The 142,801-nt window shown below is 41.2% G+C and overlaps 10 protein-coding genes and 6 long non-coding RNA genes across 26 annotated transcripts in view; 3 read left to right on the top strand and 13 right to left on the bottom strand.

Annotated features, from left to right (window-relative positions):
* Positions 1-936, bottom strand: part of LOC109195446 (uncharacterized) — a 24,841-nt gene extending 23,905 nt beyond the window's left edge. The window contains exon 1 of the mRNA XM_019347495.2: positions 1-936. This exon is cut by the window's left edge and continues 765 nt beyond it. Within this exon, the coding sequence (XP_019203040.1) occupies positions 1-921 (921 nt within the window). The 5' untranslated portion in view covers positions 922-936.
* A 16,393-nt stretch (positions 937-17,329) lies between these two features.
* On the bottom strand, positions 17,330-37,201 carry LOC112842986 (uncharacterized). The gene is made up of 2 exons (XR_003215076.1): positions 36,904-37,201; positions 17,330-17,658 (listed from the first exon to the last, which is right to left on the bottom strand). It is a non-coding gene; the product is annotated as an uncharacterized LOC112842986 (long non-coding RNA).
* On the bottom strand, positions 18,026-20,269 carry LOC109195495 (tripartite motif-containing protein 16-like). The gene has a single exon (XM_025900684.1). The coding sequence runs from the start codon at positions 20,061-20,063 to the stop codon at positions 18,402-18,404; it is 1,662 nt and encodes a 553-aa protein (XP_025756469.1). The 5' UTR covers positions 20,064-20,269; the 3' UTR covers positions 18,026-18,401.
* LOC109195513 (uncharacterized) lies at positions 27,831-28,477 on the bottom strand. The gene is made up of 2 exons (XR_002057100.2): positions 28,113-28,477; positions 27,831-28,039 (listed from the first exon to the last, which is right to left on the bottom strand). It is a non-coding gene; the product is annotated as an uncharacterized LOC109195513 (long non-coding RNA).
* On the bottom strand, positions 30,613-34,106 carry LOC109195497 (serine/threonine-protein kinase pim-2). Its single transcript, XM_019347629.2, has 9 exons — positions 33,267-34,106; positions 32,645-32,881; positions 32,394-32,519; positions 32,176-32,270; positions 31,990-32,037; positions 31,687-31,905; positions 31,417-31,597; positions 31,160-31,330; positions 30,613-31,070 (listed from the first exon to the last, which is right to left on the bottom strand). Exons 1-9 carry the CDS (start codon positions 33,325-33,327, stop codon positions 30,979-30,981), a joined length of 1,230 nt encoding a protein of 409 aa, XP_019203174.1. The 5' UTR covers positions 33,328-34,106; the 3' UTR covers positions 30,613-30,978.
* A 1,058-nt stretch (positions 37,202-38,259) lies between the features above and the next one.
* On the bottom strand, positions 38,260-39,357 carry LOC100697853 (E3 ubiquitin/ISG15 ligase TRIM25-like; the record flags this gene model as incomplete). Its single annotated transcript, XM_003460440.5, has 1 exon — positions 38,260-39,357. A coding segment is annotated over exon 1 (1,023 nt), but the record flags the coding sequence as incomplete, so codon positions are not given.
* A 17,696-nt stretch (positions 39,358-57,053) lies between these two features.
* Positions 57,054-59,123, bottom strand: LOC109195504 (tripartite motif-containing protein 16-like protein). Its single transcript, XM_025900664.1, has 2 exons — positions 59,119-59,123; positions 57,054-58,139 (listed from the first exon to the last, which is right to left on the bottom strand). The coding sequence occupies exons 1-2, from the start codon at positions 59,121-59,123 to the stop codon at positions 57,524-57,526; spliced, it is 621 nt and encodes a 206-aa protein (XP_025756449.1). The 3' UTR covers positions 57,054-57,523.
* A 3,141-nt stretch (positions 59,124-62,264) lies between these two features.
* Positions 62,265-63,435, top strand: LOC109195445 (differentially expressed in FDCP 6 homolog). Its single transcript, XM_025900700.1, has 3 exons — positions 62,265-62,453; positions 62,576-62,774; positions 62,874-63,435. The coding sequence occupies exons 1-3, from the start codon at positions 62,401-62,403 to the stop codon at positions 63,021-63,023; spliced, it is 402 nt and encodes a 133-aa protein (XP_025756485.1). The 5' UTR covers positions 62,265-62,400; the 3' UTR covers positions 63,024-63,435.
* Positions 63,436-67,315: 3,880 nt separating this feature from the next.
* Positions 67,316-72,170, bottom strand: LOC109195500 (serine/threonine-protein kinase pim-2-like). 5 transcript variants are annotated; one of them, XM_019347633.2, is made up of 10 exons: positions 72,102-72,170; positions 69,968-71,450; positions 69,346-69,582; positions 69,096-69,220; positions 68,878-68,972; positions 68,692-68,739; positions 68,389-68,607; positions 68,119-68,299; positions 67,862-68,032; positions 67,316-67,772 (listed from the first exon to the last, which is right to left on the bottom strand). In XM_019347633.2, exons 7-10 carry the CDS (start codon positions 68,566-68,568, stop codon positions 67,681-67,683), a joined length of 624 nt encoding a protein of 207 aa, XP_019203178.1. In that variant the 5' UTR covers positions 68,569-68,607; positions 68,692-68,739; positions 68,878-68,972; positions 69,096-69,220; positions 69,346-69,582; positions 69,968-71,450; positions 72,102-72,170; the 3' UTR covers positions 67,316-67,680. The 5 variants fall into 5 exon arrangements, with proteins under 5 accessions (XP_019203178.1, XP_019203177.1, XP_019203180.1 ...); XM_019347632.1 differs by lacking the exon at positions 72,102-72,170 and adding an exon at positions 71,934-72,008; XM_019347635.2 differs by lacking the exon at positions 72,102-72,170 and adding an exon at positions 71,805-71,829.
* A 577-nt stretch (positions 72,171-72,747) lies between these two features.
* Positions 72,748-74,965, bottom strand: LOC112842984 (uncharacterized). Of its 2 annotated transcripts, none has more exons than XR_003215069.1 (2): positions 73,362-74,965; positions 72,748-73,236 (listed from the first exon to the last, which is right to left on the bottom strand). It is a non-coding gene; the product is annotated as an uncharacterized LOC112842984 (long non-coding RNA). The 2 variants fall into 2 exon arrangements; XR_003215070.1 differs by having other exon boundaries at positions 72,748-73,233.
* Positions 74,966-78,472: 3,507 nt separating this feature from the next.
* Positions 78,473-79,379, top strand: LOC109195510 (uncharacterized). Its single transcript, XR_002057097.2, has 3 exons — positions 78,473-78,603; positions 79,130-79,217; positions 79,318-79,379. It is a non-coding gene; the product is annotated as an uncharacterized LOC109195510 (long non-coding RNA).
* Positions 79,380-80,718: 1,339 nt separating this feature from the next.
* Positions 80,719-102,528, bottom strand: LOC109195491 (E3 ubiquitin/ISG15 ligase TRIM25-like). Of its 2 annotated transcripts, XM_019347622.2 has the most exons (3): positions 102,445-102,528; positions 83,887-85,122; positions 80,719-80,968 (listed from the first exon to the last, which is right to left on the bottom strand). In XM_019347622.2, the coding sequence occupies exons 2-3, from the start codon at positions 85,012-85,014 to the stop codon at positions 80,951-80,953; spliced, it is 1,146 nt and encodes a 381-aa protein (XP_019203167.2). In that variant the 5' UTR covers positions 85,015-85,122; positions 102,445-102,528; the 3' UTR covers positions 80,719-80,950. The 2 variants fall into 2 exon arrangements, with proteins under 2 accessions (XP_019203167.2, XP_025756476.1); XM_025900691.1 differs by lacking the exon at positions 102,445-102,528 and having other exon boundaries at positions 83,887-85,243.
* A 6,651-nt stretch (positions 102,529-109,179) lies between these two features.
* On the bottom strand, positions 109,180-123,239 carry LOC109195498 (E3 ubiquitin/ISG15 ligase TRIM25-like). The gene is made up of 2 exons (XM_019347630.2): positions 121,757-123,239; positions 109,180-109,427 (listed from the first exon to the last, which is right to left on the bottom strand). Exons 1-2 carry the CDS (start codon positions 122,881-122,883, stop codon positions 109,409-109,411), a joined length of 1,146 nt encoding a protein of 381 aa, XP_019203175.1. The 5' UTR covers positions 122,884-123,239; the 3' UTR covers positions 109,180-109,408.
* On the bottom strand, positions 110,438-112,746 carry LOC109195493 (tripartite motif-containing protein 16-like). The gene has a single exon (XM_019347625.2). The coding sequence runs from the start codon at positions 112,554-112,556 to the stop codon at positions 110,898-110,900; it is 1,659 nt and encodes a 552-aa protein (XP_019203170.1). The 5' UTR covers positions 112,557-112,746; the 3' UTR covers positions 110,438-110,897.
* A 5,763-nt stretch (positions 123,240-129,002) lies between the features above and the next one.
* Positions 129,003-130,479, top strand: LOC109195507 (uncharacterized). 4 transcript variants are annotated; one of them, XR_002057093.2, is made up of 4 exons: positions 129,003-129,164; positions 129,323-129,509; positions 129,614-129,735; positions 129,878-130,479. It is a non-coding gene; the product is annotated as an uncharacterized LOC109195507 (long non-coding RNA). The 4 variants fall into 4 exon arrangements; XR_003215059.1 differs by having other exon boundaries at positions 129,320-129,509; XR_002057092.2 differs by having other exon boundaries at positions 129,007-129,164; positions 129,378-129,509.
* Positions 130,480-132,238: 1,759 nt separating this feature from the next.
* LOC102081310 (uncharacterized) lies at positions 132,239-136,607 on the bottom strand. 2 transcript variants are annotated; one of them, XR_003215073.1, is made up of 5 exons: positions 136,545-136,593; positions 135,283-135,393; positions 134,384-134,541; positions 133,893-133,951; positions 132,239-132,942 (listed from the first exon to the last, which is right to left on the bottom strand). It is a non-coding gene; the product is annotated as an uncharacterized LOC102081310 (long non-coding RNA). The 2 variants fall into 2 exon arrangements; XR_003215074.1 differs by lacking the exon at positions 135,283-135,393 and having other exon boundaries at positions 136,545-136,607.
* Between the last annotated feature and the right edge of the window lie 6,194 nt (positions 136,608-142,801).

Genomic DNA, 142,801 nt, shown 5'->3' with positions numbered 1-142,801 from the left:
GTAGTTGTGTAGAAACTGGATGTGATCCTCTGTGTGTGAGAGCTGCTTCAGCTCAGCATCTTTCCTCTTCAGCTCAGTGATCTCCTGCTCCAGCTTCTCCTCAAGCTCTTTGACTCGACTCACTTCAGTTTCCTGCTGGGATCTGATCTGCTGCTTCACATCAGAGCTTCTTTTCTGGATGAGATGGATCAGCTCAGTGAAGATCTTCTCACTGTGCTCCACTGTTTGATCAGCAGACTGATTGATGGCCTCCACCTCCTGTTGAAGCAGCTTCACATCTTTCTCTCTGTCCTGGATTCTCTGCTGGATGTTTTGTCGACTCACCTCCAGCTCTCTCTGCCTCTCAGTCCTTTCTGCTGCAGCTGAGACTGTGTCGTGGCCTTTATGTTCATCCACAGAGCAGAGATAACAGATACTCTGCTGATCAGTACGGCAGAACATCTTCATCACCTCATCATGACGAGAGCAGATGTTCTCCTGGAGCTTCTTGGAGGGCTCCACCAGCTTGTGTTTCATGAATGTAGGTGAATCATAATGTGGCTGAAGGTGTTTCTCACAGTAAGATGCCAGACAGACTAAACAGGACTTGAAGGCTTTCATTTTTCTTCCAGTGCAGACATCACAGGCCACATCTTCAGGTCCAGCATAGCAGTGATCAGCAGGAGCAGCTTGGAGTCCAGTCTTCTTCAGCTCCTCCACTAAATCTGCTAACATGGTGTTTTTCACCAGGACAGGCCTCGGTGTGAAAGTCTGTCTGCACTGAGGGCAGCTGTAGATTTTCTTCTTTTCCTCTTCATCCCAGAAGCTTTTAATACAGTTCATGCAGTAGCTGTGTCCACAGGGAATAGTCACCGGATCCTTCAGTAGATACAAACAGACTGAACAAGAGATTTCTGCTTGGTCCACTCTGTGTTGTGCCATCTCATCTGCTCAGTGACTGTCAGACAGTTTGATTTTCTCTGAACAGAAACCACCTCTGTGCTCTGAAGGGAAACAGATCTCTGCTCTCATTAACCTCAAACAGGAAATGAGGCTCACCAGCAACTGCATTTAGATATCTTCCAGACCCAGCTTGGTACAGAGAGATCTGTGAAGAGAGGCACTAAAGAAATATTCTGAAAGAGTGACAAGACCCAGTGAGTGGTAAGTTTATGACAGCGCATTTTTGAAGAATTAGAAGAAAATAGAAGAGGGAAAAATATTAATAATTTTTATGATAATGTTCAAAAACATTTCTCAAGGAAATAGTTGAAATATATGAAAATTGCAGTTGTTGTTTCAGGACAAACTACCACAGCTTTTGTACCCTCTACAAAATGCCTTCGGTAAATGAGTTAATTGAACCGTACTTCTTGATCAGTTTTAGTTGTACGGAAATAATTTTTCTCTTAGCACATAAACACAGACTCATGATATTTATAAAGACAGTGAAAAGATGGTGTATAAAGCTGCATCTGGTTAGAAGAAAAAAACACACACCAACTTTGAATAGTTGTCTGGATTGTACAAAATGAAATGCCAATGCACAGATGCAAGGGTTACCATGGCTACATCCTTGTGGATTAAAAGGATGTATTTTGTATCACAAGACAGGATAAGACTGTGAGGACACAGCGGGACGGACTCAGGCGCAGACGGAAATCACAATGAACAGTTCCTATTACACAGTATTTACACACTCCTAGTGCACGATATACAGGTGAGGGGGCAAAAGGGTCCAGGGTTTCCAGGGGTCCAGGGGAGAATCTGGGAAACAGAGTCTTCTCTCACACAGCTTCACACAATCAGCTCACTTCACATGAGAGTCTTCTTCCTTACACACACACACCACACCTGATCGCCGCACTCACGTACAGATTCCACTAGCCAGGGTTCCAGACGGGGCACGAATGATCTATACACAACAACAGGATAATTAACACAAAGAAAAACACGAAGAGAACTCAAAACTTTTGTTAAGGCCAGAGCTACACTGACGAGCGTTACACAATAGTCCAGCGACGAGGTGCTCCCAGCCACTGCCTTAAGTAGTGAGAGCAGACAAGGTGATGAACCGCAGGTGCGAGGGCCAGGGGCAGGAGCCCGCCATGAGCTCCGCCCAGGCAGCACATCGTGAGTGAGAGGAGGAAGAGAGAGAAAACCAAAACATATGTAGCCACACAAGGCCAGCCGAGCAGACACAGGGACCATGACAAAGACGGCAAAAGAATTAGTTTCACTAACTCTTCTAAACAAGGCATTTTGTAGAGGGTTTAACTCTCAGTTCACTGGAAACTCCTCAGTCACCTTCTCTCTGGATGCTGGTCACTGCTACAAAGTTTGCAGTCTCCTGTATTTCCAGAAAGTGCTTTGCATCGTGTCTGTATCTTGGTCTCATTTTACGTTCGGCCTTGTGACATATTCTCAAGATGATCAATACTTTGTTTTTTCTTAATGTGGCTCTAATGCTCATTTTTACATGTTTGACTACAGCATTCAGTAACAAGTCTGATCCATTTAAACTTTAATAGTTTAACTTTAATAGGACTCACTATGTAATGAGAGGTGGTGGGTCGAGTATCCAAAAATTGTACTCAAGTAAGAGTAGCATTACTTTAAAATATTATTACTCAAGTAAAAGTGAAAAGTAGTTGTCCAAAAAATTACTCAAGTCCTGAGTAACTGGTTGCAATGTCCGATTTATTTTAAAGAAATGCCATCAGACAAACAAAAACAAATATTAAGAGCCTGTTCGTGTGTTTTGTCTTTGTTCCTCTGCCTCCTCAGAGACAGCCCCACCCACCTCAGGACCTAAACAAATTAACACTGTGTCAGGGAACTCTTGTGTGGGAACTAGTAGCTTTTATGTTTTTATGTTTGTAGTCATTTAACTTCCATCCATCCATCTATTTAACTTAGGGTGAAGAAATGTCAGGTTGGTGCAGGCTGGTTAGGTACATTTGGTCCTCTGTTGTTGTAACTAAATGAGTTGGTTCACTTTGGGGCTCAGCTGTATTATGGGTTATATCTAGGGCTGGGTGTCGATTTCAATTTCTATAATCATTTCGATTCCAATTCACAAGGATGCTGTGTAAGGATCACAGCAGATGCCTTTGTGTCAAAGTAACTGAGGATAAAACACAGAAAAACATGAAGGAGATTTTCCTGGCCTGGCTTTTTATAGCAGATAACCTTAAAAATATTCTGCAGTAGAACAATAACTGGAGTCTTTTGGCGTGGTGTTGTTGCGGCCCTATGCTCCACCAGGAGTCTACAGGAAAATTGATTCCTTGAGAACAGAAACTAAAGAGAACCATGAATCAACATATGAACATTACGTGATGCTTCTGAAGTCAAGTAGAGCAAAGTTACAGAGGTTTGATTAGAGACACAGCTACATGTTTTGCAATTTGGCATCATTTTAAAAAGTTTAAATTTCTTCAGTATTGAACAGCAGAACTCCGCCTCTGGATAGCTGGCTTCCCAGTGCCGGTCCCAAGCCCAGATAAAGGAGGAGAGTTAGGTCGGGGCTACAACCAACACCTTTACCTCTTTAAACTGTATTTATTATAACATTATTCAGTATAGTTCCAACATGCCAACTTAAAAAGATTTACTGTTAAAAAGAACTACGCACCTTGGCTAGATAATGAACTTAAGGTTGCAATGTCAGAAAGGGATATAGCAAAAGCACATAAGTCTGTCAGTCCACAAGAGTGGGCAAGATATCGCGAGTTAAGAAATCAAGTAACTAAACTGAATAGGCGCAAGAAGAAAGAATATTATCAACTTAAGCTCAAGGAGGCCAATAGGGACAGCAAGAAGGTGTGGAAAGTTTTAAATAATATAATGGGTAGAGATCTTGCTCCGGTGGTGTCTCACATCTACACGGGTGGTACATTTATAAGTAAAGCTAAGGACATAGCCAATTATTTTGTGAATTACTACAGCAATAAAATAAAACATTTAAAATCTAATATGAGCAGAGGCGATCCCACCTTATCACGTCGTCTTATACAGGATTTTATCATGAATAATAAGCAATGCCAATTTAAGTTTGAGGCAGTGAATGTGGAGATGGTAGAGCGCTTATTGATATCACTTCCTGACGATACATCCTCCGGCTCTGATAACATAGACAGTAAACTGCTCAAAGTTGCAGCCAAGTTTGTGTCCCTTCCTATATGTCACATATTTAATAGATCTTTGGCATGCAGCTTGTTCCCATTGCAGTGGAAAGAATCGAAAGTAATTCCCATTCCTAAAAACAAGAATGACGTTTTTAATGGTGTCAATAGCAGACCTATTAGTCTACTCCCCGTTCTAAGTAAAATTATGGAGAGGATTGTCTATGAACAAATTCAACATTACCTAACAGAAAATCAGTTACTCACTCAGTTTCAACATGCTTACAAACCTGGTTATTCCACCAGTTCAGCTCTCATTCACATGACAGATAACTGGTATAAATATCTAGATAATGGGAATTTGGCCGGGGTGGTATTTTTGGATTTTAATGCTGCGTTTGATTTGATAAATCATGATCTTTTGCTAGATAAACTAAAATGTTATGGATTTTCACCAGCTGCTTTGTGCTGGATGGAAAGCTTTTTGTCTGGAAGAAGGCAAAAGGTTTATAATGGTTATTTCTCGGAGGGCTGTGAAATGAACTGTGGTCTACCCCAAGGCAGCTGCCTCGGTCCACTTCTCTATTCAGTCTTCAGGAATGACTTGCCGTACGTCCTGGATAAATCTCATCTTGTAATGTATGCTGATGATTCCACAATGTTTTATTCAGCCACTACTCTATATAAATCCAATGCATTATTATTATTATTATTATTACTCTGAATTGACAACCGTATTACAACAAGATTTGCTGAACGTGTTTGACTGGATAAGTAAAAACAACATGATTTTAAATGCGTCTAAATCCAAAGCCATGTTAATAAGAAGTAGAGTACACTTAGTCAACAGCCCACAACTAAATCTTTCCATAGCTGGATCGGTATTACAACAGGTCACCAGATTAAATTACTTGGTGTTACCATAAACCACCACCTTTCATGGTCTGAGCACATCAACTCTGTCAGCTATGCCCTGCCCCTAAGAAAATGGGGCAGGGCATAGCTATAGCTAGGAAATGCTCCTTTTATATTACTACTTCAATTATGAAAGATGTCATTAATGCACTAGTATTATCTCATCTAGAGTACTGCTCAATCATTTGGTCAGCAGCTAATAAGACAGATCTGAACAGACTTCAGTTAGTCCAAAATAGGGCGGCCAGATTAGTGTTAAGGTGTTCATATTATACAAATATCAATAAAATGCATGATAAACTTTCTTGGCTTTCTGTACAAGCTAAATCATACTATTGCATACTTGTATTTTTAAAGAAAGCAGTACTGTTAAACACACCACACTTTTTTTTATGCTCAGTTGCAGCATCCAGATGAAATACATAATCAGTACACGATTTTCAACAAAACGCAATTTACTAACTCCTCGAGTTAAAAGTAACTTTTTGAAAAACTCTGTTATATTTAGAGCATCTTTTCAGTGGAATAAGTTGCCTTATGCAATTAGAGAATTGGCTTCTATTCATAATTTTAAAAATCACCTGAAAGCCTATTTAGGCAGTTTTTAATTTATTTGTAAATATTGTAAGAGGGCAATGTCACTTGTAATGGAAATTGTGTTGTTTGAGTGTTTTTTATATTTTTTTTAATATTTACATGCTTATATTTTCAGAATTGTAAAACCTTATTGTGGATGTAAGAGCCAAATTATGTGGATATTTTGCATCCAATTCATTGTGTAACATTTTATTCGATGGTTTAGGCCCCAGGAAGACTAGCAACCACTGTTGTGGAAGCTAATGGGGTTCCTTATAAATAAACAAATATGCATAGGTAACAGTAAATAATAACTACTGAATCTTTTTAAGCAGTACACCCAAGATAGTGTGAGTCTGTAAGTACCTGCGTGCACACGTGATTGTGAGCGCTGGTATTCATAAGGTTTCTCCATGCAAGTGTCTGATAGAAATACCCGTGAGACAGAATACGTACTGAGGCATGTTTTTTATAAGGTGGATAGGACTGTATTAAATGTGGCGTCTCTCGTTCCTAGGTCAAATGCAGAAACGTGTGGAGGGAGCAGCACACTGTGTACATAGGCACCAAGGAGGACAAAACTTCACCACATATCAAGGAGAGGAATCACGGCCTGGGAATTGGGACACACTGTGGATTGTTGGCACAGTTTCATAGCTTCTTGCAAATAAACACTTTTTCCATTCAGAACGTTTCGCATTTGGGTCCTCCTTCAACCAACCCTGACCGTAAGTGTGTCAAAATGATTGATTGATCTCACTTATTGGTACCTTGTTCAGTGAAGCGATGACATTATTGTGTGTTTAGGAAGTCTGTTACATTACTAGTGTAAGCTAGCTCGCGGGGCTTTGTTTAGGCTGCTAGTATTAAACATATCAGCGTACGTTTTTGCTGCATCACTGGACATGCTATGTTCATTTAGTGTTGATGTTGAGGTCTTGTATTGGTTGTTTACACATGGCAACTATATTGAATGTAGCATTTGTGTATTTGTATGGAGACTAAATATACCTTACTCTGTTTCTGTTATTGCAGTTTTACAAAAGGAAAAAGAAATGGAAGTATTACAAGTGGTACAATCAGTAAAGCTCTGAAGAATGCGACACAGCTTCCTGAGTGTTCACTGAAGCCATTTAATGTTTAGCTCTCTTCATAAGCTGAGTAGTAACATTTAGCTGAGGGCAGAAGAGTATGTGTGGGGAGCCATAGCCCTGCCCCCCAGGACATGAAGCAGACATGAAGGAGATCCCGGCCCCAGACATCCAGAGGTCCCCCAGAGCGCGAGAGCCCAAGGAGGACCACCGGAGGGGTAGCCGCGCCACCCTCCCACAAAGAGCTGAAGAGAGCCCCAGACGTGGGGTCACGCAGCAGCCATGGTGCAGAAACCTGAAAGCCCTGCCCGCAGCCAGCCGCACCAGAGCAAACCGAGCCCGGGGCCCAGACGTCCGAGGGCACACCACCCCCCCGGAAGGGGCATGACCGGGCCACGGGCGCCAGGCCCCGTCAAGTAGCTGCCAGGATTGAGACGGGTACATATCTGAGCACCCAACAAGCAGACCGCCTGCGGCCCTGCAGCCACAGGGAGGCCCAGTGTCCCAGACCCTGAGCAGACAGCCAATTCCTCCTCCCAGCCCCCTGTCCCTGAGAAATGATCAATACTTTTGGTTTCTTAATGTGGCTCTAATGCTCATTTGTATATGTTTGACTACAGCATTCAGTGACAACTCTGACCCACTTGAACTTTCAAAGTTTAACTTTACTTTGACTCATGTATATGTCCACATGTACACGGGTATTTTTCAGAACAGATTTTCTGTTTTTGTTTTTTAAAATCACGTCCACACATGCACTTTTTAAAAAATATCTCCGTTCACAGGTAAACGCTTTTAGGAACATGCCAAAGCAACAGGTGGCGATATAATCCTAACCATGTAGAAATGCTGGCCAATCAGAAGTCTAGAAGCTAGGGCGGGAAAGAGTAAACAATGATGGCGCATAGAAGCAGAACTGAGTCGTACATGTAGACAGACAACGAGGTGGAATTATTCCTCAATATCACACTGGAACATAAAACAGCAAAAACACAAGAAAACGTGGACTGGGAGACTTGTCAGGGGGAAATACGCCGACATTCACCATCTTTTTTTAGAGCCATACTTGTCTGAAATGTCACAAGAATTTTCTCATCGCAAGGAGGACATAACCAGGGCCATCATCACCACCAAGCTGAAAGCTAAAAATGGGGAAATATAGGCAAGCGGTAGACTCTGGTCGAAAAAGCCAGTTGGCAGAGTGGTCCTACTGTACTTCGAGCTGTGTGAACAGATATGGGGTGGCTCGCCAGCGATGACTGCCATTCAGTCAGCTATAGAAACAGCAGATGTTGACACAGCTTCTCATCATTTGGATTCTGCATCCACTTCATCTGCACTTGACATCTCGACTGTGGAAGTGTCAGATGTGTCTGATCAACCACAGTCTGAGGACAGCGATTTGTCCACTTCTGTGGTGAAGGAGCGAAGACATCTACTTCATGTAAGTATGGCGTAAATATCGCTTTTTAAAAGTGATTATGATAATAAGGTTAGCCCACCATACATGTATAAATGAATGTCCTACTTTATTTCAGTAGCACAACTATAGATGCCTTTAGCACCTTTAAGTTTGACCTGGTAAAGACGCAGCTCAGCTTCATTTCTTTAACTACTGTGTAGCTTAACCTATGCAAAGTCATCATAATGACAGATTAATATTCATCTGAATCTGCAGTATAACTGTGTTGGGGTTGAATCCCTCCCTCAAATGTTGTAGGGCAGTTTTCCTTCACACGAGCACAAGCAGGATGATATTTGAAATAATCTGCATCATTACTTATGCTGGGCAATAAATAACTTATGTTGAAGCCTGTTTGGGTCGCATCTGTACGTTTTATTTATCATTTGAATTTATTTTCATTATTCTCTGTTAAGACGTTGAAAATGTTGTTGTTTTTTTGGTTTTTTTTTTGCATTTTAAGAATGCTCAACTGTTGGCATGTTAAATGTTTTCCATTAGCTGTTGTGCAACTCCAATGTTTCCTGTTCAAAACAGCACTTAAGTGTAAGAGGCCGTCCTTGTGCCCTCACAAAACCTTGTTTTATCCTACTTCTGAGAAGTTTGTTTCTCTTTTGAAAGACAGCTACTTTTGTTTTCAAGTGGCTTCTTCTTTGAAAATGTTAATAACTAAAGACAGTATTTTGGATTTTGTCTCACTGCTTCTCTCCAGAGTTTATTCAGTAAAGAAATGAACTGAATTTTTTTACATGGGTGACAAAATGTTAAAAAGGTCTTATTCTGTGTAAACAACATTTAACTTAAGGTAAGGTGCCACCTTCTTTTTGAACATGTTCAGGATCACAGTGCACAGATTGTGAAGTGTCACACTCCCTGACTTACAATTTCTGTAGATATGACGGTGTCCTACAATAGAAGAGAAATCCTTTTTTATGGATCGAGGAATTCAGTAAGGACTCTCCTGACCCTCTTCCCTTCTGATGTCATGCAGTCAGCTCTGTGGTAAGTCTGTGTGGCTGGCTGCTTGTCCGTGTCCTGCTGAATTACTTCAGTGACTATATTCTCATCCATCATGTCCTTGTTGGCCTCACAGTAGTTATGGAGCACAAAACACGCATAAATGACACGGAGAAGTTCATTTAGATTAATGTCCATTGACCTTTGCAACGCTCCAAACCGTGCTTTCAGTCTGCCAAAAGCACATTCAATGACCATTCGAGCTCGACATAAGCATAGTCCAAGGGTCGGCAACCTCTTTAGTCCTTGTAGTGCGGCTCTGCGTGGTTTGGGAAAATAAATTAGAAGTATTTAGCTGAAGTGTATTTTATTTATGTTAGTTCTTTTTAACTTGTAGTTCTAAATTGGAAGATTATTCTGATATTGAAATATAAAAATAAAATTATATTCTATTTTTTTTTTTTCATCGCTCAAAATAAGATTTAATCACTCACACTCGCGGAAGCCGGTATACCCGCCGAAACACCGTGCATTTATCGAGACTTTCAACCCCAGGTAGGCCAATTATGGATCTTCGGATCGACATTATGTCAGCAGCTGTTCTCCACCGTGAACTATGTTAAAGACAAACACCATTCACGCCTGACAGATGACAGCTTACAGTCCTGCGTAAACTGACTTCGTACAGCCCCGATTTGCAGACGCTGTGCGCAGAGGTTCAGGAGCAGAAGTCCCATTGTAAACATATCACGGCAGACCCGACGATGTTTGCATGAACACGCTTTTCAGCATCTCTATATTGACCACTTTTCACACACGGTTGCTGTACGCATACAGTCGGCTGTAACTTTTCAGCTCACAGCCCGACATACACCACCAACAACACAACAGCACAGATGGCCCAGACGTAAAGGCAGCGAGGCGCGATTGCGGATGTAGCTCAGGTGCGTCCGCCTCCCCTGCAGCGGCGCTGCAGACCACGCCCCGCCGCACGCATTAACCAAGTAAAATACATATTTAGGCAGAAATTTGCAAATATCTATTTTTCATTTTTCAGCAGCATAGTGCTTTTTTTTTTCCAATTTTTTTTTTTCCAATTTTTTTTTTAAAGTCAGGTCAAGGCTCCAACAGCCCAAAGGCGATATGAGGGTGGCGGCTGACAAGTTTTTGTTTGCTAAATGGATCATTTTCGTTCAGGTTGGTGTCTTTCCTTTTATTATATTTCTTTAAGAGTTCAAAATGTGTTGATTACATAAATGTAATTTTCTCTGTAGCACTTCATGGATTTCATAAGCAGCACACCTTAGTTGTTCACACAAAGCATAAAGGTAAAAAACAATATATACAGTGTTATCTTCATTTTAGATGTCAAAGTATTTGCGGCTCCCAGTGTTTTCTTTTGCTTGGAAACCGGGTCCAAATGGCTGTTTCGGTGTAAAAGGTTGCAGACCCCTGGCATAGTCCAACATACTGTTCCCCCGTTTGTGTACTCTTTCATTAGGTAAGGAAGCAATGGGTATGCTAGATCCCCCAATAAGAAAAACTGGAATCGCCTCCTCATGTTCCATGGTTTTTTTGGGGGGGTTTTTTTGGGGGGGGAAGGAGGAATCATGCCACTTTTCAAATGTGTGTTCAGCATGGAACTTGCAAAAATACATGTGTCGTGTACACTGCCTTGCTATTTCACCACAACATTAATAAATTAACTACCTGTAGTCACCGTTGGCTTGTATGTTCATAGAAAACCTCCCCTTCCTGTTAATATAGTCCATGGAATTTGTGGATGGTTGCTTTATTTCCACATGGGTCCCATCCACAGCACCAATACACTGAAGAATTCCATAGGCTCGGTAAAACCCGCTACAAGTTCCTCTACTTTGGACTCGGTGAGTGGTAACTGTATAAACACAGGGCCCAAGTGAACAGTAACTGCCGTACATACTTGTCTTACTATTTTTGACATCACTTGCCTTGATAGACCGAAAGCGTTTGCAGTCTTTCGTAACCTCATCAGCTAAATAATAAAGTGTGCATTCAACTTCTTTTACAACACTAACGGGCAAACTCATTTCGGTTGTTTGGCTTTCAATGTGTGGATGAAGTGGCTGACAGAGAGCCATAAGTGAAGTGCTCGACATGCAAAAACGTTCTCTCACCATTCTTCTGGAAGAAGCGTCTCGCTTTCAAAGTTGTCCCACCAACCGACGACGTGGTCGGCGTCGGGATTTAGGTTGTGAGAGCGTCTGTGTAGAGTTTAGAAGCCACATCCAGAGTTCACTGTGACAACTCTTTCGAAATGGTGTGTATATGTAAACCTGTTAAAACTTCAGAGAGTAAAATTATCAGTAACTTTTGTCCAAGTCCGCCATTGTACAAATTCATCTTCCCGAAACAATAACGTGACGCACAGCGTGATGTCAAAAAAAGGCGGACACCTTTAACGTTGCGTTTTCTCAGTTTTTCTCATCTACACCTAAACGCTAAAACTCAGTTTTAGCGTTTAGTCCCGCGACTCTGGCAGGACTTTTTAAAAATCTCCTTTTTCAGTGACCCAAAACACAGTTTAGTGTGGACGAAAAGGCCCAAACGCATAGAAAAATCTGTGTTTTCAAAAATACCCATGTACGTGTGGACGTAGCCTGTGATATTTGGCAGTCAACACCCAGGAATTTCAAACACTTCAGCAAAATATATGGAGTTATAATGAATACACTTTGTACTTAATATCACAATATTTTGTAATCTTACTTCCTTCTGACACTTTTGGAATAAGACATGGGAACAACTGTCTCCAATAAATCAGACTAATTACCAAGTAACTTATTCATAATGGAGACTCCAATGTAAGAATTTAAAAGATAACATCATCTGTGGTAAAAACCAAACAAACAGTCCATTTAAATTACTAACGTTTTTGTAAGTGTGTAAGAAATCTTCTAAAAAATCTTTTTTGACATATAAATGGAAATATAAGTGCAGACATTTTCTTTGCAAAATGATAAATAAAGTCTGTGTGATAAAGGAAGGTCTGTGAAGTGTAACAGAAACAACACAAATACATCAAAACAAATATTTAACAAACATTTCGAGCTCACAGAAGTTTACAGTTTCATGTAAACTTCAGTCGTGGCCTTTGTGTTCATCCACAGAGCAGAGATAACTGATACTCTGCTGATCAGTACAGCAGAACATCTTCATCACCTCATCATAACAGGACTTGAAAGCTTCAGTTTTTGTTAAGTGAAATTATTATACGTGTTGAAGCCCTTACTCTTAATGTCACAGGGGGGACTTTGGTTGAGGCTTTACGGTACATCTGGGTGTGACGTCATTACTATGTTTGTTATGGGCTCTCACCATGATGGTGGGGCGCTGTATGTAGATGAAGATGGACTCTGTTCTTTATGTTAAATAAATATGCCCAAAGGCTAAAGAGTAGTGATGGGCAAAGCGAGGCTTCAAAACAATCTGACACCATCTCCACAGCGACACCTGCTGGCCAATTTGGTTATCGCCACATCTTGATAATGCTGTGAAACAGTGACACAGACGAGCCGTGCACAATTAAAACAAAGCTACTTATTATATCAGACAGTCAATAACTGCGATCAACACATTATTTTGGAGAAATTCTCACAGAACAAAGAAAAGAAAAATGATGAGACTGTTAAAGACAGCAATCTGTGAATGTAGTGATCAGTGTGCTTCAGCAAAGATCTCCATCTGTTAACATTCGTGTTGCTCACAATAAATCTATTTATAAAGTAACACATACAGAGAAAAGACTGCAGTGTTTACTATAATAACCACACAGGTTTACAGCTGTTTTTGGGCTCAAAGTTTGGATGTGTTTGGTTGACTTTTCAGTTTTCTGGGAGTTCGTGTTTGTCATCAGGTTATTTCTACACCTGTCAAGCAAAGCTAGAAGCTGGCGTAGTGTTAGCTTTGATTTTTAATCAACTTAATATTTATATATTTAAATGAAAAGACTAAATGTGTTGTCTTTCTTTATAAAAAGTTAACATTCACCACATTTTCTGACCAATCGTAACACTCCATTTCACACACATCTTTAAATCATCCTCTGATGAGCAGCCTGTGAAGCATGAAGAAACCTTCCTGAACTTTCCACTGATGTGGATTTTCCATTTTCTAACATCATGTTTTGCTGTCAGTCCGGAGTTTTGGTTATAGTGAAACTGCATTACTTCAGTTGTTTTTGAGTTATTCACAAAGAAGCATCAGTGAGAAAATGAACAGGAAAAAACTCTGTCCTGAAAAGAAGAAACAGATCACGTGTAATTAATGAATGTGTTTTTCTAGCTTTTCTTTTTTACAGTATAAATATATTCTTCATGGTGACACAGTGAGTAACAGATTATAGTGAGGATGACGTCACTTAATACTGAAAATAACATTTTCTGTTGAAAGTAGAAAAAAGAGCGAGTCAGAGCTGAAATTCCCGCCTGTTTTATTTTCTCACTGAAAGCAGAGGCGGTTTTTATCGGGATATTTGAATGATTTTACAGCTCAGTGTGCCGCTCTCTCTCTCTGCTGATAGGAGTGAATGGAGCTCACCCACCAGTCATAAGATCAGCAAATTTTAATATTTCAGACTGCAAGAATAGTGAGTTTGTATGATTCCTACAACCTGCATTGTGGATTATTCTGCTTTTTTTTTTTTTTGAAGAGTAAAACGTGAATGTAATGTACTTGTATAGTTATTGCCCCAGACCTCTGCACCATAGCTTGAGTAAGGTGAAACCAGTGAACAGTAGAGAATATGAAGTGACGTCCAGTCTAATACCTGCTTTGCCTTGTTTAGGACTGCAATGCTTCTTGATACTTTGGAATAATTGTATCTTATTTGAGCTCTCTAGTTAAGTTTTTCATCTATTTTTACCCCAAGAAATTAATTTTCACTGACTTAGGGTTGACCCAGGACCAATCAAAGGAAGAAAAATTGGGTCAAAATTCGTACTTGTAAGTTGAAACTTGAGTGCAGAGTTTCACACGTATTTCTTTGCTTTGCATCTGTAACCAGACCATAACAAAAAGAATTTGTAACTTGTGTGAATATTTTTACACACACAAATCTTTTTTATGCACACACAAATTCTTATCTACAGATGCAAAAATATATGCATTAAGATTTACAAGTACAAAATATTTATGACCACAATTTGAGCCCATACAGGAGGAGGCTCCACCTCTCCACCTCTGGTGGTGGTCAGAGGGCCCGGTGGCACCAGTGTCCGGCAGTCTCGCCTCTGTCAGTGCGCCCCAGGGCGGCTGTGGCTACAATGTAGCTTGCCACCACCAGTGTGTGAATGGGTTGATGACTGGATGTGTAAAGTGCGTTGGGGTCCTTAGGGACTAGTAAAGTGCTATACAAATACAGGACATTTTACACACACACAAACACACAGAGGAAAGAAATAAAGAGCAAAAGGTGGAGAGACAGATAAAATTGTAGCTTGGCACATGAGGACAAGAAGACCACAACAGCTTCTGTTCCACTGCTGTACATAAACTGTACTTATTGATGAAAACTTCCCACAGGACCTTCAGTCATCTGACAGGAAGTTTATGTCCATCCTTTAATACTTATGGATGAGGTAACATCAGGCAGCAGTCACATGCAAGTTTGTGCTCTACTTGCATAAGGTGATCTCTGCACATCCAGAATATGCTCACCTCATGGACCTGAAACTTTCCTGTCCATAATGCACTCCAAGGCACACGATCTCACATGTGAGGTAAACCTAAGCAGCTCCTTAGACTACCATGAGCTGGATGACTGAGAACCTGCACAGACATCTGTGAGGTAAACATAATTTTCTGTGAGCATCATTATGTCAATTCTAGGTTTCATGTGCTGATTCGGGTGCTTTACATTTATTCTGTTTTAGAGCAGGTGGAGAGGGGGAACCAGATGGGAGCAGGTTCTACTTTGGGTGAGGAAGTGGAATAAGTGATTACCTTTTTGTCTCAGCTTGTCATCACAACTAAATTCATGTTCAAATGAAGCTTTTTACTGTGACACTGATATCTGTATTTGTAATTGTACCTGCTTTGCTTTGTCACTCCAGATTTCAGCACAGTTCTCTGTACTTGTTTATATGACAAAGTTTGACAGCAGCACATAAAGCCCTTTATGTTTGTGGGTTGTTTAATAATGTGAGGCCTTCCCCAAACCGCTGCCTCAGTTCATGCTGAAGCCATCTGCCATTATCTCCTAGAAATGCTGTCAAACCTAAAGTGAGGATGTGGTCCCAGCTCGCATAATTAGAGAGACTAAACCAAAGTGGTCTTCTCTGCTGAATATGGTGCCATGGTAGAAGCAGCAGACAGATGCATGTCTTCACTGACAGTCATGTTTTCCTGTGGCAGTTACTCTTTGATGATATGCTTTACATTACCTTTGTTTTAGGTAAGTGTGTTATCATTAAGAATCATTAAAGATAATTTAAGGTATGGTTGGCATTGTCTCCAAAAATAAGTTTTTTGATGTGATGGCTGTATGAAGCCATAATCTTTATTAATCTTAATCTTATTGATATATCAACCCTCTAGTTTCAGCAGCATTCTTCAGGTTTTAAAAGCTTCTCTGTGGCAGTGCTGCCATTTAAAAAGTAATTAGAAAGATTCCTGACTGACCTGCTCTGTTGTGTGTAACCTAAAGGGTCTGATTCAGGTCTGTGGTGTATATTGAGTCAGAAGCTAAACACACTGCAGAAACACCTGAGGGTGGTCTATGAGGAATACATTCCAGGAATCATGGAGATCGTGCTGACAGAGCTCGATAATTGAAGATGATGCAGGACAAGCGGTTCAGGAATCAGTTCTCATGATGACGATGTGCAACTGCATCTCACCATTATTCTCTACAGAGTTGGTAACATTTCCCATATTTTACAGAATAGTAATTTTGATTTGCATTTTCTGTTAACAACAGTAGAGGCAACAGAAGATTCACACTGATGGATGAAGCCCATCAGTGTGAATCTTCTCTTCTGCTACAACCTCACCTGCTGTCTTCAATCCTCCATACCCGACAGTAACAGCTGACTGTTGTGTTGAGCTTCTTTGTGAGATCTGTTAAATGTAAAGTTCATAAATCCACTACACTTTTTGTCAATGTTTGTTTTTCTGTTCTCATTCCTGGAGCTACCAAAAAGCAGAGGTGGCAAAAGTGCAGACATTTTGTATTTAAGTAGAAGTACAGATACTCGTGTTACTCAACTAAGAGTAAAAAAGTTCAGGCTCTGAAATAAAGCTTCTGTGTGAGTTCAATAAGAAAGATCTATGGTCTCACATCTGTCCGCTCCCAGGTGCTGCCGGCTGAATCTAAGCTTTATCACTGTCAAGCTGTTTGTGTCATCACTGGTCTGGGCCAATCACATTCTCCCGGCCTTCTCCAGGCCAATCACCATTCATGCTGCGTACTTTGAATCTCACTGTGCATCTGTCATTCTCCTTCATAGACGCCTTTGTGCAAAGCACCTCCTCCCCAGTTCCATCTCTCATCACTCAAGCTTCATTCAAGTCACCTTCATCTCCATCACCAGCATCTAGGCTCTGGGGGGTCCTGCTCTAATCTGTTTCACAGCTGGAGCTCCTTTCTGCAGAGAGACAGACCACCAAACACCTTTTTTTGTACATTCTGTTCATCAATAAATCATCTTCATTCTTTCTGATGATCTCTCCTTATTGAAATGTACTTAAACTAAAAACGTAAAAAGTTGCTCCTTAAAGGAAAATTCTACCATCAATTTTTATGTAAAGGTAACTGAACCTGGTGTATATTAATATTATAATAACAAATATTAGTACATCAAAATACAAATGTTCAAATCTAAATTCCAATTCTGATGACTGTTAGGCGTCTCATCTGTAAAAAGCCTGTATTGAAAACAGTACAGCACTTAGAGTCCAGCATAGCAGTGATATCAGTTTTACAGCAGGAGCAGTTTGGAGTCCAGTCTTCTTCAGCTGATTGAAGAAATCTGCAAACATCATGTTTGTCATATTTGTACACAAAACTGAGGTTGTCCTGTAAGTTATCAGCTAATCTAAATGTGCATTTTTATGTGTTTCTAATGAATGAATGGCCTGTAACTAAACAGAGAAACAGTTTAATGCAGAAAAAGTCATTTTAATACATTATTATGCAAAGTGTTTTTAAAATTATATAACTCAATTAAGGACACAGTTCTATGTAAAGATTTTTTAAAAGTTCTTATCATTTTATAACACAAAATGATCTATGACACAATGCACTTTATGATAAAGGCTTTATTCAGCCTAAAAACATGGCAGAATGTAAAACATGTGGACAAACTGAGCTGAGGTGCTTTAACCTCCTCTACATCCCTGTTAGCAGGATGAAGGCGCCCTCTTGTGTTGTGCATCACTTTCAGATTTCACTTGTTAACCTGCAGGAAGACAAAACTTCACTGAGCCTTCAGCAGCTTCAACATCATCAGTAAAGACAGATTTAAATATGTGTAATATCACACTGTGTCAGTTTGTTCACAGGAGTCACAACCTGTAACACTGATGCTGCATTCAAGGACCATTACAAACATCTGAAAGGACTTAAGAACATGAAGAAAATGTGACTTGTTTCTCTGTAATGAAGCTGTTTTAGTGAAGAAAGTTGAAAGGTCACAGAGCGACTGCTGAATCTTCTGCTCTAAACATGAACTCTGAACTTTGTGATGCTTCAGGAGGAAAACTGCTTCAGTTATTCTCTCAGGTTAGTTTCATATTTTCTGCATCAGATTTGAGTGAGATCCTGGAATGAAGACAGAAGAAAAGACTTTGTTCAAAGTTTGATTTATAGTCAAAACTTCCAGTTTATTCACACAATAAAACATCAACACAATATATGAATTCATTCATTAAAATCACAGTTTTTCCTCATTTGTTTGATGATTTTGACAAAAACAAACACAAACACACACACATGGTCTGCCATACTCATGAAGAGAAATGTCGACATTTTTCAATACAAATATTCCAGAAACATTTAGAGGATAGAGAAGTTTACATTTTCATGTGGAGAAATATTTTAGTAAATCAAAATGATGATGAGCAGTGATAGCCTCCATAAACAGTCACAGGAAAGATCTCCTTTAAAAACTCAGAAACATCAAGAGAACAACTAGAAGATGTGGAGGTACCACCCATAATGTTTGACTGACAGCTGATCTCTGTGCAGAAATGATGGAGAGAAAATAAAATGAAACTAAAATACAGATTTAAACACACAATATGAAAGACTTCAGTCTATTTCACTTTAATCAACTCAGCAGTGGCTCCAAGTCCACTATAGTAAACCAACAGTCCAGCATAGAGCGGCTGAGTGAATGTGGTCTGGACTCTGTGGAGGAGAGTCATGGTTTCAGAGACGCTGTAGAAGGACAAAATACCTGCTCTGTGATCCAGGTACACTCCTACTCTGGAGGAAAGAGGACCTGAGACACGAGTTTTAATGTTGTTGTACCAAAATGTATAACTGTTGTTGTAACAATCTAATGACCAAGATTTGTCATTATATCCAAATCCAGATTCATCTCCTGTTCTGCTGATATTCTTGTATGCGACTGCTACATTAACTCCTCCCCCTCTCCACTCCACCTCCCAGTAACAATGTCCAGTCAGACTCTCTCTACTCAGGACCTGAAGCCATTGAGTAAATGCATCTGGATGATCAGAATAATGTTGTTGTTCCACTGCTGTTACTTTTCTGTTCCCCTCTGATAATAACAGATATGTGTGTGCTTTGTTTGGATCCAGTGTGATTTCACATGAATATTTTAAGAATCCAGCTCTGGTCTTTGGCTCTGGTGGATCTGACAGTAAAACATCCACTTCAGTGACTGTCAGTGAGATGTTTGTCCATTCCTCTCTCAGAATGTCCTGTAGTTTATCTCTGACCTCTGACACAGCTGCTGTCACATCCTCAAAGTAGCTCAGAGGACGGATATTGATGCTGGATGAGTCTGTAGACTCACTGAGTGCTGACAGTGAGGGGTAGTTGTGTAGAAACTGGATGTGATCCTCTGTGTGTGAGAGCTGCTTCAGCTCAGCATCTTTCCTCTTCAGCTCAGTGATCTCCTGCCCCAGCTTCTCCTCAAGCTCTTTGACTCGACTCACTTCAGTTTCCTGCTGGGATCTGATCTGCTGCTTCACATCAGAGCTTCTTTTCTGGATGAGATGGATCAGCTCAGTGAAGATCTTCTCACTGTGCTCCACTGTTTGATCAGCAGACTGATTGATGGCCTCCACCTCCTGTTGAAGCAGCTTCACATCTTTCTCTCTGTCCTGGATTCTCTGCTGGATGTTTTGTCGACTCACCTCCAGCTCTCTCTGCCTCTCAGTCCTTTCTGCTGCAGCTGAGACTGTGTCGTGGCCTTTATGTTCATCCACAGAGCAGAGATAACAGATACTCTGCTGATCAGTACGGCAGAACATCTTCATCACCTCATCATGACGAGAGCAGATGTTCTCCTGGAGCTTCTTGGAGGGCTCCACCAGCTTGTGTTTCTTTAATGTAGGTGAATCATAATGAGGCTGAAGGTGTTTCTCACAGTAAGATGCCAGACAGAATAAACAGGACTTGAAGGCTTTCATTTTTCTTCCAGTGCAGACATCACAGGCCACATCTTCAGGTCCAGCATAGCAGTGATCAGCAGGAGCAGCTTGGAGTCCAGTCTTCTTCAGCTCCTCCACTAAATCTGCTAACATGGTGTTTTTCACCAGGACAGGCCTCGCTGTGAAAGTCTGTCTGCACTGAGGGCAGCTGTAGATTTTCTTCTTTTCCTCTTCATCCCAGAAGCTTTTAATACAGTTCATGCAGTAGCTGTGTCCACAGGGAATAGTCACCGGATCCTTCAGTAGATCCAAACAGACTGAACAGCAGAATTTTGTTTGATCCATTTGATTCATGTGCTGTGTCGTTTCACCGACTCTCAGTGACTGTCAGACAGTTTCACTTCCTCTGAACAGAAACAACCTCTGTGCTCTGAAGGGAAACAGATCTCTGCTCTTGTTCACCTCCTACAGGAAATGAGGCTCACCAGCAACTGCATTTACACCATGTTGTTTAGACCCATCCTGATACAGACACATCTGTGAAGGGAGGCACTAAAGAGCCATTCACATGATGCAGGGTGTGGTATGTTTGATTACATCATGCAGTAACAAGTCTGATCCAGTTAAAGTTTAATAGTTTAACTTTACTTGGATGTTTGAAATTTGACCGTCAACACTCAGCGAGTTCATTTCATATTTCAAAAAGTTCAGCAAAGTTTAGGATGCTGTGATGAATAAAAATAAATCACACTTTATATTTTGACATTTTCTAATCTTAGCTCATTCTCACACTTACAGAATGATGCATGGGAACAACTGCCTGCACTAAATCAAACCTATGTTCAAATGAGATTATGATCATTAAATAGTAACAAATATTTAAATTTAGCAATAACAAATGCAGATCGGTCCACAATGTTTAAAAAACACAAACAAACAAACAAACAAACATTATTTTATAGTTTTTCCTGTGTACACAGTCACAGTGGAGTTTCAATGAAAACTTTCAAGTTTAATTTAAAGTTTTAGTAAAATTTTGCCTGAACTGTTTAGTAATTTTTCATAAAGTGTCCATGTCAGTAATTCATTGAAATGTATTTTGGTCTTAAACTGATCCAGTAAATGTAACTTTGTCTCACCTACTTAATCGAGTATTTTAGTTGTTTAACTGTCATTATAACTAAACTGAACATCCAAAGCTTTTCTCACTGCAGTTTTGTTGTGCAGTTATAGCAGCACTTTGAATCATCCACAGTTTTATAGAACTGTCTGTTGAATTGTTGTTTTGTTTGGTGCGATGGTTCTTTTTATTTAAATAATTGATGATAATTTTATATATTTGATTATTTATTACTGGTGCAAACAATTCATTTATTCATGATGCAAATATATAGTAGACTCAGGAGTTTAACTTTGTTTTCTTGGCCTTTGTTTATCGTTTCATTTAAAATCTTAATGGGTAAAGATCATCATAATTACATATGAAATTATATGTACAAATTATATGTTCCATTACACTATTAACAGCACAGATTATACAGCAAACATCAGATTCATGGATGGAGCCAGAGGCTAAATGACTGTTCAGTCCTCTTTAGGAAACGATCTTCATATGACGACAAACATGACAACAATCAGCTGTCAAACTGTACAAGAAGTTCACAGTAATGTAAAAGAAGTTATATCACTTTATTTTTAAATGTACGCACTCAGGGTCAGGACTGAAGACACTGATCGAGAAAATACTCTAAATATAAATATTCACCTAAACATTCAAAATTATTCAATTGCATGAACAGAAATATGAACTCTCTACAATACTGGCTTCTGATTGGTTGAAAAAGCAGGTGCTGAACTTCAGAAGAGCTAAACCTGTAAAACTGTGTAAAACCAGAGTGGATGCTGCCCTCTGACCTTTCAGAAGTACGATCTTTTTATGAAGACACAGAGGCAGAGTTATTATTCATCACTTTAAAGATGATATTCGTTATATGTTCTTCACTCGTTGTCTAGTAAAGTCCAGAGAATGAGACACATCATTTCAAAACATACAGCTGCATGTTAGAGATCACAGAGTTCTTCAGTCTTATGAGAACTCATGGAGACTAAATGTCAGACACATCAACAGTAAATGTCCTTCCTCCCCCCGTGAGTTTGTGTCCTCCACACTTGTTTACACAAACATCTGAGGTTTGAACAGTGTGCAAAACCACATGTTACAAAGCTGCTGAGCTACTGAATACTGGAATATTTCATTCAATATCACCATCTGACCAAAGGACAAACACAGAGAGGATTAGAGCGCCAAACTTTGTTTCAAACTGTTTCAGATTTTAGAGGCAAAAAGCAGAATTTCTACCTGGACAAAGAAATCAAAGCAGGAGAAAAACAAGCTTTTTACATTTATTCAAAGGCATTATGTGAATGTACTCTGAGCCACAGCCTCCTAAAGTAAAGACATTTTATCATCTAAACCAGACAGAGTCATGTTTTCAGCAGTGTCTGTATCCTCCATATAGACCATGCCATGGTCCACCTCGGGTGACCAGGTGTCTGACTTTATGTGGGACTACACAGCGCTCAGTCCTTGTTTCCCTGTGCCACACACACATTGAGCCAATGTCCAGTTTTTTTATTGACTCTAGTTTCTGTCGATCGGTGGGCCCACAAAAAAACCCTGTACAGGAAGTAGATTTCATCTCTCTGATAAAAGGAGTTCTAATCCCTGATCCTGTGAGTCTGACCCAGTAGATAATATTTATATGATCATATTTATGCCTTTGTTGTTTCACAAAGGGTTAAAAACATTCACAGGTTGGACTGTGGTTCTCCTTTTAGAATCTCTGCTGGAATTTTAACTGTGAACCTCTTAGATCCAAACTTCTGAACTGCTCATCTCACAGAGGACAAAAGGGAAGAACCCCGAATCTCTTCTTCACCTCACTTTTATACCTGCTCACCCTTTCTCCCCCCTTCCCTCAGTGGACGTCACATCTTCATACTTGGGCCAATCAGGTTGTTGACATTTAATCATCTGATGTCCACCCACACCTCATCTCTCTCTCTCTCTCTCTCTCTCTCTCTCTGATTTACAAGATTTAACACAAAGTTTAAACTTTAAAATCATTTCATTACTTTTTCTTTGTTATTCTTAACACAGAAAATTCACATTCAAAAACTTAACACAGAATAAAACAGAGTAGCCCAGTAGTGGGACATGGTTCCAGCAACTCTGATGGTGACGGCCCGTTTGAAGCTGAAGCTCCGGCACATGAGTCAACAAAATCAACACACTGCTTCAGAAACGCTGTGCTGATGCTTGGTTTGACTGAACAGAGTCACGTGATCAATGACGACTGAAGCTTCATTCAGCACGTCACTGCTTCAGTACCTGATTCAATGATTTATAAGGAATTGAATCATTGGTGGGATTTGTGCTGTGTTTTGGTGATTTTGTGTGAGTGAATCAGTGTGTGACATAATTATAGACATGGAGCCAGGAAGAGAGGACGCTCTGCCTGTTCCTAAATAAAAACCAGTTCATCAGCAATTCTGCTCCCAGGTCTAAAATGTACATAAGAAATATGATGTACACATAATTATAATTATATAACTTATAGTATATTATATATAAACGTACCTGTCTGCTGGTAATTACATAATCGGGTGGAGGCAGTGACTTCACAACCTCCTATAAGCTTTAAGTTAAGTTTATTTATACCCATAGATAAATTTGCTTTACAGAAAAATGATAGCATTTGGCCTCCCTTCACAAACACACACACCTAATGAAACCTGACAAAACACATATTTAGTAATTAAACAAAATGAATCAAATCAAAAACAATTCTTATTGAGTTCAGTGACAGCAGCAGGGACAAAGCTGTTTTTATAATGCTTTGTCCTGCATCTTGGAACTAGAAACCTCCGTCCTGAAGAAAGAAGCTGAATCTACCCGTAGAGGATGGGAACCATTTTTAAGGATTGATTAAGCCATCTGTGGTACCTGTTTAGAGTACAGGGAGTCTAAACAGGCCTGTGACTCATCTATCAGACGACTGGACCATCTCACTAACTGATTCAGTGAATGTTTCTCTGTGACAGAGGTCTGACTGAACCATGCCACCAAACAAAAAGATAAAACAGACTCAATAAAAGAACAATAAAACAAAGTTAAAATCTTTCAGTCAATGTGGAAATGAGCAAGTTTCCTGAGGCAGTAAAGGCACTGGTGACCCTTCTTACAGACCGATTTGCAATAAAAGTTCAGTTTTTCATTGATTATGGTCCCAAGATATTTATATGATTGCACTTGCTCTATTTTCTGACCTTTAATTAAAGTGACTCTGTGCCCATTTTGTTGTTTCCTAAAATCAATAACCATATCTTTTGTTTTAGATATGTTCAATTGGAGATAAGACTCCTCCCACCACTGAACAAAGTCATCAATGATTGGACCGTGGTGAGTTTCAGCCTCTTTCAGTAAGCTGACAATAACAAAGTCATCTGTAAATTTAATGATGGCCCTGTTTTCATATCTGCTCTGACACATGTTTGTAAAGAGAATGAATAATAAGGGCGATAAGAGACACCCTGGAGGAGAAGCTGTGGAGGAGAACACTGGGTCAGACAGAACCCCATTTATTCTCACTCTGTGTGACCTGTCAGTTAAAAGATCTAAAATCCAGCAAACCAGGTTTTTCCTGATTTCAAACTGTTCTAAAAGTCTTTTAATTAAAATATGGGGCTGTATTGTATTAAAAGCCGAAGAAAAATCAATGAAAAGAAGTCTTGCAAAAGTCCCTTTACTCTCTACATGTTTAAGAATCAGATTCAGTAGAGTCAAAAGCACGTCCTGCACTCCTCTGTTGGGCCTGTACGCAAATTGGATCCAGCTGATATTCAATCTCTTCCATAATCACATTTCTGATGATTTTTTCAAAGACTTTCATCACAACTCAGGTGAGGCAACAGGCCTGAAGTCATTCAGGACGTTTGGACGACTAGATTTAGGGACATGAACGACGACAGCTTCCTTCCAAAGCGAGGGCACATTTTGTATTTGAAAGGATTTATTAAAAATAACCTGAAATTTAGGACTGAGCTCTTTAGCACAAGATTTAATTAGGCGCCACTAATGTTATCAGGGCCCTGGCTCTTGTTCACATTAACTGTATGAAAGGCCTTTTGGACATCGCTGAGTTCAGTGATGAAGTGTTGAGTATCTTTCAGTTTCTGTTTCAGTTCAGAAGAACTAAAACGAGCATAAAGCAAATTCAAATCTCTGTCTGACTTAAAACCGTCTACAATGATCTGACTGCTGCTCTGGGGATTTTGAAACCCTGATATGGTTTTCATACAAGTCCAGGCAGACCCAACATTTTTTGCTGCAAATTTGCTTTCAAGAAGCTTTTTGTGGATCTGTTTTGCTTTCAAGAGCTCGATTTTCAAGTCTTTGGTGACTGCCTGAAAGTCAGTAACAGCCCCCTCTTTAAAAGCCTGTCTCTTTTTCCTTAAACAGGATTTGATGCATTTGGTGACGCATGGCTTATTATTAGGGTACACTTTAGCACGCTTAAGGGGTATAATCATGTCTTTACAAAAACTGCATATGAGCTAACATCCACCAAAGCATCAAGACTGAATAAAAACTTCCCAAATCTGTGAGTGAGTATAGATAAACTGAGCATAATTAAACCTCAGTGAAACCACATATAAGTTCTGGTAACTGGCACATATTTATGTTTAATATGTTGTTTTATATTTTGATCAGTTTCAGGTGTTTGTGCGACTGTGTTAACCATCAGTAAAACCACATATAAATCACACTTCTGTGTTTAACAATTACAACACTTGATGCTGTTTTTCTGATTCAGGATTATGTGTGTGATGAGTTGGCCACACAGTTCTTATCTTTCTGCTTCACACACACACAAAACTGCCGAGGTTGAAGCTGGCTTCAGTCTCTTTCTACCCCAGGTCTCACCACATTTCCAAAATGTAAACTCTGAGTCTCATAAGAAATGTGGTTCAAAAAGATGTGCTGATCTATGAATGCATCCTTACTGAAAGCTAAAGATGTCCAGCAGACAAAAACAGCAGCTGAATGAACAGTTATCATGAGCGAGTGTACAAACACTATCACAGGAAATAACAGAAATAAACTGTAGTTTCCATTTATACCTGTAGTATTTTTTCAGCATCTTCCAATATGTCAAAATATGATTTCATTCTATCTTAAACAAATACAAACTTCTTTCTTTTCCCAGAATTTAGACAAATGAACATAAAATAAATGATTATTTATTTAGGTATTAAAATAGGAAAAATCAGTTTAAATTAGAGTACCATTAAAACAAGAAATTAGCACAGAAATGCCAAAAGACAAAAACAGAACAATAAAGTGTCTTTAAAAATGATTCAAAAACAGTTGTAGGAGCAGTTTTATGAACCATGTTCTGTTAATACAGGGAGTGCAGAATTATTAGGCAAATGAGTATTTTGTCCACATCATCCTCTTCATGCATGTTGTCTTACTCCAAGCTGTATAGGCTCGAAAGCCTACTACCAATTAAGCATATTAGGTGATGTGCATCTCTGTAATGAGAAGGGGTGTGGTCTAATGACATCAACACCCTATATCAGGTGTGCATAATTATTAGGCAACTTCCTTTCCTTTGGCAAAATGGGTCAAAAGAAGGACTTGACAGGCTCAGAAAAGTCAAAAATAGTGAGATATCTTGCAGAGGGATGCAGCAGTCTCAAAACTGCAAAGCTTCTGAAGCGTGATCATCGAACAATCAAGCGTTTCATTCAAAATAGTCAACAGGGTCGCAAGAAGCGTGTGGAAAAACCAAGGCGCAAAATAACTGCCCATGAACTGAGAAAAGTCAAGCGTGCATCTGCCAAGATGCCACTTGCCACCAGTTTGGCCATATTTCAGAGCTGCAACATCACTGGAGTGCCCAAAAGCACAAGGTGTGCAATACTCAGAGACATGGCCAAGGTAAGAAAGGCTGAAAGACGACCACCACTGAACAAGACACACAAGCTGAAACGTCAAGACTGGGCCAAGAAATATCTCAAGACTGATTTTTCTAAGGTTTTATGGACTGATGAAATGAGAGTGAGTCTTGATGGGCCAGATGGATGGGCCCGTGGCTGGATTGGTAAAGGGCAGAGAGCTCCAGTCCCACTCAGACGCCAGCAAGGTGGAGGTGGAGTACTGGTTTGGGCTGGTATCATCAAAGATGAGCTTGTGGGGCCTTTTCGGGTTGAGGATGCACAACAGGTGTATCTAACAAAAATGTGGCCAGTGAGTGTACATGGTACTCTTTAAATGGACAAAATGAACTGCACTGGCAGCTGCCCAGTGCCACTATGAATTAGTTAAATAATCACTACCATGGATAGAGCGTTTCACCTCTCATTCAAGAAGCTTCTTCAGTTCTCTGAAGAAGCTTCTCAGATGAGAGGTGAAACATCTTCAAGAAACTTAAAGAAGTCCAGATGCTTTTCTTTCCAAGCTCCTTAGACTGTAGTTAAACTTCACACACTGGACTTGTCAGTCACACATCCTTCGCCAGTAGGCATTCCCAGAATGATCTTTCCCCTTCTGACGCTTAGAATGACCAAATATGTGCAAAATGGACAATTCAACATGCCACCATGTCAGTCTTTTATTAAATATGACATGAAACAAATGACTGAGCCATTAAATTTGTCACAAAGGTGTTCACCTAATTCCAGGCAAATGGAATAGACTTCTATGGGACCATAAGTCTTTTTGCACTTTGACATTTGTTTTACTTTTCAGATCTGTAACCTATAACTTTTATACTGTATGTGTTTTGATCATAGGAGTCTACGGGGACTTACTTACTTTTAGCACGTTTAGCAGTTGATGTTGGCTTCTTTTTCAGTACTGGAGCTTCCTGCTCATTGAAGACTTTTCTAAAAGGAAATGCTTAATCCAAAATGGCGTTTTAAGGGCTTGGATTAATGTCAATTTCAGCAAATATTCTCAACTCTAACTCTAACTCAAATTTTAAGAGAGAGCTTCACTGCTAAGCTCTCATCTGTGTGGGTGTCACGGTTCGCTTGAGGACTCACACGCAGGACTCAGAGGCACAGTCAGTATTTATTACAGTTCCACCAGGTGTATATACAAACAGTGCAGGGGATAGTGCTATATACAAAGCGGTGACAGGGAAAAGGCTCCGGGGAAATCCAGGTAGGGGAAAGACACTTGCTCCTCTTCTGACTCTCTCTCCAAACACTCACACAAAAAGGGAATCCGCTCGGGGAATGCAGAGTCGGGTCCAGGGGATCTATGTACAGAAGGAAACACACGTTAGAGGTTTTGCACAGGGAAGCAAAAGAGAACTTGCTCAGAGCACTGACGCGAGTCACACACAACGATCCAGCGATGAGTAGAAGCCACTCCCTGGCTTAAATGCTGGCTGCACTGATGAGGCCCAGGTGTTTCCTCTTCAGAGGGGCGTGGGCCGAGGGCGTGAACCCACCATGAGTAGAGAGAGAGGGAGAGAGAGAGAGAGAGAGAGACAACACTACTAGTCAGCGGCCTGCTGATCCCCTGGCCGTGACAGTGGGGTTCAAATCCCTTATTCAGATTAAGATTTTATGTGACATTACATTGGCAAAAATTAAATTTACTTGAATAATGTGAGTATTGGAGTAAGTACTTGAGTAATTTTTGAATAACTTTAATTTTGTAATGTGCATATTTTATGAATAATGATGTTTCAATACTTTAATTCTTACTTATTCAGTAGATTAGACTTAATAATCTTTTTACTTTAAAAAGGGAAATTGTGTACAATCTTTTATTCTCCAAAATGCACATAATAAAAATGTTTTGGGGAATGTATATGCTTTTTAAAAACCAATTGCTTCTTACCTGATGCATGCTATGACTTTCAGCAAAACTGAACTAAAATTTGTTAACAAGCTTACCAAATAAGAAATGTTTTGTGAATTTTCTTTGCAGAGCGACTGGAAAGCCGGCTGTTATCAAAGCCCACATGCCCTAAAAAGGAGGGCGCGCTGGCCAGTAATGAGTTCATCACTAAGTTTAAGATAAGAGTTGATCAGAATAGAGGCGATGATGAAAGTCTGGAGCATCAGTTGGAGGCTGCCAACCTGTCTGATGAATCGTTCGAGGCCCAGACAGAAGTCAACGGACAAATATGATCACAGACATTTTAAAAACGCGAGTTGAGAGTTAAGGGGGAAAAATATTGTAATAAGTATATATTTGAATTGCACACTAAGATATAAAGTGATGGCAGCGAGCCCAGTGTTGCAGGATTTAATTAAAAACACATCTGACTAAGACCAACTGAAATTTAGAGTTGTGTATAATAAAGTTTATTCATGATTAATAAAACAAATCTGTAATATTTTTCTTTCTCTTTTGTCCATTTGAATCTCGCTACAGCTTAAATAAAAGAAAAGAATGTGTTTTGAATAAATTAAACTCTATTCTCTCTTTTCTTTCTTTCTTTTTTTTCTTGGTGGGTTTTCATTTGCAATCAAACGCAACATTATACAATTATATAGTATAGTAAGAAATATCCTTTAACTTAATTTAGTATTTGTTTTTAATTTTTGTTTTTATTGTTTCCCCTTCAGTTTTGTGCTTATAACATGTTCTAATCTGACATATTATGCAGTAAATTATTTTTGCAATAACTTAACAGGCCATTGTGGGAGCCAACATTCACTTATCAAGGACATATTTGTATATTCTGTGGGCTGCTTTATGGTTGTGTCATTTAGAAACATAAGCCACAACAGACTTCCACCGGAGAGTACTTAAAAATGTATTTTTATGTAAAGATATTTTAATTAACTACTATATTAAGAGCGAACCTATTGTTACATGGATTAATTGTACAAACTGTAGAGAAATAAGTTTAAGCGTGCAACTTTTTATTCATTTTTAACTGTATTAATGTTTTTATGTTGATACAGCCGCCTCATATCTGTTTCCTCAGTGTTTTTAAACCATGTACTCCATCTATGAGTAAGAACATGAATAAATTCCTTTCCAAATTTGTAGTTCTTTTTTCCAGCTGTTTTTAGTATATATGTAACATTTCTTTACACACAAATGCAGGTATTCTTTTGCACCAAGACGTTAAAGAAATGCTAAGAAAAAATGAAAATACTACATTGCAACCTGTGTGTGTGTGTATATATATCTGTATCTATATAGATATATATGTGTATTCGTACCCTTTTTTCATCATCTAGTTTCCTGTGCCAGATCTTCTACTGATCCACTGAGGCAGACATGTAAAAAAACATGAACTAAAGCATATTTCTGTATATAAACAGGACTTTAAATCTTTATCAACAGCTACTTTAGAGGAAATTCTTCAATAAACTGCAACCAAAGGCTCAACTCAGAGGACAAAATCCAACCTGTTATAAATAGTGTGACAGCAAACTTTCTCTTGTGTAAAGTTACAAATAGGAGTAATTATCCACAGGAGCTTTTATACATAATGAAGTTATAATTCGTCCTGTAGAAATTGTACATTTAAGCTATATAGTTCCCGCTGTGATAACTCTGCTATGAATGCCTCTTATTAACTTTTATGCTTTTACAACCCACTATGAGCAAACACTCAGCAACAGTGGGAAGGAAAAACTCCCTTCTTGAAGGAAAAAACCTCTGGTAGAAGCAGGAAATCTGTCTAAACTAGTTGGGGGTTAGAGCAACAGATGCAAGTCTTCAGATCATTTGCAGTGTGACTGTCTTTGTGCACACTTTAACCTGATTCAGTTTTCTTATTTGTCAAAATGCACCATGGGTAAAAAAAAACAAAACAAAAAAACAAAACAAAATAGTAATGAAGGAGAATCCTCAGCAAAGATGAATTAAACAAGTTTTATTTTGATCAAATTTTACTTTAAGTAAAACACATCTTTATTTTAAAGTCATCAAATAAAGACAGTTTTGATGGAGCTCCTGACCCAGCCCAAGCTCTCTATGAAGACGAGGAAAAACTCCCCAGGGGGCCAGATCGATGGGAAGAAACCTCGGGAAAGCCCATTCAAAGAGAGATCCCCTTTCCTGGGATGGCTGGGGGGGGTTACAGGAACTCCAAAAAAGCTACATTTTTATTTATTTTTTAAGATTGACCCATTCTATCTATTCCTGTCCAACAGAAAAAAGAAAGGAAGTTACTACAATGTATCATACTTATATGGTAAGGTGTGAATTGTGTGTTTGTGTGTGTTATCTTAGCCAGGGGTGAAGCTGGAGCTCCTCCAGTGTTGGGCGCTTCTCCGGGACTATAGCTAAACATGCGTCCAAGAAATTCCGGCATTCTTGAAAGAAAGAAAAGATCAAAAAGATGAAGATGATAGTTCTAGTGATCCAAGGCATCAGTGAATCTGGAAGTGTGAAGTTTTCTTACCTGTGGACAGACGCTTTTTGATGCTCAGTTTCTTTGTGAGGAACCTCGCGGTACTAAAGTATCGTGCATGAAGCGCTTCATACAACACCACTCCCATTTGCCACACCGTGGTGGGTCCACACCTGTAGCAGCTCCTAATGTACCACTCGGGAGGGATGTGAAGAGGAGTGCCTAACAAACAGACACAATTGCAATTTCTTCTAAAACAAAAGACACAAATTGTTACATCTGTGAAAAGCAGGAGCAGAATATGTTACCATAGAAGATGCGATACAGAGATCGCTGTTTAACAAAGCAGCTCAGTCCAAAGTCAATGATGCGAACACGAGGCACATCTGAGCCGGTCTCAATCAGAATGTTTTGTCCCTTGATGTCCCGATGAAAGATGTGTTTATCCTCAAGTTCCTTTACAGCATCAACTAGTTGCTTCAGAATGACCTGGAAAAGATGAAAAACACAATAATGAGTTCATGCTTTTCTGCCTTGATTGAATGCTGTACAGTCTAAGGTTCTTCCAGTCAACCTACCTTGGCCTTGTCCTCTGTTAAAGTTCTTCCATTTTCTGCTTTGTATTTTTGCAGGTCCACAGCGGGGACAGGTCTCTCCAGCACCAGGATCAGCTCTTTGCCAAGGTCGAACCACTCCAGCAAGGACACAGGTGCAGATATTCCCACTGACCCTTCTGCTTCACCTGCAAGTTTAACCATAATGGCCACTTCCACTGAGAGCTTCTTCCCGCTTTCATCCTGAAATATTACAACAAAGTGGATGATGAGGAACGCCGCATTCAATCCAGTAATGTAAAACTGATTCAAGTGTTGGACGCTTACCGCCACTTTGCAGTAGACTTTATTTTTGGGAATGTGTTTGATGGCAACCTAGAAGACACAGAGCATTGGTGAGCATTTCCTCAGTATGACATAATGAAAGGTGGAAACACAGCAGACGTCTCAGTTTACGATATTATCCATTATCTGCGTTACTGCCTGTCTTACTACCATCATCTGAACACTTACTGGAAAACGATCTTCTATCCGGTAGCCAGCAAACACTGCTCCGCAGCCTCCTTCTCCGAGCTGGTGCTCCTCCACATATCTGGCTTGGAATTCACCTGAACAGACAAAACAACAAATCTTGTTTTATTACAGCTGTGACACAAATTACTCTCCTCTGTAGCCTAAATGTTCCTTTTGCCCTTCCCCTGAATATAAAACCCAAGCTGCTTGCTACTTACGTTTTTGGTCTGCCACTGATTTTTTGTCCTGGTCCACATTCCTTTTTTTTTTCTTGGGTGACTCTCTGTTGTCTCCCGCGGCCTTTCTTTTGCCATTTTTTGCGCACACCTGTTTGTTATTCAAGTCTGGAGATGTGGAAAACACCAAAAGCACATCAGCTCACTGGATGATAGACACAAACACTAAACACTAATATCTTAAACCTAGCAACCACACTTAATCTACCCCCTTATTCAACTAATTAGCCTACCTTTACCAGAGTCCAACAAGGAGGATGCTTGCTCCTTGTCACCGCTCATATGGTCGAGAAGTTTAGCCTTCTTTGCTTTCTTTGTTGTGCCCTCTTCATCTTGCACAACCTTGCGCTTCACTCCTTTGACCACATCTGAGCTGGTGGAAGGACCAGCCTGCTCAGCGACCCTCCTCCTTTTTATTGGGGTCTTCTTTTCAGGACTGGCCTTTCTTTTAGCAGTCCTGCTCTTACAATCTATAAACGACAACAACACAGTGGTGAAAAAGAGTCCCCGACATCAGGACTGGAAGCAGTTTGGCAAAGAATTTGAAATTGCTTTTGCTTAAATTATCACAAGTTTATTCTTGGGATAAAAAAACTGACCAGTGCGAATTGATACTAGGTTTACTAAGTCTTAGATCTTGATGACACTTGTTGGTCTGTTTTTACTGTTGAGTCCAAGAATAAACTTATTACATTATTTTACCAAAAGACCGGTAACCTTTCTTTGATTAGACATCTTGTATTAAAGCTATTTTCAATCAAACATATGATTCAATTGCTCTAAAAATGATTCACACAGTGTCAACATTTCTAGGATTTGGATTTTACCAGGATTTGATTTTATTATTTTACTTACCTCGATCTCCTGAATCTTTCTTATCGGCTGGAGTGGTAATTTTTCTTGTTTCCTTTTTCATTGTAATTTCGGAGAACTTTTAAACTCGAAAATGTAAACCGTAATGAGTTAATATTGAGTTAATATTCCTTCAAATGTGCGCCCTTCAAATGCTTGACTTTTCTAACTGAATTCTGTAAGTGAGCTTTATAAGTAAACTCTGGAAACTACGGCAACACAACATAGAATCTTGCCTTTCAGTGACTTCACTGACTGCCAGTAGTTCAAAGTAGTTTACAGAAAAACACTCTGGCAGACAAAGCCATAATATTTCATATAATTCAATCATTTCATATCAATTCAACAGTTTCTTTCATTATCTTTCATCGTTTGTATAAAGACCTCATGTATGGATGACAGTATGAAGATTTGTGGTTGACCACACACTAATAAACACAGTGTCAGCTACATTGTCATCTGATTTAAAGTATTTATTATTGTACATTTAACTGTCATGGTACTGAGTCTGTGACCCAGTGTTTTGTGTTTGTTCATTTATATTCATTGATTATTCTTATGTATGTTTTTGGTTCTCTTTATTGTTTTCTTCTTGTGTTATATTCTTAGGCTTTAGGTTTCTGTTACTTTGCCTTGCCCCTGTGTCCCACGTGTCATGTCTAGTCATTCTTCTTTCCATGTTCCCCAATTTCTCCCCAGTCAGTCATGTCTCTGTGTCAACTCTGTGTCTTTGTAAAAGTCTCTTGTTTGCTGTTTTACTTTGATAGTCTTGTGTGCTATGTTAGTGTTTTCATGTCTGTGAAGGTTCTCAGTCATCTAGGTCATCATAGTCTAAGGAGTTTGGAAAGAAAGCGTCTGGACTTGAAGTTGCTTGAAGATGTTTCTCCTTCTCGGATGAAAAGAACTTAAACTTTGCTTGAACGTCTTCAAGCAACTTAAAGAAGTCCAGACGTTTTCTTTCTAAGCTCTAAAAACATGATTTTCATGCAGGACAATGCTCCATCACACGCGTCCAAGTACTCCACAGCGTGGCTGGCAAGAAAGGGTATAAAAGAAGAAAAACTAATGACATGGCCTCCTTGTTCACCTGATCTGAACCCCATTGAGAACCTGTGGTCCATCATCAAATGTGAGATTTACAAGGAGGGAAAACAGTACACCTCTCTGAACAGTGTCTGGGAGGCTGTGGTTGCTGCTGCACGCAATGTTGATGGTGAACAGATCAAAACACTGACAGAATCCATGGATGGCAGGCTTTTGAGTGTCCTTGCAAAGAAAGGTGGCTATATTGGTCGCTGATTTGTTTTTGTTTTTGAATGTCAGAAATGTATATTTGTGAATGTGGAGATGTTATATTGGTTTCACTGGTAAAAATAAATAATTGAAATGGGTATATATTTGTTTTTTGTTGAGTTGCCTAATAATTATGCACCGTAATAGTCACCTGCACACACAGATATCCCCCTAAAATAGCTAAAACTAAAAACAAACTAAAAACTACTTCCAAAAACATTCAGCTTTGATATTAATGAGTTTTTTGGGTTCATTGAGAACATGGTTGTTGTTCAGTAATAAAATTATTCCTCAAAAATACAACTTGCCTAATAATTCTGCACTCCCTATATACTGACTAACCAGCAGCAACACTCTGACTCAGTGTTTCCATCTGTGTTTATTTCCATCTTTACAGTCAGGCAGAAACATCTCACAGCAGCTGGAAAAACCAGTGAGCACACTTTAGAGGAAAAAAGTGAAAGTTTATGTTCAACTGTAAAATATTCTCTGTAATGTAAATTGTTCTGCTCTCTGACAAACCATCAGAGGTGCAGCACGTGTATCATTTGGTGTTTGAAGCAGAAACAAAAGCAAATAGTTAAAGGAAGACACATTTGAAGAAGAAGGAAAATGAAAACAAGACGTCACTGAGCAACAACCTGACAGAACGAGAGCCAACAGTTTACTATCAGAACTGAGGCTGATCATTAACAGGGAGCAGCAGGTAACAAGGTCATCAGCAGTGGAGGAAAGTATGGAAGTAATACTCAGCTTCATATTTGAAGATACTCGAGTATCTCAGCTGCAGGTCTGGAACAATGGTTTTATTTCCTTTCCCATTAAACATCTCACACAGCCCCTCATCTGTGACCCTTAGCAAACCCACTGGATATCTACCTGTACATAAAGGAGATCAGATCAGTTCCATCTAGACCAGCTGTAACAGGAAAGTGCTGCTTACACTTTGATGCATCAGTTTCAGTTTGTCATATAAGACAATATATCAGATTGAGGCATTATTTTCCTGCAGTGAGTAAATCTACTTTGTACTTTACTCTTTTCTTTTAGGTAAAGGGTCTAAACAGTACTTGTACACTGTGGAAATCCCATAAGAACGTCTCCTGAACTCTGAAAAATAACAAAACAAAGACTAAAAGGAGGTCATGGGTGCTGCTGCTGCTGATGATGATGAGGAGGAGCATGCATTTAAAAAGTGACTGATGTCCTAGAATACAACAGAACAGTGTCTCTAGAAACTTATGAAAACATGACAGTCTTGCATTAGTTTGTATTCTTATGATTTCAAAAAACGAGGGAAAAATCTCCTTGAAATCCACAATTCCTTTTTGTTATTTCTTAGTGTGTGACGTATTTTATTGCCTTTATGATTGGTGCAAACAGTTTCCTGATTCATAATGGAAATAGATTTTAGACACAGGAGGAACACGCAGTGATCAGCAGGAGCAGCTTGGAGTCCAGTCTTCTTCACACTGAGGAGGGACATATATGCAGGAACAGTTGTCATAACTGTTACAACCACCAGATGGCGAAAGAGTCCCACTGCAACTTTAAGCCATGAAGGATGTGTCTTGATGTTTGCTTGTGATAAATCTGCTTTATGTGAGTCTTTTTCAGAGAGTAACAGTAATATGTCTGATTATATGTCTTTAATCAGTAAAGTCTCGCTTTGCTAGAAATCAATAAATAATAAAATTGTAAACATGCAGCTGTATGTTAGAAGTCAAAGGGTCCTTAAGTCTTCTGTAAATTGACGGGGATCAAATGAAGGACACAAGTATCTGTTCTTACTCTAATAAATGCTGCTTTAATATCCAACAGACTATTTTCCTTCCTCATCAGCAGTAAACAGCTCGACTCCGTCTGTGCATTTGTGTCCTCCATACTTGTTTACACAGACATCTCAGGCTTGATGCCACGATGCAGTGTAGAAACCTGACAACCCTCTGACTCGTGTTCAAATGTTCAAGGACATTTCTCAGGATCATGTATGACCCCTTTTTGAAATTTGGACTTTCATTTATAATATTTGTGTTTCTGAGTCATTTTTGTGGAGACTTCTGTCCAACGTAGTGTCCAAATGAAGCCTGAAGCTTTTCTTCAGCCTCTTGTCAGATGGTCAGCAACAAAACTCTGTTCCAACCAATGTCTGATAAGAGATGAGACACAGCAGCTGAGCAAATGATCATTTCATGCTGAAGACATCCTCAGACAGAATTAAATACATACATAAACACAGCCTGGTGCCAATAACACAGCTAATGACACTGCTGTATCACTGGCTTTACTGATTAAAGACCATATCTGAAGGAAATCTTTGAACACAACAGAAAGTGACCTTTTAAACCTGTAACACTGATGCTGCATTCAAGGACCATTACAAACATCTGAAAGGACTTAAGAACATGAAGAAAATGTGACTTGTTTCTCTGTAATGAAGCTGTTTTAGTGAAGAAAGTTGAAAGGTCACAGAGCGGCTGCTGAATCTTCTGCTCTAAACATGAACTCTGAACTTTGTGATGCTTCAGGAGGAAAACTGCTTCAGTTATTCTCTCAGATTAGTTTCATATTTTCTGCATCAGATTTGAGTGAGATCCTGGAATGAAGACAGAAGAAAAGACTTTGTTCAAAGTTTGATTTATAGTCAAACCTTCCAATTTATTCACACAATAAAACATCAACACAATATATGAATTCATTCATTAAAATCACAGTTTTTCCTCATTTGTTTGATGATTTTGACAAAAACAAACACAAACACACACACATGGTCTGCCATACTCATAAAGAGAAATGTCGACATGTTCAATACAAATATTCCAGAAACATTTAGAGGATAGAGAAGTTTACATTTTCATGTGGAGAAATATTTTAGTAAATCAAAATGATGATGAGCAGTGATAGCCTCCATAAACAGTCACAGGAAAGATCTCCTTTAAAAACTCAGAAACATCAAGAGAACAACTAGAAGATGTGGAGGTACCACCCATAATGTTTGACTGACAGCTGATCTCTGTGCAGAAATGATGGAGAGAAAATAAAATGAAACTAAAATACAGATTTAAACCCACAATATGAAAGACTTCAGTTTATTTAAGTTTGATCACCTCAGCAGTGGCTCCAATCCAAATTCCATAATTATAGTAAACCCAAAGTCCAGCATAGAGCGGCTGAGTGAATGTGGTCTGGACTCTGTGGAGGAGAGTCATGGTTTTAGAGACGATGTAGAAGGACAAAATACCTGCTCTGTGATCCAGGTACACTCCTACTCTGGAGGAACGAGGACCTGAGACAGGAGTTTGGATGTTGTTGTACCAAAATGTATAACTGTTGTTGTAACAATCTAATGACCAAGATTTGTCATTATGTCCAAATCCACATTCATTACCCAATCCTTTTCTGCTGATATTCTTGTATGCGACTGCTATATAATCTCCTCCTCCTGAAACCAGTCAGTTAATCTTTCTGGATAATCAGAATCATACAGCTCCATTGGTTCCTCAGGGTTAATGTATATCGCTTCTCTGGTCCCCTCTGATAATAACAGCTCTTCGTCTGCTGTGTTTGGATCCAGTGTGATTTCACATGAATATTTTAAGAATCCAGCTCTGGTCTTTGGCTCTGGTGGATCTGACAGTAAAACATCCACTTCAGTGACTGTCAGTGAGATGTTTGTCCATTCCTCTCTCAGAATGTCCTGTAGTTTATCTCTGACCTCTGACACAGCTGCTGTCACATCCTCAAAGTAGCTCAGAGGACGGATATTGATGCTGGATGAGTCTGTAGACTCACTGAGTGCTGACAGTGAGGGGTAGTTGTGTAGAAACTGGATGTGATCCTCTGTGTGTGAGAGCTGCTTCAGCTCAGCATCTTTCCTCTTCAGCTCAGTGATCTCCTGCTCCAGCTTCTCCTCAAGCTCTTTGACTCGACTCACTTCAGTTTCCTGCTGGGATCTGATCTGCTGCTTCACATCAGAGCTTCTTTTCTGGATGAGATGGATCAGCTCAGTGAAGATCTTCTCACTGTGCTCCACTGTTTGATCAGCAGACTGATTGATGGCCTCCGCCTCCTGTTGAAGCAGCTTCACATCTTTCTCTCTGTCCTGGATTCTCTGCTGGATGTTTTGTCGACTCACCTCCAGCTCTCTCTGCCTCTCAGTCCTTTCTGCTGCAGCTGAGACTGTGTCGTGGCCTTTATGTTCATCCACAGAGCAGAGATAACAGATACTCTGCTGATCAGTACGGCAGAACATCTTCTTCACCTCATCATGACGAAAGCAGATGTTCTCCTGGAGCTTCTTGGAGGGCTCCACCAGCTTGTGTTTGTCAAATGCAGGACATTCATAATGAAACTTAGCATGTTTCTCACAGCAAGAGACCAAACACACCAGACAGGACTTGAAGGCTTTCATTTTTCTCCCAGTGCAGACATCACAGGCCACATCTTCAGGTCCAGCATAGCAGTGATCAGCAGGAGCAGCTTGGAGTCCAGTCTTCTTCAGCTCCTCCACTAAATCTGCTAACATGGTGCTTTTCACCAGGACAGGCCTCGGTGTGAAAGTCTGTCTGCACTGAGGGCAACTGTAGATTTTCTTGTCTTCCTCTTCATCCCAGAAGCTTTTAATACAGTTCATGCAGTAGCTGTGTCCACAGGGAATAGTCACCGGATCCTTCAGTAGATCCAAACAGACTGAACAGCAGAATTTTGTTTGGTCCATTTGATTCATGTGCTGTGCCGTTTCACCGTCTCTCAGTGACTGTCAGACAGTTTCACTTCCTCTGAACAGAAACAACCTCTGTGCTCTGAAGGGAACAGATCTCTGCTCTTGTTCACCTCCTACAGGAAATGAGGCTCACCAGCAACTGCATTTACACCATGTTGTTTAGACCCATCCTGATACAGACACATCTGTGAAGGGAGGCACCAACAAGTGCCAGGGTGTGTTATGTTTGATTTGCAGTATGCAGTAAAAACTGTGACCCAGTTAGCTTTAGTAACTTGTAACTTAGTCTCTACAGAATGCCTTGTATAGATGATTTGATGAAATTGTATTTCAGAATTGGTTTTAGCTATAAGGAAATCATTTTTCTTTCAGCACATAAACACAACGTGGTGATAAGTATTAGGATGCTGACAGGATGGTGTATAAAGCTGCATCCAGTCAGAAGAAAAAAATAAACACACAAACTTGGAAGAGTTGGCCAGATTGTAACAAATGAAATGGGTAACAATGCACAGATGGAAGGATAACAATAGTTACATCTGTTTGTATTAAAGAGGATGCATTTTGTATCAAAAGACAGGACAATATGGCTGATTATTTTTTTTCATTAACCCTTCTAAATGAGGCATTTTGTAGAGGGTTTAGTACTCTGCTCACTCCAAACTCCTCAGTCACCTCTCTCTCTGGACTCAGCTACAAAGTTTGCACTCTCCTGCATTTCAAGAAACTGCTTTGCATCATGTCTGCATCTGGGTTCACTTTCACGTTCGGCCTTATGACATATTCTCACCATGATCAGTACTTTTTTTTTCCTTAATGTTGCCCTAATGCTCATTTTTACATGTTTGACTAGAGCATTCAGTAACAAGTCAAATCCATTTAAACTTTAATAGTTTAACTTTAATAACACTCAAAGTGTAATAACATGCATAGGTTCTTGCTCTTTTGCACTTTCTACTGGTCACAGTCTGGAGTCTCACAAGCTCATATTTTGGTGGGGATTTTTATGTTCCTGTTGGTGGTGGAAACCGGAAGCTGGCTGTGTGTTAGTCTGCAGGATATGTTATTCATCTGCTTAGATGCTGTCAGAAGATAATTATGTTTTGATCAGTTACATGAAATGTATTCTTTATATTTATCAGTGAAGCACATGTCTATCATGACTTTTCACCTAGTAACTTGTGTGATGAACCTATCCAGCTAATAACCGCTTCCTGTTTGTAGAAAACATTTAGATGTAGAGAAGTGAAACCTCAGCTCTTTTAAAGAACATACAGATGTAGAAAGGGAAAAACCCGCCGCTCTGAGTGACGTTGTTATCTTTGTAACACACACACAGAGAACAATCTTGTATAAATAAAGACATTTCTGCCTTGGAGAATTATTAACTTTTTTACAGGGAAAAAATGTCAACTATTTAACTAACAATGAAACAAAAAGTATATATTCAATTCTATCAGCTATTTTTACCCAAGGGAACTGAACATGTGCTATATTAATATAATAATAAACAATATTAGTACATGAGAATACAAATATTAATTACATCTTAATTCTTCTTCTAATGACTGTTACGCATCTCATCTGTAGGAAGTAAAAGTTAAAAGTTGTCATAAAAATACCCAAGTAAAGTACAGACACCTAAAATTCTATTTAAGTACAGCAAAAAAGTATTTGCACTTTGTTACAAAGTATTTGTACTTTGTTACTTCCCACCAAGAAAAACACTTGATATCTATCATATCTAGTAAGTGAGTATCTACAGGAAACATTTTAAAGTGTCTGTGCTGCTCAAAGCCATTTCTTTAAAAATCTGAACAGTTATTTAAAATATAAGTTTTACATTCATATAGACATTAACAGACTCTTTATAACTTGCTCCTAAAAACAATGGTAGTATTTCACACAGGATTATACTGTATCAGTTGCAGCAGCAGGGTCAGGGACCACACGTTCATGTGAGTTTGTACACAAAAAGGTGTCAATAGATTCAAGATTCAAAGTGTTTATTGTCATGTGTATAGAAGAAATGGTATTTCTCTGTGCAATGAAATTCTTCCTTTGTTGTCCATACACAAATGCCAAGTTAGGTAGGATTGAGTGAACAAGATAAATAGGGATAAAAATAATACAAGATATAAGAATAATAAGGTAAAAACAAGGAGAGAAAATAGTGAAAGATAAATAAATAAGTAAAAAAATATGTAAATGAAGATAAATGAGGTATGCAGTTGTCAATGTAAAAGTATGTACAAAGGAGCTTAATGTGCAAAAGAACTTAGTGTGCAAATTGTCCTGATGTTTTTTTTTTTTGGTAACCTGTCCCGTTTGGTTCTTTTGCCATCAGAATTATTGTCTAAAGGCAAAGAAAGATGCCCAACAGATTTACTTTACCGAATGGACCATCCCAGCCTTGCCGTAATGGTCCATTTGATTCACCTTTTATTGTTTATTTTATTTTCACTTGCTGAATACGGGACAGACTTGACTGGGGGAAGGAAGGGGAGAAAGAAAGAGGGAAAGAAAAACAGCAGGGAAGAGGGATGGGGAAAAAGGGCAAAAAACAAAAAACCAACAGAATAAGCAGACAAAAAATGCATATATCGATCACCTGGATCACCTGTTGAGAAAGAAAGAAGAAAGCAAGCAGAAGAAAACGAGAGTAATAAACAACATCACAATGATATATGGGAATATGACAGTAAATACTAAATATTAAACATTATTGTGCAGCACGTAAGATCGACAGCGCACAGTGTGCTTTGAGGTAGGAGCCAAAAAGGGTGTAGTTTGTGGGTGTGATCACCTGTGTGTACACCTGTGAGCATGGACGCGCTTGTTTTTTTTTTTTTTAAATGGTTCCTTCATGTAATGATCTGCTAGAGGGTGTGGGGGGCCACTGCCCCGTCCTCCAGGGCATGACGCAGGTATGGAGGAGATCAAAACTCCAGACATCCAGAGGCCCCCAGAACACAAGAGACCAAGGAAGACCAACAGAGGGGCAGCCGCGTCACTATCCCAGAAAGAGCTGAGGAGAGTCCCAGATGAGGGCTCACTCAGCAGCCGCGGAGCAGAAGCCAGGGGGGTTGCAGTGACGTGCCCGTGAGCTCCGCCGGCAGCCAGCTGTGCCTGAGTGACCGAGCTCCGGGCCGAGAGGCCGAGGGCACCCCACCTCCGAAGTGGCCCGAGCGAGCCCCAGGCTCCAGGCCCCGATAAGCAGCCACCAAGGAGTGAGCCGGTGTGTACCTGGGCGCCCACCCCCGGACACACAGAACCACCAATGCACCGATGTCTGAGGGCGTCCGCCACCGGCAGGGGAAGTGGTGGGGGGAGATAGGCCTCCAGACCTTGGAGGGCCTGAGATGTCCCCAGAGAGGTGGCGTCTGATACCCAACCTGACATATAGACACAGACATACAGGCACACACAGATACAAACATCCATTCCCACCCTCATGCTCTCATATACAATTACTCAACACTCAACCAACGTGGAGACAGACATAAAGAGACGCTGTACACACAATCACTCTCCCCAAGCGTACTCTACGAACCGGGTCTAGGTACCCTTGCCCCTGGAGGGGGAAACTGCACCCAGACCCAGGTGGTGTTACCCTTTTCCCTGCGGTGGGGAGAAGCAGACCGCCCCGACTCCGTAGCAGCAGGGAGGCCCCACATTCCAGACCGCAGTTGGACGGCCAACTCCTCCTCCCAGCCCCCCCGCTCCAGCAGGCCGCAGAGAACGGGGGTGTGTGAAGACTCCAAACCTCCCTCCACCCGCTCATATGTAGTGTTGATGCATGTGTGTTCTAAGGTGCATTTAAAACCCAGGAGGGCATGGAGCTACCTGCCAGAGCAGCAGGTAAGCGCATAGCCCCTCCTGCTAGCCCTCAATGTCTACGTGTATTTAAAATTGAGAGGTGGGCAACGACGCCAGGGGTGAGGTGTACACCCTGATGGTAATTTGGATTCTGTGTGGCGTGCCCACTCCAAGATCCTATATGTATGTGTAATGAGAGTGTGAGTAATGTGAATGTCTAAGTTGTGGGATAAAATTGAGGCAGAGGCAGCCAGAAGGGGACAGAGGGGGGGGATGCCTCCCCTGCACCCTGGTGACACACGCCTACCCCAAGGCCCTGCATGTGTGGGTGATTGTGGTGGAGCGGGAAGAGGGAGGCAGCTGGAGATGGGGAGGGAAGGAAGGGAGGGGCAAGTAACCCCTCCCTGGGGCCAGCTCCCCCGCTGACCCCAGTAGGCACCCCCATACTCTGCAACCCGCCAGGGAAAGGGGGGCCCAGGCCCATCCGGACCGGGGCCCAGTGCGGCAGCGCTGCCCGGCCCCACAGAGCCCGGGACAGTCCACCCGACCCCACCACAGAGAAAACTGCACCCATCCCATCATCCACTCATCTTCCAGACTACACTAGACAATAGACGCCCAGGCTGAGATCTTCCTCCACCTCTCCTGTATCTCCCCCTCCTGCAGAGAGAGTTCCTGAAGAGAGGAAAGCTCCTGCAAGATGTGACAACCTCTCCCACCAGTTGAAGAGCCCCCCAGGTGGCTCGATGCACCGGCGGCACCCTGCGCCAGGGCCGGGCCCCCATACACCCACCCGCCCACAACCCCGGCAACACACCAACCAGGACCCAGCCCCTGAGGCCCGGCCAGGGCCCCAGCCCAGAGACGGAGCGCCCCCAGAACCTCACGCCCGTCCCGGACCCACCCAGGGGCAGCCAGGCTACCAGGTCAGTAACCCACGTCCGTCAGCACAGACCCTCCCCTAGCCCCGCTGCACGCAGCCACGAGGAAACCGTCACCCAAGAGCCAACAGAGCCCTTAATTGGCCATGACCGCTACCCCGGGTTGAGCCCCCAAGGAAGATGCTCCTGGGGAACCCCCGATGCCCTAAGCCTGTCCCTACCCCCACACCCATCACAACAGTGAAGGCGGGACCAAACTATGACCCCCCACCCCCACTAGGTGATGGAGCTGATCAAAGGAGCCCAGAGCAATTGATCTGATGTGTTGGCAGAGGCTGTATCAAGACTAATGTAATCTAATAGATAATTTCTATATTGGTTAGAATTAAGATTATTTTTATTTTTCCAGTTCATGAGGACTGTTTTCTTGGCTATGCATAGGGCAGTGAAAACCATATGGGCTATATTCTTTTCCGTAGTGACATTATCTAAGCTGCCTGTTAGATTTGTATTGTTTATTGTCATTTATGCTTAGAAATATTTACTTATATATGCTTAGAAGTATATAATCATTTGCAGATTGAAAGAATGTCTCATCCTAGGAGGTCTGTAACAACTCTGTGTAGCATGAAGAGGGGAGTGTGTTCACTCCTCTTCAGAGTGTTCTGACATAGATCACACACCTCCTAGGAGAGGTCGTATCTTCTCTTGCTGATATATGGTATAGCAAACACACGTATATCTGGTTAAGTATAAGAGCCTTTTGTTCAGATGTACCGCTAGACTCCTGGCACCAGCTTTGGGGAGTCTTCCTGGGGTTACATCTTGACCCCATACACACACAGATACACACACACACACACACACACACAGGGTATTCTTTGTTCACATGCATACCTATATAAGATGTCATATGTTAATGAACCTATGCATATTCATGTAACCACAATAAAAGGAGTGCTATGGGGAACCTGGCTGAGAGTCTGACGGAGGTCAAGTGGGTGGAACGACACTTGGCTCCAGGCAGGCCTCCCTCATGCATGAGTACTACAAAGAACTTTGCCTACTTGTGTCTTGTTTTTGCTGTGTAGCAAATTGTCCTGAACGTTCCAGCGAATAGGTTTATGCTACAAACCTATCATTAATTGGTCCTTCGAGCCGGATCCTTGGAATTGACATTCACCGAGGGGAAAAAGAGACACACCGAAAGACGTCAGCCAGGATTTATAGAGGTCCTGCAGCAAAGACCCGAGACGTGAGAATTCGTCATCGGGCCGGTGGATTAGCCGTCTGTTTTTCTCCTCGATGGATGACGATTGACAGGATCTGACGGGACTGATGCTGCACGCAATAAGCAACACCAAGTAAGTTCAAAGAGAATGACTAAGAGATTACTGTAGCTGCGCGGGTTCACGCGAGCACGGTCGCGCGGCTTGCACGCGGACCTTAGCCGTGCGGTTAGACGCAGGCTTATAAAAAAAGAAAGCGACGGCTCCATAATTGAATGCGGCCGCGCGGGTTGACGCGGGCCTAAGCCGTGCGGGGTCGCGCAGGCTGGGGAAAATTATAGGCCTATTTTGTGTTGTTGTTGTTGTTGTTGTTGTTGTGTGAATGACTGCGGAGCAGGCGCGGTCTGTGACACGGTTGTTGTTGTTATCATGGGTTCCCGAGCAAGTAAGACTGCCTCACAGGGAGACGACACATTCATGCAAGGATTTACTCCCGGCAGTGCGAGGTATTTATATGCTCATAACTGTAATCACCGTAAACCAGTCGTTGGAGAATGTCAAATGTTAGAAGTTGTCAGAAAACACAGCAGCCTTGAAGAGCGTGTGGAGAAGGCCAGCCCACATCAGCAGCAGTTAAGATATGCTCTGGTGAATGGCTTTCCCCCACCCCGTGCTGACACAAAATGTTTAGATGATTGCCCTGATCAACAACAGCCGTGCTCCAGACCACAGATTTGATTGAGGTGGATAAGTGTTAAAAGCTATCTGCATTAAGCTTAGGGTTGCTCAAATTCAGTACAATGACATATGAGATGAAGTAAAATAGGCAAATATTTTACCTAATTACGTGCATAGAGGCACTTGACCTGTTTGAAAACTGTCATCCTAATATGAGCCATTGTTGAGATATAGAGCACACCTATGAAAACAACTATTATGCTGAACCCTGTGTGAAACAGCTGAAAACTACATGATGGAGAAGCTGAATTGAATATGAAAATGTAAGTCTTTGCCACTGTGGGCAAAGCACGCAACCACTGTGTGAGGTTGTGTTGCAGTCTCTTCTGAGCTGATGAGCAAGCTACACATTATCAGATCAGGAGCTGGCTGAGAACTCATCAAAGAAAGGGGAAGAGAACTATGATAACTCGAGTATATAGCGTATCCGTGAGTTCAGCTTCTTCTTTTAGATGCGCAGCAGTTTTCCTGGATCTTGGCTCATGTGTGTAGAGTGTTCATAGCATCAGCATCATGTTTTTGTTTATTTGCTTTGTTGGGTTGAAAAATAATTAAATAAACTTGTGATCATACTTATGGATCACCATGGCACATGTCATCAGCCATATGATTTATTTATGCAGATGAAAAAAGTGAGTGTGAATGTGCCTGACATCGCAGTGTGTGTGTGCGTTGTGTAAACGTAATTGTCACAAATTGTGAGAGCGGTGATTCTGCAGGTCACCAACTAGTGTAAAGAAAAAAAAGAGTAAAAAAGAGACAAAATCTACATTGTAGATGGAAAATAATAGGAAAAAGGTTTTGTGTTTATTAGCCAAGAACAACTACAATCTCATTTTCTGCTTTTAAGAAAGGAGAGTTCTGTGTGTTGGTTAAGCAGTGATAATAATAATGAAAATGTCGTAGTTTTGTCACTTTCAGATGAAAAGCAGACCTGGATCGATTTTCCACATGCAGCAGTCGGAAGAAAGTTATAGTTTAACACTATTGGAAATGTTCAGGCCAATTTTTGGCTAACTTATGTACAGCACCATGTGTCCCTCATCCTCACAAGCGAGCTCTCTACTCCTCCCTGAAGACAAGGAATGCAGTTCCAAGAGCAATAACATGGCAGATAAAGAGACAGCAGCAAGTCCTGAGCAAAGAGACCCAGCAAGCAGCAGCAGTGTGGACAAACAGCAGTGGAGAAGAAGAGCAAACCATCATCCTGATTGGATGAATGACACTGTGTTTCCAACAAGCTGCAAAGTCACTGTGCTTGTGAAAAGGACTTTTGAGGAGAACTGAGGAGACTGTTGGAGGTTGACATTTGCCACTTTCGGAGTAAAATGGCAAGAAGAGACAGTGGAACACAGGACAAAGCTGAAGAAGAACTGCCGGCTATTGGACTGTTGAAGTGGGAGAGGACAACAGAGTGAGAGCAGGTGAGAACACAGAGGAATGCTGTTGTTTAATGCGGGAAATCAAAATTTGGGTTAGCAAACCTGGGGAAAAGAAAACTGACTGCTTAAGTTGGAAAATTGTGAAGGAATCTGAAACACTGCAAAAAGAAACATATACAAAATCACACACACAAGCAGAACATGCATTAACCCTACTAACACAAACACAAGAGAGCCCATGAAGACTAGGCAGCATCTTAAGCATGTGAGTCTGTTTATCACCTGGTGCAAGTCACTTAGTGTGATGAGAAGTGATGCAAAGACCAGTGGACTCATAGCACATTAGTAAGAAAAAAATGATGATCAATTAATAGCAGAGAAGTGTGTAGGAAAGGCAGCTTTAAGAACATGCCCTGCTGGAGATGCAGCTCCAGAGACATTGATTAAACCTGCCTAATAACAAACACACATGCAATGAAAATCAGCTTGTTATCAAATGCTGAATTTATCGAATGCCGACAGTTAACTAACTATGTTGCAGGACAACAGTTTAACTTTTGTGGGAAAAAAAGATTCTGGTTTGACCAACCAGTGATCAGACAATAAATTTAGTAGTTAATATAGTAAATTGGGAGATGCTTTCTGCCTGATTGATGCAGCACAAGTAATTTACTGTATGAGGAAATTCTATTTTTGTGATAATATTCTGAACATGCATTTCTGTTGTCCTGTCAACTTAGTGGGTTAATAGCTGATATGCAAATTAGTTGATGGTTCTTAGATTAATGAAAGGTGATTGAATTCTAGTACGAGTGAATGGGATGTGTTGGAGTGGAGACTCTAAAACACTGAGTTTCCTGTTGTGATGTGCGAGTGAATCCTGTACCCAGATACACAACTCTGAATACGTAAGAACAAACTTCTTTTGGACCATTACGGCAAGGCTGGGATGGTCCATTTGGTAAAGTAAATCCGTTGGGCATCTTTCTTCGCCTTTAGACAATAATTCTGATGGCAAAAGAACCAAACGGGACAGGTTAAAAAAAAAAAAAAAAAAAAAAAAAAGAACAAACTTCTTTTGTGAAATGCATGACAACATGTCACATGTTTATGATGACAGGGAAAAAGGAAAACTAAATAAAATTTGTGGCCTAAATGAGTGAAAAGCACAGACATAGGGATTAAATTCATAGCTAATGAGACATGAGGCTTATGTTGTGTGTTGTGCGGCTGATGGTTGGTTTTGAATTAATCTAGCTGATGATTTTTCTTTTGTTGTGAAGTTGAGCCTGCCAATTAGTATGATGGTATGATAAATCATGCTAATGGTATGATTTACCCTCCTGAGATGAGGAGTGTGTGTCATGACTTAACAAGGCCTTTTTATTTTGATGCTTTCACAGTGCACTGAAAGTTTTGTTTGATGATCTCTGTTTGAGCAGCTCTGCACGATTAGAACAGAAGCGCTATACGACGCGTCGTCAAGAAAATTGTTGCAAGTGAGTTTCTCCACATTAAAATGGGCTCAGGAGAAAGTCACTTATCTGGGACAATTAGAAAATAAGTTCCTGTCCAAAAGGATTCAGCGAGAAAATCCAGTCTAAATTCTTTTCTTTTTGAAATGACGTAATTTTGCTGAGAAGTGGATACGAAATGCGATGATAGGGTTCCACTTGTGAGATTATTCTGTTATCATATGTTACCTTATATCTGTAATCAAAGTAGTTGAATTATGATACTGCTGTAGATCATATTATACCCCTTAATATAGAGTGTGTGATCAGTATGTAGTCTTAGTTTGCATTATACTTCTGACTTAAAAGAGTGTGAAAATCATTAGATCTATTTGAGTGACCTGTATTATTCGACACTGTTGAATGTGTTACACTGTTTCTTGACATTTCATACTGCTGAATCATGAAGAGAATGTTGTGTGCAGAAGACCTTGTACTGATAAATGGGAGAAACAGACTACATTCCATACCCCCACCCTTACAGAGAGCAGAAAGACAGGGAGCCGAGGTCATAACTTAGGCGCCGTGTGAGAGAAAGAATGTGAATGTTTAGGGTTTTATGACTAGGTGGGGGCTACTAGAGGCTATAAGAAGCTGAGTAACCCGTCACCATTTTGAGACTTGCTGTGACCCTCTGCAGGCAACTCTCCCCATCATGATGGTTCTTATGCTCTTAAGTGTTGAATTATATGGAAATAAAATATTGTTGATTGAGCATTTATACACCGAGTATTGTCCTTCCTTCAGCCCAAAGATTAAAAGAATTGGGAGATTTTAACACACTGTCAGCAAAGAAAGAATGAATGCATGAATGAATGAGTGAGAGAAAAAAAAACTGACTGACTGGTAAAAGCGGACAGAAGCTGACAGACTGACTGACATCACTGTGCGAAGTTAACCCCCACCTGACAAAGGTGCAGATGAATCTATGTGTGTTTCTTTTACAGGAGCAGAAAGATGACAACAACATCGAGGTTGCGTGACGATTTAACTTTTTAAATGCCACTTTCTGTGTCTGTGCATCTACCAGGGGTGTTATTCACTACCTTGTGTTGCTCACAGAGGTAACTGTGAGAAAGTGTGTATACACCTGCGCAGCGCTAACTTTTCTACAGCATTATAGTTTTCATGTGATTTGATCATGTGATTTATACCAGGACAGCTGGTTGATGTTTTCTACTACAGGATTTCTGGGTTTATGTGTGAAGGGAACTGTGCTTACAGGTTATGAGTTGGTGATGCTGTTACACTGTATTGTTGGGAAAATGTTAAAGGTTACTTTGACGATGTGAATAACATGCGAGAAATTTCCTGTGTTGAAACTAGTGTCACTTCTTTCCACAGCTATGGATGGCTAACTTTATGGTCTTTTTATAGCACCTCTGGAACCTGTCAATTTGTGCCTGACCTCCAGGATTGTCCATGTGTGTTGCTAATGTTTGTTTTTCTAAGAGTGCATGTAGAGGATTCAGCAGAGACAGACAAGTAACATGAGAAAGCAAATAAGAGATGCAGTGTTTGTGGAATAGTCTAATATGGGGCTCATTAGCTGGCCACTACTGAGCTCCTAGTGTTAAATACATGGAGTGACTTTGCTTAAGGGAAGTCACCGATTACATTAATGTTAACTGAGTACATGGGATGATCCATGTCTGAGGCAAATTATGCCAATAATTGTGGTTTACTGATTTGAGAAAACCTGCACATGGTACTTGTCCTGCTGATGCTGAATGCTTTATTACTCTTATGATACAATTGTTTATAAGTGTGGAGTTTGATTTCACTTCCAGATCTTGTTTTCCAGGCCATGATGGTGTGTATGATGGCTCCAGGCGGAGCCAGATGTGAAGCAAACTTGTTATGCAAAACACACTAACAGCTTTTACTGCAGGGTTATAGGTCCGGGGTGGTGCTGCTCCAGAGGGGGAGACGCCCTGATGTTGCCTGGGACATGATCTAGCTAACCTTTTTCTTTCAGACAGGAATCTAGGTTTGATGAGTTGACTCATGGGAGTGTCCATGCGTCAAGAGGAGGGGTCCAGAATTACATGAATTACATGAAACTATGTTTTCTATGTTTTCTAAACTATGTTTTTATGATTTTTGTGTGATTAACAGTTAGTCAACAGGTATTAAACCTATGCAAGTGGTGCATCTGTGTTCAGATGAGGCTTGATGGTCCATAAATGAAGCTCACTGAACTAAAGAATGTGGTTTGATGATGGTTTACATGCTTTAGAAGTTTTCCCTCCTAGCAAGGAAATACAGGTGCAGCAGTTAAAGTATTGCTGAAAGGAATCTCCTGAGAAATCTTCTGAGGCCCAGTGAGAAGCAACCCATTCTAGGCATAGCTGACAGTCCAGGCAGTGGTTGAGGTCAAAGGTCGAGCTGTTTGGGGCCCATCATGAGATCAGATTTCGGAGCCACAGCAAGGACCACGAAGCTGCGAAGGATGAGAGCTGTGCCAAGGGGGCTTTCCAGAGGCTAACAGAGGAGATTGTGGACGACACACGGGCACCTGAAGGATGAGGGGAGCGTGCCAAGCTCCAAAAGTGACAACGCAGGGGGAGTTCAAGAATGGCATCATGATTCTGTGAAAAGCACAGGAGCCAGAAGCGATGGTGGTGATGACAGCAGTTTCCTATGAACATCACCTAATGCTGTGTCACTATACTGTGCATGCGATGGCACACTGAAGACTGCTGGGATCATAACAGCAGTAAGATAACTGGATCCAACACCCTTTCCACAGAGGGTTTTTCCTGCAGAGGATGGACAATGGAGGAGTCATATGTATCCCCCTCGCAGGACAGAGGCCTGAAGTGAGGTGACGGGGGTTGGTAGAGGCCATAAAACTAGAGTACTGAAGAGGTCTGCAGCTTTCAAGATAGCTGAGACCCATGTTGACAAACGGCAAACTCAACTGGTATGTTTGAATGTCTATTCTACATACATTTGGACTCTGGTCGTATGAACAGTGATGGAAACAACTGGAAGAGACATTTATGACGCCCTGCAGAACTTAAACCACTCTGCAGAGAGACGTGCGATTTACATGTCTTGCGGAGGAGCACAACCAAGGTGGAGTGATCTTGAAAATGTTAATTTCTCTTTTGACCATTAACAATTCATTTGTTTGCTTGTAGGATGCAGGTTACCATTGAATGAGATTAATGAGAACTTGGATAACTGCTAATACATTTGTGAAACTGTGTACGTTTACATATGCTGAGTATAAAAATGGCTGCATTGACACTGTCAGGCATGAGGTGATCATAACTGGGGACTTTTCTAGCATAATTGCCAAAAGGGGGGAAATGTTAGATTTGTATTGTTTATTGTCATTTATGCTTAGAAATATCTACTTATATATGCTTAGAAGTATATAATCATTTGTAGATTGAAAGAATGTCTCATCCTAGGAGGTCTGTAACAACTCTGTGTAGCATGAAGAGGGGAGTGTGTTCACTCCTCTTCAGAGTGTTCTGGCATAGATCACACACCTCCTAGGAGAGGTCGTATCTTCTCCTGCTGATATATGGTATAGCAAACACACGTATATCTGTTTGAGTCTAAGAGCCTTTTGTTCAGATGTACCGCTAGACTCCTGGCACCAGCTTTGGGGAGTCTTCCTGGGGTTACATCTTGACCCCATACACACACAGATACACACACACACACACACACACACAGGGTATTCTTTGTTCACATGCATACCTATATAAGATGTCATATGTTAATGAACCTATGCATATTCATGTAACCACAATAAAAGGAGTGCTATGGGGAACCTGGCTGAGAGTCTGACGGAGGTCAAGTGGGTGGAACGACACTTGGCTCCAGGCAGGCCTCCCTCATGCATGAGTACTACAAAGAACTTTGCCTACTTGTGTCTTGTTTTTGCTGTGTAGCAAATTGTCCTGAACGTTCCAGCGAATAGGTTTATGCTACAAACCAATCACTGCCCAACAAACACACTAAAGGGGAAGTTGGAATGTTACATTTCAGACACTTTGATAAGTCTTCACATATCTCGCGCCAAAACTTCTGAACTGGTGGACAGAACCAAAGAGCGTGGATATAATTGTCCGGTGAATTGGTTTGGCAGTGTGAGCAGTTGTTGGTAGACGTGAAGCCCATCTTGAACATCCGATGACCTGTATAGTGCACTCTATGTAGTATTTTGTATTGAATTAATTGAAGACTGGGGTTTCTAATTAGATGAAAGGTTTTTAAGCAAATCTGAGACCAGAAGTTTTGGTCTAAGTTAACTGATAAAGCCGCTTCCCATCTTGCAATAGGAAGTGATATTGATTCTTCTGTTTTAGAAAGCATTCTGTATATTTTGGACAGTAATTTGGGGGTTTTAAGAGTAAGAAATTGAACCACACTTGGTGGTGTTTGTAGTTCAACTTGACCTTGTTTAAATCTCTTTTTTACTATGGATTTAATTTGTTGATACTCTAAAAATCTTTTCTTGTTGATCCCATATTGTGTAACTAGTCTGTCAAATGAAATAAATTCTGTTCCTTCTAGTATATGTTCTAAATATTTGATTCCTTTACCACTCCAATCTGTAAAGTTTATCATATTATTGTTTTGTAATATGTCAGGGTTGTTCCAGATAGGTGTACGTTTGCATGGGATTAATGAAGACTCTCTCAGCTTCAGAAACTCCCACCATGCTGTCAGAGAAGAGCTGATGTTGATGCTTTTGAAGCATTCATGTCGTTGGATGTTTGAGCTGATAAATGGTAGATCTGAAATCTCTAGATTATTGCAAAGTGCTTGTTCTACATCTAGCCAAGGTTCATCTAAGAGGGTATGTTTTTGCCATCCTGAGATAAACTGAAGCCTGTTGGCTAAGAAGTAGTGCTGAAAGTTAGGTAGTTCTAATCCTCCTTTATCCTTGGTCTTTTGTAATGTTTTTAAGCTTATACGTGGGGGCTTATTTTTCCAAAGGAAATTGGACATATATGAATCTAGAGATCTGAACCAATCTTGCGGCGGTTTAGATGGGATCATTGAGAATAAATAATTTATTTTTGGTAATACCATTATTTTTATAGCGGCAACCCTTCCCATGAGTGATATGGGTAGACATTTCCACCTAGCCAGATCACCTTCTACTTTCTTTAAAAGTGGGATATGGTTTAATTTAGTTAGATCTGCAAGCTTGGGAGAAACATTAATACCTAAATATTTTATATTTCCCAATTGCAGTGGAGTAGAAGAGAAATTATGGAAGGAGCAATTAATCGGAAGGACTGTAGATTTTGACCAGTTAATTGAGTAATCTGATATTCTTGCAAAAGAGTTTATCAGTTCAATCACCCCAGAGATATTGGTTTGTGAATTTTGGAGAAAGAGTAACACATCATCCGCATAAAGGCTGATTTTATGTTCCACGTTCTTGCATTTTATGCCCTTAATTACTGAATTCTGTCTAATTGCTGCTGCTAGTGGCTCAATAAAAATTGCAAACAGTGAAGGGGAGAGTGGGCATCCCTGCCTGGTGCCCCTCAGGAGACAGAAGCTGGAGGATGTCTGGTCATTTGTTCTGACACAAGCTGTTGGGGAATTATATAATATTTTTAACCAGTTGATGAAAGAAGATCCAAAACCAAATTTGTGTAAAGTTGCAAATAGAAATTTCCAGTTAACTCTGTCAAACGCTTTTTCTGCATCTAAAGAAAATATAGTAGTTTCAAGGTTTTTACTGTATGAGTAGTCTATCAAATTAAGTAATCTACGTGTATTTGTTGATGAGTGCCTACCTTTTATGAAACCAGTTTGGTCAGGATGAATTAAGAGGGGGGTTATTTTCTCTAATCTCTTCGAGAGAGCTTTGCAGATTATTTTAAGGTCTACATTAATAAGGGATATTGGACGATAGCTTGAGGGATATACAGGGTCTTTGTCTGGTTTTAGCAGGAGATTAATGTTTGCAGAATTCATATTTGATGGAAGTCTGCCCTTTTCTTTGATTTCCAACAACGTTCTGTAAAAAACTGGTGCTAGAATCGTCCAGAATTTTTTGTAGAATTCTGCAGGAAAGCCGTCTGGACCTGGAGCCTTATTATTGGGCATACTTATCAGGGCTTCCTGGAGTTCACCTGATGTCAGTGGCGAATCCAGTGCCATTGCTTGAGAGTCTAATAATTTTGGGAGAGTTATGTTGTCTAAAAACTGATCAATTTCCTTTTTAGATGGGTTTATTTGTGGTGAATACAACTTTTTATAGAAATCCCAGAAAATGTTGTTTATTTGTTTCGGTTCATATATTGTGTTCCCAGATGAATCTTGAACAGCACATATAGTTGTTTTTTCTTTATTTAATTTTAGCTGGTTTGCTAGAAATTGACTGGATTTATTACTATGTTCATAATTTTGTAAGTGAAGTCTTTGTACTAAGAATTTTGTTTTTTTATCAATTATCTCATTTAATTCTAGTTTTGTTTTGCGTATTTTGTTCAATGTTTCCTGATCTTGGTGGGACGCGTAGGCTTCTTCTAGTGATTTGATGGTTTTTTCTAATTCCTGAATATTTTTGTTTTCTTTTTTCTTTTTATGTGATGAGAAAGAAATTATTTTACCTCTCATCACAGCTTTCCCTGCTTCCCATAAAACAGAAGCTGATGTTCCGGGAGTGTCATTAAAGTCTAAATATGAAGTCCACTCTTTTTTAAAATATTTAATAAAGTCTTCATCTTTAAGCAGTGATGTATTAAATCTCCAGTTTTTACTTGGCGTAGTATTATTCTTGTGCATTAGTGTTAAAGATACAGGAGCATGATCGCTGACAGCTATAGGGTGAATCTCAGTGTCTGAAATGTCACTCAGCAGTGAGCTGCTGACCAAAAAATAATCCAGACGAGAGTAGGAGCGATGAACATGTGAGAAGAAAGAATATTCCTTACTGGTGGGGTGAAGGGAGCGCCATGCATCGCAAAGACCAAAGTCACTCATATACTGTTTGATTATATTTGTGGACTGCCAATTACACTGAGTTCCTGCTGTATTGAGCCTATCCATTTCTTCATTTAGTCCAAGGTTGAGGTCGCCTCCAAGAACAAGTGTGCCATCTAAGTGTTCAGAGAGTGCACTGAAAAAACTGTGAAAGAATGAGGGATCATCAACATTTGGACCATATACACTTACAATACATAGCTTTTTATCAAGTATAGATAATTGTGAGTCTTTTTCAGAGAGTAACAGTGATATGTCTGATTATATGTCTTTAATCAGTAAAGTCTCGCTTTGCTAGAAATCAATAAATAATAAAATTGTAAACATGCAGCTGTATGTTAGAAGTCAAAGGGTCCTTAAGTCTTCTGTAAATTGACGGGGATCAAATGAAGGACACAAGTATCTGTTCTTACTCTAATAAATGCTGCTTTAATATCCAACAGACTATTTTCCTTCCTCATCAGCAGTAAACAGCTCGACTCCGTCTGTGCATTTGTGTCCTCCATACTTGTTCACACAGACATCTCAGGCTTGATGCCACGGTGCAGTGTAGAAACCTGACAACCCTCTGACTCATGTTCAAATGTTCAAGGACATTTCTCAGGATCATGTATGACCCCTTTTTGACATTTGGACTTTCATTAATAATATTTGTGTTTCTGAGTCATTTTTGTGGAGACTTCTGTCCAACGTAGTGTCCAAATGAAGCCTGAAGCTTTTCTTCAGCCTCTTGTCAGATGGTCAGCAACAAAACTCTGTTCCAACCAATGTCTGATAAGAGATGAGACACAGCAGCTGAGCAAATGATCATTTCATGCTGAAGACATCCTCAGACAGAATTAAATACATACATAAACACAGCCTGGTGCCAATAACACAGCTAATGACACTGCTGTATCACTGGCTTTACTGATTAAAGACCATATCTGAAGGAAATCTTTGAACACAACAGAAAGTGACCTTTTAAACCTGTGACACTGATGCTGCATTCAAGGACCATTAAAAACATTTTAAAGGACTTAAGAACATGAAGAAAATGTGACTTGTTTCTCCGTAATGAAGCTGTTTTAGTGAAGAAAGTTGAAAGGTCACAGAGCGACTGCTGAATCTTCTGCTCTAAACATGAACTCTGAACTTTGTGATGCTTCAGGAGGAAAACTGCTTCAGTTATTCTCTCAGATTAGTTTCATATTTTCTGCATCAGATTTGAGTGAGATCCTGGAATGAAGACAGAAGAAAAGACTTTGTTCAAAGTTTGATTTATAGTCAAACCTTCCAGTTTATTGACACAATAAAACATCAACACAATATATGAATTCATTCATTAAAATCACAGTTTTTCCTCATTTGTTTGATGATTTTGACAAAAACAAACACAAACACACACACATGGTCTGCCATACTCATAAAGAGAAATGTCGACATTTTTTAATACAAATATTCCAGAAACATTTAGAGGATAGAGAAGTTTACATTTTCATGTGGAGAAATATTTGAGTAAATCAAAATGATGATGAGCAGTGATAGCCTCCATAAACAGTCACAGGAAAGATCTCCTTTAAAAACTCAGAAACATCAAGAGAACAACTAGAAGATGTGGAGGTACCACCCATAATGTTTGACTGACAGCTGATCTCTGTGCAGAAATGATGGAGAGAAAATAAAATGAAACTAAAATACAGATTTAAACCCACAATATGAAAGACTTCAGTCTATTTCACTTTAATCAACTCAGCTGTGGCTCCATATTTATAGTAAAGCCAAAGTCCAGCATAGAGCGGCTGAGTGAATGTGGTCTGGACTCTGTGGAGGAGAGTCATGGTTTCAGAGACGCTGTAGAAGGACAAAATACCTGCTCTGTGATCCAGGTACACTCCTACTCTGGAGGAACGAGGACCTGAGACACGAGTTTGGATGTTGTTGTACAAAAATGTATAACTGTTGATGTTACAATCTAACGCCCAAGATTTGTCATTACATCCAAATCTACATTCATTCACACTCCCTGCTCTGCTGATATTCTTGTATGCGACTGCTACATAAACTCCTCCCCCTCTCCACTCCACCTCCCAGTAACAACGTCCAGTCAGACTCTCTCTACTCAGGACCTGAAACCATCCAGTGAATCTGTCTGGATGATCAGAATAAGACTGTTGTTTCATTAATGTTACTTTTCTGTTCCCTTCTGATAATAACAGCAGTTTGTTTGCTGTGTTTGGATCCAGTGTAATTTCACATGAATATTTTAAGAATCCAGCTCTGGTCTTTGGCTCTGGTGGATCTGACAGTAAAACATCCACTTCAGTGACTGTCAGTGAGATGTTTGTCCATTCCTCTCTCAGAATGTCCTGTAGTTTATCTCTGACCTCTGACACAGCTGCTGTCACATCCTCAAAGTAGCTCAGAGGACGGATATTGATGCTGGATGAGTCTGTAGACTCACTGAGTGCTGACAGTGAGGGGTAGTTGTGTAGAAACTGGATGTGATCCTCTGTGTGTGAGAGCTGCTTCAGCTCAGCATCTTTCCTCTTTACGATCTTTTTATGAAGACACAGAGGCAGAGTTATTATTCATCACTTTAAAGATGATATTCGTTATATGTTCTTCACTCGTTGTCTAGTAAAGTCCAGAGAGATCGATATCTCTCTCTCTCTCTCTTTCTCTCTCCCTCTCTCTTTCTTTCTCTCTCTCTCTCTCTCTCTCTCTCTCTAGCACAAGATTTAATCAGGCGCCACTAATGTTATCAGGGCCCTGGCTCTTGTTCACATTAACTGTATGAAAGGCCTTTTGGACATCGCTGAGTTCGGTGATGAAGTGTTGAGTATCTTTCAGTTTCTGTTTCAGTTCAGAAGAACTAAAACGAGCATAAAGCAAATTCAAATCTCTGTCTGGCTTAAAACCGTCTACAATGATCTGACTGCTGCTCTGTGGATTTTGAAACCCTGATATGGTTTTCATACAAGTCCAGGCAGACCCAAAATGTTTTGCAGCAAATTTGCTTTCAAGAAGATTTTTGTAGATCTGTTTTGCTTTCAAGAGCTCGATTTTCAAGTCTTTGGTGACTGCCTGAAAGTCAGTAACAGCGCCCTCTTTAAAAGCCTGTCTCTTTTTCCTTAAACAGGATTTGATGCATTTGGTGACCCATGGCTTATTGTTAGGGTACACTTTAGCACGCTTAAGGGGTATAATCATGTCTTTAAAAAAACTGCATATGAGCTAACATCCACCAAAGCATCAAGACTGAATAAAAACTTCCCAATCTGTAAATTTAAAACATTCCTGCAAGGTAAGCACAGATTCTTCTGACCACATGATTGATTGATGATAACATAATTTAAGGAGTTGGCCTTCCGACTGCGGTCTGGAGTGTGGGGCCTCCCTGCTGCTGCGGAGTCGGGGCGGTCTGCCTCTCCCCACCGCAGGGAAAAGGGTAACACCACCTGGGTCTGGGTGCAGTTCCCCCCTCCAGGGGCAAGGGTACCTAGACCCGGTTCGTAGAGTACGCTTGGGGAGTGTGATCGTGTGTACAGCGTCTCTTTATGTTTGTCTCCACGTTGGTTGAGTGTGGAGTAAGTGCATATGAGAGCATGAGGGTGGGAATGGATGTTTGTATCTGTGTGTGCCTGTATGTCTGTGTCTATATGTCAGGTTGGGTATCAGACGCCACCTCTCTGGGGACATCTCAGGCCCTCCAAGGTTTGGAGGCCTATCTCCCCCCCCACCACTTCCCCTGCCAGTGGCGGACTCCCTCAGACATCGGTGCGTTGGTGGTTCTTTGTGTCTGGGGATGGGCGTCCAGGTACACACCGGCTCACTCCTTGGTGGCCGCTTATCGGGGCCTGGAGCCTGGGGCTCGCTCGGGCCACTTCGGAGGTGGGGTGCCCCCGGCCTCTCGGCCTGGGGCTCGGTCACTCAGGCACAGCTGGCTGCTGGCGGAGCTCACGGGCGCGTCACTGCAACCCCCCCTGGCTTCTGCTCCGCGGCTGCTGAGTGAGCCCTCATCTGGGACTCTCCTCAGCTCTTTCTGGGACAGTGGCGCGGCTGCCCCTCTGTTGGTCTTCCTTGGTCTCTTGTGTTCTGAGGGCTTCTGGATGTCTGGAGTTTTGCTCTCCTCCATACCTGCTTCATGCCCTGGTGGACGGGGCTGTGGCTCCCCACACCCTCTAGCAGATCATTACATGAAGGAACCTTTTAAAAAAACAAGCGCGTCCATGCTCACAGGTGTATACACGGGTGATCACACCCACAAACTACACCCTTTTTGGCTCCTACCTCAAAGCACACTGTGTGCTGTCGATCTTACGTGCTGCACAATAATGTTTAATATTTAGTATTTACTGTCATATTCCCATATATCATTGTGATGTTGTTTATTCTATTACTCTTGTTTTCTTCTGCTTGTTTTCTTTTTTCTTTCTCAACAGGTGATCCAGGTGATCAATATATGCATTTTTTTTCCTTTTTTTTTTCTGCCCATTCTGTTGGTTTTTGTTTTTTGCCCTTCTCCCCCGTCCCTCTTCTCAGCTGTTTCTCTTTCCCTCTTTCTTTCTCCCCTTCTTTCCCCCAGTCAAGTCTGTCCCGTATTCAGCAAGTGAAAATAAAATAAACAATAAAAGGTGAATCAAATGGACCATTACGGCAAGGCTGGGATGGTCAATTTGGTAAAGTAAATCTGTTGGGCATCTTTCTTTGCCTTTAGACAATAATTCTGATGGCAAAAGAGCCAAACGGGACAGGCAAAAAGAAGAAGAAGAAAAAAAAGATGATAACATAATTTTTTCACCCCCCAAAAATTCATGTTCAAAGCAACATATCAGCCCGATATCACACAGAACTGTCACATGACATCAAACACAAGCTGTCAGCTCTGCAGAGTGGGCAATCATAATGAAGCAGTTCATTATAAGCTGCAGACTCAAGCTGCTCTTCATATATTTGTCCACCAGATGTCACCAAAGAGGACTGTGATGAAAGCTTCCAGTAATGAACCGTTTTTCATTACAAGCTTGGCCAACTGACTACAATCTACAATAAACTAATATGGCTTTTCAATCCTCTCTTCAATCACTTGGTACCACCAGGAACCTTTAAATGGGCACTCAAGCTGCCTGGAGACTGTTTTGTCGTGCACATCAGAGAAACCACAGGTAAGACAATCTTATCCAAAAGGTCAGTGTAACAGTATTGTTTTCCACCAGCTTAACCAAACTTCCCACACTAACTGAAATTTCTTTTCTCAGGCAAACATTAAACAGCAGCAGCTGGAAAACTGGAAAACCTAAAGCCAAATAATCAATAAAACATAACAAACTTTTGTATGAGTGAGTATTGATAAACTGAGCATAATTAAACCTCAGTGAAACCACATATAAGTTCTGGTAAGTGGCACATATTTATGTTTAATATGTTGTTTTATATTTTGATCAGTTTCAGGTGTTTGTGCGACTGTGTTAACCATCAGTAAAACCACATATAAATCACACTTCTGTGTTTAACAATTACAACACTTGATGCTGTTTTTCTGATTCAGGATTATGTGTGTGATGAGTTGGCCACACAGTTCTTATCTTTCTGCTTCAGACACACAAAACTGCCGAGGTTGAAGCTGGCTTCAGTCTCTTTCTACCCCAGGTCTCACCACATTTCCAAAATGTAAACTCTGAGTCTCATAAGAAATGTGGTTCAAAAAGATGTGCTGATCTATGAATGCATCCTTACTGAAAGCTAAAGATGTCCAGCAGACAAAAACAGCAGCTGAATGAACAGTTATCATGAGCGAGTGTACAAACACTATCACAGGAAATAACAGAAATAAACTGTAGTTTCCATTTATACCTGTAGTATTTTTTCAGCATCTTCCAATATGTCAAAATATGATTTCATTGTATCTTAAACAAATACAAACTTCTTTCTTTTCCCAGAATTTAGACAAATGAACAAAAAATAAATGATTATTTATTTAGGTATTAAAATAGGAAAAATCAGTTTAAATTAGAGAACCATTAAAACAAGAAATTAGCACAGAAATGCCAAAAGACAAAAACAGAACAATAAAGTGTCATTAAAAATGACTCAAAAACAGTTGTAGGAGCAGTTTTATGAACCATGTTCTGTTAATACAGGGAGTGCAGAATTATTAGGCAAATGAGTATTTTGTCCACATCATCCTCTTCATGCATGTTGTCTTACTCCAAGCTGTATAGGCTCGAAAGCCTACTACCAATTAAGCATATTAGGTGATGTGCATCTCTGTAATGAGAAGGGGTGTGGTCTAATGACATCAACACCCTATATCAGGTGTGCATAATTATTAGGCAACTCGATTTCCTTTGGCAAAATGGGTCAAAAGAAGGACTTGACAGGCTCAGAAAAGTCAAAAATAGTGAGATATCTTGCAGAGGGATGCAGCAGTCTTAAAATTGCAAAGCTTCTGAAGCGTGATCATCGAACAATCAAGCGTTTCATTCAAAATAGTCAACAGGGTCGCAAGAAGGTGAAGGTGCAGGTGAAGGAAAAGGAGGCTGAACAACAGAAGAAGAGGATCAGGGAGCTGGAGCTGACACAGCAGCAGCTGGAAGTTGCCCTTAATATGGAGATCCAGGCTCGGCTGGAGGAGGAGAGGGCCAGACTGGAGCTTGAGCGGTAAAAATGGATTTCTAACTCTTATTATGGCCCTTTATTATTTTATTTGTGATGGAGATCTGATATATCCATGAGAAGTATTAACATTTTCAGTTGCTTCTTCCCTTTTTCCCCTCCTTCAGGTTGCTGCAGGCTGAAGATGAAAAGAGGAAACATTTCCAGCTCCTCCAGGAGCAGCAACGTACAATGCAAAACCTCAGCCCCATACAGGAGCTGTCAGATGGCAGTCCCGATGAGGACACCCCCTCAGCCCTCAACTCTGCCTCTCAGGAGCTCCAGGATCTGCAGGCATCTCGCCAAAGAAGCCACCAGCGTCTGGAGGTGAACAAGTTTGTTTTGACTGGCTTTGTGAGCAGCATCTTATTTAGTGCTCTTCTAAAACAACACTGATGAGGATGCCTGCATGATTTTTGTTTCCAGGAGGTTCAGGAGAGGCTGAGGAATGCCAGTCAACATGTACGGCACTGGAACATCCAGCTGAACCGACTGGTGACCCCCATTACTCCTGCAGGTGCCGTATTCACTTTGCCTCTTTGCAGCACAGACTTCTGGAACAGAGTGTTAGTATAGTTAATAACAGTGTAGACCATATAATCTGTCAGATAATTGCATTAAAATGCTACAAAAGGCACCTACCCCCAAACATGTCAAGAGATTCATTCAGTGACTTGAATGAAAGAATCTGACTCACCTCAAGTTAATTAAAATTAAAACTAAATCTTATTATGATTTAAACACGGAAATCTTAAAACGAAAAATAACCGCATGCACAGTTGTTACAGGCTGCAAACATGTTTTATACTGCTTTGAAGTCTGGGACAGCATCATAAGAGACATAACTGATCTCACCGTAGTCCCATGAAGACTCAAGATGAGTGTTTTCACGACTGCCATCTTGGTGTTTTGAAATCAGGCATGATGAATGAAGGGAAGAACTGTCTGTGAAGGTTCTCAGTCGTTCAGGTCATCGTAGTCTAAGGAGCTTGGAAAGAAAAGCATCTGGACTTCTTTAAGTTTCTTGAAGAGCGTTTCACCTCTCATTCAAGAAGCTTCTTCAGTTCTCTGAAGAAATTCTGAACTGAAGAAGCTTCTCAGATGAGAGGTGAAACATCTTCAAGAAACTTAAAGTCCAGATGCTTTTCTTTCCAAGCTCCTTAGACTGTAGTTAAACTTCACACACTGGACTTGTCAGTCACACATCCTTCGCCAGTAGGCATTCCCAGAATGATCTTTCCCCTTCTGACGCTTAGAATGACCAAATATGTGCAAAATGGACAATTCAACATGCCACCATGTCAGTCTTTTATTAAATATGACATGAAACAAATGACTGAGCCATTAAATTTGTCACAAAGGTGTTCACCTAATTCCAGGCAAATGGAATAGACTTCTATGGGACCATAAGTCTTTTTGCACTTTGACATTTGTTTTACTTTTCAGATCTGTAACCTATAACTTTTATACTGTATGTGTTTTGATCATAGGAGTCTACGGGGACTTACTTACTTTTAGCACGTTTAGCAGTTGATGTTGGCTTCTTTTTCAGTACTGGAGCTCCCTGCTCATTGAAGACTTTTCTAAAAGGAAATGCTTAATCCAAAATGGCGTTTTAAGGGCTTGGATTAATGTCAATTTCAGCAAATATTCTCAACTCTAACTCAAATTTTAAGAGAGCTTCACTGCTAAGCTCTCATCTGTGTGGGTGTCACGGTTCGCTTGAGGACTCACACGCAGGACTCAGAGGCACAGTCAGTATTTATTACAGTTCCACCAGGTGTTTATACAGATAGTGCTATATACAAAGCGGTGACAGGGAAAAGGCTCCGGGGAAATCCAGGTAGGGGAAAGACACTTGCTCCTCTTCTGACTCTCTCTCCAAACACTCACACAAAAAGGGAATCCGCTCGGGGAATGCAGAGTCGGGTCCAGGGGATCTATGTACAGAAGGAAACACACGTTAGAGGTTTTGCACAGGGAAGCAAAAGAGAACTTGCTCAGAGCACTGACGCGAGTCACACACAACGATCCAGCGATGAGTAGAAGCCACTCCCTGGCTTAAATGCTGGCTGCACTGATGAGGCCCAGGTGTTTCCTCTTCAGAGGGGCGTGGGCCGAGGGCGTGAACCCACCATGAGTTCCGCCCTGGTGGGTGAGAGAGAGAGAGGGAGAGCGCACGAACGAACGAACGACTAGTCAGCGGCCTGCTGATCCCCTGGCCGTGACAGTGGGGTTCAAATCCCTTATTCAGATTAAGATTTTATGTGACATTACATTGGCAAAAATTAAATTTACTTGAATAATGTGAGTATTGGAGTAAGTACTTGAGTAATTTTTGAATAACTTAAATTTTGTAATGTGCATATTTTATGAATAATGATGTTTCAATACTTTAATCTACTGAATAAGTAAGAATTAGACTTAATAATCTTTTTACCTTAAAAAGGGAAATTGTGTACAATCTTTTATTCTCCAAAATGCACATAATAAAAATGTTTTGGGGAATGTATATGCTTTTTAAAAACCAATTGCTTCTTACCTGATGCATGCTATAACTTTCAGCAAAACTGAACTAAAATTTGTTAACAAGCTTACCAAATAAGAAATGTTTTGTGAATTTTCTTTGCAGAGCGACTGGAAAGCCGGCTGTTATCAAAGCATTTAACTGATCAATCACACACATCCACAAATGTGCAATAACACAATGTGCAATAATCTTTCTGGCAACCGTTGTATTTTTCACTCTGTTGTATATAACATTTGTATTCTATTTTTATCCTATTGTATATTTTACTCTATTTATTCTACTGTATATATTATTCTATTTTTATTCTATTCTGTACAGTTGTGTACTGTATTTATTCTTTTTTATTTTTTTTTATTCTAATTGTCCTTCATAACTTTTGCACTGTCCACTTCCTGCTGTGACAAAACAAATTTCCCACGTGTGGGACTAATAAAGGTTATCTTATCTTATCTTATCTTATCAAAGCCCACATGCCCTAAAAAGGAGGGCGCGCTGGCCAGTAATGAGTTCATCACTAAGTTTAAGATAAGAGTTGATCAGAATAGAGGCGATGATGAAAGTCTGGAGCATCAGTTGGAGGCTGCCAACCTGTCTGATGAATCGTTCGAGGCCCAGACAGAAGTCAACGGACAAATATGATCACAGACATTTTAAAACGCGAGTTGAGAGTTAAGGGGGAAAAATATTGTAATAAGTATATATTTGAATTGCACACTAAGATATAAAGTGATGGCAGCGAGCACAGTGTTGCAGGATTTAATTAAAAACACATCTGACTAAGACCAACTGAAATTTAGAGTTGTGTATAATAAAGTTTATTCATGATTAATAAAACAAATCTGTAATATTTTTCTTTCTCTTTTGTCCATTTGAATCTCGCTGCAGCTTAAATAAAAGAAAAGAATGTGTTTTGAATAAATTCAACTCTATTCTCTCTTTTTCTTTCTTTCTTTTTCTTTTTTTTCTTGGTGGGTTTTCATTTGCAATCAAACGCAACATTATACAATTATATAGTATAGTAAGAAATATCCTTTAACTTAATTTAGTATTTGTTTTTTAATTTTTGTTTTTATTGTTTCCCCTTCAGTTTTGTGCTTATAACATGTTCTAATCTGACATATTATGCAGTAAATTATTTTTGCAGTAACTTAACAGGCCATTGTGGGAGCCAACATTCACTTATCAAGGACATATTTGTATATTCTGTGGGCTGCTTTATGGTTGTGTCATTTAGAAACATAAGCCACAACAGACTTCCACCGGAGAGTACTTAAAAATGTATTTTTATGTAAAGATATTTTAATTAACTACTATATTAAGAGCGAACCTATTGTTACATGGATTAATTGTACAAACTGTAGAGAAATAAGTTTAAGCGTGCAACTTTTTATTCATTTTTAACTGTATTAATGTTTTTATGTTGATACAGCCGCCTCATGTCTGTTTCCTCAGTGTTTTTTAAACCATGTACTCCATCTATGAGTAAGAACATGAATAAATTCCTTTCCAAATTTGTAGTTCTTTTTTCCAGCTGTTTTTAGTATATATGCAACATTTCTTTACACACAAATGCAGGTATTCTTTTGCACCAAAACGTTAAAGAAATGCTAAGAAAAAATGAAAATACTACATTGCAACCTGTGTGTGTGTGTATATATATCTGTATCTATATAGATATATATGTGTATTCGTACCCTTTTTTCATCATCTAGTTTCCTGTGCCAGATCTTCTACTGATCCACTGAGGCAGACATGTAAAAAAAACATGAACTAAAGCATATTTCTGTATATAAACAGGACTTTAAATCTTTATCAACAGCTACTTTAGAGGAACTTCTTCAATAAACTGCAACCAAAGGCTCAACTCAGAGGACAAAATCCAACCTGTTATAAATAGTGTGACAGCAAACTTTCTCTTGTGTAAAGTTACAAATAGGAGTAATTATCCACAGGAGCTTTTATACATAATGAAGTTATAATTCGTCCTGTAGAAATTGTACATTTAAGCTATATAGTTCCCGCTGTGATAACTCTGCTATGAATGCCTCTTATTAACTTTTATGCTTTTACAACCCACTATGAGCAAACACTCAGCAACAGTGGGAAGGAAAAACTCCCTTCTTGAAGGAAAAAACCTCTGGTAGAAGCAGGAAATCTGTCTAAACTAGTTGGGGGTTAGAGCAACAGATGCAAGTCTTCAGATCATTTGCAGTGTGACTGTCTTTGTGCACACTTTAACCTGATTCAGTTTTCTTATTTGTCAAAATGCACCATGGGTAAAAAAAAACAAAACAAAAAAACAAAACAAAATAGTAATGAAGGAGAATCCTCAGCAAAGATGAATTAAACAAGTTTTATTTTGATCAAATTTTACTTTAAGTAAAACACATCTTTATTTTAAAGTCATCAAATAAAGACAGTTTTGATGGAGCTCCTGACCCAGCCCAAGCTCTCTATGAAGACGAGGAAAAACTCCCCAGGGGGCCAGATCGATGGGAAGAAACCTCGGGAAAGCCCATTCAAAGAGAGATCCCCTTTCCTGGGATGGCTGGGGGGGTTACAGGAACTCCAAAAAAGCTACATTTTTATTTATTTTTTAAGATTGACCCATTCTATCTATTCCTGTCCAACAGAAAAAAGAAAGGAAGTTACTACAATGTATCATACTTATATGGTAAGGTGTGAATTGTGTGTTTGTGTGTGTTATCTTAGCCAGGGGTGAAGCTGGAGCTCCTCCAGTGTTGGGCGCTTCTCCGGGACTATAGCTAAACATGCGTCCAAGAAATTCCGGCATTCTTGAAAGAAAGAAAAGATCAAAAAGATGAAGATGATAGTTCTAGTGATCCAAGGCATCAGTGAATCTGGAAGTGTGAAGTTTTCTTACCTGTGGACAGACGCTTTTTGATGCTCAGTTTCTTTGTGAGGAACCTCGCGGTACTAAAGTATCGTGCATGAAGCGCTTCATACAACACCACTCCCATTTGCCACACCGTGGTGGGTCCACACCTGTAGCAGCTCCTAATGTACCACTCGGGAGGGATGTGAAGAGGAGTGCCTAACAAACAGACACAATTGCAATTTCTTCTAAAACAAAAGACACAAATTGTTACATCTGTGAAAAGCAGGAGCAGAATATGTTACCATAGAAGATGCGATACAGAGATCGCTGTTTAACAAAGCAGCTCAGTCCAAAGTCAATGATGCGAACACGAGGCACATCTGAGCCGGTCTCAATCAGAATGTTTTGTCCCTTGATGTCCCGATGAAAGATGTGTTTATCCTCAAGTTCCTTTACAGCATCAACTAGTTGCTTCAGAATGACCTGGAAAAGATGAAAAACACAATAATGAGTTCATGCTTTTCTGCCTTGATTGAATGCTGTACAGTCTAAGGTTCTTCCAGTCAACCTACCTTGGCCTTGTCCTCTGTTAAAGTTCTTCCATTTTCTGCTTTGTATTTTTGCAGGTCCACAGCGGGGACAGGTCTCTCCAGCACCAGGATCAGCTCTTTGCCAAGGTCGAACCACTCCAGCAAGGACACAGGTGCAGATATTCCCACTGACCCTTCTGCTTCACCTGCAAGTTTAACCATAACGGCCACTTCCACTGAGAGCTTCTTCCCGCTTTCATCCTGAAATATTACAACAAAGTGGATGATGAGGAACGCCGCATTCAATCCAGTAATGTAAAACTGATTCAAGTGTTGGACGCTTACCGCCACTTTGCAGTAGACTTTATTTTTGGGAATGTGTTTGATGGCAACCTAGAAGACACAGAGCATTGGTGAGCATTTCCTCAGTATGACATAATGAAAGGTGGAAACACAGCAGACGTCTCAGTTTACGATATTATCCATTATCTGCGTTACTGCCTGTCTTACTACCATCATCTGAACACTTACTGGAAAACGATCTTCTATCCGGTAGCCAGCAAACACTGCTCCGCAGCCTCCTTCTCCGAGCTGGTGCTCCTCCACATATCTGGCTTGGAATTCACCTGAACAGACAAAACAACAAATCTTGTTTTATTACAGCTGTGACACAAATTACTCTCCTCTGTAGCCTAAATGTTCCTTTTGCCCTTCCCCTGAATATAAAACCCAAGCTGCTTGCTACTTACGTTTTTGGTCTGCCACTGATTTTTTGTCCTGGTCCACATTCCTTTTTTTTTCTTGGGTGACTCTCTGTTGTCTCCCGCGGCCTTTCTTTTGCCATTTTTTGCGCACACCTGTTTGTTATTCAAGTCTGGAGATGTGGAAAACACCAAAAGCACATCAGCTCACTGGATGATAGACACAAACACTAAACACTAATATCTTAAACCTAGCAACCACACGTAATCTACCCCCTTATTCAACTAATTAGCCTACCTTTACCAGAGTCCAACAAGGAGGATGCTTGCTCCTTGTCACCGCTCATATGGTGGAGAAGTTTAGCCTTCTTTGCTTTCTTTGTTGTGCCCTCTTCATCTTGCACAACCTTGCGCTTCACTCCTTTGACCACATCTGAGCTGGTGGAAGGACCAGCCTGCTCAGCGACCCTCCTCCTTTTTATTGGGGTCTTCTTTTCAGGACTGGCCTTTCTTTTAGCAGTCCTGCTCTTACAATCTATAAACGACAACAACACAGTGGTGAAAAAGAGTCCCCGACATCAGGACTGGAAGCAGTTTGGCAAAGAATTTGAAATTGCTTTTGCTTAAATTATCACAAGTTTATTCTTGGGATAAAAAAACTGACCAGTGCGAATTGATACTAGGTTTACTAAGTCTTAGATCTTGATGACACTTGTTGGTCTGTTTTTACTGTTGAGTCCAAGAATAAACTTATTACATTATTTTACCAAAAGACCGGTAACCTTTCTTTGATTAGACATCTTGTATTAAAGCTATTTTCAATCAAACATATGATTCAATTGCTCTAAAAATGATTCACACAGTGTCAACATTTCTAGGATTTGGATTTTACCAGGATTTGATTTTATTATTTTACTTACCTTGATCTCCTGAATCTTTCTTATCGGCTGGAGTGGTAATTTTTCTTGTTTCCTTTTTCATTGTAATTTCGGAGAACTTTTAAACTCGAAAATGTAAACCGTAATGAGTTAATATTGAGTTAATATTCCTTCAAATGCTTGACTTTTCTAACTGAATTCTGTAAGTGAGCTTTATAAGTAAACTCTGGAAACTACGGCAACACAACATAGAATCTTGCCTTTCAGTGACTTCACTGACTGCCAGTAGTTCAAAGTAGTTTACAGAAAAACACTCTGGCAGACAAAGCCATAATATTTCATATAATTCAATCATTTCATATCAATTAAACAGTTTCTTTCATTATCTTTCATCGTTTGTATAAAGACCTCATGTATGGATGACAGTATGAAGATTTGTGGTTGACCACACACTAATAAACACAGTGTCAGCTACATTGTCATCTGATTTAAAGTATTTATTATTGTACATTTAACTGTCATGGTACTGAGTCTGTGACCCAGTGTTTTGTGTTTGTTCATTTATATTCATTGATTATTCTTATGTATGTTTTGGTTCTCTTTATTGTTTTCTTCTTGTGTTATATTCTTAGGCTTTAGGTTTCTGTTACTTTGCCTTGCCCCTGTGTCCCACGTGTCATGTCTAGTCATTCTTCTTTCCATGTTCCCCAATTTCTCCCCAGTCAGTCATGTCTCTGTGTCAACTCTGTGTCTTTGTAAAAGTCTCTTGTTTGCTGTTTTACTTTGATAGTCTTGTGTGCTATGTTAGTGTTTTCATGTCTGTGAAGGTTCTCAGTCATCTAGGTCATCGTAGTCTAAGGAGTTTGGAAAGAAAGCGTCTGGACTTGAAGTTGCTTGAAGATGTTTCACCTTCTCGGATGAAAAGAACTTAAACTTTGCTTGAACGTCTTCAAGCAACTTAAAGAAGTCCAGACGTTTTCTTTCTAAGCTCCTTAGACTATGTTAGTATTTTCAGTTTTCCTTCCCCATGGTCTTGTTGTTTGTGATTTCTCGCAGCTGTGCTCTCATCCTGTGTCTTATTCCCTCATTTATCCCTCTGTGTATTTAAGCCCATTGTTTTCCTCTGTTTGCTGTTGGGTTGTCTGTGTATCATCCATGACAATTAAATTAAATAGCAAATGCAACTACAATTTCAATGAGATTCATTCCTGGCATTCTACTGCAGTGGCTGAAAGGAGACACCAAGCATTATCACTGTAACTGATGTAAATATTGGACTTGGAGGGGATTCATCTGATAGACTGATGCAAACATTACTGTGAGGAAAATTTTGAATCTCCCAATTTTCTTTTTTTCTGAAAGAAAGAAAGTTGGTTACTGTATCACATTTGTATGGCAAGATGTGAATTCAGTATGCGTGTGTGTTTGTGTCAGAGAGGAGTTTATCTGAGCCAGGGGTAAAGCAGGAGGTCCTCCAGCATTGGGCACTTCTCCAGGACTTTGTTAAAACTTGTTTTCAAGACGTCTGAAATGAAAGAAGGACAAGAGATATCGAGATGATAATTCCAGTGATCCAAGCGATCACATTGATTTTCTGCAAAATTTTCTTTTGAGAGTCATTCGGCTGGGCAGGGGTATAACACATCTGCAATGCAGCAACATCTGCTCTCTGGGCCTGTGTGAGAGTGTTATCTCAATGGCGGGAATGAGGATGTTGGAATTTGGCATCTCAGGCGCCAACTCATCTCTTTCCTTAACCGGGCTCACTAGAGATTGGTTTCAGCCTCTCTCCATGCTTTAAGGAGGTTGAGTTGATAAATCTGACTGGCCCCTCCCCTGTCTGACCATATCTCTTCATAGTCAACACCAATGTTCTCACCGTGTGACCATGAACGGTCCTTACCACTTGGCAAGTAATTTCGAGCTAGAAGAAGGGAGTAAGACAAGCACTTTATGTCCCTGTTAAAATACAATTACATTTTATCAAATATCACTAAGCAGTCCTTACCTTTAAATACAGCCTGGTTTCTTTCTCTTTCTTTCTATATCTCTGAGTGAAGTTAGCTCTCATTCTTTTCTCTTCCTGTGAAATACAGCAAGTGGAGCTTTAGCTAGCAACACACTGTGACACAGTTAGAGTTTGTTGAGGTGATAGAAATGCTGCATTTGAAATTACCTGCCACAACATTTTACTCCCTTTTATGTTCACTCCTTTTTTTCTGAAGTACCGCAAATTATGGGCACGTGGGGTTGTTCTGGTGTTGTGCTAAAAGTAAATAAATCAAAACTACGGTACATGGTTTGCTCTTTCATCTCTACTGATTAAAACGCGACTGCCTTTCATGTGTCACTGTTTAGGCTCAAATCTCATTGTTTGAAGGCCTGCAGTGACGTGAAATATTAACTTCCCCCAAATGCGTTAAACCCAAAGTAACGAGTTTGTTTTGAAAATATACGGAGTGGAAACTACAGATATTTGTTTAAAAATGTAGGGAGTAAAAATTAAGTACAGCAAGGAAGTTTTTTTTGTTTAACTTTTTTACTTCCTACCTGTGGAGCCAATTAAGCTAAATTTAAGAAGCGCATGTCTGTGTATACTTAAAAGCTCTTATAGTTATTTTCACTTTGTAGACAAATTAAAGCACAGAAAAGAAAAACACGATACATTAGAGCATGACATCCTTTGACCTGAGGTGGCGCTGCAGCGTGAAAGAGCCTGAACGTCAACCGGAAGAAGACGAGAATAAACTCCGTATAAACAACATGGCGTCTCCCTGTGAGGTGTCATGCCGAGCAGATGTCAGAGTTGAGTTCAAGCAAAGTTGACTCTTTCGGTGATTACAGTTTGTCCGGGCGGGCTGTGCGTCTTATTTCATCCGCAGACACGTCGTTGGATGAGGAACAGCTCATGTTGGCATCAGTGGCAGTCAGGATGGCAGCATCTTCCAGAGGGAAGGTCAGGTCGCTGGTCTCTCTGAGCAGGACGCTGTCCACCAACAAGCCCGGTTCCGCGGCTGGAGATTACCCTCCTCCGGCTGAAGCCCCCGCTTCTCCCCGAACAGCGAGCCAGCCGCGGCGCCTCAGCGGAGACCCAAAAAAGACCCCAGCGGCTGCTCCGTGCTCCTCTTCCCCGGTCAGGGCAGCCAGTTTGTGGGCATGGGCAGAGGACTTTTGAAATACCCCAACGTTAAAGAAATGTTCACCGTAGCCCAGAAGATCCTGGGTTACGACCTGTGTTCCAGATCTACTGGCGTTTAGATCAACTGGCGTTAGTCGAACAGATGTGTGGCAGTCTTGCGTTTCAGGAGCTGCTACCGACAAACCAGCAAAAAACGCCAAATGTGTCACCTGTGACACTTGTGAGGTTATCTCAAACACACTCCGTCAGTCTTGATGCTGTTGAACAACAAAATGTTTAAAAATGTGGCGAGTTTACCTGGTGATATCCTCACGCGCGACGCGATCGCGAAAACAGCAAACAATTAACACCACGCCGATGTTGTTCACAGGACACCAAGAGTAAACGATCGGGAGACTCTTGTCGTCGTTATCGTTCCCCTCGCACGGTTTATTTCTCCGAATTCAGCGTTTTTGCTTCACAACTAAAGCGAGCAGTTTACTTTGTGCACTAACATGGAGTCGAGTCAACCAGCGCCACCTCTGGCCAAGTGCCACAGCCTACAGCCAGATCAACTTGTGACACACATCTGCAGCACGTTTGAATTCGTTTCATGCACAACACATTTGTACCTTTCAATTGTGTCTGTTTGTGCGTCATGCAAATAAACCTTTGAAAAGAATGAAATGACACTAATATTTCACTAGTGTTGTAACATCACATGTCGTTAGCGTAGTCTGTCTGTGTCTTTTCTCTGCGAACAAACATTTTAGAGTTGGTTGTTATATACAGTCTGTATAAGTGTGGTTAATCTAATAAACATTTGTAAGGAGATGGCAGTTACTGTGAATGTACAGCAGGTGATTAGTAATAAACAGTCAGACAATGACCCTGACAATCTCATTCAGTCTTGCACATTGAATGCACCTTCTGTGGAAAGTGGTACCACACAGTGTGTGTGGACTTCCCCTGTGCAGAAGGCGACTACAAATGTTGTGGGTGCTAAATAAACAGAAAAAAAGTGATCCCTGTTGTCTTTGCTTACTGATTGTTTTTAGTGTTGACAATCCACATTGCTGCCATTGCATCTTTCAACATGTTTGTGGGTAGATTTGGATGTACCAGGGGTAAGTGCAGCCACTCAGCCTCTACTCAATGTGATCATAGCAGCAGGTGCAGATGTGTCACAAGTTAATCTAGTAGTAGGCTGTGGTACTTGGCCACAGGTGGCAGCAGTGGACTGACCTCCATTGGAGACTGCTCCAGCTGCTGTGTGATAGTGGATCTGCTACAAATTGAAGATCATATGCACGTTTTGGAAATTAACCCTTGTATTATGTTGAAAAACAAAAAAATGACATTGATTTTGTTGCGGGTCATTTAGATCCGTACTGTGTAAATCCACTCAGAATTATCCAAAAACTGCAATAAAACAATAGCAATGTTATTTTCCATCAGATAAACATGTAGAACACAGACATACAACAGTTAGACTTTCCATAACTATTTTAGGAACAATTTGGTTTTTCGTTCTTACAAACACATTTCTGTTGAACTTGCCCAACGTTCTCAGTTTTTCAATGCTCAACATTTTCAATTTTGTCCACATGATGGACAGAATGTAACTGTGTGCTTTCTGCAGATGTACTTCTTGCATTTCTCACAAAAAGTGCTTGTTTTCAAACAGGAATCTTCCTAACTAAGATTTAAAACAAAAGATTTCTACGTCTCCTCCAGTCTCACAAACAGATGACAAACCAAGTGACACACCTGAGTCACTGACTTTCTTAAATCCACTCACTCTCACTGGCTCTGTTTATTACTAATCACTGTGTAACTGCTGTGAATTCACAGTAACTGCCATCTCCTTACAAATCTTCATTGGATTAACCACACTTATACAGACTGTATATAACTACCAACTCTCCAGCCATGTTGATGGATTGCCTATATTGGCTGGAAATATTAATTTCCAGAGAAAAGACACAGGCAGACCCTGCTTATAGGATGTGATGTGACAACACTAATGAAATATTGATGTGTCATATTTGTCCAAGGCATATTCATTGTTATGAAAGAGAATACAAAATCATGATGCATAGACTTTGTATATAATTTGAATTTGAACAAATGTAGGCCAATAATAAATATATGATATCATTTCATTCTTTTCAAAGGTTTGTTTGCATGACGCACAAACAGACACAATTGAAAGGTACAAATGTGTTGTGCATGAAACGAATTCAAACGTGCTGCAGATGTGTGTCACAAGTTGATCTGGCTGTAGGCTGTGGCACTTGGCCAGAGGTGGCGCTGGTTGACTCGACTCCATGTTAGTGCACAAAGTAAACTGCTCGCTTTAGTTGTGAAGCAAAAACGCTGAATTCGGAGAAATAAACCGTGCGAGGGGAACGATAACGACGACAAGAGTCTCCCGATCGTTTACTCTTGGTGTCCTGTGAACAACATCGGCGTGGTGTTAATTGTTTGCTGTTTTCGCGATCGCGTCGCGCGTGAGGATATCACCAGGTAAACTCGCCACATTTTTAAACATTTTGTTGTTCAACAGCATCAAGACTGACGGAGTGTGTTTGAGATAACCTCACAAGTGTCACAGGTGACACATTTGGCGTTTTTTGCTGGTTTGTCAGTAGCAGCTCCTGAAACGCAAGACTGCCACACATCTGTTCGACTAACGCCAGTTGATCTAAACGCCAGTAGATCTGGAACACCTGCAGTCTCTGTGTCTGGAGGGCCCCGAGGCAGTGTTGCCAACTCCTCAGTAAGGAAAATCGCTATTGGCTGTCCTAAAAGTCGCTAGAAGTTGCTAAATGACATCATCGCCTAATTTGCATAATTGGTCATGCTAATCTAATTGTAACCTATGTTGTTGGAGAGAGAAATAACATCGTGGAAGAGACATAAAGTGAGTAAAAAACGTCCTAAATGCATTTAGAGTTTATTTAGAACTACAAATTAAATTTCTTTAGCAATTATTGTTTTTTTTAATGTCACAATTCCAACCCTGCTCCTTTACCCGGGCTTGGACCGGCAAAAGTGATCCGAAATAGCACTCTGGTGGAGTTACTTTGTGTGTGTGTGTTTATAAGTAGTTTTAAACCTTGTGATCCACAAAACAGCATAAGAGTAAAAGAAGAACTGACTGCGTTACAGCACCCGCTGCTTGTTGAGAGTAAAGGCGATACCCGCTTTCACGTCTTTTTTAGCGACTTTTTTTTTTTTTAGAAATAAAGTCGCTAAGGGGTCTGAAAACTCGCTAAATATAGCGACAAAGTCGCTAAGTTGGCAACACTGCCCCGAGGACGAGCTTTCTTCATACATTCTTATATAGTTCTATACTGTGTATTGTGTATTTTGTTGTACAGTTATTTTATTTTTTAACTTTAATTTATATCCATCCATCCATCCATCTTCATCCGCTTTATCCGAGGTCGGGTCGCGGGGCAGCAGCCTAAGCAGAGAAGCCCAGACCTCCCTCTCCCCAGCCACCTCCTCCAGCTTATCTGGGGGAATACCAAGGCGTTCCCAGGCCAGCCGAGAGATATAATCTCTCCAGCGTGTCCTGGGTCTGCCCCGGGGCCTCCTCCCGGTGGGACATGCCCGGAACACCTCACCCAGGAGGCATCCTTGTCAGATGCCCGAACCACCTCAACTGGCTCCTTTCGATGTGGAGGAGCAGCGGCTCTACTCTGAGCCCCTTCCGGATGGCCGAACTTCTCACCCTATCTCTAAGGGAGAGGCCAGCCACCCTTCGGAGGAAGCTCATTTCTGCCGCTTGTATCCGCGATCTCGTTCTTTCGGTCACTACCCACAGCTCGTGGCCATAGGTGAGGGTAGGGACGTAGATCGACCGGTAAATTGAGAGCTTCGCTTTTACACTCAGCTCCCTCTTCACCACGACGGACCGGTGCAGCGTCCGCATCACTGCAGCCGCAGCACCAATCCGTCTGTCGATCTCCGGCTCCCTTCTCCCATCACTCGCGAACAAAACCCCGAGATACTTGAACTCCTCCACTTGGGGTAGGAACTCACATCCGACCCGGAGAGGGCACTCCACCCTTTTCCGGCTGAGAACCATGGCCTCAGATTTGGAGGTGCTGATCCTCATTCCCGCTGCTTCACACTCGGCTGCGAACCGCTCCAGTGCGAGCTGGAGGCCTTCACCTGATGAAGCCAACAGAAAAAGGCCATGGAAATAGACTTTCGGACTGCCTTGAAGAGATTCTGGCAAACCGTCAGGCGTCACAGGAGGGGAAAGCGGTGCTCTACCTGCACTGTGTATAGTGCTGGCGGAGCGCTGCTGACGTCGACTGAGAAAATTGTCAGGCGGTGGAAGGAATACTTCGAGGACCTCCTTAATCCACTGACACGTCTTCCGAGGAGGAAGCAGAGTCTGGGGATGAGGGGAATGACCCGCCAATTTCCGGGGGCGAGGTCACTGAGGCAGTTAAACAACTCCTTGGTGGCAGAGCCCCTGGTGTTGATGAGGTCCGCCCCGAGTTCCTGAAGGCTCTGGATGTTGTAGGGCTGTCCTGGTTGACACGCCTCTACAATGTTGCGTGGAGATCAGGGGCAGTACCCCTGGACTGGCAGACCGGGGTGGTGGTCCCCATCTTTAAGAAGGGAGACCGGAGGGTGTGTTCCAACTACAGGGGGATCACACTCCTCAGCCTCCCTGGGAAAGTCTTTGCCAGGGTGCTGGAAAGGAGAGTTCGTCCGTTAGTCGAACCTCGGATACAGGAGGAACAATGCGGTTTTCGTCCTGGTCGCGGAACACTGGACCAGCTCTTTATCCTCTCAAGGATACTTGAGGGTGCATGGGAGTTTGCCCAACCAGTCTACATGTGTTTTGTGGACTTGGAGAAGGCATTCGACCGTGTCCCTCGGGGTGTCCTGTGGGAGGTGTTGCGAGAGTATGGGGTGTCTGGCCCATTGCTACGGGCCATTCGATCCCTATACAACCGTTGCAAGAGTTTGGTTCGCATTGCCGGCAATAAGTCGGACTCGTTTCCGGTGGGTGATGGGCTCCGCCAGGGCTGCCCTTTGTCACCGGTTCTGTTCATAATTTTTATGGACAGGATTTCTAGGCGCAGCCAAGTGGCGGAGGGCTTTCACTTCGGTGGCCTCAGATTCTCATCTCTGCTTTTTGCGGATGATGTGGTTCTGATGGCTTCATTCTTTAATTTATATATTTTATCTTATTCTTTCCCAGTTAAATTTACCCTTCATTCTAATTTGTGTTGTACAGTTATTTCATTTTAACTTTAATTTATATATTTTATTTTATTCCTTCCTAGTTAAATTTACCCCTTTTTAATTTTCATATTTATTTCCTATCTTATTCATAGCCTTTTCTTTTTTCTTTAGGTCACGAGCAGTTGTCTAAGCATGTCACTGCATATCGTACTGTGTATGACTGTGTACGTGACAAATAAAATTTGAATTTGAATTTGAGCTGCAGAAAACGGTTCACTGTCAGCCGGCGGTGTTTGTCACCTCCCTGGCTGCTGTGGAGAGACTCAACCAAGAAAACCCCAAAGTAAGTGCCAGATAAATGTCTGGAAAAAGGACAATAACTGCAGGTCCTGCCTTCTTAAATGTGGCCATTTTATCTTTTAATAAAAAAAATACTGCTACAGTAATATTAATTTATATTTAAAATGTGCGCACATTATGTATGAAGGTGTGGATGAATGATGCTTGTTGTAAGAAAGCATTTTGAGTGCCCAGTAGAAGAGCATCTTTCAAATGCAAAGTTTCTCATTTCAACTTTAATTACTGCACCTGATTAAGGTGATAGAGTAAATAAGGCTTCCAACAGTGGTTATTTCTTATCATCACATCTTGTTTTTATTGTTTTTATCAGTAGATTGTTGTTTCACTCCCACCAAAAACACCACGTAAATAATCTTCTGATTCTGAATGACCATTTAAAAAAATAAACAAATTGTTCTGAGTTAATTTCAGTTACGGATGTATCAGTGACATAAATGATATATCGGTCATAATCGGGAGGCTGTTACATTTTATTTTTATTTTTTTGACTTGTTTCCTGCTGTACACAGGCCATTGAGATGTGTGTCGCTGCTGCAGGTTTCAGTGTCGGAGAATTTGCTGCTCTTGTCTTTTCTGGGGCGATGAACTTTGCAGAAGGTAGAAAGACTTCTTTTTTGGGGGGTTTTGTGCATTTGTAAAAGGTGTTTTAATCACAACTTTGGTTAATATTCTGTATTTACTCCTTATGCTGCATAAGGAGTAAATGCAGCTCAACTCCCAGTCCTACTGCCAGTTTCTGGAAGACACCTTCTTCAAGCAGTGGTACAGGAAGAAGTCTGCATCCTTCAAGAAAAACATGATTTTCATGCAGGACAATGCTCCATCACACGCGTCCAAGTACTCCACAGCGTGGCTGGCAAGAAAGGGTATAAAAGAAGAAAAACTAATGACATGGCCTCCTTGTTCACCTGATCTGAACCCCATTGAGAACCTGTGGTCCATCATCAAATGTGAGATTTACAAGGAGGGAAAACAGTACACCTCTCTGAACAGTGTCTGGGAGGCTGTGGTTGCTGCTGCACGCAATGTTGATGGTGAACAGATCAAAACACTGACAGAATCCATGGATGGCAGACTTTTGAGTGTCCTTGCAAAGAAAGGTGGCTATATTGGTCGCTGATTTGTTTTTGTTTTGTTTTTGAATGTCAGAAATGTATATTTGTGAATGTGGAGATGTTATATTGGTTTCACTGGTAAAAATAAATAATTGAAATGGGTATATATTTGTTTTTTGTTGAGTTGCCTAATAATTATGCACAGTAATAGTCACCTGCACACACAGATATCCCCCTAAAATAGCTAAAACTAAAAACAAACTAAAAACTACTTCCAAAAACATTCAGCTTTGATATTAATGAGTTTTTTGGGTTCATTGAGAACATGGTTGTTGTTCAATAATAAAATTATTCCTCAAAAATACAACTTGCCTAATAATTCTGCACTCCCTGTATACTGACTAACCAGCAGCAACACTCTGACTCAGTGTTTCCATCTGTGTTTATTTCCATCTTTACAGTCAGGCATAAACATCTCACAGCAGCTGGAAAACCCAGTGAGCACACTTTAGAGGAAAAAAGTGAAAGTTTATGTTCAACTGTAAAATATTCTCTGTAATGCAAATTGTTCTGCTCTCTGACAAACCATCAGAGGTGCAGCACGTGTATCATTTGGTGTTTGAAGCAGAAACAAAAGCAAAGAGTTAAAGGAAGACACATTTGAAGAAGAAGGAAAATGAAAACAAGACGTCACTGAGCAACAACCTGACAGAACGAGAGCCAACAGTTTACTATCAGAACTGAGGCTGATCATTAACAGGGAGCAGCAGGTAACAAGGTCATCAGCAGTGGAGGAAAGTATGGAAGTAATACTCAGCTTCATCCTTTAAGATACTCGAGTATCTTAGCTGCAGGTCTGGAACAATGGTTTTATTTCCTTTCCCACTGAACATCTCACACAGCCCCTCATCTGTGACCCTTAGCAAACCCACTGGATATCTACCTGTACATAAAGGAGATCAGATCAGTTCCATCTAGACCAGCTGTAACAGGAAAATGCTGCTTACACTTTGATGCATCAGTTTCAGTTTCATATAAGACAATATATCAGATTGAGGCATTATTTTCCTGCAGTGAGTAAATCTACTTTGTACTTTACTCTTTTCTTTTAGGTAAAGGGTCTAAACAGTACTTGTACACTGTGGAAATCCCATAAGAACGTCTCCTGAACTCTGAAAAATAACAAAACAAAGACTAAAAGGAGGTCATGGGTGCTGATGATGATGATGATGATGATGAGGAGGAGTAGCATGCATTTAAAAAGTGACTGATGTCCTAGAATACAACAGAACAGTGTCTCTACAAACGTATGAAAACATGACAGTCTTGCATTAGTTTGTATTCTTATGATTTCAAAAAACGAGGGAAAAATCTCCTTGAAATCCACAATTCCTTTTTGTTATTTCTTAGTATGTGACGTATTTTATTGCCTTTATGATTGGTGCAAACAGTTTCCTGATTCATAATGGAAATAGATTTTAGACACAGGAGGAACACGCAGTGATCAGCAGGAGCAGCTTGGAGTCCAGTCTTCTTCACACTGAGGAGGGACATATATCCTGTTAAATCCAGAATTGAAATCAAAATCCTGCTCCTCACATACAAGGTCTTAAATAATCAGGCCCCATCTTATCTTAATGACCTTGTAGTACCATATCACCCTATTAGAGCACTTCGCTCTCGCTCTGCAGGCTTACTTGTTGTTCCTAGAGTATTTAAAAGTAGAATGGGAGGCAGAGCCTTCAGTTTTCAGGCCCCTCTTCTGTGGAACCAGCTTCCAGTTTGGATTCGGGAGACAGACACTATCTCTACTTTCAAGATTAGGCTTAAAACTTTCCTTTTTGCTAAAGCATATAGTTAGGGCTGGACCAGGTGACCCTGAATCCTTCCTTAGTTATGCTGCAATAGACGTAGGCTGCCGGGGATTCCCATGATGCATTGAGTTTTTCCCTTCCAGTCACCTTTCTCACTCACTATGTGTTAATAGACCTCTCTGCATCGACTCATATCTGTTATTAATCTCTGTCTCTCTTCCACAGCATGTCTTTATCCTGTTTTCCTTCTCTCACCCCAACCGGTCACAGCAGATGGCCCCGCCCCTCCCTGAGCCTGGTTCTGCCGGAGGTTTCTTCCTGTTAAAAGGGAGTTTTTCCTTCCCACTGTCGCCAAAGTGCTTGCTCATAAGGGGTCATATGATTGTTGGGTTTTTCTCTGTATGTATTATTGTGCGATCTACTGTACAATATAAAGCGCCTTGAGGCGACTTTTGTTGTGATTTGGCGCTATATAAATAAAATTGAATTGAATTGAATTGAATATGCAGGAACAGTTGTCATAACTGTTACAACCACCAGATGGCGAAAGAGTCCCACTGCAACTTTAAGCCATGAAGGATGTGTCTTGATGTTTGCTTGTGATAAATCTGCTTTATGTGAGTCTTTTTCAGAGAGTAACAGTAATATGTCTGATTATATGTCTTTAATCAGTAAAGTCTCACTTTGATAGAAATAAATAAATAATAAAATTGTAAACATGCAGCTGTATGTTAGAGGTCAAAGGGTCCTTAAGTCTTCTGTAAATTGACGGGGATCAAATGAAGGACACAAGTATCTGTTCTTACTCTAATAAATGCTGCTTTAATATCCAACAGACTATTTTCCTTCCTCATCAGCAGTAAACAGCTCGACTCCGTCTGTGCATTTGTGTCCTCCATACTTGTTCACACAGACATCTCAGGCTTGATGCCACGATGCAGTGTAGAAACCTGACAACCCTCTGACTCATGTTCAAATGTTCAAGGACATTTCTCAGGATCATGTATGACCAATGGCCAATAACACAGCTAATGACACTGCTGTATCACTGGCTTTACTGATTAAAGACCATATCTGAAGGAATTCTTTGAACACAACAGAAAGTGACCTTTTAAACCTGCGACACTGATGCTGCATTCAAGGACCATTAAAAACATCTGAAAGGACTTAAGAACATGAAGATAATGTGACTTGTTTCTCTGTAATGAAGCGGTTTTAGTGAAGAAAGTTGAAAGGTCACAGAGCGACTGCTGAATCTTCTGCTCTAAACATGAACTCTGAACTTTGTGATGCTTCAGGAGGAAAACTGCTTCAGTTATTCTCTCAGATTAGTTTCATATTTTCTGCATCAGATTTGAGTGAGATCCTGGAATGAAGACAGAAGAAAAGACTTTGTTCAAAGTTTGATTTATAGTTAAACCTTCCAGTTTATTCACACAATAAAACATCAACACAATATATGAATTCATTCATTAAAATCACAGTTTTTCCTCATTTGTTTGATGATTTTGACAAAAACAAACACAAACACACACACATGGTCTGCCATACTCATAAAGAGAAATGTCGACATTTTTCAATACAAATATTCCAGAAACATTTAGAGGATAGAGAAGTTTACATTTTTATGTGGAGAAATATTTTAGTAAATCAAAATGATGATGAGCAGTGATAGCCTCCATAAACAGTCACAGGAAAGATCTCCTTTAAAAACTCAGAAACATCAAGAGAACAACTAGAAGATGTGGAGGTACCACCCATAATGTTTGACTGACAGCTGATCTCTGTGCAGAAATGATGGAGAGAAAATAAAATGAAACTAAAATACAGATTTAAACCCACAATATGAAAGACTTCAGTCTATTTCACTTTAATCAACTCAGCTGTATCTCCAAGTCCACTATAGTAAACCAACAGTCCAGCATAGAGCGGCTGAGTGAATGTGGTCCGGACTCTGTGGAGGAGAGTCATGGTTTCAGAGACGCTGTAGAAGGACAAAATACCTGCTCTGTGATACAGGTACACTCCTACTCTGGAGGAACGAGGACCTGAGACACGAGTTTGGATGTTGTTGTACCGAAATGTATAACTGTTGTTGTTGCAATCTAATGACCAAGATTTGTCATTATGTCCAAATCCAGATTCAATCCCTGCTCTGCTGATATTCTTGTATGCGACTGCTACATAAACTCCTCTCCCTCTCCACTCCACCTCCCAGTAACAACGTCCAGTCAGACTCTCTCTACTCAGGACCTGACGCCATCCAGTGAATCTGTCTGGATGATCAGAATAAGACTGTTGTTGTTTCACTGCTGTTGCTTTTCTGTTCCCCTCTGATAATAACAGCTGTTTGTGTGCTGTGTTTGGATCCAGTGTGATTTCACATGAATATTTTAAGAATCCAGCTCTGGTCTTTGGCTCTGGTGGATCTGACAGTAAAACATCCACTTCAGTGACTGTCAGTGAGATGTTTGTCCATTCCTCTCTCAGAATGTCCTGTAGTTTATCTCTGACCTCTGACACAGCTGCTGTCACATCCTCAAAGTAGCTCAGAGGACGGATATTGATGCTGGATGAGTCTGTAGACTCACTGAGTGCTGACAGTGAGGGGTAGTTGTGTAGAAACTTGATGTGATCCTCTGTGTGTGAGAGCTGCTTCAGCTCAGCATCTTTCCTCTTCAGCTCAGTGATCTCCTGCTCCAGCTTCTCCTCAAGCTCTTTGACTCGACTCACTTCAGTTTCCTGCTGGGATCTGATCTGCTGCTTCACATCAGAGCTTCTTTTCTGGATGAGATGGATCAGCTCAGTGAAGATCTTCTCACTGTGCTCCACTGTTTGATCAGCAGACTGATTGATGGCCTCCACCTCCTGTTGAAGCAGCTTCACATCTTTCTCTCTGTCCTGGATTCTCTGCTGGATGTTTTGTCGACTCACCTCCAGCTCTCTCTGCCTCTCAGTCCTTTCTGCTGCAGCTGAGACTGTGTCGTGGCCTTTATGTTCATCCACAGAGCAGAGATAACAGATACTCTGCTGATCAGTACGGCAGAACATCTTCATCACCTCATCATGACGAGAGCAGATGTTCTCCTGGAGCTTCTTGGAGGGCTCCACCAGCTTGTGTTTCTTTAATGGAGCCACATCATAATGACGCTGAAGGTGTTTCTCACAGTAAGATGCCAGACAGACTAAACAGGACTTCAAGGCTTTCATTTTTCTTCCAGTGCAGAAATCACAGGCCACATCTTCAGGTCCAGCATAGCAGTGATCAGCAGGAGCAGCTTGGAGTCCAGTCTTCTTCAGCTCCTCCACTAAATCTGCTAACATGGTGTTTTTCTCCAGGACAGGCCTCGCTGTGAAAGTCCTCCGGCACTGAGGGCAGCTGTAGATTTTCTTCTTTTCCTCTTCATCCCAGAAGCTTTTAATACAGTTCATGCAGTAGCTGTGTCCACAGGGAATAGTCACCGGATCCTTCAGTAGATCCAAACAGACTGAACAGCAGAATTTTTTTTGATCCATTTGATTCATGTGCTGTGCCGTTTCACCGTCTCTCAGTGACTGTCAGACAGTTTGACTTCCTCTGAACAGAAACAACCTCTGTGCTCTGAAGGGAAACAGATCTCTGCTCTTGTTCACCTCCTACAGGAAATGAGGCTCACCAGCAACTGCATTTACACCATGTTGTTTAGACCCATCCTGATACAGACACATCTGTGAAGGGAGGCACTAAAGAAATATCCTGGCAGTGACAAGAGCGAGGGTGTGGTCTGTTTATTACAAAGTATTAGAGCCTCTTTAAGATAAAACTACTTGTTTTGAGGTTAAAGTTCACATTTCTTTTCCGGGAAATAGTTGAAATATATGGAGATTACAGTTGTTGATAAACTACCACGGCTTCTGTACCCTCAACAAAATGCTTTGTATAGATGAGTTAATGAAAGCGCACTTCACGATCTATTTTAGGTATAAGAAAATAATTTTTCTTTCGCCAGATGAACATGTGAAGAGTTTAAAATAGCTTCTCTCAAAATATAATATTGAAAATAATCAGAGAAAAACAGTCACCTTCAAGAGATTTTTCATTATGTTTGCATTTGTTAACCTGTCATTTAAACATTCTTGTTGAATTATGGCAGTTTCAGGTAATGCTGTTACACATGCGAACACTAGAGGGCGCACAGCGCGCTGGTGGTATCGAGCAGTGTTTTGGGGCACAGAGGAAGAATAAACCTTCCTGTTGTGAAGCTAACTGTAGCTTAACGTTCGTTCCTTTTCGATTCTTTACCACAGGTTATTAAATATGTATTAAAATAAATGTTCACTGCACCTCTTACGAATAGACATGTGTTGTTTATTTGGTAATTCGCACAATTTGGCAAAGGAAGTGGGTTGTTATGAGCAGTAGCGGTTTTAGATACGGGCGACACGGGCGGTTGCCCGGGGCGGCATCGTGATGGGGGGCGGCATCACGGGCATCGGAGAAAAAAAAGAAAAAAACTCATACTCATGCTGCCCCTACGGCAGCCAGCGCATATTGGGAATGGCATAGATATCGATCGGTTTTCTATCGCCCATTTGCTGGGAGTAAGGGCGCCCTCCGTTTGCGAGGTGCGCCTGCTGCTTGCGGCGCAGAGACGAGAGGGTGGGGCGGCGGGGGATTCTCTGGCTGACTGGAGCGGCATCTAATAACCAGCTCGCAAAATAAAACAAAATAAAAACAAACCAACACACACGAAAACACCAGACATTATGATACAGGCTTATAATTTGCACCGATGTTTTTTCGAAATTCTATACACGAAAAGTGAGCGCGAGAGCCCTCGGTGCGCCTGCGCGCTCCTGAAGTCAAAGTAAACTTTATTGTCATCTCCGCTACATACAGTCCAGTATATAGAGAGACGAGACGACGAGGCTCCAGTTACAGCAGTGCAAGTAAACAAACAATAAATATAAGAAGAGTAAGAAAATAAATATACGCTTTTGGACTAGGGGTAAAGGATCAATGACAATTTAAAATTTACAGTTTGATGATTTAAAGTCTCACACATAACCCGTCGAAAGGGGCGGGAGACCTGCTGCTTCCAAATAGAGCACATTTCATTTATAATGTTGTAAATCCAAGTCTATTATGTATTCATGATTTGAATCCTGGGTTGTGTGAAATCCCAGAAATAAACCCTAGACAAAGTGAATCTGTGAACTAAGGTGTAGGTCTGTTAGGTTATGTTGTGGTGATCCTTGGGTTGAGGGATGGGCGTTCATACTGGAGTGCAAAATTAAAACCAATGGAAGATGGACAAGAAAAGTTCAAAGCCATCAGGTGCTCAGTTTAGAAAAAAGAGAAAAGAAGAGGAGGAGAAACGAGCAAAAGATACAGGTAAGCAGATGTGTCATTGGATAATGGCAGGTCATCCTGAAACAGTCAGAATCATATGTCTGTGAAGGTTCTCAGTCATCCAGGTCATCGTAGTCAAAGGAGTTTGCAAAGAAAAGCGTCTGGACTTCTTTGAGTTGCTTGAAGACGTTTCACCTCTCATCCGAGAAGCTTCTTCAGTTCTTCAGCTTCTTCAGTTCAGAACTGAAGAAGCTTCTCGGATGAGAGGTGAAACGTCTTCAAGCAACTCAAAGAAGTCCAGACGCTTTTCTTTGCAAACTCCTTTGACAATCAGAATCATACTTTATTAATCGCTAAGGAAATAATGTGGGTTACAGTTGCTCCAAGAAGAAATGGTAAAGATAGCAACACTAACAGACTAAACTCCTAACAATACATTATGTTACAGATTTTAATATTGATTAGTCATTGTCAATTGTTGATTTGTCCAGTTCTCATTGTATGACGAATTATGATGGCTGTTTGGTAGCTGTTTGCATACTATCCATACTCTCTCTCTCTTCATATGTGCGTGTGGACAACAGTTTTATGTTAATGTACAATCCTTAATATGTTTTGTGTGTGTGTGTGTGTGTGTGGGGGGGGGGGTGTACGGTGGGCCCTAGAGACAAAGCATGTACAAACTCCAAAACACTTACAAATTCCAAATAGCACGCACAAACTCCAAAACACGTGCAAACTCCAAAACACGTGCAAAATACAAAACACATGCAAAATCCAAAACACATGCAAAATACAAAACACATGCAAAATACAAAACACATGCAATCAAAAGCACAACGGAAGTGCTCCAGGACGCTAGGGGCAGTGTTGAGCTTTTGTTACCTAGTAACTACACAAGCCAGGACGTACCAATGACCGGATTTGGGCTGTATCCCAATTCAGGGTCTGCAGCCTTTTTTTTCCCCTCACTTTATTTATCTCATTTTAGACATACAGTCAAGGGGTCTGCAGCCTTAAAGGCCGCATTTTAAGGCCAAAGGCTGTCCCAATTCAAAGGCTGCTCGAAATGCAGCCCTCAAATGCGTCCTTCATTTCCCTGAATTTTAAGGATGGGTCAGTGTAGCCTTCATGGCCCAACATATCCCAGACTTCATAGCGCGGCGGTGGTGTGGATAATTTTGCCGAAAAAAACCGTGGAAGCGAAGCGGCCGAAGAGTACTTTCAAAGTAAGTACTGAGTATTATGTCACTTATTTATGTGCAAATGTTTAATAATGAACAACATTAAAACATTACTGTTGGCCACATGTCGGGAAAGTTATGTGACATTAGCGATGTTTGTACTAACTTGATTTTAAAGCCTTTACTTCAAAATATACGCCGTTCAATAGTTGACTTTAATCTTACAGAGAATGTGATGATTTTATGGATAATTAAAGTCAGTCATATATCCACAAACACAACAAGCTGAAAGTCAGTGATGCTGCTCGGTTTTCAGTCCTGAATATCACGACACAAGCAGGATTCACTGCCTGTTAATGTTAGCTATGTTATATTGCTGCCTCTGTTCGGTGGTGTCGAGCCAAACGGACTTTAACGTGTGTTTGAACGAGCTGACGGTTCACTCGTTAAGCTGAAAGAAAGATGCTTTAATCACAGGAGTCACACATGTGTCCACTGTACCATCTGGGAACTCTTCTTGTTTAGCACTCGTAATAACACAAACACTAAATCCTCCTTCTCTTGTGCTGTTTTGTAGCAGTGTGTACACCTGAGACTGTCACCTGTCTGTCTGTCCTGCACTCTCTCTCTGTTTCTTTCTCTCTGATTGTGGAATAAAAGTATGAACATGTATTTATAAGTTACACTTGTGTTTGAATCCTGCAGCTTATCACACATTTGATTTCCATGTGTGACAACTGCAAGTGTCCAGAGTGAGGACAGACTGAGGGACCCACTGCTGCACATCATCTGTGAGGCTTTGCACCCCTGATGATCCACCAGGACAAACTCAGCAGTGTGTGAGGAAGAGGAGGAGGAAGAGTCAGCAGCAGCTGACAGATGGAGAGAATAGACAGACTGTTCCCTGTTTGTGAAGGACTGCTAGGAAAGTTTAACATAACTAATTGTCTGTCCTGAATCAGTCTTATTAGGTAATGTTCAAATAATGTTATCATTCCAGTGTTTTCAGTGTGGGAGAAAGTACTCAGGGCCTTCAAGTTACACACTATGAAAGGCAGCAACAAGTTTAATATTCAGAAACCTAAAGTATGTATCAGCAGCAGAATGGAGCTAACGATAAATGTTTGTTTCAGTTCTATGAAGCTTTGAGTATTTTGGATTAGTAGCACTGCTGTGTTTGTTGCATCATATTACTGTAATTGTTTATATGCTTTATATATTCTGAGCTAAGTTGATCTATAGTGTTACATCATATTCTATAAGGATGTTATGTGTTTGTATACTTTCTGCCCAGTTTGACCCATTTAGCAGAAGTCAGCCTGTTTAAGGCTCTGATATCTATTCTGTGTGACTTAAAGCAGTTATGACATGGTCTGATTTTCTCACCCAATAAAGGAATATTTAATATATCAGTCTACTCTTCATTTTATCAGACACAGTTATCACAGCTGTACATTTTCTTTTTATAAATATATGTAAGCATTGAGCCAAATTTAGTAATGCCAACATACTGAAGGAACAACATTTGTCTCTTATGTATGATACACCTATATATGCACTGTCAAAGATACTTGTCTTTGAGTGAAGATTTAAGGTGATAGACTAAGGAGCTTGGAAAGAAAAGGTGAAAAGACATAAATAACTGCAACTAGAATCTGTACTGAAGCTCAGTATTTGACACAGTTCATGTTCACTGCTGTAATAGCTAATAATGATTAATATAATAACTATAATATTGGCCATATTATATTTACATTACCAAAGTGATATGACTTTAGTCTCATGAAAAACATTAATTAATTGTTATTTACTAGCTAATCTTAAAATGACTGTTCAGTGCAGAAATGAAGCCCAAAAGTCATGTTTTACAGTCCTGTGGTCTCAGCCTCAGATACTTATTAAATCACACAAAGCCCTTGTAGAAACAAACAAAAAAATGAACAAAATATGTTCTCCTTCATTTCTGTCAAACTAAGTTGTATGACACGTTTCCAGCGGTTAGTATAATGGTTGCTAGGCAACCTGGGCAGCGCAACGGAGACTAGACCGTCCCATACAGCCCAAACTTGCCGTTTATTTTGCAAATCGAGCTCAACACTGCCCCTAGCGTCCTGGAGCACTTCCATTGTGCTTTGGAGTTTGCATGTGTTTTGGAGTTTGCATGTGTTTTGGATTTTGCACGTGTTTTGGATTTTGCATGTGTTTTGTATTTTGCATGTGTTTTGGAGTTTGCATGTGTTTTGGAGTTTGCATGTGTTTTGTATTTTGTACGTGTTTTGTATTTTGCATGTGTTTTGTATTTTGTACATGTTTCGTATTTTGCATGTGTTCTGGAGTTTGCATGTGTTTTGGAGTTTGTGCGTGCTATTTGGAATTTGTAAGTGTTTTGGAGTTTGTACATGCTTTGTCTCTAGGGGCCACCGTGGGGGGGGGGGGGGGGGGGCCAGAGGGATGTTGGTGTCTGTATGTGGTTAGCGCAGGGCGGCAATGCAGCAGGGCTAGGATGGTGTGTGGTGTGTGGCAGTTAACCATGGACTTGTTGTTTACCAACCATTATTGTAGAGTGAACATAAAAAGAGTACATTCAGTAGATAAACAGTCACATAATTTAGTGTTTAAATGATAAAATAATTCATTAATGCTTATAATGTATTAAAAAAGTACAGGACAAGTCTTTTGTTGTCTTTATAAGGAATGCTATATTTTTATATTGTGGAGGTATGTAATAACGACAGGAGAGGTCTCAGTGTCTCACTCCAACTTTATTAACTGACTCTCACAAACTTCACATACAGTAAGCGCCAAAATCTCCACCCCAGCACTTCCTTTCAACTTGGGTGTGAGTGGAGCCACCTGGTGGTCCGCCACACATACCCCCCCCCCCGAACACACAGTTAGGTCTCTATTCAGTCCAGGACCCTGGGCCTAAGCAAACGGCCCGAACGACTGAACCTGGGAGGGAGAGAACAGGCAGAGGAAGGTCCATCCTGTGAACGAGGCTGGCGAAGGCGAGCAGGAAAGGCAGGAGGAGGCTCAAACACCGGTGGGCGGGGGGTAGTCCTGGGGGGAAAACCAGAGTCTGTTAACCCCATCGAAGGAGGGCGGCCACGGCGAGGGTCCTGGGCCGGCACTACATGACTGTCCGGAAGAACATGTGCAGGTTTAAGTCTGTCAACACACACAGTCTCCCTACGACCCCCAAAATCCAAAACAAAATGTTTCTGGCCCGGTTCGACAACCCTGAATGGGCCGTCATACAGCGGCCGCAGCGGTGTCCGGTGGGCATCGTGCCTGACAAAAACAAACTTAGCAGTCTCTAAAGTCTTTGGAACAAAAGTGTCAGGCAGGCAATGGTGCACCGGACCAGGAACCCGAAGCGAGTGCAAAAGCGGGTTGAGAGATAGCACCGATGGATCGAAGCAGGGGGGAGGGTTCTCGGGCAAGAATTCTCCAGGCACGCGGAGGGGCTGACCAAACACTAGCTCAGCTGGGGAAGCGCCGAGATCCTCCTTAACCGCAGAGCGCAGCCCAAGCAAAACCCACGGGAGGCGGTCAACCCAATTTCCATCCTTTAAGGAGGCGCGAAAAGCAGCCTTAAGCGACCGGTGGAACCGTTCGCACATCCCATTAGCTTGCGGGTTGTATGCGGTTGTGCGGTGGACCTTGGCCCCCAGTCCATCAGCCATGGCCGACCAAAGCTCGGAAATGAACTGGGGGCCTCTGTCCGAGGTAATGTCCGCGGGGGGGCCGAAACGCGAGACCCAGGTTGACAAAAACGCCTTGGCCACCACTGCTGCGGTAGTGGACGCCAGGGGGACCACCTCCGGCCACCTGGTGGTGCGGTCAACAATAGTCAAAAGGTGCGTAAAACCTTGTGACTGCGGCAGAGGACCCACCAGATCGACATGCACATGATCGAAACGTTTGCCGGGTATGAAGAACTGCTCCAGGGGCGCCTTGGTGTGTTTATGAACCTTCGCACGCTGGCAAGGAATGCACGCCGCCGCCCATTCCTTAACCGATTTGCGAAGGCCCGGCCAAACAAATTTAGAGCTTACCAGTTTAACAGAGGCCCGGACCCCTGGATGAGAGAGAGCATGTACCGAGTCAAAAACTGGACGACGCCAGGAAACGGGAACCACCGGGCGAGGGCGGCCGGTGGAAACGTCACAGACCAGGAGGGGACCGCCGTTCTGCACGGGTCTGTCCTCCAGTATGAGGCCCGTCTGCGTGGACTTAAGCGCGAGGATGTCTGGGTCACCGCACTGATCGGCAGCCATGGCGGAGTAGTCTATGCCGAGAAAGACGTTAGAAACCAGCGCACGGGACAAACAGTCAGCCACATGATTGGATTTACCAGCCACGTGCCGAATGTCCGTGGTAAACTCAGAAATGGCTGCCAACTGGCGCTGCTGGCGTGCACTCCATGGATCAGAAACCTTGGACATGGCAAACGTCAAGGGTTTGTGGTCCACGTATGTGGTAAAGTGACGACCCTCAAGAAAAAAACGGAAATGACGAGTCGCCAGGTGGAGAGCCAGCAGCTCCCTGTCAAAAACGCTGTAATTGCGCTCGCTGTCACGTAGCGTACGGCTGAAAAAGGCGAGCGGTTGCCAGACACCCGAGATTCGCTGTTCCAGCACCGCACCCACCGCTATGTCCGACGCATCGGTGGTCAACGCAATCGGTGCCGACGGGGATGGGTGGGCCAGAAGGGCAGCATTAGCTAACGCCGACTTAGCATCAGAAAACACTTGGATGCTTTCCGGAATCCAGTCAACGGAGTCATTAGCCTTCTTACCTTTTAACGCCCCATAAAGGGGCTTCAGCAGATGTGCTGCTCTGGGGAGAAAACGGTTGTAAAAATTCACCATCCCCAAAAATTCCTGCAGCGCCTTAATATTCGTGGGACGCGGAAAATCTGAAACAGCTCGGACTTTGTCAGGCAACGAACCGCGCCCTGGGTGGAAATACGGTGCCCGAGAAGTCGAGAACCGGCAACCCAAACTGGCATTTGGACGGATTAATGATCAGTCCATGCTCCGCCAAACGCCGAAAAACCTGACGCAGATGGAACATGTGTTGCTCCTCCGAGCCGCTGGCCACCAGTATATCATCAAGATATACAAAAACAAAGGGCAGCCCGCGCAAGACCGGGTCCATCAACCGCTGGAAGGTTTGGGCGGCACCTTTCAGGCCAAAAGGCATGCGCAGAAACTCGAAAAGGCTGAAAGGTGTAATGACGGCGGTTTTGGGGACATCCTCCGCGCGCACGGGAACCTGGTGATATCCCCGTACCAAATCGATCTTCGAAAAAACCGAGGTCACCGCAAGATGGGCGGAAAAATCTTGGATGTGGGGAATGGGATAACGATCGTTCTCTGTGACGTTATTGAGACGGCGGAAATCCCCACAAGGTCGCCACCGACCGTCAGATTTGGGCACCATGTGTGTTGAGTATTGCAGCATCGACAGCGATCAACTCGAAGGAAAAATGACGACGGAGGCAAAAATGTCCTTAACATTTAGGGAACTTTATTCCTCGCATAAGCACGCGGCAAAAACTTTCTACATGGGTGCCACTTTGTTGGGGGTACACTTCTTCTCAGGGGCGTGATGAGCATACGTGCCCTTACAATGAAACAGTGCCTCCTTGTGGTGACAACTAAAATACTGTCTCTCTGTTAAACATATTGTACAACATGAGTACACACAATGAATATCTTAACACCCCCTCTTGTACTCAGGTTGCTGGAATCTAAAGAAAAAGTTGTACAATAAACAATAAACAGTTGTACCCTCTACCACACCTCCTTTTTCTTTTTCCCTCTTTTTTCTCTTCTCTTTTAAGCACCAAACATAACGTCAGCAAACGTAGCAAGTTTTAGCTTAGAAACAGGTTTGGTCATAACATCTGCAACCATTTCTTCAGTGGTGCAATATAACAGACACATTCTCTCTTCATTTACAATGGACCTTACAAAATGATATTTAATGTCCACATGTTTGCATCTCTGTCGGCTCACAGGGTTTTTAGCCAGGGCAATTGTTCCCTGGTTGTCTTCGTACACTATTGTTTGAGTGTATCTGTAGTCATCGATACCTTTCAAAAGCTGTTCTAAATATATACACTCTTGCATTGTGGAAGCCAGAGCCATATACTCTGCTTCACAGGTAGAGAGCGCCACAGTGGGCTGTTTCTTGGTCTTCCATGAAACTAAAGAACTGTTCTTACATAGATGTACACAGTAACCAGTAGTGCTGCGTCTGTCGGCAGTGTCACCTGCCCAGTCAGCATCACTGTAGGCCACTAGACCCAAATTTTCATCTGTGTTTCTCCTAAAACACAACTTCTTGTCTTTGGACCCTTTGAGATATCTCAACACATGTTTCACAGTTCCCCACTGTTCTTCTGTAGGCTCATGGAAATGTTGTGATAACTTGCTTACCACAAAACTCAGGTCAGGACGGGTACCTGATGCGAGGTATATAAGACTGCCTACAGCCTCTCTATACATCCTCACATCTTCTATCTTAGTAGCATCTTCTGTGTAACACAACTTCTGATCACAGGGAGTTTCTCTGGGTTTACAGTCCTGCATGTTAAACCTCATCAGTATCTTGTTGACATATGTTTCTTGTGACATTGTTACACATCCATCAGACCGAGTGAAATCAATACCCAGATAATGCTTAAGTCTGCCCAAGTCTTTCATCTTAAATCTGACTGAAAGCATTTCTTTCACATCCTTCATTACCTTTTCATTGCCAGCTGCAATTATCAGGTCGTCCACCCAGATGATCATAATCACTTTGCCATGTTTTGCCTCTTTGGTATAAACACAGTGGTCTGCTGGGTTTTGCCTGAAACTGTTCGCTCTTAGGTATTCATGCAAGATCCTATTCCAGTTACGACCAGATTGTTTTAACCCATACAAGGATTTTTGTAATCTACACACTAACCCTTCTCCCTCTTCATAACCTTCAGGCTGATCAATGTAGATTTCATAATCAATGGGAGCGTGTAAATACGCTGTCTTCACATCCATTTGATGGAGTAACAGGTTCTCCTGCGCTGCTTTCTGTAACAAAAGTCTTATGCTGGTTAAGTTGGCTGTTGGTGAGAATGTCTCTCCATAATCTATCCCCAACTGTTGGCTGTAACCCTTGGCTACGAACCTTGCCTTATATTTGTCGTTTCCCTCAATGTCACTCTTAACGGAATAAACCCACTTCCCCCCCACTGTTTTCTTTCCCTTTGGCAAAGTGGTTAGGGTGAAAGTGTCATTTTCCCGTAACGAGTGAATTTCTTCATCCATGGCTTTGATCCAGTTCTTTGAGTTAGCTGATTCTATGGCTTCCTTAAATGTGTTTGGGACACCACACACTGCCCTGTAGCAGTAGTCTATGGTAGTGTGGATCTCATCGCTGCCACTGTTGGCAGCTACAAAGTCATTTAAATGTCCCGGTTTTCTTCTCTCCCTAATAGGATACCTTTTGTTGACAGATCCATCACTTGCCACAGTTGAGCCTTTTCGTTCACGCTCATCAGGTATACCACTTTGTGGACTTTTGTCCCTCACAATAGGTTCTGAAACCTCCTCATTGTCCTTGTCACCTTTCTCTGAAGGTCTGTTAGCCATAGGCTGTCTTACTCTGCTACAGTCATCATTTAGTTCTCCCTCATCTGTCTGTGTTTGTCTTTCTACATTTACTTTGCTCACAAACTTAACAAGTCTATGTTTCTGAACTTTCTCAGTTTCGGGGTGGTAAACTAAGTAGGCGGGACTGTTCTTATCATAACCTACAAAGAAACCTTGGTCACATTTTGAATCAAGTTTCCCCTTGTCCTGTTTGTATGCATAGCACACAGACCCAAACTTCTGCATCTTTGACAAGTCTGGCTTTTTACCTGTCAGCATTTGGTAGGGTGTTTTCCCTGTTCGCTTATTAAAGCATCTGTTCCGTGTTACAGCAGCAGTTTGAATGGCATAGTTCCATAGGCATTTCGGTAGCTGACTCTCAATTAGCATGCACTTGCCCATCTCGAAAAGAGTACGCCACCCCCTCTCGGCTGTACCGTTCTGATGGGGTGAGTACGGGGCTGATGTCTCATGCTTAATGCCATTTTTCCTTAACAGGGTTTGGAAATCTCTGCATGTGAACTCCGTCCCATTGTCTGATCTAATGCATTTTACATTGCCATATGGTGCAACATCCGCTAGAAATTTCTCTGTTGCCTGCACTGTATCAGTTTTTGTCTTAAGGAAATATACAAACACTGAGTTTGAATAATCATCAGTGAATGACTGTACGTATTTGTACCCATCAATAGATTCAGTGGCTATCGGACCTGCTAAATCTGTGTGGACCATTTGTAAGGGAGCCTTTGCTCTTGTATCAGGATCTCTGTTTCGGGTTTGTGCAAACTTCCCCTGGATACACACTTCACATTCCTGGTCAGGTCTATCAGTTCTCCCCTTAATCTGCATACCGTTAACCACACCTTGTAATCTTACTACATCTTCATAGTTGCAATGACCTAATATCTCATGCCATGCCTGTATGTCATGACAGGTGTTACACTTATCATTACCCTCAACTTCAGTTTGCAAATAGTACAACTTGCCATACACATGAATGTTAAAGTTAGTACCGTCTTTGTGGGTCAACATGTCCTGCCCTTGTTTAAAGGTGACTGTTGCTCCTAATGCAGTGGCTGACTTTACAGAGAATATGTTCTGGGGGTATGATGGAATAAACAGCGCATCTTTCAGCGTTGCTTTGCGTCGCTGGCCTGTATTGTCAATCAGGAACACCTCTGCGTCCCCCCTCTGTTGGGCGATGCCTCTGCACTGGGTACCGTCTGCCAGTTCCACGCTGTGAGACTCCGGTCTGAACGCGTCGTCGAAGCTCTTGAACTTGGCGATGTCGTTGATGATATGTGAGGTAGCCCCAGTGTCGACCAACAGGCCTTTCTCCTGAATGCTGTATGCTGACTGCTGGACTTTGATGTCTGCGCCCTTAATCCTGAAGGTATAATCCGGCGTTTCTGCTTTGGATCCGTTGCCGCTCTCATCTGCGACCTTCCGCGCGCCATCTTGTTTGTCTTTATGTCTACACGTGGTATCACTGTGTGTGTTGCTTTTGCAATGACTGCACCACGTCCTCCGTCTGCACACTTTTGCTCGGTGGCCTTTTAGTCCACACTTGAAACACACAATGTCCACATCGCTCTTGTATCTGCATTGTGCGGTGAATCTCGTGTTCTCACGCCCGGTTCTTACTCCTGTTTTCATTACGTTGTCGCTACACTCTGATGCGCTTGACTTTTCAGTGTCTTCGTAACTCCGTAGCTTTGTTTTGAACTCAGCAAATGTCATATCGTCTTTATCGTGGGTAACGTGTATTGCAAATGGTTTAAAACTTCCAGGTAGTCCTTTTAAAACCATAGCAATCAATAATCCATCACCTAAAGTCTCACCCGCATTGCGCAGTGCTGTAATGGCGGCCTCTGCTCTGATGACATAGTCTGTGACAGTCTCTTCCCTCTTTTTCTGAAGCGATGTCAGCATGGTGTACAGGTTGATGATTTGGGGCTTTCCCTTTCCAGCGTAGTAGTCCCTCAATATTTCTAATGCTCTTCTCCCATTATCAGGGGCATCTCTCATAATCAGCGAGAGGCTTTTATCATCCAAAAATTGGATTAACTCGGCGTAAGCGTCAGCGTTCTTCTTACCGTCTGCCGCTACTTCAGCCTCACTGTTCGGTTCCTTCAGAACAGTGTCTCTTAATCCCAACAAGTGCAAATATCCTAGCACCTTAGTTTCCCAAAGTTCATATTTGGTCTCATCTCTGTCAAACATGAGTCGAGGCAGCCTGCTTGCTCCTCGTTGATCCATGTTGCTATTTAGCCGTTAGCCCGCTATCCGTTGCGGCTCCGGATCTTCATAAGAAAAAAAACTCCTCTTCGAGTCGGCCCTGGGCCCATAACCTGTTGAGTATTGCAGCATCGACAGCGATCAACTCGAAGGAAAAATGACGACGGAGGCAAAAATGTCCTTAACATTTAGGGAACTTTATTCCTCGCATAAGCACGCGGCAAAAACTTTCTACATGGGTGCCACTTTGTTGGGGGTACACCTCTTCTCAGGGGCGTGATGACGCAGCATACGTGCCCTTACAATGAAACAGTGCCTCCTTGTGGTGACAACTAAAATACTGTCTCTCTGTTAAACATATTGTACAACATGAGTACACACAATGAATATCTTAACAATGTGTAACGGGGAAGCCCAGGCACTATTCGAACGCTGCACGATGCCCAGGCGCTCCATGGTGGCAAACTCTTCCCGAGCAACAGCCAGTTTGGCAGGGTCGAGGCGGCGCGCGCGCGCAAACACCGGGGGCCCTACTGTAGTTATGTAATGCTCCACCCCGTGCTTCGTCACAGTGCTCGAGAAAGTGGGGACAGTGAGTGAGAGAAACTCAGAAAGCAAACACTGAAAAGCGTCACCCGAATCTACTGAGTTAGCATGCACCACGGGCTGGGCACCCCGAGTCAAACAGGGTAATGAGGAAAATGACACAGCATCAATTAAACGTCTGTTGGCAACATCAACCAGCAGTCCGTGAGCACAAAGAAAATCAGCGCCTATTATAGGCACAGAGCTAGCAGCAACAACAAAGTTCCACTGAAAGTCACGGTCATGAAAGCAAACAGTCACCAACCTTTCACCGAAGGTTTTGATGGGGGAGCCATTAGCCGCAGTTAGCAATGGCCCGCAGCCCTCAGCTAGCCTGTCCGAACCAGCCGGGGGAAGAAGGCTCTTCTGTGAGCCGGAGTCCACCAGGAAACGCCTCCCCGAGCGTGAGTCCTCTATGAAAAGCAGCCTTTCCTTGTTGCCAGCGGTCGCGGCTGCTACAGAGCGCTGGCGTGCCCGTTTCCCTGTGTCTTGAAATTGCAAGGCGGGAGACAGCGCCGTGCTTTCGCTCCAAAACGCTGATGATAAAAACAAAGCCCTTTTCCACGGTGCCGCCGTGCAGCGATTCCAGCCACCGTGGACGAGTCGGAGGGCCCTGGAGCATCGGTGAGGGGGCGGGGGAAACGGCTGGTGAACCCGGGACAATCGCCTGGACGCCGAAACTTCTGGTAGCCAGGAGGATGCGATCCGCCTCTTCCGCAAGGGAGCGGTAATCTTTCGTGGCCAATAGCGGGGAGTTGGCAAGGCCAGCGCGCACTGGAGCCGGCAGCTGTCGGAGAAAGAGGTGGGTGAAGAGGAATCCTCCGTCATCCGCGCCCAGTAAGGACAGCATGCTCTCCATGAGCTCGAGAGCTGTGCCGTCGGCCAAGCCCGCGAGGGAAAGGAGTTTCTCGGCTCGCTCAGCATCAGAGAGGGAGTAATGCCGCAGCAGCAGCGCCTTGAGGGCGGTGTACTTGCCTTGGGCTGGGGGGTCCCGGAGGAGAGTCATCACGCGGCGGGTTGACAGCGGGTCAAGTGAGGCCACCACATGGTGGTATTTAGTATCGTCGGCCGAAACTCCACGAAGAGCAAACTGAGCTTCTACGTGCACGAACCATGAAGGAGGGTCGTGAAGCCAAAAATCCGGCAATTTAAGCGCCACAGCAAACGCAGCCATCGGCAGAGGTGGAAGTCCGGCGGCAGCCGATGCTCCCAGGCCGGGGCTGGCTTCGTCTTCGAGCCTTAGCATGTTCGCCACAGGGGTCACCAATGTGGAGGTATGTAATAACGACAGGAGAGGTCTCAGTGTCTCACTCCAACTTTATTAACTGACTCTCACAAACTTCACATACAGTAAGCGCCAAAATCTCCACCCAGCACTTCCTTTCAACTTGGGTGTGAGTGGAGCCACCTGGTGGTCCGCCACAATATATGATAAAGTTTGATGTTAGATATTGTAGTTGTAATATTTTGAATGGACTCAAGCAGCATGTTTTGTCAGAGTTGTGCTGAGAGATTTATACAGACTCTAGCAAAGGAAACTGTGTCCATGTATTGTAAATGGGACAGAAGCAGAAGGTCTTTCCTTTGCATTGAATGTAATGATTCCTGAAGCTGTTCAAAAACACTATTGTGAAGAACAAACCTTCCTGTGAAGATAACAGCAGCTCAATCTGTGTCTTCTCTATTCTTTACCACAGCACCACACGGTGTTGGCACAGGAAACCAGTTGCATCTGGTCAAAAGGAAAGAAACAAACAATCTTGGCTGACAATGCACAGATTCAAGGATAACAATGGTTACACCCTTGTGGATTACAGAGGATGTATTTTGTATCACAAGACAGGATAAGACGGCTGATCAGTTTGTTTCACTAACTTTTCTAAACATGGCATTTTGTAGAGGGTCACAGTGTCACAGTGCCTTCGCCCTGCAACTCCCTCGTTCCCCAAGTCTGTCTCATTGTTGATTACCTGTTTGCCACAGACCAAGTATTTCCTGTTTGCAAATAAAGTTTGTGAAATTCAAGAGAGTGCTTCACATTGTGTCTGCATCTGGGTTCACGTTAACACAAAATGATCAATACTTTTTGTTGTTGTCCTGTCTGGCACTGTAGCAATCAGAATTATTGTCTGAAGGCCAAGAAAAATGCCCAACAGATTTACTTTCCCAAGTGGGCCTTTTGCTATACTGGTCCACTTGATTGTCATAGTTTATTTGATCTTAATTAGTTATTTTTGTTCTAAAGTATTGTAATCAGGCCAGACTGGACTCGGGGACGGGAAAGAAAACAAGAAGAAAAGTTAGGAAGAAAGTTAACAGAAGGAGAGGGAAAGAAAAACACCTGGAGCTAAGGGGGCAAAACAATCGCATGAGTGCTGCTGTTTGACTGAGGAAGAATAAAGTAGTCGGTAAGCCAATCTCATGACCACTTTAAGACAAAGCAACAAGGTGATATATATCAGTTTTTAAATTGTGTTGATAGGCCACGTAAAACCAGAGTCATGATAAACAATATATATGCCTGTTTTTTCCTGAATAGTTTTGTCACGTTTACTGTCTAAGGACAGCGCAGCGAGCACTCTCTGCTTATGAGCAAACAAAAAACAGCCTGGTCGTGTTGGTGTAAAAATGCACCATGTCGACCAATCAAAAATGATATGGCAACATGACATTTGGTTGTTTAGGAAGAGGGGGAAGATTTAAGAGTGACAGCGAGAGAGAGAGAGAGAGAGAAACAGAGACAGAGAGAGAGAGAGAGCAGAAAAAGAGAGAGAGCGAGTTTTGAGATGTGAGAGATTTGTGAGGTTTAGCGTGTTTGGAGTGTGTAGTTAATGTGTTGTCTTGTGTAAGTGTGTAGTGTTGTGGATAGTTTTGTGTTGTGTGTCAGAACAATGAGGTGACTGCTGTCTCCAACAGGAGTGATACACCTGCTGCTGTCAGACCTGCAGGTATCAGGCTGTGATGTTCTCCTTTATAGCGGACAGAAATATTTTGTGTGGCATCTTACTGAATGCAGAACAGCTGATTGTTCTGTAAATAGTCTGAAATGGTTATTTTGAAAAAGGTAAAAGGTAAATGGCTGCAAATAACTTTGTTGTTTGCAAAACTTGTGCATAGGATTTTAAAATTGACAATTGCATTTAATGTCATGAAAGTTATGAAATATGAAATATGATTCAATAAACATGTTGTTACAGTAAAAAAATAAAACCTTTTCTACTTTTATGTTTTCTGTCGGATTTTAGATCAATTGTGCTAATACGGTTTGTCAAAATGAAAACATAACTGTAAATTCAGACATGTGAGGTTGTGCTGAAAAGAATGAAACCAAACAAGGCAAAGCAAATAGTTTTTAAAGGTAAAATGTGGAGGGAAAATCAAAAGTAGTAAAAAATGGCCAATTAAACCCTGGACCCCAGAGGGTTAAACTTTTTTTTTTAAGTAACACAATAGTTACTTTTCAAGTAATTAATTATTTTTAGAATATTGTAACTCAGTTACTTTTTTGAAGAAGTAACTAGTAACTATAATTAATTACTTTTTCAAACTTGCCCAACACTGGGTAACAGTAAATAATAAATGCTGAATCTTTTTAAGCAGTACACAAAATCGATAATGCTTGATATGTTGAGGCAGCAGCCACCCAAGATAGTGTGAGTCTGTAAGTACCTGCGTGCACACGTGAGTGTGTGAGCGCTGGTATTCATAAGGTTTCTCCATGCAAGTGTCTAATAGTACGTATTCTGTCTCACGGGTATTTCTGAGGCATGTTTTTATAAGTTTGTTATATGACAGGTCATAGTCATTTGTTCTGTAAGTAATGGGATCAACGTTTGAATGAATGGGTCTATTCCTGATCTTCTAATGGCAAACCTGCCATCTAGTGGGTTAACGGGGAAGCGCCAAGTGAGGGGATGAGCAGGAGTTTTTCTCCCAGCGCTCGACAGGGAAGGTCCATTTCTCTGTGTCTCACCTCCTACAGGAAATGAGGCTCACCAGCAACTGCATTTACACCATGTTGTTTAGACCCATCCTGATACAGACACATCTGTGAAGGGAGGCACTAACAGGGTTTGTTTGATTTACAACTTTCAGTAAAAATTGCAACCTACTTAAAGTTTGATAGCTGCACTTGGTGTTTGGACATTCTCAGAAAGGTTATTTATAGTCTTATTTATTTATATTTTTAAAATTTTGAGTAGGTCAAAAGTTCATTGTAAATATTGTAAATTTAGTTGTTTTTAACATGAAACAAATCCATCCTGGCGCTGTTGGTGTTTCATCAACAACCATAGATCCCTTGGTCTGTTTATTGTGTTACTTCTGACATGTCTCACACCTTCTTATCATATTCTTTATCTCTCTGTTCATTCCAGGCCAAAAGACTGTCTCTCTTGCCCTTCTTTTGCATTTCTCAATTCCGAGATGACCTTCATGTGATCTGGTAAGCATCTCTTGCCTCATTGTCTGTGGAATGACGATTTTGTCCTGCTTCAATAGCAGTCCATTGACTACACTCAGTTCTCCTCTAATATGGTAGAAGAGTGGACACGAGCCAACAAACATCCATTTGACATGCTTTCCATAACATGTTGCAGTTCTGTGTCTTGTGCAGTCTCATCAGTTATTTGCTTAGATTTCATGTCTGGCACAGGAAGTTTGGCAGAGACCATGTTTATGTGAGTCTGAATGTCTTCTTCTGTTGTACTCACCATGCCCCCTGTGGGTGCTCCTAAGAGTGCATCAGGTGCTTTCCTGACGTGTAAACTAGCTGAAAGTCAAATCTCTGCATTCTCATTATCAGACGCTAAATTCTTGGCGTCATTTCATTCAAGTTCTTCTTGATAATAGATACTAGTGGGCAATGATCTGTTTCTGCAGTGAAAGAGGGTAAGCCACATACAAAGCTGTGGAACCTCTCTAAGCCAATAAATAAATAAATAATTTATATAGCATGTTTCATGACAGAATCACAAAGTGCTGCACATAAGATTACAAGTCATAAAAAGATTTAAAAACGACTAAATAAAACAGGCAAAAAATTTACCAAAAGCAGTTTTAAAAAGGTGAGTTTTGAGTTGTTTTTTTAAAAACATTACTGAGTCCACAGTTCTTAATGTTTGGGGGAGAGAGTTCCACAGTCTCGGGGCCACAGTGGCAAAAGCTCTGTCACCCTTAGTTCTCATCTTAGTCTGTTTTATAGCAAGTAAGCCCTGATCAGATGATCTCAGGGAGCTGCTGGGGACATCGGGCTGTAGCAGATCAGAGATGTAGGCTGGTGCCAGTCCGTGCACAGCTCTGTAAGTCAAGACCAGGATCTTAAAATGGACTCTAAATTCAACAGGAAGCTGAGATAACAACGGTGTCACATGTGAGTACTTGGAGGATTTTGTCAAAAGCCTAGCTGCAGCGTTTTGCATGCATGTATAGCAATCTCCAGTTCAGAGCGAAATAAAATCAGGCTTAGCTTAGCCACATTTCTTAAATGATAAAAACAAGACCGAACCAGAGGTTTCACGTGCCCATCCAATGTGAGAGTGGAGTCAAAAGTGACACCTAAATTCCTGATAGAGGATTTAACATAGAGTGAGAGAGGACCAAGGGCTTTCAGTATCTGCGATAAAAATCTATCAGGGGCGCATACGAGGACTTCAGTTTTCCTCTCGTTGAGTTGGAGGAAATTTGCAGCCATCCAACGTTTCATCGAATCTAAGCAATTATTCAGACTGAATATCAAATTCATTCTCACGTTATGAATTTTTGCAAGCAGAAAAGAAAGAAAATTTCACAAATTTCACTAAACAATGTCACTAATGGTGTTGAATAGCACCTTAGGATAGCCTCTGCTCTTTGTAACCAAGTGTGAGAAATGGGCAGCTCTCGCATCTCTGATCGCATTATTAAAAGAAGCTAAAAGGTCCTTTAGATAGAGGAGTTGAACATTTAGATGAGTTTTCCTCCACCTGTGCTCCGCTTTACGACAATCACGTTTTAGACAATGAATACTGTCATTTGGCCAAGGAGGAGATTTGGAGGCAGAAACACTCTTCGTCTTAACCGGACAAATTTCATCTGAAATAGAAAGGCAATAATTATTAAAAAGACTGGTTGAGAAATCAAAACCATTTTGAGGAGATAGCTGTAAGTTAAAAGCATCCACAAATTTCTCCGCTGTGGAGGAGTTTAAGATGTGAGAGCTAACCATCCGTCTAACGGGGGACAAAGGCTCATTAAAAGACAAGTTAAAAACAATAACATAGTGATCAGAAATAAAAATTTTCTCAGAGCAAATAAAATCAATATTTAAACCCAAAGTAAAAACAAGGTCCAGTGTGTGACCTTTGCTGTGTGTAGGACCGGACACATGCTGAGTCAAATGAAAAGAATCCATAATGCTCATAAAGTCTCTGGCGAATGGGTCGGAGTCATCATCAATGTGTATGTTAAAGTCCCCAACTATGAGCACCCTAGACAGCTTCATAGTAGCGGATAAGAAGTCGCTGAGCTCTGATAAAAATAACCTATTCGATCTATTAGAACCTATTATGTGGACGATACACCACAGCACAGTAGAAAGGATCCTTGTTACCAATTATAAGCAGCTGCAGCTCAAATGAAAGAAAATGTCCAATTTTAACGGAGCGGCAGGAGAAACGGTCCTGAAAAGCCACAGCAAGCCCACCACCCCGACCAGATAACCGAGGCCGGGTAATAAAAGTATAGCCATCCGGGCAGAGTTCAACAAGTGACGAGTAGTCTACATCCCGCTGCCAGGTCTCAGTCAGGAATAAAAAATCCATTTTTTTAGATAATATAAAACCATTCAACAAGAATGATTTATTAGACAGAGATCGAGCGTTAAAAAGCGCCATATTCAGTGAGCTAGAAGCCTCATTAATTGCAGAGGCTTGAGTTAAGGGACATAAATACACAGGGTTCGAGCCGTCACGCTCCTAGAATCCACTCACCGAGGGAAGAAAAAGCCAGCCCGAAGAAGAGTCTGGATAAACCCTCCTAAGGTGGCACGGTCTCAAAGAGCCGGGCCCAGCGTATCCAAACAAGGCCGTGGAAAACAAGTCCCCCTCCATGGAGCTTTTCTGAACACAGGAGACAACGCACGCTCGACGTCGCTTACCAGCCAAACCCCGCCGCCAGTAAAGCCTGAGCTTTACCTGAATACCTCCTCTTCTCCCTCTCCTTCTCGGTGGTCTAGAGGAACCACCGAAATCGAGCTAATGGAGGAGGGTGGAAAATGCCGGAGGACGACGAGACATCGTGAGGCATCATAGAGGATCGGATGGATAGCAAAGCCAGGCGATCATACACCGCAGGCAGCAAATACATCATTAAAACTGAGTGAGCACAGAAGAGCAGAAAAAAGTAACACAACAGTTGTAGAGCGTGACAAACTGCACCCAAATACCAATCATTCCTTCTCAGTTTGAGTGTAAATGACACTCACTCTCTGTCATGAATCTGGGTGTGTAGGCTATAAGTTTCCAGTGCTCACCTTCAGCTTGCAGAAACACTGCACCAAGATGCAATCCATCTTTGAAGGCATTAGTCAATGGGAACTTTTTTGTCTCCAGTGGGAAACTGATTTGCAGTCTGTCCATACAGAGAGACCAAAACAAGCTAACACAACACAAAACAAGCAAACACAACACACACACACACACACACACAAAAGCCCAAAGAAACAGTCTAAATTCTATCATCAAAAAAGTGCAATGTGCAATGGCAACAACGTTTATGGTTTAGTGCAGGGGTAGGCTACTCCAGGCCTCGAGTGCCGGTGTCCTACAGGTTTTAGATGTGTTCTTGATCCAACTCAGCTGATTCAAATTGCTAAATTAGGATCAGAATCCCTGAGCCAAGTCTCTGTGAATGCCATCAGACATGTGTCCCTGTAGTCACGTAAATGTGCGACATTCAAATTCAGTTCATCCAATTTACTCCTCAGAGACTGCACATTAGCCAGGATTGTTGATGGCAAAGGAATACGATTGTATCATATTTGCTTCCTCAGTCCTCAAAAGTGTTCCTGTGATTAGAGGATGATCCAGGGCTGGAAAACACTGAAGGGTAAAAAGAATCCAGAGATGGGCAGTTTCACAGAAGGTTCAAAAGAAACTCCCGTGAGTACGTAATTGTTTGTGAGTGTCAATGACACCAAACAACTGTCAGGATTGCCAATAAAACCATGCAAAATAAAAACCCATCTTCGATAAAAGATGCGTGGACTCAGCACCCAGTCCATGAGTCATTGGAAAGTGGCTTAGGCTCCCAGCAAGCCAAGCAAAAGTGTGATACATTGGTACAAACCATTCAGAGTGGAGAAATATCTTTTTTCCTTAGACTCTGGAGACAAAGGCATCTGTCAGTAGCCCTCCGTTAAATCCAGTGTCTTGAGAAAGCGAGCAGTGCCTAACCGTTCCAGGAGTTTCTTGAGTCGGGGCATTGGGTAAGCATCAAACTGAGACACACTCATTCACCTTGTGGTAGTTGACAGAAACAAACAAACCCATCTGTCTTCACTTACAAGAACTATGGGGCTATACCACTCACTGTGCGGCTCTTTTATTACTCCCAGCATCAGTATTTCAGCCAATTCTCTCTAAATAATTTGTCTTTTAAGTTCAGGTAACCAGTAGGGCCGTGAATGCAGCGTCACACCAGGGCAGGTTATAAAATGGTGCTCTGTGGGAGCTGTACGGTCGGGCAGGGGGAGAACACATCTGCAAAAAGCTGCTGCAACGCAGCAACATCTGCTCTCTGGACCTGTGTGAGATGGTCATCACAATGGACAACGCAACTGAAAAATTACAACACATATTAAAAATGTATGTAGCAGTCTCATCTGCCACATGTTTGTTTATATACTGACCAAGAAACTCTCTCAGTGTTTCTGTTTATTTCCATCCTCACAGTCAGTCACAGCCATCACACAGCATCAGGAAACATCTCTATGATTTAGAAAAGAAAACAGTCATTCTAAACACAGTGACAGAGGACTGATGACTTCACAAATTGTACACATATGTACATGCACTGTGTTGCATAGCACAAAAAAGACTCAACTTGTAAAATGTATATTTCATTGGAATGAAACAATTTCTGACTTTCGGACTGAAATTGAAGGCTTTCACATCCACGGTTGATTACAGAGTCAAAGTCCTTCTTCATATACACAGTCCTTCAAGTACAGATAATACAGGAAGATAGAGATCCTAAAAACACAGTTAAAGTAGCCAATAATGTGTTACATATAATTCATTTTAAGTTTATGTTGAGTTTTAAAATGTTCACTGTAATAAAAGTTGTTACTCTCTGAAAAACCATCAGAGCTTCAACACCTGGTATATTACTCAGTAAACAAAACCAAAAAGTTAAAGGCAGACATCTGAAAACAAGACGTCACTGAGCAACAACGTGACGGAACGAGAGTCAACAGTTTACTGTAAGAGTTTGATCATTAACAGGGAGCAGCAGGTAACAAAAGTCATGCAGAGTAGCTGAAAGTATCCAAGTACATGTAAAACCTTTATACTTTCAGGGACTTTAATCAATAATAATTTTTTCTGCTCATGTGCTGTTTTGCACTTCTTGCAGTTGAAATTGTGGCACAACCTTCAGGTTAAGTTTTAAATAAAAAAAACAACAACTTGTTTTTCCCTCTCACAAAAAGCAGCTGTAGCTCAGCAACACTTCAGATGTAAATGAATTTTTAGAAACTCAAACAAAGTCAAGTTTCCAGAAACTGTAACATTTTTTTCACTCCCATTAAAAATCTCACAGCCGCTCAGATTTATCTGTGAACATTTGCTAACCAGTAAAAATCGAACTATACATGCTGCTGGTCAGTTCAGCTCCATCTTCACCAGTTGTGACAGTTAAAAATGATGCTCAGACTTCAGATATGAAACAATTTATCACATTCAGGCATGATTTTCCTGTAGTGAGGAAATCCACCCTGTAATTGAATCTGTTCTTTTATTTAAAAGGTTTAAATGAGGGGTGTCAAACATAAGGCCTGGGGGCCAGAATCGTCACGACAAAGACTCCAGTCTGGCCCACTGGACGGCTCTTTCAGTCAAGCATATTACATTATCTGATTACAGATAAGCAACTGTCACCTTTCAAAAAACACAGACAAGTCAGCCAGTAATGAGAAACACATGATGTATTTAAAGTTTATGTTCAACTGTAAAATATTCTCTGTAATGTAAATTGTTCTGCTCTCTGACAAACCATCAGAGGTGCAGCACGTGTATCATTTGGTGTTTGAAGCAGAAACAAAAGCAAAGAGTTAAAGGAAGACACATTTGAAGAAGAAGGAAAATGAAAACAAGACGTCACTGAGCAACAACCTGACAGAACGAGAGCCAACAGTTTACTATCAGAACTGAGGCTGATCATTAACAGGGAGCAGCAGGTAACAAGGTCATCAGCAGTGGAGGAAAGTATGGAAGTAATACTCAGCTTCATCCTTTAAGATACTCGAGTATCTTAGCTGCAGGTCTGGAACAATGGTTTTATTTCCTTTCCCACTGAACATCTCACACAGCCCCTCATCTGTGACCCTTAGCAAACCCACTGGATATCTACCTGTACATAAAGGAGATCAGATCAGTTCCATCTAGACCAGCTGTAACAGGAAAATGCTGCTTACACTTTGATGCATCAGTTTCAGTTTCATATAAGACAATATATCAGATTGAGGCATTATTTTCCTGCAGTGAGTAAATCTACTTTGTACTTTACTCTTTTCTTTTAGGTAAAGGGTCTAAACAGTACTTGTACACTGTGGAAATCCCATAAGAACGTCTCCTGAACTCTGAAAAATAACAAAACAAAGACTAAAAGGAGGTCATGGGTGCTGATGATGATGATGATGAAGAGGAGGAGTAGCATGCATTTAAAAAGTGACTGATGTCCTAGAATACAACAGAACAGTTTCTCTACAAACTTATGAAAACATGACAGTCTTGCATTAGTTTGTATTCTTATGATTTCAAAAAACGAGGGAAAAATCTCCTTGAAATCCACAATTCCTTTTTGTTATTTCTTAGTGTGTGACATATTTTATTGCCTTTATGATTGGTGCAAACAGTTTCCTGATTCATAATGGAAATAGATTTTAGACACAGGAGGAACACGCAGTGATCAGCAGGAGCAGCTTGGAGTCCAGTCTTCTTCACACTGAGGAGGGACATATATGCAGGAACAGTTGTCATAACTGTTACAACCACCAGATGGCGAAAGAGTCCCACTGCAACTTTAAGCCATGAAGGATGTGTCTTGATGTTTGCTTGTGATAAATCTGCTTTATGTGAGTCTTTTTCAGAGAGTAACAGTAATATGTCTGATTATATGTCTTTAATCAGTAAAGTCTCGCTTTGCTAGAAATAAATAAATGAGTAAATAATAAAATTGTAAACATTCAGCTGTATGTTAGAAGTCAAAGGGTCCTTAAGTCTTCTGTAAATTGACCAAATGAAGGACACAAGTATCTGTTCTTACTCTAATAAATGCTGCTTTAATATCCAACAGACTATTTTCCTTCCTCATCAGCAGTAAACAGCTCGACTCCGTCTGTGCATTTGTGTCCTCCATACTTGTTCACACAGACATCTCAGGCTTGATGCCACGATGCAGTGTAGAAACCTGACAACCCTCTGACTCATGTTCAAATGTTCAAGGACATTTCTCAGGATCATGTATGACCCCTTTTTGAAATTTGGACTTTCATTAATAATATTTGTGTTTCTGAGTCATTTTTGTGGAGACTTCTGTCCAACGTAGTGTCCAAATGAAGCCTGAAGCTTTTCTTCACCCTCTTGTCAGATGGTCAGCAACAAAACTCTGTTCCAACCAATGTCTGATAAGAGATGAGACACAGCAGCTGAGCAAATGATCATTTCATGCTGAAGACATCCTCAGACAGAATTAAATACATACATACGAGTTTGATTTATAGTTAAACCTTCCAGTTTATTCACACAATAAAACATCAACACAATATATGAATTCATTCATTAAAATCACAGTTTTTCCTCATTTGTTTGATGATTTTGACAAAAACAAACACAAACACACACACATGGTCTGCCATACTCATAAAGAGAAATGTCGACATTTTTCAATACAAATACTCCAGAAACATTTAGAGGATAGAGAAGTTTACATTTTCATGTGGAGAAATATTTTAGTAAATGAAAATGATGATGAGCAGTGATAGCCTCCATAAACAGTCACAGGAAAGATCTCCTTTAAAAACTCAGAAACATCAAGAGAACAACTAGAAGATGTGGAGGTACCACCCATAATGTTTGACTGACAGCTGATCTCTGTGCAGAAATGATGGAGAGAAAATAAAATGAAACTAAAATACAGATTTAAACCCACAATATGAAAGACTTCAGTCTATTTCACTTTAATCAACTCAGCTGTGGCTCCATAATAATAAGGCAAAAGTCCAGCATAGAGCGGCTGAGTGAATGTGGTCTGGACTCTGTGGAGGAGAGTCATGGTTTCAGAGACGCTGTAGAAGGACAAAATACCTGCTCTGTGATCCAGGTACACTCCTACTCTGGAGGAACGAGGACCTGAGACAGGAGTTTCAATGTTGTTGTACCAAAATGTATAACTGTTGTTGTAACAATCTAATGACCAAGATTTGTCATTCCATCCAAATCCACATTCACTCCCTGCTCTGCTGATATTCTTGTATGCGACTGCCACACGAACTCCTTCCCCTCTCCACTCCACCTCCCAGTAACAACGTCCAGTCAGACTCTCTCTACTCAGGACCTGACGCCATCCAGTGAATCTGTCTGGATGATCAGAATAAGACTGTTGTTGTTTCATTAATGTTGCTTTTCTGTTCCCCTCTGATAATAACAGCTGTTTGTGTGCTGTGTTTGGATCCAGTGTGATTTCACATGAATATTTTAAGAATCCAGCTCTGGTCTTTGGCTCTGGTGGATCTGACAGTAAAACATCCACTTCAGTGACTGTCAGTGAGATGTTTGTCCATTCCTCTCTCAGAATGTCCTGTAGTTTATCTCTGACCTCTGACACAGCTGCTGTCACATCCTCAAAGTAGCTCAGAGGACGGATATTGATGCTGGATGAGTCTGTAGACTCACTGAGTGCTGACAGTGAGGAGTAGTTGTGTAGAAACTGGTTGTGATCCTCTGTGTGTGAGAGCTGCTTCAGCTCAGCATCTTTCCTCTTCAGCTCAGTGATCTCCTGCTCCAGCTTCTCCTCAAGCTCTTTGACTCGACTCACTTCAGTTTCCTGCTGGGATCTGATCTGCTGCTTCACATCAGAGCTTCTTTTCTGGATGAGATGGATCAGCTCAGTGAAGATCTTCTCACTGTGCTCCACTGTTTGATCAGCAGACTGATTGATGGCCTCCACCTCCTGTTGAAGCAGCTTCACATCTTTCTCTCTGTCCTGGATTCTCTGCTGGATGTTTTGTCGACTCACCTCCAGCTCTCTCTGCCTCTCAGTCCTTTCTGCTGCAGCTGAGACTGTGTCGTGGCCTTTATGTTCATCCACAGAGCAGAGATAACAGATACTCTGCTGATCAGTACGACAGAACATCTTCATCACCTCATCATGACGAGAGCAGATGTTCTCCTGGAGCTTCTTGGAGGGCTCCACCAGCTTGTGTGTTTCAAATGCAGAGGATTTAAAATGAGGCTGAAGGTGTTTCTCACAGTAAGAGACCAAACACACCAGACAGGATTTCACGGCTTTTAGCTTCATGCCAGTGCAGACATCACAGGCCACATCTTCAGGTCCAGCATAGCAGTGATCAGCAGGAGCAGCTTGGAGTCCAGTCTTCTTCAGCTCCTCCACTAAATCTGCTAACATGGTGCTTTTCACCAGGACAGGCCTCACTGTGAAAGTCTGTCTGCACTGAGGGCAGCTGTAGATTTTCTTCTTTTCCTCTTCATCCCAGAAGCTTTTAATACAGTTCATGCAGTAGCTGTGTCCACAGGGAATAGTCACCGGATCCTTCAGTAGATCCAAACAGACTGAACAGCAGAATTTTGTTTGGTCCATTTGATTCATGTGCTGTGCCGTTTCACCGTCTCTCAGTTACTGTCAGACAGTTTCACTTCCTCTGAACAGAAACAACCTCTGTGCTCTGAAGGGAAACAGATCTCTGCTCTTGTTCACCTCCTACAGGAAATGAGGCTCACCAGCAACTGCATTTACACCATGTTGTTTAGACCCATCCTGATACAGACACATCTGTGAAGGGAGGCGCCAAAGAAATATTTTTATAGAGCGACCAAGAGCCAATCACATGATGCAGGGTGTGTTATGTTTGATTACAACATGCAGTAACAAGTCTGACCCAGGTAAACTGGTTTAACTGGTTTCAACTGTTAAATTTAGTTTCAACTGGGTAAGCCCAGTTTAACTTTTCTTGAGTTATGACAGTCAACACACAGCGAGTTCTTTTTATATAAGTCAAAAAGTTCAGCATAGTTTAGGATGCTGTGATGAATAAAAATAAATGACACTTTATATTTTGACATTTTCTAATCTTAGTTCATTCTCACACTTACAGAATGATGCATGGGAACAACAGAAAATCGCAGATTGCTGGATCGAAGATGGCGCCGATATGTATGTCTTGCCGTCTTTTCCTCCAAATTTCTGTTTTAATGTTTTTATTCTGCTATGATGTAGACTCCCTGCTGGTCTATGGTCGCCAAGTTTTACTTGATCTTCGACTATCTCCCAATACGCCGGTGTGTAGACTGGGAAATGCACACAAAATACCGCCTCCACTCCTGTCGTTGGTTCCTACTCACCTGCTCCGTGTACCTGTGCCGTCTCTGCGGAAGCGAGGTTGCCGTCGCAGCAAACGGAGTGGGAGATTAGTGAAATTGAAGGCCTGTCTGGCGTTTGGTTTTGCTGTCCCTGGCGTTGCCTGTCGCCCCCTTTTCCCTGGCATCTTCGTAAGCCATCCTATACGTATCTGGTGCCGCTCGCTGGCTCTGAGCTGTTCCCGCTCGGCCGCTCCCTGCCTCCCTGTCCACGGCAGCGCAGTGACTCTGCAAAACCTGCGTTACGTTGCGCGAGCTTCTAAGTCTGGTGACTATTCAACTCCGGACAAATATGGCCTGGTAAACACCGGTATCGAATAAGACTTTTATCCTTAAGGAGTATTTTTTGTCACAGTACTTGGACTTTCTCTGCCTAACTGAGACGCGGATAACTGCTGGTGATTCCAGCGCCTTTGCAGAACTTTTGCCTTCAGACTGCTGCTATTTTAATGTCCCACACAGATCTGGTCGAGGTGGAGGAGTAGCTACTATCTTCAGAGATCGCTACAAGTGTAAACAGGTTTCATAGGAATTTTATTTTTCCAGTTTTGAACTGTTACTGTTTGAAAAAGAGATTGACAGACCACGTGACTTTAGCGCATTGCATGCCGGGTACAAGTGGCAACAACATCAAGACACTGCATCAAACACTAGCATTTCCAGCACCGGTAATCATTAATTTTGCTGTTTTAATCCCTACTTGCATTTTATATACCCCCAAAACAGTTATGTACAAAACGACGAAGGACTCGGCAGGTCCGTACGAAGACAGAAGTGACGAAAAGGCCAAAAAAAAGTACAAGGAAAAAATCAAAGGAGTGAAAGGGTCAGACCCATACGAGCATACAGCGTGGAGTAAGCACGTTAGCGTGCTGCCCAACTTTCATCACGCACATATTTATTATTATATGATCCTGAGTGAAGTGTGAGTACATACACAAAATGTTTAGGAACTTCAGATCCCTGCAACAAGCCCAGGTCCAGTTTACTTTGGTGATTTGGTCTATTCCATTTCACCGCTGTTGTTACATTTTTTTTTTCCTTTATCTCCTGTACAGGCAAACACAATCTATTTGTTGTTTCAGGTTGTAGGATTACAGAACATTTTCAGGTCTAATAGAAAAAAAGAGAGTTTTGTAATTAATTCAATTTTTCTTTGTTTATAAATGGCATTATTGTTTCATTCTATTATAGAATCTTACAAGAAAAGAGGCAAAATTGTGTTCCATCATGCTTTATTAGCTGCTTCGGTGAAAAACAAATCAACAATGAGAAAAAAACAACATACTGCAAAACAGTTATTCATCACTTGCTTGCTTCAATACAACACTTGGGCACATATATGCGGACTTTTCGTGGCTGTTTTGACATCGCTCTCTCTCTTAACCGATCAAATCTCGCTGTGGTAGCAGCTTTACACTCGGTATGACCCAGGTTAATAGAGGGGGCCCAGTCTGGATCGCATTCCAGCATTTTGTAGGCTGATTTTTCTATAAAACACATCAAAAACTGGCAAACATTAGCCCGCAAAGCCACAGCGAACAAAGCAGCAACGAATTCAATTCAAATCAATATAAGACTTGTTTGTAACCTACATCAACAATGATGTTATGATAAATTACGTGATAACTACAACAGAAGACTGACCTTTGTGGAAATGCTTGGAGCAGACTAACATGTGAGCTGGAGTGTTCTGAAACGTTATATTTGGTCTGCAATCCAGGCCATCCGTCGGCTCTTTGTTACTTCGGAAACGTGGCTTAAACAATTTCTCTTCCACAACGTAATCTGATAACAACCGATCTCTTTACCCATCGGCTTCCCGTGGCTGTCATGCGACCGGCTATTGCAGTTAATAATACAACAGCTTTTTGCCATTTTTTGTGTTTCTTTTTATCGCTGTGTGACTGTTTTCATGTGAAAGCCTGCGTGCGCTAAGACTGCTTGCCACTCGTTCCCAGAATCCTTTGCGGTTTTGCCCCTGAATGACGTCACATTTTAATCTCTATAGCCTGTTCTCCACCTGTACTGTGCACAATAATATACAGGGCCCCAAAATACAGTAAGGACTTTATAAAAGAATTCGCTGCATTTCTAACTGAAGTCACGATAAAATATGACTCCTTATTTTTGGGGATTTTAATATTCATGTGTGCTGTCCAGATAAGCCCATGGTTTAAGACTTTTTGAATCTTACTGATTCTTTTAATTTAGTTCAATGTGTGTCTGCACCCATGCAACAGTGTGGCCACACTCTCGATCTGGTTGTAGCGCACTCATTGCCTGTTTTTAACCTGAAAGTCTCTGATCCTGTTTTCTCTGATCATATGCCGGTTCTGTTTGACATCTCTTTATCTAGAAATGAATTCAGGGGGCATGTCCCTGCTAAGACATTTCATTTGTTAAATTCTTCCACTGCAGCACGGTTCTCCACCTACTACAATCAGTTCTCCATTCCTGAGACCAGGGGCGATTCTAGGATCAGAGCTTTGGGGGGGCTGAGCACCCAGAGAGCTGCCCAGCCAGGCAACATAAACTTTACTCGTCACGATGAGACTTCTTCCCTGTCTCTGTCAGTCCCTGCATCCCTAAATGTCTGCAGTTGTCCTGAGTTCCCTCTGAGTGTCTCCTTGGTGCATTTAAACCCCTGTTCCTCTCTGTCCTCATCGTCTGTTGTCTTCATCTCTGTTATTAGTCATCATAATTTTATCATCTTTGTGCAAGTCTGCAAATTTCTTTATTAAATCATAAGATTCTTAAATTCAACAAGTCTCTCTCTGCCTGGGTCCTCGTCACAAAACATGACATCACTGTTTTGTACATTTTAACACAATTTAATCCCCACATTTGTGAAAGAAAAGCAAACGCTTTTTTAAAGTATGTAACAAAACCATCAAATCAGATAAAGGTTATTTAAAGGCTGCAAATGAAGAATGAATTGGAATTAAAAAAAACATATCCTAACCGTAAATACTGGGGGAAATGATGCTCACAGTAAATGAGAAGTAAACTGAGTGCATTTTTTGGACAGAGGTTCACTTTTAATGTGTATGTATAATATAATACAGATATATAAAAATACACTCCAAAAACAGAGTCCTTGAAATGTACAAATGTACAAAATATTGATAAAAAATTACAAAAATGGAGGCAACTTTGCCTGTGGTACAGTGTATACTTTACTGCAGATGCTACTATGGCTCTGCAGATTTTTTTCTTTTATTTTAACCTTGAAGTTGGCAAATCTGTCTATCACTTTTGGTGGTCAACTCTCTCAGACAGTTTAACAGTTTCTGTTTTGCCTGTCACTGTTCCCTGTTCTTCCTGACCTTGTAGTTTCTCCTCACGTTCCCCTCTTTCCTCTTTCCCTCTTTGGACTGACAATCATACACAAATAGATTGTATTCAATTAGATAAAAAAAATTGCATTAATATGAAAACAAAATTATTAAGATCACTAATAAAAGTCCTCTCTCAGTGTACTTTCAACCAAAAGACAAATAACCAAACCACATGAACATCTAATAAAAGATATAAATATTGAAACACTGATCCAACATTATCCTTTATTGATGGATCATTTGTTCTTACACTTTTACCTGAATGTGGCTATGGAGGCCTATCTCCCCCACCACTTCCCCTGCCAGTGGCGGACTCCCTCAGACTTCGGTGCGTTGGTGGTTCTTTGTGTCCGGGGATGGGCGTCCAGGTACACACCGGCTCACTCCTTGGTGGCTGCTTATCGGGGCCTGGAGCCTGGGGCTCACTCGGGCCACTCTGGGGTGGGGTGCCCTCAGCCTCTCGGCCTGGGGCTCGGTCACTCTGGCGCAGCTGGCTGCCGGCGGAGCTCACGGGCACGTCAATGCAACCCCCCTGGCCTCTGCTCCGCGTGACCCCTCATCTGGGGCTCTCCTCAGCTCTTTCTGGGACAGTGGCGCGGCTGCCCCTCTGTTGGTCTTCCTTGGTCTCTTGTGCTCTGAGGGCCTCTGGATGTCTGGAGTTTTGATCTCCTCCATACCTGCTTCATGCCCTGGAGGACGGGGCAGTGGCCCCCCACACCCTCTAGCAGATCATTACATGAAGGAACCTTTTAAAAAAACAAGCGCGTCCATGCTCACAGGTGTACACACAGGTGCTCACACACACAAACTACACCCTTTTTGGCTCCTACCTCAAAGCACACTGAGCGCTGTCGATCTTACGTGCTGCACAATAATGTTTAGTATTTACTGTTATATTCACATAGATCATCGTGATGTTGTTTATTATGTTGCTCTTTTTTTTCTTCTTCTGCTTGTTTTCTCTTTTTTTATTTCTCAACAGGTGATCCAGGTGATTGATATTTGTATTTTTTGTCCGCTTATTTTGTTGTTGTTTTTTCGTTTTTTGCCCTTTGTCCCCGTCCCTCTTCCCTGCTGTTTTTCTTTCCCTCTTTCTTTCTCCCCTTTCTTTTCCCCAGTTTGTCCCGTATTTAACAAGTAAAAATAAAATAAAATAAACAATAAAAGGTGAATCAAATAGACCATTACGGCAAGGCTGGGATGGTCGATTTGGTAAAGTAAATCCGTTGGGCATCTTTTTTCGCCTTTAGACAATAATTCTGATGGCAAAAGAGCCAAACGGGACAGGCAAAAAAACAAAACAAAAAAAAAACCCAATATGTTTTAATATTTATATATATTTCTGTTGTCCATCACCTCAGGTTCCTCATTACAGTTTCAGCCTACAAATGTGCACTGTCGAAATATGAAGACATTCAAATAAATAAAGTTGTTTACAAACATTCATGTCTGAGGACAAGAAGACCACAACAGCTTCTGTTCCACTGCTGTACATAAACTGTACTTATTGATGAAAACTTCCCACAGGACCTTCAGTCATTTCTGACAGGAAGTTTATGTCCATCCTTTAATACTTATGGATGAGGTAACATCAGGCAGCAGTCACATGCAGGTTTGTGCTCTACTTGCATAAGGTGATCTCTGCACATCCAGAATATGCTCACCTCATGGACCTGAAACTTTCCTGTCCATAATGCACTCCAATGCACATGATCTCACATGTGAGGTAAACCTAAGCAGCTCCTTAGACTACCATGAGCTGGATGACTGAGAACCTGCACAGACATCTGTGAGGTAAACATATTTTTCTGTGAGCATCATTAAGTCAACTCTAGGTTTCATGTGCTGATTCAGGAATCTTTACATTTATTCTGTTTTAGAGCAGGTGGAGAGGGGGAACCAGATGGGAGCAGGTTCCACTTTAGGTGAGGAAGTGGAATAAGTGATTACCTTTTTGTCTCAGCTTGTCATCACAATTAAATTCATGTTCAAATGAAGTTTTTACTGTGACACTGATATCTGTATTTGTAATTGTACCTGCTTTGCTTTGTCACTCCAGATTTCAGCACAGTTCTCTGTACTTGTTTATATGACAAAGTTTGACAGCAGCACATAAAGCCCTTCATGTTTGTGGGTTGTTTAATAATGTGAGGCCTTCCTCAAACCGCTGCCTCAGTTCATGCTGAAGCCATCTGCCATTATCTACTAGAAATGCTGTCAAACCTAAAGTGAGGATGTGGTCCCAGCTCGCATAATTAGAGAGACTAAACCAAAGTGGTCTTCTCTGCTGAATATGGTGCCATGGTAGAAGCAGCAGACAGATGGATGTCTTCACTGACAGTCATGTTTTCCTGTGGCAGTTACTCTTTGATGATATGCTTTACATTACCTTTGTTTTAGGTAAGTGTGTTATCATTAAGAATCATTAAAGATAATTTAAGGTATGGCTGGCATTGTCTCCAAAAATAAGTCTTTTGATGTGATGGCTGTATGAAGCCATAATCTTTATTAATCTTAATCTTATTGATATATAAACCCTCTAGTTTCAGCAGCATTCTTCAGGTTTTAAAAGCTTCTCTGAGGCAGTGCTGCCATTTAAAAAGTAATTAGAAAGATTCCTGACTGACCTGCTCTGTTGTGTGTAACCTAAAGGGTCTGATTCAGGTCTGTGGTGTATATTGAGTCAGAAGCTAAACACACTGCAGAAACACCTGAGGGTGGTCTATGAGGAATACATCCCAGGAATCATGGAGATCATGCTGACAGAGCTTGATAATTGAAGATGATGCAGGACGAGCGGTTCAGGAATCAGTTCTCATGGTGACGTTGTTCAACTGCATCTCACCATTATTCTCTACAGAGTTGGTAACATTTCCCATATTTAACAGAATAGTAATTTTGATTTGCATTTTCTGTTAACAACAGTAGAGGCAACAGAAGATTCACACTGATGGATGAAGCCCATCAGTGTGAATCTTCTCTTCTGCTACAACCTCACCTGCTGTCTTCAATCCTCCATACCCGACAGTAACAGCTGACTGTTGTGTTGAGCTTCTTTGTGAGATCTGTTAAATGTAAAGTTCATAAATCCACTACACTTTGTGTCAGTGTATGTTTTCATGTTCTCATTCCTGGAGCTACCAAAAAGCAGAGGTGGCAAAAGTGCAGACATTTTGTATTTAAGTAGAAGTACAGATACTCGTGTTACTCAACTAAGAGTAAAAAAGTTCAGGCTCTGAAATAAAGCTTCTGTGTAAGTTCAATAAGAAAGATCTATGGTCTCACATCTGTCCGCTCCCAGGTGCTGCCGGCTGAATCTAAGCTTTATCACTGTCAAGCTGTTTGTGTCATCACTGGTCTGGTCCAATCACATTCTCCCGGCCTTCTCCAGGCCAATCACCATTCATGCTGCATACTTTAAATCTCTCTGTGCATCTGTCATTCTTTCACTTGTCAACCTGCAGGAAGACAAAACTTCACTGAGCCTTCAGCAGCTTCAACATCATCAGTAAAGACAGATTTAAATATGTGTAATATCACACTGTGTCAGTTTGTTCACAGGAGTCACAACCTGTAACACTGATGCTGCATTCAAGGACCATTACAAACATTTTAAAGGACTTAAGAACATCAAGAAAATGTGACTTGTTTCTCTGTAATGAAGCTGTTTTACTGAAGAAAGTTGAAAGGTCACAGAGCGACTGCTGAATCTTCTGCTCTAAACATGAACTCTGAACTTTGTGATGCTTCAGGAGGAAAACTGCTTCAGTTATTCTCTCAGATTAGTTTCATATTTTCTGCATCAGATTTGAGTGAGATCCTGGAATGAAGACAGAAGAAAAGACTTTGTTCAAAGTTTGATTTATAGTCAAACCTTCCAGTTTATTCACACAATAAAACATCAACACAATATATGAATTCATTCATTAAAATCACAGTTTTTCCTCATTTGTTTGATGATTTTGACAAAAACAAACACAAACACACACACATGGTCTGACATACTCATAAAGAGAAATGTCGACATTTTTCAATACAAATATTCCAGAAACATTTAGAGGATAGAGAAGTTTACATTTTCATGTGGGGAAATATTTTAGTAAATCAAAATGATGATGAGCAGTGATAGCCTCCATAAACAGTCACAGGAAAGATCTCCTTTAAAAACTCAGAAACATCAAGAGAACAACTAGAAGATGTGGAGGTACCACCCATAATGTTTGACTGACAGCTGATCTCTGTGCAGAAATGATGGAGAGAAAATAAAATGAAAATAAAATACAGATTTAAACCCACAATATGAAAGACTTCAGTCTATTTCAATTTGATCAACTCAGCAGTGGCTCCACAATCATAACCAGAACCAGAACCAAAACCAGAGCCAGAACCGAAACCAGAACCAAAACCAGAGCCAGAAGCAAAACCAGAACCAGAACCAAAACCAAAGCCAGAACCGAAATGAGAACCAGAACCAGAACCAAAACCAGAACCAGAAGCAAAACCAGAAGGAAAACCAGAACCAGAACCAAAACCAGAGCCAGAAGCAAAACCAGAACCAGAAGCAAAACCAGAAGGAAAACCAGAACCATGATCATGGTAAAGCCTCAGTCCAGCATAGAGCGGCTGAGTGAATGTGGTCTGGACTCTGTGGAGGAGAGTCATGGTTTCAGAGACGCTGTAGAAGGACAAAATACCTGCTCTGTGATCCAGGTACACTCCTACTCTGGAGGAACGAGGACCTGAGACACGAGTTTGGATGTTGTTGTACCGAAATGTATAACTGTTGTTGTTACAATCTAATGACCAAGATTTGTCATTACATCCAAAAACACATTGAATCACACTCCCTGCTCTGCTGATATTCTTGTATGCGACTGCTACATCAACTCTCCCTCTCCACTCCACCTCCCAGTAACAACGTCCAGTCAGACTCTCTCTACTTAGGACCTGACACATTATAGTGAATCTGTCTGGATGATCAGAATAAGACTGTTGTTGTTTCACTGCTGTTGCTTTTCTGTTCCCCTCTGATAATAACAGCTGTTTGTGTGCTGTGTTTGGATCCAGTGTGATTTCACATGAATATTTTAAGAATCCAGCTCTGGTCTTTGGCTCTGGTGGATCTGACAGTAAAACATCCACTTCAGTGACTGTCAGTGAGATGTTTGTCCATTCCTCTCTCAGAATGTCCTGTATTTTATCTCTGACCTCTGACACAGCTGCTGTCACATCCTCAAAGTAGCTCAGAGGACGGATATTGATGCTGGATGAGTCTGTAGACTCACTGAGTGCTGACAGTGAGGGGTAGTTGTGTAGAAACTGGATGTGATCCTCTGTGTGTGAGAGCTGCTTCAGCTCAGCATCTTTCCTCTTCAGCTCAGTGATCTCCTGCTCCAGCTTCTCCTCAAGCTCTTTGACTCGACTCACTTCAGTTTCCTGCTGGGATCTGATCTGCTGCTTCACATCAGAGCTTCTTTTCTGGATGAGATGGATCAGCTCAGTGAAGATCTTCTCACTGTGCTCCACTGTTTGATCAGCAGACTGATTGATGGCCTCCACCTCCTGTTGAAGCAGCTTCACATCTTTCTCTCTGTCCTGGATTCTCTGCTGGATGTTTTGTCGACTCACCTCCAGCTCTCTCTGCCTCTCAGTCCTTTCTGCTGCAGCTGAGACTGTGTCGTGGCCTTTATGTTCATCCACAGGGCAGAGATAACAGATACTCTGCTGATCAGTACGGCAGAACATCTTCATCACCTCATCATGACGAGAGCAGATGTTCTCCTGGAGCTTCTTGGAGGGCTCCACCAGCTTGTGTTTCTTTAATGGAGCCGCATCATAATGAGGCTGAAGGTGTTTCTCACAGTAAGATGCCAGACAGAATAAACAGGACTTGAAGGCTTTCATTTTTCTTCCAGTGCAGACATCACAGGCCACATCTTCAGGTCCAGCATAGTAGTGATCAGCAGGAGTAGCTTGGAGTCCAGTCTTCTTCAGCTCCTCCACTAAATCTACTAACATGGTGTTTTTCTCCAGGACAGGCCTCGGTGTGAAAGTCTGTCTGCACTGAGGGCAGCTGTAGATTTTCTTCTCTTCCTCTTCATCCCAGAAGCTTTTAATACAGTTCATGCAGTAGCTGTGTCCACAGGGAATAGTCACCGGATCCTTCAGTAGATCCAAACAGACTGAACAGCAGAATTTTGTTTGGTCCATTTGATTCATGTGCTGTGCCGTTTCACCGTCTCTCAGTGACTGTCAGACAGTTTCACTTCCTCTGAACAGAAACAACCTCTGTGCTCTGAAGGGAAACAGATCTCTGCTCTTGTTCACCTCCTACAGGAAATGAGGCTCACCAGCAACTGCATTTACACCATGTTGTTTAGACCCATCCTGATACAGACACATCTGTGAAGGGAGGCACTAAAGAAATATTCTTACAGAGCGACCAAGAGCCAATCACATGATGCAGGGTGTGGTATGTTTGATTACAGCATGCAGTAACAAGTCTGACCCAGTTAAACTTTAATAGTTTAACTTTACTTGGATGTTTGAAATTTGACAGTCAACACTCAGTGAGTTCATTTTATATTTCAAAAAGTTCAGCAAAGTTTAGGATGCTGTGATGAAGAAAAATAAATCACACTTTAAATTTTGACATTTTCTAATCTTAGTTCATTCTCACACTTACAGAATGATGCATGGGAACAACTGACTCCACTAAATCAAACCTATGTTCAAATGAGATTTGTTAGGTCTAATTGTTGAATGTTGCCATTGTGTTTCTTAAATTTGTACAGTCTTAGTTCAAGCAGTATTATCAAAGCCATTCCTTTGATCCTGAGCACCTCTAACCACTCTGTGTTGGGGGAGGTTTTATTGTAGATACATCCTATCTGAAAGATCTGTTTCTTGTGTTGTAAGCTTCCTGCTTTTATGACCCTTTTGGTGAGCAGGAGGTCACACAAACGCACCCCCAAAACACACACACACACACACACACACACACACACACACACATTCCTACTTACATATAAAAGTTCACACATATACATACAATGCCTTAGAACCATGTGGGCGTTGCTTTGCTGTGTTTTGTGTGAACTGTCTCTCAATAAAAGGCAGCGAGAGGAGGCCAGATTTGGGGTCATTTTCGTGCTGGACACAGATGAGGCCTCCCTTGCGCAAGTAATCGATCGATCGCTGACTGTCTTGTTTTCATTCATGATGAATAAGTCTCTAGAATTAGCGGGGTTTGTGGGAACAGACCCAACAAGATTACTGCCATCATGATCATTTAATAGACACAAATATTTAACATTTAGCAATAACAAATGCAGATCGCTCGACAATGTTTACAAAAACAAACAAATAAAACATTATTTTGCAGTTTTTCCTGTGTACACAGTCACAGTGGAGTTTAAATGAAAACATCAAGATGTGCTTGAAATGAAAACTTTCAAGTTTAATTCAAGGTTTTAGTAAAAAAAAATTCATGAAATGACATTTAATCATCTGATATCCACCCACACCTCATCTCTCTCTCTCTCTCTCTCTGATTTACAAGATTTAACACAAAGTTTAAACTTTAAAATCACTTCATTACATTTTCTTTGTTATTCTTAACACCGAAAATTCACATTCAAAAACATATGGATATAATTCACTTCATGCAGTTTCTGTAAGTCTACTTCAGTTAGATTTGTCTTCTTCTTTTCACATGAACATTGTTTCCAATTCAAATACAGAGAAATACTTTCTTTGACTTTATATCTGTGTTTGTTAATTACTATTTATTCATTTTTATTTATTTTGTGCAGCTTCTTTTATTAAATCTTACATTTTGTAAGTCTGAGATTCTCTGAGATTAGTGGCTCCAGTGTGTTGCTTTATGTTAGGATGTCCTGTAGCAGCTGGGTTCAAATAGGAGGCTTGAGGCAGAGATGAGGTGCAGACCAACCATGTGTTTATTCACCAACATTAAAAGTCCAAAAACATAACAAAGCATAAAACAACTCCTATAGCCCAATCAACATTCAGTCTGACGACATTAACCAGCTGATCATACTTCTCGTGCCAGAGTATAGTGACACCACCAGAAATTCTCTCACAAACCATCCTAGAGCTCAGATTAGTGGTGGATTCACCAACTCCATGAAAGTCCTTTTTCAGTTCTTCCAGATCTTGCTTATGTAAAAAAGTTTATTGAACACACAATATATCACAGGACGTCAAACGTTTATCCACAGTTAAACAGCGTGATTGGTCAAATTTACTGTGCCCAACAGATAATCCTCGGGCATTAAAGGAGACAATATTGATGCTTACTTATCCCAACGTGTCATGGGCCCCCCTGCTGCTTATCTGCATACAGTTGATAGTGAAGGACAATCCCATACTGGGTTTGTAATGGGGAAGTCTAAACTTGCACCCCGCCCCACACACACAGTACCACGCCTGGAATTCTGAATCTATCTTTGCCGGATCTTCACCAGTAATGCTTGGACCAAAAATGCAGATTTTTTTTGTCCCAGTCCAGCCCTGGTATCTACCATAATGCAAAATCTGAAAATGATCTGTTGAAAACTGTGGACGCTACACAGCTAACAAACATACAGACAGACCCATTTATACACTTCCTCCCTTCAGAGGAAAAAATAAATCTGGACCATACATTGCCAGTTTGTCAAGGCAGGCAGGTCGGACTCAAGCGGAGACTGAGAATTACAATTAAACAGTTCTTTATTTACAAGCACCAGGTGCAATATATACAAGTGGGGGGAAGCCAGGGGTTCCAGGGGTCCACGGGGAAGTTCAGGGAAAACAGGATCTTCACACTCGCACACCGATCACAACTCCACACGCTCCACTTTCAGCTCGCTCGCTCCACTCGGGAAATTCCTCTTCCACACATACCACGTCAAACTTCCCACACTCATGCTCAGGTTTCCAAGCTACAGGGTTACAGGACGGGTCTGGGCGATTCTGGACACACTGAGACGAGATGATCACAACCAGAAACGCACAAAGAATCTCCAAAATTCATGAAGCCGGGATTAGACTAACGTGTGTTACTCAATAGTCCAGCGACGAGGAGCTCAGAGCCTCTCCTTAAGAAGTGGCCGGCAAACAGGACAATGAACCACAGGTGAGTAATTAGTTGCAGGTGCGTGGACCAAAGGCGGGAGGCCGAGGTGAGCTCCGCCCAGGCAGAGCGATGAGAGAGAGAGAGAGAGAGAGAGAGAGAGAGAGAGAGAGAGAGAGAGAGAGAGAGAGAGAGAGAGAGAGAGAGAGAGAGAGAGAGAGAGAGAGCGAGAGAGAGCGAGAGAGAGAGAGAGCGATGAGAGAGCGAGAGAGAGAGAGCGAGAGAGAGAGAGAGCGATGAGAGAGCGAGAGAGAGAGAGCGAGAGAGAGAGAGAGCGAGAGAGAGAGAGCAAAACAAAAACACATGTAGCCACACTGGGCCGACCGGGCAGACACAGAGACCATGACACAGTTACTGATACCGACAATGATGGTACCAGGGTAAGACGTAAGCTACCTTTGTATCACTGACAACACGGTTAAAGCAGAAGTTAAATCACTAAACCTCAAATCCTTCATCACAGTGAAGGCTCACAGCACAGCAACATGGACTTTACTTTTAGGGGTTTTAATGTTCATTTTCAAATTTTAAATCCTGTGGCCATAGTGTTATCGCGCTTGTTTAATATACATTGACAATTAAGAATAACAGAAAACATGAAAAATATCTTCCTAAAATTTTATTGATCTTGTTATCTCAAAATTTTCAGAGGAGAAAATTTAGAGAATTGTTTTGTTTTACAAAAAATGTAATTCAGTCCAAATGAGTTCATGTTATGTAGGGCCAATTCACAATAACACAGTGCTTAACAAAACCAGTAGACCAGAATTACAGGTTTAAAAAATTTGGGGTGTTCTTATTTTTATGACGGGTGTTGTAATAAATTTGTTAAGCACTGTATATGTAAAATAAAAACACTACAGTATAAGAGATGGAAAACCCCAACAATCAGATGATCTCCTTTGAGCAAACACTTGGCAACAGTGGGGAGGAAAAACTCCCTTTTAACAGGAAGAAACCTCCAGCAGAGCCAGGCTCAGGGAGGGGCAAGTCCTCTGCCATGGCTGGTTGGGGGTGAGGTGAATCAGACTGCAAACATCTTAATCAGACATGTCTTACCTGGTAGGGTGGATGTTCGCTGGAAAAAAATGGGGTTAAATGGACATTGTTTTCTAATGCAATTATTTAAATATGTTTGGAGTCGGATTCACTGTCACATTTTCCCTCTCTTTTCTTATATATTTGGAGTTCATGGGAAGCTGGTTATGTCAGCTTTCCATGAACTCCGAAGCTGTACAGACAGGAATACTTGTGGTTGCTCAAGTTGTTCAACACATGCAGCGTGACGTAGCGGATGACATCTACTTTGTGGTCCTGAGAGACAAAAAAAAAAAAAAACAGGTCTAGTTAGTTGGATAAAAGTTTTTTGAGTCTCGACAGGATGATAAATTTTGGGATACTTTGATTATTATGAGGGAGGATATACAGATAGCAAGGGGTGCTAATCTCTAAGTACTCTGGATAGAAAAGTCTATGTGCATGTGTCTAATGGCAGAGTGTACTCACGGGTATCCTGAATGTCTGCAGTGGATCTCCATTTTCATCATATAGAAATGTTCCCAGGTGGACACCACTGTTGCCTAACGCTCTCTTTCCCTGGAAAGACAGAAATGAATACATATACAGGGAGTGCAGAATTATTAGGCAAGTTGTATTTTTGAGGAATAATTTTATTATTGAACAACAACCATGTTCTCAATGAACCCAAAAAACTCATTAATATCAAAGCTGAATGTTTTTGGAAGTAGTTTTTAGTTTTAACTATTTTAGGGGGATATCTGTGTGTGCAGGTGACTATTACTGTGCATAATTATTAGGCAACTTAGCAAAAAACAAATATATACCCATTTCAATTATTTATCTTTACCAGTGAAACCAATATAACATCTCCACATTCACAAATATACATTTCTGACATTCAAAAACGAAACAAAAACAAATCAGCGACCAATATAGCCACCTTTCTTTGTAAGGACACTCAAAAGCCTGCCATCCATGGATTCTGTCAGTGTTTTGATCTGTTCACCATCAACATTGCGTGCAGCAGCAACCACAGCCTCCCAGACACTGTTCAGAGAGGTGTACTGTTTTCCCTCCTTGTAAATCTCACATTTGATGATGGACCACAGGTTCTCAATGGGGTTCAGATCAGGTGAACAAGGAGGCCATGTCATTAGTTTTTCTTCTTTTATACCCTTTCTTGCCAGCCACGCTGTGGAGTACTTGGACGCGTGTGATGGAGCATTGTCCTGCATGAAAATCATGTTTTTCTTGAAGGATGCAGACTTCTTCCTGTACCACTGCTTGAAGAAGGTGTCTTCCAGAAACTGGCAGTAGGACTGGGAGTTGAGCTTGACTCCATCCTCAACCCGAAAAGGCCCCACAAGCTCATCTTTGATGATACCAGCCCAAACCAGTACTCCACCTCCACCTTGCTGGCGTCTGAGTCGGACTGGAGCTCTCTGCCCTTTACCAATCCAGCCACGGGCCCATCCATCTGGCCCATCAAGACTCACTCTCATTTCATCAGTCCATAAAACCTTAGAAAAATCAGTCTTGAGATATTTCTTGGCCCAGTCTTGACGTTTCAGCTTGTGTGTCTTGTTCAGTGGTGGTCGTCTTTCAGCCTTTCTTACCTTGGCCATGTCTCTGAGTATTGCACACCTTGTGCTTTTGGGCACTCCAGTGATGTTGCAGCTCTGAAATATGGCCAAACTGGTGGCAAGTGGCATCTTGGCAGCTGCACGCTTGACTTTTCTCAGTTCATGGGCAGTTATTTTGCGCCTTGGTTTTTCCACACGCTTCTTGCGACCCTGTTGACTATTTTGAATGAAACGCTTGATTGTTCGATGATCACGCTTCAGAAGCTTTGCAATTTTAAGACTGCTGCATCCCTCTGCAAGATATCTCACTATTTTTGACTTTTCTGAGCCTGTCAAGTCCTTCTTTTGACCCATTTTGCCAAAGGAAAGGAAGTTGCCTAATAATTATGCACACCTGATATAGGGTGTTGATGTCATTAGACCACACCCCTTCTCATTACAGAGATGCACATCACCTAATATGCTTAATTGGTAGTAGGCTTTCGAGCCTATACAGCTTGGAGTAAGACAACATGCATGAAGAGGATGATGTGGACAAAATACTCATTTGCCTAATAATTCTGCACTCCCTGTATATATATATATATATATTCTGATCTATGCTACTGATCTATGCTCACAGATGGTGATGGTGTGGAGAGACGGTGGTGTTTCCTCAGAAGAACTAGCAGAGTCACCAAGGACACGAGTCCATCTCACCACCTTGACTTACTGACTGATGCTCGTCTGCACTGCACAGAGGAAATCAACTGACCGAGGTTTGTCCAGTGCAGTGTTATGAAATGTATATTTGTTTTATGCTTACAGATATGTTTTTCTTGACAGAGGCTCTGCAGAGGTTAGACAAAGCAGAGAAAATATGTGCTTTACATTTTACTGTGATTTATTGAGATATTTGTTGCCTGATGTTCAGCAGGAATGGAGAAATGGAATCAAAGGGAGAAGTTTTTGATGTTTTTGTAATGATGTAGGTAAATCTCCAGTTTCTGAGTGAGGGAGAGAGGAGTCATCATCCAGGTAAAGTGACGTGGATCAGTGGATACACTTGTCTCCCCTTTAAAGGAGACACTCTTAGAGAGAGACGATCCGAGTCATCCTTAAATGTTAGTGCTTTCAAATACACAAACATTTTTAAAGGACAAAATCGAACATCCCACTTTGACCGTAATGCAATTAAATCTTTGCATGTGTGTTTTCAAACTCTCAGATGGGCAGGATATCACTATTAGACTGTCTAACCTGCCGGAGCAGCACTGAATGATCACCACACATGAGCATGTTCCTGCAACATTCAGCATCTGATCTGCCATCTGTGTGCTTCTGCTTTTGGTAAGTAGAGTTACCTAACTACAGTAACTCTATACACATGCCATCCATTTCTAACAGCCTGGTTACTTCCTGTCAGTTATTTTAGAAACCATGTGGTCACCTGACCTAACACTGTTTCTTCTTCTTCCCCTTAATGTTGAAGTGTCAAATGTCAAACAGCTGGAGAGGAAACTACACCAGTGTACTGGGATGTTTCATCAACACGTGCCAGACGCTGTTCCTTCATGGTGACATCACCAGAGACAGCCCCGCCCACCTCAGGACCTCGCCATTGATCATGATGATTATAATGATGACAGCGAGCGGAACTAAGACTGTAAAAATCCACGACCAGAATGTTTAGATGCTTTCTAATTATTAATGAATACTGAGAGCCTCTTTCTGTGTTTTGTCTGTTTTGTTTTGTTTTTTACCTCATTTGTTACTAACAAAGTTCACCAAACTCACACAGTTTACATTCTATATGTTTCCATCTTTACCAGCCACACTCTACCCGCAATTAAGCAAATAATCCTTAGAAATCATCGTTTTTCTCTTTTGTAATTGATGATAATTCAGTGAATATACTGCGCTGCTTCCTTTTATTGCGTCACACATTGCTTTAAGTTTTTCAGTGTCCAGTTATTTTTTTACTGCTGTTTGAATTCTCTGCATGTTTGACCCTGTAGACTGTTTAATGGACTGCTTGTCTTGTAACCGCTGCCTGTTTTTGACTAAAGATTTGGATTTCTGACTTTAACACAGCCTCTGCGTGTCCTCCCTTTGTGTCCTCTTCCTCTGTGAATGTGTTGCATGTGTCACAGATTCATTTATTAACAGCTTTCCCAGTGAGTTGCATCAGCATTCATTCACAGCACATTTCAGAAGGATTCAGATTAATACAGTGATCTTATAGTCAGAATTATCCTGACAGACTGCCACTGTAAATTATCTTTCATCAGGTAAATTTTAAAGTTCAGTATTTCAAAGCAGGCGTTATGAAGAATCATATTGGCATTAGGACTGTACCAATATGTACTAACAAAGTCAAAGTTTTTTAATTATGCTAGAATATTGGAAGACAATCAACTTTTAGTGTTTTCTGCATATTAATTATACTGAAATAGAGATGGTGACCCTAACTGTACAGAAGCACTAAACAACTGACAATCTAACAAACATTATTGGCCTGAGCCGTCATGCACAGTGAGTCTGATCCTTTGCTGTGAGAGTCTGACAAGCATGTTTCTGGTCAGTTTGGAAGAAATAATATCACAATGTTGATCTTTTTTTAATATTCCTTTTACAACATAAACTGTGATCAAAGCTACTTATGTTCACAGCATGTAATAATAGTGACAGTCCAGGGCATTGTGGTCTGTTGAGCTAGGGTTAGGGTTAACAATTCAGACATATGTAATCAATCTCTTGCTGGATATAACAAACACCTAGGAATTCATATTATAATTTGATTTTCATTAAATATTCAAATTCAGTATCAGTCATTTTATATTATAACCATGTATCCACCCAGGCTCATGGTGGGGCAGGGCTCTGTCCTGGGATGCTTGAGTACAAGGTAATGTACACCCTGACCAGGTATCCAGTCTGTCAGAATTGTTTTCAATATTTGGTTCTAAAATATGAGTGAAAACAAAAATCTGTCTTTGACTGTATTGTCCAGCTGATCCATCAAACCCCCAGCAGGTGAACCTTATTCATGACATGGTAACAATGTAAAAAACTAAACAGCAACAGTCTAAATCTAAAGTGCATTCTAAACTTCTCTTCAGTAAATTATATGGATGTGCAGTGAGTCATTCAGGACTGTAAAACGTGAACTACAGAACCCAGAGTCTTCATCATTAAATCTGTGGTTGCTTCATTTTTCTATCCTATCTCAGATACTTTAAAGGTTTTAGTAAAGTTGCATTGTCATGGTGAGGCAAAGTGCTTTATGTGTGTGTGTGCGTGTCATGAACGGCTATAAAAGCCCTTTAATTACAGAACAAAGCGGGGTTTGAGTTCGAGTTACGGCAGACTGGCGCTACTTCTAAACGGAACGCAGCCTTCCTACGGCGGACAGCTAATAACAGGAATCGGACGCGGTCCACCCTAGTCCACAGCAACCACCATAGCAACAGCCTAGCATGTCTTTAAAACACATTCTTTATCCATAACTATCAAAAACGTGAAATGATTTGTAAAGTGTGAAAGTGTTACAGCTGCAGAGAGCTATGGCGGTATCTTTGGAAGCTGTTTACATAGCTAATAATATACGATGTAACCATGGAGACAGTCACGTGAGCTAGCGGTGCACGTTTACTACAGTGAATAAGGTGATTGTGTGCACAGCGTCCACACGCTGCACAGGGTAAAGACATTACTTCAATATTGTTTTATATTTATATATATTTGCCTTCTGCTGACCATCACCTCAGGTTCACCATTACAGTTTCAGCATACAAATGTCTAAATATGAACACATTAAAAAAAAATCATGTCTCAGAAATAAGCACAGCTGTTCATGTTTGTCATTATAGTTTTATTTGTAAGAAAATTGTGAACTTCATATTGTGTATCAAGTCAAAGAACATTTGACAAGTCTGAGTCATTTCTTTGCCCTATGAGAGCTGGAATAAATATATATCCTGACAGTTACAGTTGAGCAAACTTCAGTGAAATGTTGAAACAGTAGAGACAGGTAGAAATGGGATCGGACTAATCTTTGCTTAGTCAGATACCTCCTGTGTTCAGTCCATCATATTAAAAAACAAACAATAGCATGATCTGTGTGATTTTGCATCCATTTCCAAATTGTAGTCAAGCAGCCCAGTCTCATACATAGGTAACAGAAATGTCTCTAATGTAGACGTGTACAGTCTAGTGTAAGCATTAAAAGATCATAAAGGAAACACTAACATTTATGTGAAACTAATTGTAATAAAAAATGAACAGGTGCTTTACAGATTTATAAGAAAGAATCTGAAAACAACACTTTTTTTGGTCTAAGTGGTCAAAGTAGAAAACAAAACTGATGTTCAAGAACAAACTGTAGCTGCACTAATATTACACATCTCCATTGTTGTGGTGAACAGACATGTTGCTTTTAAAACCACATGCAGTGTGTGACCATGACTGTCCACTGAGACCATGAACGCCACTTCGCTGAAGTCTTCTTCTTCTTGCCATCAAAATGGAAGCAGAATGAGCACGAGCTGCTTTGATCTACTGAAAGGAAAAAGCAGAACATCTGAGCTGAAACCATTCAGATAGAAACAATCGTTCAATGCAGTCTCTCAGGTAGCTTAGCCTGCTGCAACTGTTGATACAAGCTCAGTACAGTTAACACAGTGTTAGGGAACTCCAGTGTGGGAACTAGTGGCTTTAGGTTTGTAGTCATTTAACTTTCATCCATTCATTCATTTAATTCAGGAGGAAGAAATGTCAGGTTGGTGCAGGCTGGTTACATGCATTTGCTCCCATGCTGTCTTTAACCAAATGACTTGGTTCATTTTATGGCTGGACTGTATGTGGGGTTATATCATGTTATTTGGGCAGGAGTACCTGTCCTCTGTTAGGCTTAGAAAGTTTCACCATAAGCAGAGCTTCTAACTCTTATAGCTTTTAGCACATCTGTAGCTGTGCAGGCTGACAGGTTTTTAGTGGCTCTTTTTACCCCACACTGGTTGTGAGTGTGTAAATACCCCCACTAGTTCTTTTGGGTTGCAGTTAACTTGGGAGGAAGGGGTGGGTCTGCCATGACTAGATGACTAAAAATGATCTGGGATACATAAATTTCATAATGCATGCAGACATCTCTATAAACCTGGCTGCCATTTTTTACATTCAGTTATTTCTCTTAGAAATGTTGGATCTAAATAATGAATGTGTTACAGTTAAAGTGAAACACTGGTCAGTGTAAATGGCTCATTGGGACATAGAAACCTTTAAATTAAATCCCATCACCTGATATCGAGTGTCAAACAATATCAAAGCTGTAAAAGCTGTTTACAGTCAGAATTTATAAAAACTATGATTGTAAATAAATTCAAACAAGTGAGCTTTTCTCTTTGTGCTGAATATCAACACTGTGATTTCTTAGACTGTAAGCTTTACATCAGCACAGTTGTAGAAGCCGTCACTCCAAATGTCTTTTGATAACAAGAAAAAAATACCTTTTCAGTACACGGCCTGAAGTTCTTCTCCAAACATCTTCTGCCATCAGCTTTGTCTGCTGGTTTGAAGACAATAAACCACAAAAAAGATGATTTAGTCACTTTGTCTGCAACATGCAGCTCGAATGTGTTGTGCAACGATGTTGAATAGCCGTCGTTATCCCTCTCATGTGTCAGTAGGATTGTACTGTACAGCATCTCATTCATATGTGAGGAATGCTAATGTAACACGATAACAGATGTCTGGTCTTACATCATTAAAATATAAAGGGCAGGAGATATTTAGATATTTTTATATTTATATTATATTTTATAGCTGACAGATATTACTAAATAGATAGAATTTACTAAATGGTTGAAAACATGAAAAATATGTCCATAATCACAAATGACCATGAGAGCCAGTAGAATTAATTCAACTAAACACTCAAAAGACGTCCTTAAATGTTCTTTAAGTGGCAGAACAAATGAACAAACAGTTAATCGCTTACTTGAGATGAAATCTGCTCAGCTACTTTGAAAACAGCTTCTAACTGGTTCCTCCTTTAACAGGATGACTGCTCAGGGGTAAGGCCATCATGCAGTCCAGCAACCTTTATGGTTCTGCTTTGATTCACCAGGAACTATTAGGGAAACCTTTCAGCGCCTCCTGTGAAAGACACAGGCATAAACACACAAACATTTATTAACATGTTCCACAGTCTTCCAGTTCGATTTTCTCATCCTGTGGACAACAACGTACAGAGATGCAGGTTTATGTTAACTTTTGTAAGGTTTCTTTACTGAACATATCCAGCTGCAGCTCCACTGTGATCCTGAACTGGATAAGCACTTAAGAAAATGTGTCAATAAATGCACATACATCAGCTTACTATATTTATCCAAACAGACTGGACCAATAATGCTTCACTGAGTTAGAGACTTTAACAGTCTCTTCTATGTAAGAATGTCTCGTGATAGACCTGCAAATTTGACAACAAAGGTTTTTCAGACTACATGTAGCTGTCCTCTATGTCAGCTCACACATTTACATTCATGTCACACTTATTTCTGCTTTCCCATTTTTACCATTAATGCTTACATTTTGATTGGATACCTTGAGTTTGTAAATGATGAGATTACATAATTGGAATACAATGTATCCAATTCAAGGTCACGGGAGGATGAAGCCTATCCCAGCTGATACAGGACAAAGACAGGACAGGCTGCCAGTTTATCGCAGGGCTAAGACAATACATGTGACAGAAAATCCACTTAAATGTTTGATATTTCTAATAATAATCATAATTATGATTATTATTTAAAATATTATTTAAAGGTTTCTTTATAAATACATTTAGAATTTTTTATAACCCCTAGAATATAAACCTGAGCTGTTTCAGATTCTGACCTCTGACCTCAGTGACAGGCTGTGTCCTCACTGCAGCTCCCTCTTGGAAGTACGTCTGCTTCTTTTCTTCCCCCATTGATGACCGCCTGCCCTTAATATCACGTACTGTACCTGAGGAACAAAAAAGGACAAACACTTGCCTTCATTTAAGAAGTACATTCATAACGAGATATGAAAAACATATCATTATGGAAACACACTAGTTCACCCTTTGGGAAGAGTCAGTTCCTGTGAAACATTTCTGTAAATGAACATCATGGAGAATGAAATGAGTTCTTCAGGTGACTCAGCAGTCCCACACTGACAAATGAAACTTCTGTGGAAGAAGAATCTGGATTTTTTTTAAATTTCCAATCCAGTCCTGCTTTAAACCATTAAGGATTAAGCAACAGTGCTCATATTTGCTCTTCTGAAATGTGTTAAGCAACAACAAACATAAATTAGTAACAGAAATACAGCTGAGTAGAAGCTTTACACACCACGAGCAGCCATAATGCTAAATTTTAATCTTCAAATGTTTCTGAGCGTCTTCAACCTGTTTTTAACAGAGAAAAGTCCCACAGTCAATGCAGCCTGAATGAAATCCTGATTCCAGATGTTCAGCACACACAGAGACACAGAGGTACTGTTTAAAGTTTAGTGTTAACCTGAGTCACTGATCATTTACAGTATTACAGAGTCTGGCAGTCTTTGCATGATGTCCACGTCACTGTAAGTTTCTAGCTGACTCTCAGGTGTGACAGGTGTGCCAGCAGGAAAGAGTAATAAAATCCTGCATCCTGAGGTTTGTCATGCAGGATTAAAGGAGCCAGGCTTTGTTCACACAGCTAGGATTGTATTTTACACTTACCCTGGGTCAGTATAAGTATCATACAGTTTAAACGAAGCACTGAAACGTGCACATATTTATTACAGATGCATTGAAGCTAATCGGGATATTTACTGTTAATCTGTGGCTGCGATTAATCACTTTACTGGAAACTTTATTAACTAGTAACTTCATCAGTCATGACAGAAGCTAATATTTCTGTGCTAACATCGTTTAAACAGTAACAGCTTTACTACAATATAAACTAACGTTTACACCGTAACTTTAAGCTAGCAGCATAAAGACGGTAAAACACGTAATAATATCTACAAATGCATCTTAAAGCTGTTATATTAGCATTCGGTGTATTACTAACATAACCACATTAACATTATTGACACTCGCTGACTTTTAATAGTCATTCTATAAATGCTGTCCGTTTAAATGGTCTTACCTGTAACACTGCTGTATCCACCGGATTCCAGCCAGAGTGGATTCTGGAGTCTTCCCACGCTCCTGTTAGTGATCCTCCATCTGGATGGATGATAACAACCTTCTGAACAATCTAGCAGGTGGAGATGGCCCATATCTATGGGACTGATGTCTGCTAACGCCCATTGTATGGACTGATAACAGCCGAAGCGGGTGAATAAAGTCACCCAGTCGCTAGCTGTGCCATTACCCAGCATACACCTCTCCCTCCATAAATGCAATAAACGATACAAAAGTAATAGCCTATAATTAATTTAGCTGCTGTATCTGCTGTTTCTCAGGTAGTTGTTTACATTATATAATATATTGTGTTCAGTACACGTCACTACAATGTGATTTCGGAAATGTATAAATATACGGACAACAGGCTCTTCCACGGCAATCTCTTGTCATCAGTAAACAACGTTTAGGGAGCTCTATAGTATTCAATGAGAGGACCCTGCACGTCAGTTCTCGACGCGAGGGGGTACTCTGCGCGTCGATAAGTGAAGCAGAGGGAGCCTGACCATGCGTCACACATTTGACGAGTTGGGAGTGAGAACGTGTTGATCCAGTTTCTCCACTTCTATTAGCTTGCCACCTGGATTGTAAAAATTTACCACTCTAATGCTCCCAATTCCTCCCCAAATTTCCAATACTATATACTCTGTTTACCAATAGCTACCACTCTATATTGAACCTCTCGTTTCACAAATGTCACACAACCTCCTACACTACCCTCCGACCTATCCCTCCAAACCCCATTATATCTTTTGATAACAAAATCCAAATTAGGCTTCAGCCATGACTTCTGTACACAGATTATATCTGGTTTCTCTTTGCATTTTTCAATAAATCCTTTAAACTCTTGACCGTTTGCAATCAAACTTCTAGCATTCCACTGTAAAATAATCAAATTGTCCTCTCCCCTGATCCTTCCGCTCTCCCTTCCCCCCCCAAGTCTTTTATTAATGTTCTCCCAAGATATATCTTTAATCCCGAAAAACTTCTCTGCCCCTTTCACTATTATTGTGATTTTCTCTGTCTTATGCTTCACTTGATCTGAACAATTTATGACATATGCAATGAACAAAGTCAACGGGCGTTTATCAATATGCGTACTTGTGCGTACTTGCGTTCTCGTGTACTCGTGATACGTCATCAGTCGGAGACCAAGTACTGTTCCAATTCGAAGTACGCATCACGCCGAGAACGCGAAAAAGTCCCGGATGTGTTCTCGATCCGCCCATTTTATCGAGCATGCATCGATGTAGACTTGGGACAGCTATGTATCCCAGAATGCATTTCGTCCAAAACTCAACAGCGGACTCCCGGCACATCGTCCCCCCCGCTCGCGGACTTCTCACTACTCAGGTTAAAGAAACCCCAGCAGCTGTCTATAGTATTGAGTGTCCACTAGAATAGAAATAAAAGCGTTCTAACATCTCACCTGCTTGTTTTTATTAAGGTATGTACACGTATGTACATGTACACTATTTTTATTAATAGAGGTTTCACTACTGAGGTTAAAAATGATATATAAGTCACGTAGATCACTTCTAAATGTTAATGTTTGGTTTATTTCAGTGTTTTATTTGTTCCTGAGTAAATCGGTTTGGCTGTGATTAAAGTTAAGCTTCATAACATGTTACTCACAGTTACATTAGGAGGGGACGGCAGTAAAAACTCCGGACCTGTGACATCATCACGTACGCAGGTGTTCCGACTGTACAAATCACGAGTCCGTGCTCGCGTACTTGAGAATTGAGAAACGGCCGACGAGTCCGTGCTCGCGTTCTCGGCAGGTACGTACTCCCGTGCGTTCTCGGCGGGTACGTACTCACCGAGAACGCGAGTACGTACTCGCGTACTTGGGCATTGATAAACGGCCAACTTCTCTGCTGTCAGGCCTGGGTAAGTTCCATACACTTGAACAACTTCCGGGATTAACCCTGTCTGAACTTTTCCCTAGTGATGGGCAGATGAAGCTTCATGAAGCACTGAAGCTTTTCATCCAATTGGTTCACCCCAGCGCAAAGCTTCGTGAAGCTTCATTTGCTCTAGTAGGACATCTAGTGGACGTGAAAATATTAGTTGGCATGAATTTGAAGAGTGTGGCATTTTGCACACAGCCTGTAAATGTCAACAACAACAGGAGTGTGTAAAACATGTATATTGTAGTGATGGCAGTATACTGTGTATATTTATACTGGCAGTATGGAAAATGATTATTTGGAAATGCTTAAAATGGAAATGATCATTTACTGTGAGGTGAGGTGTGGTTGGGGTATGGACAGTGGTTGTGCTTTTGTAACGTTGAGGTATGGACAGCTACACACTGAGGCTTTGAGCCTCAGTCCTGCCTCTTCACATTTTATTCTGTAAAACATTGTCACTGCTTTTATGACCTTTTTAGTGGGGAGAACATAGCTATGATTTAATGATTTAACATATCTTTTAATTCTTTTGTCCTCCACAATGCTAAATGGCTGGGAGTCCTCAATCACCATGCTAACCAGGTCTCCATCTATTTGAGATTGTTCTCCTGAGGAAAGACAATAAAAACAAAGCACAAATATAAATATCACACACGTAACTTATTACAGTTGTATAATATTGTTCTATCATTTAGTAAGATTACTGCATGCTATATTATCATGGCATTTGATGGCTCACCTGGTCTTGCTCCACAATCCGTGTTCCCCTTATTCTCATGCAAAGCTCTGTAGTGCCTGAGGATGGATGAGGTGTTGTTGTTATATCCCAGCTCCCTGACACATAGCAAACACTTCACCTTGTACAAAAGTAAAGACAGCTTAACATAAATTGTATTGCACCATCAGTATTATGAAAATACATCATCTGTAGAAATGTACATACCTTGTTGGGAGGAATAAAATCAAAATGTTCCCACACAGGGGAGGACATCCTCCTCTTCTTAGCTGGCTCCATTCTCTCCTGACTTTCTCTCCTCACTCTCATAAACCTCCAAACTTTCTCCAAACTGTCTCCAAACTCTCACTAACCGTAACTCTCCATCAAACACCCACATTTTGAATGAAGTCTAAGGGGTTTACATCGCTGTCATAGCTCGCGGCAAAGTTCGAACCGCTTCATGAACCAGTCACGTGGTTTAGCCGGGCAGCGAGGCTTCGGACGTCATCATTTTCAACTCCTCCCATAAATGAAGCAAGCCTCGATACGCGCTTCGCGGAAACGCCCCCTCCATTACTCGACACACGCTTCGAAGCCTCGATACAGAACGTCCCATCACTACTTTTCCCAGTCCATGGCTGTATCCCAATTCAGGGTCTGCAGCCTTAAAGGCCGCATTTTAAGGCCAATTACGTCACAGCGACGCGACGAAGGCTGTCCCAATTCAAAGGCTGCTCGAAATGCGGCCCTCAAATGCGTCCTTCATTTCACTGAATTTTAAGGATGTGGCGGTGTAGACTTCGTGGCCCAACATATCCCAGAATGCATAGCGCGGCGGTGGGTGTGGACAATTTTGCCGGAAAAAAAAACAGCGGAAGAGGGGCGGCCGAAGAGTAAACTTTTAAAAGTAAGTACTGAATATTATGTTACTTATTTATGTGCGAATGTTTAATAACGAAGAACATTAAAACATTACTGTTGGCCACATGTCGGCAAAGTTATGACATTAGCGATGTTTGTACTAACTTGGTTTTAAAGCCTTTACTTTAAAATATACGCCGTTCAATAGTTGACGTTAATCTTACAGAGAATGCACTCAAAAAAATAACTCTTTAAATGAACATAAAAAAATCATGGAAAGAATTTCCACGTGATTAAATTGCTTTATTTTAGCATTATGCAATTCTGTTACTCCAACTTAATGCACTCAAGTTTGACCAACTTAATTAATGATTGATGAATCAACGTATTTACTGCATTTTGATCCAATATATTTTAATAGTGTTGATCAACTTAAAGAGTTTTGTTCAAACTCAATTCAGTAGGTTTACTCCAACTGATTTACTAAATTTGGTCCCAGCTTAAGTTAATTGAGTTGAACCAACTCATACAAATTAAGTTATTCCAACACAAGTCTTTAATGCTAATAGAAAGCAATTTAATCACATGGAAATTCTTTCCATGATTATTTTAGGTTCAATTAATGAGTAATTTTTTTGGAGCATGTAACAAAGTCTAGAGTCTAGTTAGCACACATTTCACTATTACATCTAAAAGGTAAATAAAAATTTGTCATACACATCTTTTTGTTTTCTCCTATTTATTGGATTTATAGCAAATTTCACATAACATATAAAGAATACATGAAATGCAAGTGCAAGTTACATAACAGAAAAAAAGTAGTGGACAAAGCAGAAAGTTAACCTGTTAAAACAAACAATGAATGCCTGAATCAGGTGATTTTCTGATGACCAATACAACTACTTTGAAGGTCAACAGATGCACTTTCAAAAAACAAAGAGCACCATTTTTTGTGTTTTCTCAAAAGGAATGAAAAATGCATGGCATCATCTATCTGCAATTATTTTAGTGTATATTAGTGCTCCACCACCCATCCTGACCACATTCTACAGAGGAACTATTGAAAGTATCCTCTCCAGTTGCATCACTGTGTGGGGCGGTAGCTGCACTGACTATAACAGGAAAGCTCTACAACGCATTGTGAGAACAGCTGAGAGGATAGTTGGTGTACCACTCCCCTCCCTGCAAGACATTTACACCACTCGCCTCACCCGCAAAGCCATCACAATTGTCAACCCACCCCGCGCACTGTCTGTTCAGCCTCCTGCCCTCTGGAAAGAGATACAGAAGTCTCCGCTCCCGCACTACCAGGCTCACCAACAGCTTCATCCACCAGGCTGTGAGACTGCTGAACTCTCTTCCCTCCCGGCTCCCAGCCAGCAGAATCACCAGATTGGCAGAAGTATAGGAAGACAGACTGGACTCTACCCCCCACCCCCACCCCCCCACCTCCCATCCATGCACACTCTCCAACAAGGAAACACTCTCTGAACCAAGAACTGGAAAACATTCCTGACTGGAAACAACTACCTCTGCATTGCAATTGCACACACCTGCTGCTATATATTTTTAGTATTTCTTTTAGCACTATTTATATTATTTATATTACTATTACTGCTGCTATAGTCTTATGCTGCATTAAAACAAAAACCCCTACCAACCACAACCTACCTCAAGTAGACTAGTATACTACTTTCCAGGGAACACTGTTGGAACACTTTATTTTATTTATTTTATTACATGTTAGGTCTTGTCTATCCTGTTACCTATTTAATATTACCTTATTGTTAGGGCTGCTTTTGTTGTGCATCTGCACTTTATTGTTGTCAATGTCTACGCATGGGACAGTGTGAAACGTAATTTCAATTCCTTTGTATGGCAAGTACATTTGAAGAAATTGACAAATAAAGTTTTCTATTCTATTTCTATTCTATTCTATTTTAGGTTCATGGTCCAGATACATGGTGTAGCTGTTGTAATGGCAACATTTCTCAACGAGAAAATAGTGTTTTGAGAACCTGTACTTTGTGTGCTGTTTGATAGTTCGTGTGCATCTAATTCCATAAGAATCTTCTGCAGGACCTCAAAGGTGTACCTGAGTTCCAGAGGGTAGCTCAGGTTCAGTGAGTAGACCAGACCAAGCAACATTGCCACTGCAAAAGCTACATTGCCCAACTCACCCATTACTTCCACCCACTCTAGAACAATCATAACATCCTGAGGGTCATCGCCAGGCTCCGCACCCTCTTATCGCTATTGTTTTACAGTCTTAATCTTTTCAAATAGTCTTTATGCATTTTAGACAAATCTGTCATTTTAATATTATTTTTTACTTTGTGTATTAATTTAATCATGCCATACCCCCATTTCAAGAAAGTTTAGATGATGTGTACATAAAATCAGAATGCAATGTTTTCTTGGTCTCAAAACTATATGTCACTTACAAATGAATATATTAAATTTTTAACATGGGAATGTGATCATTTTTAAGAAAAATATTAGCTCATCTTGAATTTGATGAACTGGCCTGCCAGCTCTCCAGACATTTCACCACCTGATAACATTTGGCACGTGATAAGTGGAAAATACGACAAAAGACGGAAATCTATGGGGGGGATCAAACTCGCTGTTGAAGCCATTTCCTAGTATAGGCCTCTGTAGAGCAGCTAGAATCGTGTATCAGACAAGAATGAGACAACATTCTTCTCCCAAAAGTCGAGCAAC

This window comes from Oreochromis niloticus, linkage group LG18 (assembly GCF_001858045.2).
Source record: "Oreochromis niloticus isolate F11D_XX linkage group LG18, O_niloticus_UMD_NMBU, whole genome shotgun sequence".
NCBI classification, from domain to species: Eukaryota; Metazoa; Chordata; class Actinopteri; order Cichliformes; family Cichlidae; genus Oreochromis; species Oreochromis niloticus.
The sequence above is the reverse complement of the archived record's forward strand: the minus strand, read 5'-3'. Positions and strand labels throughout refer to the sequence as shown.

Bases quoted from the DNA above. Each gene is read 5' to 3' on its own strand.
- LOC109195495 (XM_025900684.1), bottom strand. From the start codon at position 20,063: ATGAATCAAATGGATCAAACAAAATTCTGCTGTTCAGTCTGTTTGGAT.
- LOC109195497 (XM_019347629.2), bottom strand. From the start codon at position 33,327: ATGAAAAAGGAAACAAGAAAAATTACCACTCCAGCCGATAAGAAAGAT. The intron at 31,906-31,989 runs GTAAGCGTCCAA...GTAATATTTCAG, and splicing joins AAGTCTACTGCAAAGTGGCG to GATGAAAGCGGGAAGAAGCT. The intron at 31,071-31,159 runs GTAAGAAAACTT...CTTTCTTTCAAG, and splicing joins CAAAAAGCGTCTGTCCACAG to AATGCCGGAATTTCTTGGAC.
- LOC109195445 (XM_025900700.1), top strand. From the start codon at position 62,401: ATGGAGATCCAGGCTCGGCTGGAGGAGGAGAGGGCCAGACTGGAGCTT. The intron at 62,454-62,575 runs GTAAAAATGGAT...CCCCTCCTTCAG, and splicing joins GCCAGACTGGAGCTTGAGCG to GTTGCTGCAGGCTGAAGATG. The intron at 62,775-62,873 runs GTGAACAAGTTT...TTTTGTTTCCAG, and splicing joins GAAGCCACCAGCGTCTGGAG to GAGGTTCAGGAGAGGCTGAG.
- LOC109195500 (XM_019347633.2), bottom strand. From the start codon at position 68,568: ATGGTTAAACTTGCAGGTGAAGCAGAAGGGTCAGTGGGAATATCTGCA. The intron at 68,033-68,118 runs GTAACATATTCT...TCTGTTTGTTAG, and splicing joins TCTGTATCGCATCTTCTATG to GCACTCCTCTTCACATCCCT. The intron at 67,773-67,861 runs GTAAGAAAACTT...CTTTCTTTCAAG, and splicing joins CAAAAAGCGTCTGTCCACAG to AATGCCGGAATTTCTTGGAC.
- LOC109195491 (XM_019347622.2), bottom strand. From the start codon at position 85,014: ATGAATCAAATGGATCAAAAAAAATTCTGCTGTTCAGTCTGTTTGGAT.
- LOC109195493 (XM_019347625.2), bottom strand. From the start codon at position 112,556: ATGAATCAAATGGACCAAACAAAATTCTGCTGTTCAGTCTGTTTGGAT.
- LOC109195498 (XM_019347630.2), bottom strand. From the start codon at position 122,883: ATGAATCAAATGGACCAAACAAAATTCTGCTGTTCAGTCTGTTTGGAT.